We start from the raw sequence: 120,472 nt of genomic DNA, 5'->3' as shown, positions 1-120,472 counted from the left end.
AGATTAAGCAAAGCAGTGTCAAAAACAACAACACAGAGTTACACATGGGATAAACAAACGTACAGTCAATAACACAATGGAAAATCTGTATACAGTGCGTGCAAAGGAAGTAAGGAGGTAAGGCAGTAAATAGGCCAAAAGTGGCGAAATAACTACAATTTAGCAGTTTACACTGGAGAGATATATGTGCAGATGAGGATGTGCAAGTAGAAATACTGGTGTGCAAAAGAGCAGAAAAACTAAAACAAATATGGGGACGAGGTTGGTAGTTGGTTGGATGGGCTGTGTACAGCTGCAGCGATCGGTAAGCTGCTCTGACAGCTGACGCTTAAAGTTAGTGAGGGAGATATAAGTCTCCAACTAAAGTTATTTTTGCAATTCGTTCCAGTCAATGGCAGCAGAGAACTGGAAGGAAAGGAGGTGTTGGCTTTGGGGATGACCAGTGAAATATACAGTGCCTTGCGAAAGTATTCGGCCCCCTTGAACCTTTCGACCTTTTGCCACATTTCAGGCTTCAAACATAAAGATATAAAACTGTAATTTTTTGTGAAGAATCAACAACAAGTGGGACACAATCATGAAGTGGAATGAAATTTATTGGATATTTCAAACTTTTTTAACAAATACAAAACTGAAAAATTGGGGGTGCAAAATTACAGTTTTATATCTTTATGTTTGAAGCCTGAAATGTGGCAAAAGGTCGAAAAGTTCAAGGGGGCCGAATACTTTCGCAAGGCACTGTACCTGCTGGAGCGCGTGCTATGGGTGGGTGCTGCTATGATGACCAGTGAGCTGAGATAAGGCGGAGCTATACCTAGCAAAGACTTATAAATGACCTGGAGCCAGTGGGTTTGGCAATGAATATGTAGCGAGGACCAGCCAACGAGAGCATACAGGTCGCAGTGGTGGGTAGTATATGGGGCTTTGGTGACAAAACGGATGGCACTGTGATAGACTGCATCCAATTTGCTGAGTAGAGTGTTGGAGGCTAATTTGTAAATGACATTGCTGAAGTCAAGGATCGGTAGAATAGTCAGCTTTGCGAGGGTAAGTTTGGCAGCATGAGTGAAGGAGGCTTTGTTTTGAAATAGGAAGCCAATTCTAGATTTAACTTTGGATTGGAGATGCTTAATGTGAGTCTGGAAGGAGAGTTTACAGTCTAGCCAGACACCTAGGTATTAATAGTTCTCCACATATTCTAAGTCAGAACTGTCCAGAGTAGTGATGCTAGTCGGGCAGGCGGGTGCGGGCAGCGATCGGTTGAAGAGCATGCATTTTGTTTTACGTGCATTTAAGAGCAGTTGGAGGCCACGGAAGGAGTGTTGTATGGCGTTGAAGCTCGTTTGGAGGTTTGTTAACACAGTGTCCAAAGAAGGGCCGGATGTATATAGAATGGTGTCGTCTGCGTAGAGGTGTATCAAAAAAATCACCCGCAGCAAGAGTGACATCATTGATGTATACAGAGAAAAGGGTCGGCCCGAGAATTGAACCCAGTGGCACTCCCATAGAGACTGCCAGAGGTCTGGACAACAGGCCCTCCGATTTGACACACTGAACTCCATCTGAGAAGTAGTTAGTGAACCAGGCGAGGCAGTCATTAGTGAAACCAAGGCTGTTGAGTCTGCCGATAAGAATACAGTGATTGACAGAGTCGAAAGCCTTGGCCAGGTCGATGAAGACAGCTGCACAGTACTGTCTTTTATCGATGCCGGTTATGATATCATTTAGGACCTTGAGAGTGGGTGAGGTGCACCCGTGACCAGCTCGGAAACCAGATTGCATTGCGGAGAAGGTACGGTGGGATTCGAAATGGTCGGTGATCTGTTTGTTCACTTGACTTTCGAAGACTTTAGAAAGGCAGGTCAAGAATCAAATCAAATCATCAAATTAAATTTATTTATATAGCCCTTCATACATCAGCTGATATCTCAAAGTGCTGTACAGAAACCCAGCCTAAAACCCCAAACAGCAAGCAATGCATGTGAAAGAAGCACGGTGGCTAGGAAAAACTCCCTAGGAAAAACTCCCTAGAAAGGCCAAAAACCTAGGAAGAAACCTAGAGAGGAACCAGGCTATGAGGGGTGGCCAGTCCTCTTCTGGCTGTGCAGGGTGGATATTATAACAGAACATGGTCAAGATGTTAAAATGTTCATAAATGACCAGCATGGTCAAATAATAATAATCATAGTAGTTGTCGAGGGTGCAACAAGCACGTCCGGTGAACAGGTCAGGGTTCCATAGCCGCAGGCAGAACAGTTGAAACAGCCGGGGTTGGGGTAGCCAGGTGGAAAGCATGGAAGAAGTATATATGTCTGTAACAGTTTGGGTCTAAAGTGTCTCCCCCTTTGAAGAGGGGAATGACCACGGCCACTTTCAAATCTTTAGGACTCTCAGACGATACGGAAGAGAGGTTGAACAGACTAGTAATAGGGGTTGCAACAATGACGGTGGATAGTTTTTAGAAGAGAGGGTCCAGATTGTCTAGCCCAGCTGATTTGTAGGGATCCAGATTTTGCAACTCTTTTTGAACATCAGCTGTCTGGATTTGGGTGAAGGAGAAGCGGGGGGGGGGGGGGGGGGGGCCTTGGGCCAGTTGCTGGGGGGTGCAGAGCTGTTAGCCGGGGTTGGGGTAGCCAGGTGGAAAGCATGGCCAGCCGTAGAGAAATGCTTATTGAAATTCTCGATTATCGTGGATTTATCAGTGATGACAGTGTTTCCTAGTCTCAGTGCAGTAGGCAGCTGGGAGGAGGTACTCTTATTCTCCACGGAATTTATAGTGTCCCAAAACTTTTGGGAATTAGTGCTGCAGGATGCACATTTCTATTTGAAAAAGCTAGCCTTTGCTTTCCTAACTGACTGTGTGTATTGGTTCCTGACTTCCCTGAAAAGTTGCATATCGCGGGGACTATTCGATGCTAGTGCAGTACGTCACAGGGTGTTTTTGTGCTGGTCAAGGGCAGTCAAGTCTGGAGTGAACCAAGGGCTATATCTGTTCTTAGTTCATAATTTCTTTAAAGGGGCATGCTTATTTAAGATGGTGAGGAAAACACTTTTAAAGAACAACCAGGCATCCTCTACTGACAGGATGAGGTCAATCTCCTTCCAAGATACCTGGGCCAGGTCGATTATGAAGGCCTGTTCGCAGTGTTTTAGGGAGCGTTTGACTGTGATGAGAGGTGGTCGTTTGACCGCGGACCCATTCCGGACGCAGGCAATGAGGCAGTGATTGCTGAGATCCTGGTTGAAGACAGCAGAGGTGTATTTAGAGGGCAAGTTGGTCAGGATGATATCTATGAGGGTGCCCATGTTTACGGATTTGGGGTTGTACCTGGTAGGTTCTTTGATAATTTGTGTGAGATTGAGGGCATCTAGTTTAGATTATAGGACGGCCGGGGTGTTAAGCATATCCCAATTTAGGTCACCTATCAGTACGAACTCTGACGATAGATGGGGGGCAATCAATTCACATATGGTGTCCAGGGCACAGCTGGGAGCTGGGGGGGTCTATAACAAGCGGCAACAGTGAGGGATTTATTTCTGGAGAGATGGATCTTTAAAAGTAGAAGCTCGAACTGTTTGGGCATAGACCTGGATAGTATGACAGAACTTTGCAGGCTCTCTCTCCAGTAGATTGCAATTCCGCCCCCTTTAGCAGTTCCTTCTTGACGGAAAACGTTGTAATTGGGCTTGGAAATTTCCTAATTTTTGGTGGCCTTCCTAAGCCAGGATTCAGACACGGCTAGGACATCAGGGTTGGCGGAGTGTGCTAAAGCAGTGAATAAAGCAAACTTAGGGAAGAGGCTCTGATGTTAACATGCATGAACCCAAAGCTTTTACGGTTGCAGAAGTCAGCAAATGAGAGCACCTGGGGACACACAGGGAGGAACAGAGGAGGAGTAGGATGAGGGTACAGCTAAAGGCTATAAGAACTGGTCGTCTAGTGCTTTGGGAACAGAGAATAAAAGAAGCAGATTTCTGGGCGTGGTAGGATAGATTCAGGGCATAGTGTACAGTCAAGGGTATGGTAGGCTGCGAGTACAGTGGGGGTAAACCCAGGCTTTGAGTGACGATGAGAGAGGTTGCATCTCTGGAGGCACAAGTGAAGCTAGATGCGGTCTCTGCATGTGTGGGGGGTGAGACATGGGGGCTATCTGAGGTATGTTGAGCAGGACTAGAGGCTCCGCAGTAAAATAAAACAACGAGAGCTGCCCTAAACAACAGTATACAAGGCATATTGACATTAGAGAGAGGCATAAAGCAATCACAGGTGTTGCTTGGGAGAGCTAAGACAACAACGGGTAAACAGCTAAGACAAAATCAACGGGTAAATGGCAATAAATGGGCAGAGAGGGTCAGTTAGCTACACACAGAGCCTGAGTTTGAGACTGGGCCCAACAGATAAACAAAATGAAGTACCGTGTTAATGAACAGTCCAGCAGGCATCAGCTGTGTAGCCGAGTGATCATAGGGTCCAATGAGCAGCAATAGATTCCCCTGTGTATCAAGAATGATCCACCACCCAAAGGACATCCAGAGAACTTGACACAACTGTGGGAAGCATTGGAGTCAACATGGGCCAGCATCCCTGTGGAATGCTTTCGACACCTTGTAGAGTCCATGCCTCAATGAATTGAGGCTGTTCTAAGGGCAAAAGGGGGATGCAACTCAATATTAGGAAGGTGTTCCTAATGTTTTGTACACTCCCGTATATATATAAATATATACACTGCTCAAAAAAAAAAAGGGAACACTTAAACAACACAATGTAACTCCAAGTCAATCACACTTCTGTAAAATCAAACTGTCCACTTAGGAAGCAACACTGATTGACAATAAATGTCACATGCTGTTGTGCAAATGGAATAGACAACAGGTGGAAATTATAGGCAATTAGCAAGACACCCCCAATAAAGGAGTGGTTCTGCAGGTGGGGACCACAGACCACTTCTCAGTTCCTATCCTTCCTGGCTGATGTTTTGGTCACTTTTGAATGCTGGCGGTGCTTTCACTCTAGTGGTAGCATGAGACGGAGTCTACAACCCATACAAGTGGCTCAGGTAGTGCAGCTTATCCAGGATGGCACATCAATGCGAGTTGTGGCAAGATGGTTTGCTGTGTCTGTCAGTGTAGTGTCCAGAGCATGGAGGCGCTACCAGGAGACAGGCCAGTACATCAGGAGACGTGGAGGAGGCCGTAGGAGGGCAACAACCCAGCAGCAGGACCGCTACCTCTGCCTTTGTGCAAGGAGGAGCAGGAGGAGCACTGCCAGAGCCCTGCAAAATGGCCTCCAGCAGGCCACAAATGTGCATGTGTCTGCTCAAACGGTCAGAAACAGACTCCATGAGGGTGGTATGAGGGCCCGACGTCCACCGGTGGGGGTTGTGCTTACAGCTCAACACCGTGCAGGACGTTTGGCATTTGCCAGAGAACACCAAGATTGGCAAATTTGCCACTGGCGCCCTGTGCTCTTCACAGATGAAAGCAGGTTCACACTGAGCACGTGACAGAGTCTGGAGACGCCGTGGAGAACGTACTGCTGCCTGCAACATCCTCCAGCATGACCGGTTTGGCGGTGGGTCAGTCTTGGTGTGGGGTGGCATTTCTTTGGGGGGCCGCACAGCCCTCCATGTGCTCGCCAGAGTTAGCCTGACTGACATTAGGTACCGAGATGAGCTCCTCAGACCCCTTGTGAGACCATATGCTGGTGCGGTTGGCCCTGGGTTCCTCCTAATGCAAGACAATGCTAGACCTCATGTGGCTGGAGTGTGTCAGCAGTTCCTGCAAGAGGAAGGCATTGATGCTATGGACTGGCCCGCCCGTTCCCCAGACCTGAATCCAATTGAGCACATCTGGGACATCATGTCTCGCTCCATCCACCAACGCCACGTTGCACCACAGACTGTCCAGGAGTTGGCGGATGCTTTAGTCCAGGTCTGGGAGGAGATCCCTCAGGAGACCAGGACATTACATCAAAGTTGGATCAGCCTGTAGTGTGGTTTTCCACTTTAATTTTGAGTGTGACTCCAAATCCAGACCTCCATGGGTTGATAAATTGGATTTCCATTGATTATTTTTGTGTGAATTTGTTGTCAGCACATTCACCTATGTAAAGGAAAAAGTATTTAATAAGATTATTTCTTTCATTCAGATCTAGGGTGTGTTGTTTAAGTGTTCCCTTTATTTTTTTGAGCAGTATATATATATATATATATATATATATATATATATATATATATATATATATAGACATTTTAATAACAGCACCTGAATTAATGGTCACATTAATCATATTTTACTGTGATTGTCAGAGGAAATTACAACATTTGAAGCAGTTTTGCCCACTGAGAAGTACTGTTTGTGAGAATAAATGTGTGTTCCTTAATGGATAAATCAGTTCATATGCATTACCTTACAATGCTCTCCTCTTTTAGGGGGCTCCTCTTTTTTTCTTAGAATGACATTGGGGACGATATTATAACATTTAATTGATATTCTGTGGCACCTCACCTCTTTATTTACTCTTTACCCAAACAAACCCCTCAGCCTACTCAGTTTTAACGGCAGACTTTATATTCTGCATTGCAGAGCAGGTGTGAGCAGCTCCTTAATCTGCTTTGTGATCGCAGCGGGGAGGTAAGCAAACTATTGAGATTATTCGTTTGGAAATGAAATGCAGAGGTGGAACAGATACAATTGTGACTTAAGCACACCTCTCTAGTAAGTTGGGAAGCATGAATATGAAAATGTTTCTGCAGTTGTTTGATGGGTTTTGAAAAGCAACGAGGGTCCAATAAAATAATGTGTGGCCTGTGGGAAGATGACCTATATCAACAATCTTCCAAATCAGACTGGGTAGCCTAGCAAACCCCAAACTGAAAAAAAACCATTCTAGGTCGGTGATGTTTTGCTTTAATTTGTAGAATTCTCAAACCCCACGTCAAAAAAAAGATAGGCTATTGCTGTGTGTCTTAGGGTATGAGACATTTACATTTACGTAATTTAGCAGACGCTATTGTCCATAGGGTTCATTAGTGGCCTATAGCGGGACACAGCACGGGAATGTTTCATTGAGGCATATTGGGCCATAGAGATTTCGATTATGGATGCTTTGTGGTACCTCGCAACTGTTTACTTTGATTGCGTGACGCACTACACGCCATGATTGAGTCATAATAGCGTGTCGCACACATGCAGCTTATATGGTCCACAACAACCTGTAACGGTCAGATACACTTTATCAATCAGGCAGAGCAGTAACATTGTAATGTGGCTTCAACCCCACGTTTGCTCATGGTAAAGAGCGCGCAACCACCAGAACAGAAAGCATTAAATAACGTTAGGGAGGTCGTCATGGCGAAGTGTGACTGAAGAAGGAAGATGTTAACATGTTTGCCACTGCAGTAAATTACATGGGCCTCTGTGTGCCCAGGCTCCTACAAGCATCCAAGGAGGAGTTCAGTTCAGACGGGGTCATTGGGCCCCACCTTTTCCTGATTCTCCTCTCCATTCTCCTGCTCCTGTTCTGGGCCATCCATTTGTGTAAGGACGATGTAAGTGCGCGCCACCAGTAGGGAGACGTTACTTCTTTATATAGTCTAATTGTGTTTGACGCGTGTGGGACAAACTGTCAGGGTGTGACAAACTGCCCACAAACCAGGGCTATATATTTAGAGAATTTTGAATATTCTAGACATTCAGTTACACAGGTTTTTTTTAAAATATCCCCCATATAATTTTAATGGGGAGCTAACATTGCTGCCATAGAATGTTGAAGTGTTATGTAAATGACCATAATGCAGAAACCGCATTGGCCCAACTCTCTAAATACATGACCCTGCCACAAACTGACCCACTTCCCACAAACATGAAACTCTATAGCTGGCTCGACAGTGGCGCTGTCCATTCAGCACTGCAGAGTGACTACCACAATTCATAAAGCGGGTTTATAAAGCGGGGGTTGGAGCCCTGAATGCTGATTGGCTGAAAGCCGGGGTAGGTATATCAGACCATATATCACAGGTATGACAAAACATTTATTTTTACTGCTCTAATTATGTTGGTGACCAGTTTATAATAGTGATGGCACCTCGGGGTGTGGCGTCATGCCTAAGAGCAGCCCTTAGTCATTGATATATTGGCCATATACCACACTCCCTCGGGCCTTATTGCTTAAATACACAGTACCAGTCAATAGTTTTGACACACCTACTCATTCAGGGGTTTTTCTTTATTTTTACTATTTTTTAGATTGTAGAATAATAGTGAAGACATCAAAACGATGAAATAACACATATGGAATCATGTAGTAACCAAAAACATGTTAAACAAATCAAAATATGTTTTATATATTTGAGATTCTTCAAAGTAGGCTGCTTTTTTGGTTACTACATGATTCCAAATGTGTTATTTCATCGTTTTGATGTCTTCACTATTATTCTACAATGTAGACTTTAGTATAAATAAAGGTTAGGTGTGTCCAAACATTTGCCTGGTACTGTATATACACTATATACGAGTGCTCTCCATTCAGTGGTGCTGAAGGTCGGACATCTTAACTTCCTAATTTTGCTATTGTTTACCATGTGTCATTGTACAGAATTTACAATTTATATATATTTCAAAATATATACACATTTTTTATTTTTTTAAACAGGATGATGTCTTCGGCGACATTGACCAGTAAGTTTCATCCTTCATAATTCATTGTGATTTCAAAGAGATCTTTCATGTGGTTAAAACATTTGTAAAAATCTTGAAAGTGAATGGCTCTGAACTTAATTTAAACCCAGTCTTAAATGTTCTCTTGCAGAGCGCTGGTCAATAACTTCACAGAGGGAGTTCATCTCTACTACAGCTACCTCCAACGACTGGAGGAACTAACGTTACATATGGAGGACCTCACCTCTGAGGTGGACCTGGAATCCTGCGCTGACCCCCAATCGTGCTTTGACTCATGCTCATCCAGATCATCTTCTAGATCACATTCTAGACCACATTCTAGATCCTCCAGATTTAGTGACTGCAGCACATGCCGAACCTGCAATAAACGGCGGAAACGGCATCCACCTGACAGGTTTAAATTCCTGAAAGGCGGTGGTCCAGATAGTCACTGTTCTTCAGGTAGTTCTATCCCACTGGCTAAGCCCTGCCTCAAGCTACCAGGAGGTGGTGATGTTAAGGACAGTCACCATGGCTCCACACACACCTCCTGTAGCTCCTCCTGCAACTCCTCTAGGTACGTGACTCCTTCTGACTCCCCTCAACCTCTGGAATACCAGCCCTGCCCTCGTCAGCTTACTGCTATTGGTTGGAGGCTAAACTGGACTCTGATGGAGGCCAAACTGGACTCTCCTGTCGCTGTGCCTGTTGCTGCTGCTTCTACTGTCACTGGCTGTAAAGACAGAGCTGCCAGCCGCACAGACCGCTCCAGGACTCCGACTGCGAGACATATTCCAATGGTAAGACAGCTGTTTGAGGTCGTGCCGAGGAAAGGAGACCCAGCCGTCCTGTGCCGCTGGTACCGCAGACACTTGGAACTCAACGTGACACAGAAGGTCTGTAAAAAAAAAATCATTTTTACTGACCCTTTCCTACATAGTGCACTATATAAGATATAGAGTGCCATTTGAGACACCCACTTCTGTTAAACGTCTAGTTGATGAGTTGCTGGTTAGGTGTTTGTCTAACTGTCTAATTTCCTCCTTGGAGGTGAATTAATCTAATTTAATCTATAATCTAAGGTGGCCCGTAAGCGCTGGAGGATTGCCGTGCTGATGATCTCCATCATTAGGTGGCTGCTCCCCGAGAGACTGAAGGGAGGAGGCACCACCAGCTCAACCTCCACCTCTGCATCCACCACCACTACCACCACCACCACTACCACCCAGTTCAACACCTCAACCACCTCTCAGGCTAAGAAAGGATCAAAGATCACCAGGAAAACTGCCAGTGTTCCAGCTTTCTGCCCTCAGGGTGCCAAACCTCCATCTCCCTCCAGGGCTCCATGCCAGTCTCCAGGGTTAGAGGGTAAACCCAAGTCCATCATGATGTACACTCAGGGCGCCAGGATCCCCTTCATTTGCCAGGAGGTCCGAGAGAAGCTTGAGTCTCATGTTTGCCGCAAGCAGAGCCAGCGCCTCTGGGGCTTCCCCAAGCTGGTCACCAGGTACGTGGGCGACCTTGCGCTCCAGCAGCTCCCTACCTCCGGCAGCGCAGGCGACGGGAAGGTCATGGGCAATGTGACCGACCGTCAGGCGGTGTTCTCTGGACGAGCGCACCGCAACACAGAGTTCAGGTTGAAGAACAAGACTACAAGGCCAGCAGAGGAGCCGCAGGCTACTGCAGCCGTAGCGAAGGACAGCTCACCAGCCACCAGACCTGTAGAGAAGACTACCACCAGCACTGTGCTCCAGCCAGCCGAGAGCCACGCTACCAAACCTTCCCAGACCGGACACTCTCTGAACCAGACATCCCCTGTGAGGAGCTTGACCCCGGAGAGATGCTGGCTGGAGGAGAAGGTGAGGAGTAAGTATATGGAGGTGAAGCTCAAACACTTTCCCGGCATGGTGGCCCAGTCATACCACTCCGCCCTTGCTTCGGCAACCAGCCATCCAACTAGGAAACCCACCCAGGTGGCAGAAGCCCCTGCTGTTGTTCTGAAACGCCCCGCCCCACTCAGACAGCGGGATAAGGTGTTGTTCATGGACCAGGAGGAGCTCAGGCACCTGGAGGACAACCTGATCATGAAACATATGGAGCACCTTCAGAGGCAGGGAGTGACCACCGACTCGGCCCCCTCGGCCCACACCCAGGGAGTGACCACCGCCTCGGCCCACACCCAGGGAGTGACGACCGCCTCGGCCCCCTCGGCCCACACCCAGCGAGTGACGACCGCCTCGGCCCCCTCGGCCCACACCCAGCGAGTGACGACCGCCTCGGTCCCCTCGGCCCACACCCAGGGAGTGACCACCGCCTCGGCCCACACCCAGCGAGTGACGACCGCCTCGGTCCCCTCGGCCCACACCCAGGGAGTGACCACCGCCTCGGCCCCCTCGGCCCACACCCAGGGAGTGACCACCGCCTCGGCCCACACCCAGCGAGTGACGACTGCTTCGGCCCCCTCTGCCCACACCCAGCGAGTGACGACTGCCTCGGCCCACGCGCAAATCTCACACAGCCTGGCTCTAGAGACCTCGACTCACACAGCCACTGTCTCACATCCCCATCCTGCCCTCATTAAACAGCTGGTTCTGATGAATGGTTTGGAAGGAGGCTTCGGGGAGCTCAAGACCCTACTGGCCCCACAGCAGCACGAGGTGAAACCTAGCTCAGCCACAGCCAAGGTGGTATCCGGACCAGCTGATTCTGCAGTATCATCCAACACTGAGACCCAAAGGTCCAGCGGGCTCCCTCTGCCTCCTTTGATTAGGCCTCCCTCTCGTTTTAATTCTGCACATTCTACCTAAAGATGTATTCAGAAGTGAATAGTATGTATTCTTTCTACCAAATACATTGTTTTGCATTTCACATGATTTGACTCTGTTTGTTCTATGAGTACAGTATGTGTCTGTTCCTAATGAAAACATTTGGTATGCCTATTGGTTTTGGCTTATTAATTTTGGTTTGTTTTAAATACAACATGCATAGTTTAGGCTACAGAAAAAAGTAAATATCATGGTGCACTGTTTAAAATACACAATGTCAAAACGTGTCTTAGAACAGACACAAGCGAAACACAGCTGAATGGAGGTGAAATGGCAGGGATGTTGATACTATAATACACTTTACAGTAACAAACTGACATGTTGAGCTATTTTGGTCTGAGGTGGTGCCTCTTGAAGTATTACTGCTGCTTACATTTCCATCGCAGAGCCCTTTTCCCAGTTAGCCTATGGGAATGACACTTGTAGGTTCATTCCCGTGTTATTTTTTAGTCTATCTATGCTTGCGGATTCCTCTAGATGTCAGAAGAAAGCGAGACTACCTTGGAGACGGTGAGAACAGAGATACAGAGCTATACTCCCACGCACTGACGCATAGCCCTACATTATACTACATGTCAGGCACATGGAGCAATACAGGAATGAAGAGAGGAGCACGTGCTAAATTATACCTGAACACTATAATTGGGGTGTTACTATAAATAGTCAGGATGCATCCCAAAATTGCACCCTATTCGTTTTATAGTGCGCTACTTTTTAACCAGGGTCCCTGGCGGCATCACCGCTTTTTATGGCAACTGCTTTGCCTCCGACCGCAAGGCGCTACAGGGGGTAGTGCGGATGGCCCAGTACATCACTGGGGTGGAACACCCTGCCATCCAGGACCTCTATACCAGGCGGTGTCAGAGGAAGACCATAAAAATGGTGAAAGACTCCAGCCACCCAAGTCATAGACTGTTCTCTGCTACCACACGGCAAGCGGTACCGAAGTCTGAAGCCAAACAGGACCCTGAACATCTTTTACCACCAAGCCATAAGACAGCTAAATAGCTAGTTAAATAGTTAACCAAAAAGCAACCCGGGCTGTATGTATTGACCCTTTTTTGCACTAACTTTGACACATTGCATATGCTGCTACTGTTAACCATCTCGTACCCCGTGTATATAGCCAAGTTATTGTTACTCAATGTGTACCTGTCATGTTTTTTACTTTTTTGTATTATTTCTCTATTTTATTGCTCTCCATTGTTGGGGAGGGTCTATATGTAAGCATTTTACTGTTAGTCCACACCTGTTGTTTACAAAGCAGGTGACAAAAACATTTTTATTTGACCTCCCCAGCCGTGTCTGTGTCCATTAGTTACAGCTTCCTCTCTGGCAGACAACGAGGCTGACACTGTCAGACAGGATGATGCCTGCTGCACTCCACAAGGTGGAGCTCTGTAGGGTTAAATGGGTGTTTAGATGGCTGCTGAGAGCCCAACTGGGACTGCTGAAGACCAGTGGTTTCTCTCACCACTGTGCATGGCACCCTATGGATGGTCTGTCACTGCTGCAGTCACAGCAATGGACGTTCAACTAAACTGAATATAAGGGGATAACGGGCTCTAGTCAAAAAGACAGACGACTGACATTGACGCTTGTAGTATGAACAGGTTTGCTGGCTGTTCTCCTCATGGAAGCTTCTTATGGCAAATAATAATCACCTGCAAGCATCAGATTGTATTTGTGAAATAATCAAACTGTTCAGTCTGAATCAGTCACCTCAGAGTTTTTCTTTTTTTTTAAATGTATGTAGGAAAGTAATGAAGCGTCCTTAATGTGATGATATACCCCATGGATATCTCACTCAATATAAAAATAAATAAAAAAGCAGCTAGCAGATAGCCAGAAAGTTGTGTTATTGTAAACAGTGCATGTTAAGGCCACCACACAACTACAAACTCAATTTTCAGTTTGTGACATTTAATATCTCACACACTGGAATACACCAAATAAAAAAAGTAATTGCCTTGATTCATATTCAATGTTATGAGGTTTGTTCTATGTGTAAATCCTCCCTAATCGTTAGGGTGTCTAGGTTCTCATTACAAGGTGTCAGATCAGTGGGCTGAATATAGTGATACATTTTCCTCTCAGAAGCTTTTGGTGGATTTTTAAATGATCAGTCACACCCAACCCTTTTCCTTGTCCTAGCCTATATCTATTCAACAAATATATTTTGCCTTGATTACTATGAAAAACACCCCACTGTGACCCACAGCATAAAAGCCAGATATTTATATTGAGGATTACTTTCAAAGTGCAGTTACTCAGGGGTTGATTGAGGACCACCTGTTTTGTTGTAGTCTGGCTGACACCAGCTCTCGATGTCCTACAGTAGTCACATGGGTCGCGTCAGCCAGGCTAGTATTGGTCTCTGATATCACTCTCGCCTGAGGGGATGGTAAAGGAAAAACAGATTGAGGCACGCTTCTATTGTTAACACCCTTTGAGAGGTTTACTCTAGCGTCCACCCTAAAAGTCTGGTCTGTTTCAGCATCACCGTTCCAGGTGCGGGGAAATCTCAAATCGCTGCTGCGCCATGCTCCCTTTTCATATCACAGGCTTCTGATTGTCAATGCTAGTATCCCAAATGGCACCCCATTCCCTCTCCCGTGCACTACTTTTGACCAGGGCTCACAGGGGAATAGGTTGCCATAGAGGGAATAGGGTATCATTGGGGACAGAAAAACTGTGACCAAACAAAGCTCATTAATAATGCTGAGGACATCAGAGGGCAGGGCTGTTAAAGTGGGAGTCAAACAGGGTGCCTAGCAATGGAATAGAGTGGCAAAACTCGAGGCACCTCTGAGGGAACTGTACTGTAGAGGCACAGATTGTGGTAATTACATATGTAGCCTGGATCCAAACTGAATTGTAAGAAAGCCTTGTCCAAACCAGAACAGATCATAGGACACCTCCTGGGCAGGACACTGGGGTTCATCACCCAATCCATGTTCTTATGCCAATGGCCAAGCAGAGGCATCGGGTTCCATTTTAAGTCTTTGGTATGACTCCAAACTGAATTGCTCCAACGGGAAAAGAATTTCGTTTGGATCCAGTCAAGTATTTTGTGCTCATTTCGTACATCACTTCCTTAATTTGGTTTGATCCGTTGTTCTGGATGAAAAGCAGTTTGATTGCTGTATTCTGCTGGTGTATTAAGCTAGCTTCTATCATCAAACATCTGGCAATAGGTACTGAAACATAAATAATTGCCTTGCCTTCATTTATCTTGCATTGTAGTATCAAGGGAATACACAATTATATACCCTGTTAATATCAAATACTGTCCTTAAAATTACACACCAAATTCACAAACTAGAGCATGTTGCTCAACTTCTTGAACAAGGGTGACACCTAGTGACATATTTCTGCATGAAGTTGGAGCCAAAAAGAAATTCAAATGCCATGATAAACTACACTTGCAAGACAGGATTTAAAAATATATATATATTCTTTACAAATGAAAATACACCATAACATCTCCAACCTCACAATTTCTGTTATTTAAATGGACAAAAGGTTATCACTAAAAAACATTAAAATGCATAAAAGGTTATCACAGTGACCGGAACCGATTTAAGGTCAATCTTTTGTATTTACAAATGGACTAGAAATTCGACATCACAGTAGTATCCAGGGTCGTGTTCATTAGGGTTGTTCATAAAGTCCAGATAGTATCTCCCAAGTTCCACTCAGTTTCAGACCGCTTTCTTTAATTGTATACCTACTGAACAGGACCCAAGAGTAGAAAGGTTCTCAGGGAGTTCTATCTCCTTGCCGTCCTGCTCTCTAACACCTGGATAACCAGGCGCGTCTTCAGCGATGGCAGCTTGTTGCTGTAGTTCTGTTGGAGCACAGTGCTCAGTCTACTGCGCAGGCTCCGCAGGCAGGGCAGGGAGCTACAGTCAGGTACATTCAGCAGAGTGTGGAAGAACTCTGTCCACAGATCACTGTGGGGATTTCTGGAGGAGAGACAGACAAGGGGAAAGGTAATGTAGTGTGAATTGTAACTATTTACGGTGGAGTGGAGAGATGTTTTCAAAATCAAAAATATATTCAACGAGTTTGAGAGCAAAAAATAAGTTGTGGGTTGTGTAAAAAAACAACAACCACTCCTAGTAAAAGGGTTACCTTCTAAATACTGCATTTGTCTTCCACACGCACCCTCCTGTGTCACTTGCATGTATGTTCCAAAAATCATGCAGTACACCGTTCCAGCTATCCCAAAGTAGTCCGTCTAAAACACAAAGAAACTTAATATCCTCAACAGGTATTATCAGACATCCACCATCATTACAGGAGCATGCACACAAACACACAATCTTTACCTGGTAGTTCCATGGTCTCCCACTCTGCATCTCTGTACACTGGAAGCCCGAGGTCATACACTTGGCAGTGAAAGCCGTGCCCTCTGGGAACAGAGTCATGTCAATGCTCTGACCCAGGTCAATTAGGGAGAGGCCATGATCCAGATTATCTTGGTCAAAAGACTTGTTCTCCAGGAACCTAAAGAACAACAGGCAAACAATTAAAACAGTTAAGAGGAGACATTGGAAATCCCTGGTAGAGTACTGCATCCACCCACTACTAAATGACTGGAAGGAAAATACTCAAAAATAAAAAAAGATGTTCCTCACTGAAATGACAGTTGAACATTTTAAGTTTAGCATTTGATACAGGATTCCTATCGGTCTGCTTTACACACACACTCAGGGACGTCACTACCTCTCTCCAGCAGGAAGTTGTCTGGTTTGATGTCAGCGTGAACGATGTGGATATTGTGCAGCTGTTCCACCATGTGCAGGATGCAGACAGTGAAGTAGATCACCAGAGGCTGGGGAATCACCTTGTCGCTAAGGTTCTTGTACAGGTTTACAGCATTCTAGAGGGGAATAATAAAACATGTTTAACTCCTTTCAGTGCTCTGCTGTGGACTCTCCTTGGGTGCATCCCAATAAGATCTCCTTTCTCCTATAGTGTAAACTTGTTCACTACTTCCCACAAATCTAAAAGCATTGGATTGGTACAGGCATGGCCTAGAGGGAATTTCCACTATATTTTTTATACCAGTCCTTTCAAATCAGTGAATGGAAGTGAAACATTACACACTTTGGGAAGAAAGGGATATAATTGGGACGTATCCTTGATCTTTAATTGATTGATAAAGTTTGGTGGGTGATGAAGAGGGGTTACTACCCACCAATAGGGTGCCACAGTTGTAGAGCTCGCCCAATAGCACGCTACCGTTCTGGAAGAGGTGGGCAGAGTGGATGTTATTAAAGAGGTGGCGCACGCTGGGCTGCAGCCGGGCATTCAGCTGAGAGTTGATGTAAAACTCCCACGGATTGGCTGGTTTCTGCACCTATAGATCAAGAAAGACACATTCAAGCATTGAGAATCAATCATCCAATAGGAGCGCATTAATTGTGAGGGCCAGCTCCATATAAACTTGCCATGTTCTCTGGCCTTAGTAATGACAGTGGCAAAATAATGACTACTAATTTCATTGAAGGGTCAGGGGAGTCAACCGTTTTAAATTAATATAAAGTCAAGATCCATCTTACCTTTAAAATCATCTTCTCTGAGGTGTTGAGGTCAGTTGCCTGGTAGACTGTGGCAAAGGCACCCTGTCCGAGTACACAGTCAACCCGTAAGGAGCCTTTACCTGTGTGACGACCATCAAAGCCATATTCAGATGTCCTTTTGGGGGGGGTGATTTTTTATTTATTTTTTATGTCACTGCTTGTAAACACACAAAGATAGACTTTCTTACCCATCTTGATGGTCATCTTGGGTGCGATGCTGGGGGCTTTGCACTGCCAGGTGATGAAGTTAGGCTGTGAGGTGAGTGGCGTGGACAGCTTGGAGAGCAGGGAGGAAATCAGCTCCTCATCCCAGGGGTCGGAGACCAGCTCTACAGCCGCTGCCCCTTGACCTGCTGGACTCATGGGCACATCATGTTCACCTTTGAACCTCGGTCTGGGCTCATAAGAATATCCATGCCATTCCTCACCTCTGGAGCTGGGCTCATAGGAATATCCATTCTGAACTTTGATGACGACTGGAATGGACTCATGGTCACATCCGAGCCAAATTTAGGTGGTTCTGGACTTACGGGGATGTCCATGGTCTCCAGAGGGATGCCGACTGTTCTCTGACCCTGACGGGCACTCATGAAGGCATCCAAGTCATGTTCAACCACAACCTCTGGGCTTTTGACCACTAACCAGTCTGACTTGGGTGCACACTTGGAGGCAGGCGTTGGAGCTTTCTCTGGACAAGTTGGAACATCAAAGTTGGATTTGGGGGCATATATCTGGCTCTTTGAAAGGAATGCTTCTGCCACAGGTGCATGCTGTGGGAGAGGAAAAGCTGGCTTTGAGGACTGCTCTGGGCTCACATAGACATCCCAGTCTGGCTTTGAGGCCTTGGAAGGAGGGCTTTTGGCCACTGCCACCTCAGCATGGGTCAGGGGGGCAGTCTGGTCTCTGAAGGACAGTGCGGCCGGGGCATGATGCTGCACTTCAGTCATGGAGCAGTAGCCAGGCTTCGCTGGGCCAGGGCTAGCCCTTCTCCCACGATGGTGCCCTGCTCAGCAAAGCCCTGAGCTCTCATAGAGCACTCCGTGCCAGTCTCAGGTAACCCATCAGGTGGGCTCTGCTCTATGATAGGGCTGAGGAAGGAGGTCATTATCACCGCCATGGAGGCAACTACATTGGTTTGACCCACACACTCTTGACTACACATCAAAAACGTGGACCAACAAACATTCAACATGAACACATACAGTACACTGCAGTTACCGGTAGTCTACAATAGGGGGTTACTGGTAAGTACCTGAGTTTTGTGGGCTGTCGTAGGAAAGGGCCTTCTTCCGGACCCCCAAAGCCACTGGGTTGATCATTTTCTAGAGGGAGGAGAAAGAAACAAAAAAAAGGTAAAGTACTTGCTATAGACAGCATTGTTGTTCTGAACTACAGACACGTTTTGCCAGGTGAGGGCATTTGATTTCTGAACAGCCAAATGGCACCCTATTCCCTATATAGTGCACTACTTTTGACCAGAGCCCTATGGTATTAGTTGGGATGCATCCTGTATAAGCTCAGACAGAGGGCTACCTTGATCCTGCTCAAAGTCCCAGGAGTAAGGAACTTTGTTTTGGAAGGGCGTGGAGGCCAGGTGAGCCGACAGTGAAAAGTCTCTGGTGCTGTTGGGGCAGGCGGCCAGGGAGTTGTAGCATGCTTCCCACATAGTGCTCTCATCTGGTATCAATTCCGATGGACGTTCCTGATTAAAAACAATTTAAACCAGCACACACGAAACGATAAAGGTTTGCATTGTGTACTCAACTTAAAATAACCCAACCATCAACAACATTGAGTCCTTGTTGAATCAACATGGGTATGTCACCATGTAATTATGCACTTACATTTTGTTTCTCTGGTTTAGACAGAGGGATTTCTGCTAGGGCCCTTGGTGGCTTTGCATTGTCCACCATAGCAGCACTAAATGGAGCAGGAGAAGCACAATAATGCATTGTTAATAAATGTCCTTTGAGAATTAAAGAGACGGCAAAGAGAAAGGGATGCAGGGGAATAAATGCAATGCTTCACCTGCATTTCTCCTTTATGTCATTCTCATCCTGAAAGATAGCGAAAGGGACTGCACTGGGGGGCTTGCTGAATGAAGCTGCGCCTCCATTACATAATACAACAAAAACATTTATAGAAAGACCATTTAATCACTGTATGTAAAATCAAAAAGGGTGACCCGCCATTATGTGTCGCTTTTATTGTCTGTTGGCTTTTACCTCTTATTTATTTAATTAATTGTTTTACTGTAAAATGTGATATGATTTTTGCTTACAGTCTGAAACAAAGTTTTTGAGAAGTTGTAATCAGATGGGAATTGAATTACCCGTTCTCTGGTAGCCAGCATCAAAGCTCTTCTCCGCCTGATGTGGATGCATTGGCATGCTGCGGAACTGGTCCTCCTGCAGGAGGGTTGGAACCTGGAACATGTCCATGATAGCATCTGGAGGTGAGGGTAAAGAGGTGAGATACTAAGGACTCCATTGGTTGTACAGTCTTTCCCATACACAGGTATGGTAATACATTAGAATATGTAAACACAACATGGTTTATGACTGGGTCACCAATAAAAGTATGCATTTATCACCAAGTGCCTCCCGTGTGTTGACTGTGGGGGATGGGAGCACCCTGGACGGGGTGACTTGCACCAGTCCCAGAGAAGTGTTAGGAGTGATATGGGACACGTTTCCAGTCCCTCCCTGTGACACTGCCAGAGAGAATAGGAGCGAGTGAGGGACGGTGTGATTAAACAATCTTTTAATTCCCATACGGATTCTAATGAAGGGGATAACGGGCCCAGGTTACGATCCTTTACTCACCATCTAATTTCACCTCTGACTCAGGAGCTTCACTGACAGACACCTCACTGGAAAAAACAAAGAAAAGAGATTAGCTTGAACGGCAAATTAATTAAAAACGAATTAATTAGCTTAATCTCTGAGGCATTTCACTCTGACTAAGCAGAGGCATAAGAGATGTAATTAAGTCTGGTTGGGAACAATTACACATCGGAAAAACCAGAACCAATCTGGAGACATGATGACTCATTATCACCTACTGATGATCGCTGCCGTTGTGCTGCTGGAAAATGCTGCTGAGGTGAGAGTGACCACCCTGATATGGAACTCCACCAAGCTGCACGTCAAATCTGTAGGCTGCTGGCTTCTGTGGGACCGACCCAAATGGCTTAGGGTTTCGTTCTGGTTGGGGCTGAACTAGAGAAGCTTGTAGAGAAGTTGCCTGGGAAGCGACTGCAAATGGTTTTGGAGCTTTTGTATATTCACGCAAGTGACCCATTGCTGCTTCTGGCATGTGGAGGGAGCATCTATGGGAGGAGTTTACCTCCTCCAACTGTCCAGATGGAGAAACGGATCGCTGTGAGCGCAGACTGTCTGTAATGGGAGCCCTGAGATGGTCGCACTGAAGGTGCGTCTCAGATTCCCTAACCATGCCTTGTCTGGGGTCCTGTACACTGTTCAGTCTAAAGCCTGGAGTGAGTTTGATGCCGAGGTTGCTCGAGAGTAGAGGGTGCCTTAAAGAATGTTGGAGGAACTCAGGATTCAGATCTGTTGCAGGTGTGCAGAGTGCCTGAAACAGAAGTGCATACCAATGTAAAAAAATAAAAAAATAAAAAGTGTACTAGGGAAACTATAACAGAAACGACTAAAGATAAAAAGGCAATGTGTTTTCTCTCACCTGCTGCACTGGTAGAGCACTGGCGGAGCTCACACAGAGATTACTCTCCAGCTCCTCCAACAGCTGGTTCATCCTCATTACCTCCTCCTCCTGCTCTCTAACCAACCTCTGACGGTCCTCTGGTTACAGAACACAAAGAAAACGTTGGTCAAAACCCACAATTAGCCCTGTGGTAGTGTGTTATGCAACCAGTTGTTAATGCATTTGATTTAGATGAAGGGTGTCTGTAAAGGATATCATGTGGCCTGTTCATATCGATGTCCTTGACTGCACTAAAATCCAGCCATGCATTTCTTCTCTTTAGATGAGTGTGATGGAACAGCGCTGGGTTAAGAAGTCATATGATCCTACCAAACTCTCTCCGTTTCTTCTCTTGCTCGCGTCTCACAAATAAGGGACAAGAAGAAGTATTGGTATTCTGTCTGAATGACTTACATGCGAACAGTTCTGTCTGTAGGGAGTTGGAACAGACGTTCAGGGTCCTGTGGCAAGAAAAATAAATCATATTGATCACTTTTTAAAAACACCACATGAGAAACGGCCATTAACCAATGTATGCCAAGTTTGAAGCTACAAAAACTGTTAGTAACTCACCTTGCACTGTGGGCTGGGCACTCTGTGGGTTTGCAGCTGATTTACCAAGTTGGACTTCTGAAGAGGATTCCGTACAGCTTCTGTTTTCATAAACACAGATTAGATAGTGCATTAGTTTCCTTTGATCATTTCCATAGCCAAAGAGCCAGTCCAGAAGGAAGAAATGCACACAAAACAGTCTCACCTGAAGCCCCTGCCCCACTTCCAGAAGTCCTGGTTTGGAACATTCTGTGAATAGATTAAAATGTATCAACAATAGAAACATCAACATGGAAAGGTAAACAATACTACAAGTTACCTGTATTGCTGAAGGACAGTGTCAGTTGGCTTAGCTTGGTTTTCCATGGCTCTCTGGTACACGGTGTCAGCCTGTTGAAGCAGGCCCTGCTGCTCAAACTGTTGAGCCCACGCCACATAGATGAGCCCACGCCACATAGAGGACTGCATCTCTGGTGCCAATGCCCTTACTGTATATGTGGCTGTATAGTTTGATGGGCTCATTGTAATAACTTGCACATTTAATGTAGTAGTTTACGTATCAGATGTCATTGGTATAACGCTCTTCTTGGAGAAATCTTTGTACTAGACGATCTAGCACAAGAGACATCGCTTTGGAGTCTTCAGCAGGTAATCTCTTCTCTAGATATTTTATAAACCTGAAATAATGTAAATGTATGGTAAAGAGTTACACACCAACAAATTCAAGCTGGCCAAAACAAACATTTATGACTAATCACAATCACTTGCTTGCTTCATCAGTACTTCGATTTCGTTTTACAGAGTTATGTTGCTCTCAAACCAAGTGCGATATGCATGTGAAAATGAAAATATCAAATCAATGGCAGATGAATAACCCTTCATTGTCTACTTTTCGTTGGTGGCCCCCAAGGGCGGCAGGTAGCCTAGTGGTTAGAGCGTTGGGCCAGTAACCGAAAGGTTATTGGATCGAATCTCGAGCTGAGAAGTTAAAAACCTATTGTTCTACCTCTGAACTCTGGTCCCCAGCAGTGTTCAGTAAGAAGTTGTTCTTAACTGACCTGTCCCATGGATCGTCTCCAGTATAGTTGTTTAAACTTTGCTCAAAACATTTGTTTAAAACCCTGGTATCAAAGAAACATCTATAACTATCAAATGTAATATTATTCACACATTTTTGGGAGAAATCATTACTTAGTCAGGTAGTTATCTTATTAGTAATCATTAGCGTTAGTTGGTTGGGAAAATCAACAGTTAACGCATAGCTAGCTCACTAACTAAATACGGAACTTACTGTAAATGTGAACCAACATCCATGGTGTACTAAACAACCAGTTTTATAACAATACAAATACGAGAAATTTACAAGCAAGTTAAATTAATTAATTGACAAAATTAACAAAAATTCGCTTAGCTGGTACATTCCAAATTGCGCGCTTAGCTGATACGTCATCAGTAAGCACGGCGACAAATCCGAATGGAGCCAATCAGCGCCTTTGGAGCGAGAAAAACGCGATTTCAATGGCACTTTCGCCAATGCTTGAATCGGCTGTTTTAAATCGTGTGATAATTTGAGTATAAGTACTTCACGAAACGCTTACAGGGTCTCTTTTATCTCTGCAAAGTCCAACTTGTTAACTCAGTTAGCTTGCTGGCGAAGTTCACTGGAAGTAAGACTATTAGCAATACATCTGCAGTTATAACCTAGCTAGCACGACAGATAGCTATTGACATTAGTTGTCCAATCGTCACTTTTAAAAATGATATGTGAAATAATATTAAGCCAAAGTAGAGCACCACGTGTTAGCGAAGTTTGCTTGCGCTCCAATCACCTTTTGCAACCCAGAAACATTAGCTAGAAGGAAAAACTAACGGCTGTATGAATTAACTGCTGCTAGGTTTGTGCAAAATTGTAGATACCGACGAATCTGACTTCTGAAATTCAATTTACATTACATTAGCTAGCTATGCTATATTTGAACATGCACAATAAATGTACATGTTAACAGGCTATTGTCTTAATGTCTTTCAGGGGACTGCAGACATGAAAAAAAATGCAACTCCTGTAAGTCAATTTAACTGCTGCTAGTTTTGTGAAATAGTGTGGCATAACATTAAAGTCTGTATGCAAAAACAATACAAACCTGTAAGAATATACTGTATTTTAACAGCTGCTAGTTTTGTTAAAGATTGTATTAAAAAAGAGCGACTGCTCCTAAAAGCAAAACGGCCTGTGTGTGGCATCGATATGAGTCAAACACTTATTCTAGTGCCAAAATGGACTACAAGTGTAAATATAATCATTTGTGGTCAATGGGCATTCCTACTACCCAGTGTCTTTTGGTCCTCATAACTTTTGGGGTAAAAGTTCATATTTGTTTTATTCTCTTAGTAGTCTATCACAAAAAGGACACGTTTGACTTTAAGAAAACATTGGTCAAGCACATGAATCCTAAAATTTATAGGCGGATTGTTCACACATGGACCTTGAGGTATTTCCACCCAGTTAGAGAAACAACTATCTGAAAATGTCTAAGACCTCAAATTTAGCATACTCTTATCATATTCATTGTTTTATTTAAGTCAATATAAAACAATGATTATTGAGTGAAACCTGTTATTTTCCGAACCAGTGCTTTATTTGCACCCTATTTTTCCAAACAAGAATAACAATAGAATTTTGTCAACATTATTTTTAGTCGACCCCTTCTATCTCTACACGTTAGCACAAAAATATGCATGACATTTGATGGTGTTAAATTATGATTTTAAAATACTGACCTAACTGCGTTGAATGAAGCATAAGAGGGTGGAAAGCAATACTAGTGTGGAAATAACACCACTAACGAATACAAGATTTAAACAATTAAAGGTATTCTAACTTTGGCATAATTTTTAAATGGTTGAAAAATACTTGTAATAAGAATGAATATTGTACATCAGTTTACATAACTTTCCATTTATTTCATTTTTTATATTTTTTACCTGACTTTTTAAAAACATTGTCAACCTTCAGTTTGTAAAATATGAAAATCGAGTATTTATATATTGTTGCTAGCTAATTACTACTAATTATTACTAATTGCAATTATATATGCATTACAATTACGTACAGTGCATTCCCGGAAAGTGTTCAGACCCCTTCCTTTTCCCCCCATTTTGTTACGTTACAATCTTATTCTAAAATGGATTAAAAAAATGAATAAAACTCAACAATCTACACACAATACCCCATAATGACAAAGCAAAAACTGTTTTTTTGACATTTTTTCAAATGTATTAATCATTTTAAAAATTAACTTGTTTACATAAGTATTCAGACCCTTTGCTATGAGACTCGAAATTGAGCTCAGGTGCGTCCTGTTTCCATTGATCAACCTTGATGTTTCTACATGATCTGGAAAGGCACACACCTGTCTATATAATGTCTCACAGTTGACAGTGCATGTCAGAGTAAAAACAAGCCATGAGGTCGGAAGAGCTCGAAGACAGGATTGTGTCGAGGCACAGATCTGGGGAAGGGTACCAAAACATTTCTGCAGCGTTGAAGGTCCCCAAGAACACAGTGGCCTCCATCAATCTTAAATGGAAGAAGTTTGAAACCGCCGAGACTCTTCCTCGAGCTGGCTGCCCGGCCAAACTGAGTAATCGGGGGAGAATAGCCTTGGTCACGGAGGTGAGCAAGAACCTTATGGTCACTCTGACAGAGCTCCAGAGTTCCTCTGGAGATATGGGAGAACCTTCCAGAAGGACAACTGTCTCTGCAGCACTCCACCAATCAGGCCTTTATGGTAGAGTGGCCAGGCGGAAGCCACTCGTCAGTAAAAGGCAAATGACAGCCCGCTTGGAGTTTGCCAAATGGCACCTAAAGGACTATCAGACCATAAGAAACAAGATTCTTTGGTCTGATGAAACCAAGATTGAACTCTTTGGAGTGAATGCTAAGCGTCATGTCTGGAGGAAACCTGGCATCATCCCTACGGTGAAGCATGGTGGTGGCGACATCATGCTGTGGGGAGGTTTTTCAGCGGCAGGGACTGGGAGACTAGTCAGGATCAAGGGAAAGATAAACGGAACAAAGTACAGAGATACTTGATGACAACCTGCTTCAGAGCGCTCAGGAGCTCAGACTGAGGCAAAGGTTCACCTTCCAACAGGAAAACGACCATAAGCACACAGCCAAGACAACGCGGGAGTGGCTTCAGGAGAAGTTTCTGAATGTCCTTGATGGCCCAGCCAGAGCCCGGACTTGAACCCGATCGAACATCTCTGGAAAGACCCGAAAATAGCTGTGCAGCGACGCTCCCCATCCAACCTGACAGAGCTTGAGATGATCTTCAGAGAAGAATGGGAAAACTCCAAATACAGGTGCCAAGCTTGTAGCGTCATACCCAAGAAGACTCAAGGCTGTAATTGCTGCCAAAGGTACTTCAACAAAGTACAATACTGTTCAGCTGTATTAATCGACCTGGCCAAGGCTCTGTCAATCACCACATCCTTATTGGAAGACTCAACAGCCTTGGTTTCTCAAATGACTGCCTCGCCTGTTTCACCAACTACTTCTCAGACAGAGTTCAGTGTGTCAAATCGGAGGGCCTGTTGTCCGGACCTCTGGCAGTCTCTCTATGGGGGTGCCACAGGGTTCGATTCTCGGGCCGACTCTCTTCTCTGTATACATCAATGATGTCGCTCTTGCCGCTGGTGATACTCTGATCCACCTCTACGCAAACGACACCATTCTGTATACTTCTGGCCCTTCGTTGGACACTGTGTTAACTAACCTCCAGACGAACTTCAATGCCATACAACTCTCCTTCCGTGGCCTCCAACTGCTCTTAAATGCAAGTAAAACTAAATGCATGCTCTTCAACCGATTGCTACCAGCATCTGCCCGCCCGTCCAGCATCACTACTCTGGACGGTTCTGACTTAGAATATGTGGACATCTACAAATGCCTAGGTATCTGGTTAGACTGTAAACTCTCCTTCCAGACTCACATTAAGCATCTCCAATCCAAAATTAAATCTAGAATCGGCTTCCTATTTCGCAACAAAGCATCCTTCACTCATGCTGCCAAACATACCCTCGTAAAACTGATTACCCTACCGATCCTTGAATTTGGCGATGTCATTTACAAAATAGCCTCCAGCACTCTACTCAGCAAATTGGATGCAGTCTATTACAGTGCCGTCCGTTTTGTCACCAAAGCCCCATATACTAACCACCACTGCGACCTGTATGCTCTCGCTGGCTGGCCCTCGCTTCATATTCGTCGCCAAACCCACTGGCTCCAGGTCATCTATAAGTCTTTGCTAGGTAAAGCCCCACCTTACCTCAGCTCACTGGTCACCATAGCAGCACAGACCCGTAGCAGCTCACAGATCACTGCACCTGTACATAGCCCATCTGTAAATAGCCCATCCAAGCTACCTCACCCCCATAATGTTATTTATTTATTTATTTTGCTTCTTTGCACCCCAGTATCTCTACTTGCACATTCATCTTCTGCACAACTATCACTCCAGTGTTTAATTGCTATATTGTAATTTTTTCGGCACTACGGCCAATTTATTGCCTACCTCCCTTTTCCTACCTCATTTGCACACACTATCTATAGACTTTCTATTATATTATTGACTGTATGTTTGTTTATTCCATGTGTACAGTGGGGGAAAAAAGTATTTGATCCCCTGCTGATTTTGTACGTTTGCCCAATGACAAAGAAAGGATCAGTCTATAATTTTAATGGTAGGTTTATTTGAACAGTGAGAGACAGAATAACAACAAAAACATCCAGAAAAACGCATGTCAGAAATGTTATAAATTGATTTGCATTTTAATGAGGGAAATAAGTATTTGACCCCCTCTCAATCAGAAAGATTTCTGGCTCCCAGGTGTCTTTTATACAGGTAACGAGCTGAGATTAGGAGCACACTCTTAAAGGGAGTGCTCCCAACCGCAGCTTGTTACCTGTAAAAAAGACACCTGTCCACAGAAGCAATCAATCAATCAGATTCCAAACTCTCCACCATGGCCAAGACCAAGAGCTCTCCAAGGATGTCAGGGACAAGTTGTAGACCTACACAAGGCTGGAATGGGCTACAAGACCATCGCCAAGCAGCTTGGTGAGAAGGTGACAACATTTGGTGCGATTATTCACAAATGGAAGAAACGCAAAAGAACTGTCAATATCCCTCGGCCTGGGGCTCCATGCAAGATCTCACCTCGTGGAGTTGCAATGATCATGAGAACGGTGAGGAATCAGCCCAGAACTACACGGGAGGATCTTGTCAATGATCTCAAGGCAGCTGGGACCATAGTCACCAAGAAAACAATTGGTAACACACTACGCCGTGAAGGACTGAAATCCTGCAGTGCCCGCAAGGTCCCCCTGCTCAAGAATACATATACATGCCCGTCTGAAGTTTGCCAATGAACATCTGAATGACTCAGAGGACAACTGGTGAAAGTGTTGTGGTCAGATGAGACCAAAATGGAGCTCTTTGACATCAACTCAACTCGCTGTGTTTGGAGGAGGAGGAATGCTGCCTATGACCCCAAGAACACCATCTCCACCGTCAAACATGGAGGTGGAAACATTATGCTTTGGGGGTGTTTTTCTGCTAATGGGACAGGAAAACTTCACCGCATCAAAGGGACGATGGACGGGGCCATGTACTGTCAAATCTTGGGTGAGAACCTCCTTCCCTCAGCCAGGGCATTGAAAATGGGTCGTGGATGGGTATTCCAGCATGACAATGACCCAAAACACACGGCCAAGGCAACAAAGGAGTGGCTCAAGAAGAAGCACATTAAGGTCCTGGAGTGGCCTAGCTAGTCTCCAGATCTTAATCCCATAGAAAATCTGTGGAGGGAGCTGAAGGTTCGAGTTGCCAAACATCAGCCTCGAAACCTTAATGACTTGGAGAAGATCTGCAAAGAAGAGTGGGACAAAATCCCTCCTGAGATGTGTGCAAACCTGGTGGCCAACTACAAGAAACGTCTGACCTCTGTGATTGCCAACAAGGGTTTTGCCACCAAGTACTAAGTCATGTTTTGCAGAGGGGTCAAATACTTATTTCCCTCATTAAAATGCAAATCAATTTATAACATTTTTGACATGTGTTTTTCTGGATTCTTTTGTTGTTATTCTGTCTCTCACTGTTCAAATAAACCTACTATTAAAACTATAGACTGATCCTTTCTTTGTAAGTGGGCAAACGTACAAAATCAGCAGGGGATCAAATACTTTTTTCCCCCACTGTAACTCTGTTGTTTGTGTAGCACTGCTTTGCTTTATCTTGGCCAGGTCGCAGTTGTAAATGAGAACTTGTTCTCAACTAGCTTACCTGGTTAAATAAAGGTTAAATAAAATTAAAATAAAAAAATGAGTAAGGGTTGGATTACTTATTTAAATGTGATATTTCAGGGTGTTTTAATGAAAATAAAAAATAAAAAGTTTTTGCTTTGTCATTATGGTAGAATAAAGCTGGAACGTAACCAAATGTAGAAAAAGTCACTTGGTCTGAATACTTAACAATTGCACTATACATTTGAACATGCACGCACAATAAAGTTAATGTTAATATTTTGACTGTACTGTCTTTCAGGGAACTGCAGACCAGAATGGATGGGAAAATACAGACTGTAGCTAACAACTGTAAGTATCTGCTAGTTTTGTGCAAACTCGTTGCAAGATTGTATTAAGCATGAACCTATCCCGAACCTGATTCCTGTAAGATTGACAACCCTGTCGGATCTGACTTCTGAAATACAATTAGCATAATTGATCATGATACATTTGAACATGCATGCACAAACTTCATGTTAATATTTTGACTGTACTGTCTTTCAGGCAACTGCAGACCAGAATGGATGGGAAAAGTACATCTTGTTGCTAACTGTAAGTATCTGCTAGTTTTATGCAAACTCGTTGCAAGATTGTATTAAGGATGACATTATTCCGAACCTGATTCCTGTAAGTTTGACAACCCTATCGGATCTGACTTCTGAAATACAATTAGCATAATTGATCATGATACATTTGAACATCCATGCAAAATAAAGTTAATGGTAATATTTTTTTTACCATACTGTCTTTCAGGTAACTTCAGACAAGACATGGATGGGAAAAATACAGACTGTAGCTAACAACTGTAAGTATCTGCTAGTTTTGTGCAAACTCGTTGCAAGATTGTATTAAGGATGACATTATTCCGAACCTGATTCCTGTAAGATTGACAACCCTATCGGATCTGACTTCTGAAATACAATTAGCATAATTGATCATGATACATTTGAACATGCATGCACAAACTTCATGTTAATATTTTGACTGTACTGTCTTTCAGGGAACTGCAGACCAGAATGGATGGGAAAAGTACATTTTGTTACTAACTGTAAGTATCTGCTAGTTTTATGCAAACTCGTTGCAAGATTGTATTAAGGATGACATTATTCCGAACCTGATTCCTGTAAGATTGACAACCCTATCGGATCTGACTTCTGAAATACAATTAGCATAATTGATCATGATACATTTGAACATCCATGCAAAATAAAGTTAATGGTAATATTTTTTTTACCATACTGTCTTTCAGGTAACTTCAGACATGGATGGGAAAAATACAGACTGTAGCTAACAACTGTAAGTATCTGCTAGTTTTGTGCAAACTCGTTGCAAGATTGTATTAAGCATGAACCTATCCCGAACCTGATTCCTGTAAGATTGACAACCCTGTCGGATCTGACTTCTGAAATACAATTTGCATGATTTCTGATGCCACAGTTGAACATGCACCAGGGTTTAATGTGAAACTGTTCATCTTACCGTTTTTCAGATATGCAGACCAGAAATGGAATCCTCTACACCAGAACATGGCTTCCTGTAAGAATCTGTTGTCTACTCCTAGTTTTTTGCAAATATTGTATTAAGGATGAACCTATCCCGAACCTGATTCCTGTAAGATTGACAACCCTGTCGGATCTGACTTCTGAAATACAATTAGCATAATTTCTGATGCCACAGTTGAACATGCACTAGGGTAATGTGAAACTGTTCACCTTACCGTTTTTCAGATATGCAGACCAGAAATGGAATCCTCTACACCAGAACATGGCTTCCTGTAAGAATCTGTTGTCTACTCCTAGTTTTTTGCAAAGATTGTATTAAGAATGAACCTATCCCGAACCTGATTCCTGTAAGATTGACAACCCTGTCGGATCTGACTTCTGAAATACAATTAGCATAATTGATCATGATACATTTGAACATCCATGCAAAATAAAGTTAATGGTAATATTTTTTTTACCATACTGTCTTTCAGGTAACTAAAGACCAGACATGGATGGGAAAAGTACATCTTGTTGCTAACTGTAAGTATCTGCTAGTTTTGTGCAAACTCGTTGCAAGATTGTATTAAGGATGACATTATTCCGAACCTGATTCCTGTAAGATTGACAACCCTGTCGGATCTGACTTCTGAAATACAATTAGCATAATTGATCATGATACATTTGAACATGCATGCACAAACTTCATGTTAATATTTTGACTGTACTGTCTTTCAGGGAACTGCAGACCAGAATGGATGGGAAAAGTACATCTTGTTACTAACTGTAAGTATCTGCTAGTTTTATGCAAACTCGTTGCAAGATTGTATTAAGGATGACATTATTCCGAACCTGATTCCTGTAAGATTGACAACCCTATCGGATCTGACTTCTGAAATACAATTAGCATAATTGATCATGATACATTTGAACATCCATGCAAAATAAAGTTAATGGTCATATTTTTTTTACCATACTGTCTTTCAGGTAACTTCAGACCAGACATGGATGGGAAAAATACAGACTGTAGCTAACAACTGTAAGTATCTGCTAGTTTTGTGCAAACTCGTTGCAAGATTGTATTAAGCATGAACCTATCCCGAACCTGATTCCTGTAAGATTGACAACCCTGTCGGATCTGACTTCTGAAATACAATTAGCATAATTGATCATGATACATTTGAACATCCATGCAAAATAAAGTTAATGGTAATATTTTTTTTACCATACTGTCTTTCAGGTAACTTCAGACCAGACATGGATCTGAAAAATACAGACTGTAGCTAACAACTGTAAGTATCTGCTAGTTTTGTGCAAACTCGTTGCAAGATTGTATTAAGCATGAACCTATCCCGAACCTGATTCCTGTAAGATTGACAACCCTGTCGGATCTGACTTCTGAAATACAATTAGCATAATTGATCATGATACATTTGAACATCCATGCAAAATAAAGTTAATGGTAATATTTTTTTTACCATACTGTCTTTCAGGTAACTAAAGACCAGACATGGATGGGAAAAGTACATCTTGTTGCTAACTGTAAGTATCTGCTAGTTTTGTGCAAACTCGTTGCAAGATTGTATTAAGGATGACATTATTCCGAACCTGATTCCTGTAAGATTGACAACCCTATCGGATCTGACTTCTGAAATACAATTAGCATAATTGATCATGATACATTTGAACATCCATGCAAAATAAAGTTAATGGTAATATTTTTTTTACCATACTGTCTTTCAGGTAACTTCAGACCAGACATGGATCTGAAAAATACAGACTGTAGCTAACAACTGTAAGTATCTGCTAGTTTTGTGCAAACTCGTTGCAAGATTGTATTAAGCATGAACCTATCCCGAACCTGATTCCTGTAAGATTGACAACCCTATCGGATCTGACTTCTGAAATACAATTAGCATAATTATCATGATACATTTGAACATCCATGCAAAATAAAGTTAATGGTAATATTTTTTTTACCATACTGTCTTTCAGGTAACTTCAGACATGGATGGGAAAAATACAGACTGTAGGTAACAACTGTAAGTATCTGCTAGTTTTGTGCAAACTCGTTGCAAGATTGTATTAAGCATGAACCTATCCCGAACCTGATTCCTGTAAGATTGACAACCCTGTCGGATCTGACTTCTGAAATACAATTTGCATGATTTCTGATGCCACAGTTGAACATGCACCAGGGTTTAATGTGAAACTGTTCATCTTACCGTTTTTCAGATATGCAGACCAGAAATGGAATCCTCTACACCAGAACATGGCTTCCTGTAAGAATCTGTTGTCTACTCCTAGTTTTTTGCAAAGATTGTATTAAGGATGAACCTATCCCGAACCTGATTCCTGTAAGATTGACAATCCTGTCGGATCTGACTTCTGAAATACAATTAGAATAATTGATCATGATACATTTGAACATCCATGCAAAATAAAGTTAATGGTAATATTTTTTTACCATACTGTCTTTCAGGTAACTGCAGACCAGAATGGATGGGAAAAGTACATCTTGTTGCTAACTGTAAGTATCTGCTAGTTTTGTGCAAACTCGTTGCAAGATTGTATTAAGGATGACATTATTCCGAACCTGATTCCTGTAAGATTGACAACCCTATCGGATCTGACTTCTGAAATACAATTAGAATAATTTCTGATGCCACAGTTGAACATGCCCTAGGGTAATGTGAAACTGTTCATCTTACCGTTTTTCAGATATGCAGACCAGAAATGGAATCCTCTACACCAGAACATGGCTTCCTGTAAGAATCTGTTGTCTACTCCTAGTTTTTTGCAAAGATTGTATTAAGGATGAACCTATCCGAACCTGATTCCTGTAAGATTGACAACCCTGTCGGATCTGACTTCTGAAATACAATTAGCATAATTGATCATGATACATTTGAACATCCATGCAAAATAAAGTTAATGGTAATATTTTTTTACCATACTGTCTTTCAGGTAACTTCAGACCAGACATGGATGGGAAAAATACAGACTGTAGCTAACAACTGTAAGTATCTGCTAGTTTTGTGCAAACTCGTTGCAAGATTGTATTAAGGATGACATTATTCCGAACCTGATTCCTTTTAAGATTGACAACCCTATCGGATCTGACTTCTGAAATACAATTAGCATAATTGATCATGATACATTTGAACATCCATGCAAAATAAAGTTAATGGTAATATTTTTTTTACCATACTGTCTTTCAGGTAACTAAAGACCAGACATGTATGGGAAAAGTACATCTTGTTGCTAACTGTAAGTATCTGCTAGTTTTATGCAAACTCGTTGCAAGATTGTATTAAGGATGACATTATTCCGAACCTGATTCCTGTAAGATTGACAACCCTATCGGATCTGACTTCTGAAATACAATTAGCATAATTGATCATGATACATTTGAACATGCATGCACAAACTTCATGTTAATATTTTGACTGTACTGTCTTTCAGGGAACTGCAGACCAGAATGGATGGGAAAAGTACATCTTGTTACTAACTGTAAGTATCTGCTAGTTTTATGCAAACTCGTTGCAAGATTGTATTAAGGATGACATTATTCCGAACCTGATTCCTGTAAGATTGACAACCCTATCGGATCTGACTTCTGAAATACAATTAGCATAATTGATCATGATACATTTGAACATCCATGCAAAATAAAGTTAATGGTAATATTTTTTTTACCATACTGTCTTTCAGGTAACTTCAGACCAGACATGGATCTGAAAAATACAGACTGTAGCTAACAACTGTAAGTATCTGCTAGTTTTGTGCAAACTCGTTGCAAGATTGTATTAAGCATGAACCTATCCCGAACCTGATTCCTGTAAGATTGACAACCCTGTCGGATCTGACTTCTGAAATACAATTAGCATAATTGATCATGATACATTTGAACATCCATGCAAAATAAAGTTAATGGTAATATTTTTTTTACCATACTGTCTTTCAGGTAACTAAAGACCAGACATGGATGGGAAAAGTACATCTTGTTGCTAACTGTAAGTATCTGCTAGTTTTGTGCAAACTCGTTGCAAGATTGTATTAAGGATGACATTATTCCGAACCTGATTCCTGTAAGATTGACAACCCTATCGGATCTGACTTCTGAAATACAATTAGCATAATTGATCATGATACATTTGAACATCCATGCAAAATAAAGTTAATGGTAATATTTTTTTTACCATACTGTCTTTCAGGTAACTTCAGACCAGACATGGATGGGAAAAATACAGACTGTAGCTAACAACTGTAAGTATCTGCTAGTTTTATGCAAACTCGTTGCAAGATTGTATTAAGGATGACATTATTCCGAACCTGATTCCTGTAAGATTGACAACCCTATCGGATCTGACTTCTGAAATACAATTAGCATAATTGATCATGATACATTTGAACATCCATGCAAAATAAAGTTAATGGTAATATTTTTTTTACCATACTGTCTTTCAGGTAACTTCAGACATGGATGGGAAAAATACAGACTGTAGCTAACAACTGTAAGTATCTGCTAGTTTTGTGCAAACTCGTTGCAAGATTGTATTAAGCATGAACCTATCCCGAACCTGATTCCTGTAAGATTGACAACCCTGTCGGATCTGACTTCTGAAATACAATTTGCATGATTTCTGATGCCACAGTTGAACATGCACTAGGGTTTAATGTGAAACTGTTCATCTTACCGTTTTTCAGATATGCAGACCAGAAATGGAATCCTCTACACCAGAACATGGCTTCCTGTAAGAATCTGTTGTCTACTCCTAGTTTTTTGCAAAGATTGTATTAAGAATGAACCTATCCCGAACCTGATTCCTGTAAGATTGACAACCCTGTCGGATCTGACTTCTGAAATACAATTAGCATAATTGATCATGATACATTTGAACATCCATGCAAAATAAAGTTAATGGTAATATTTTTTTACCATACTGTCTTTCAGGTAACTGCAGACCAGAATGGATGGGAAAAGTACATCTTGTTGCTAACTGTAAGTATCTGCTAGTTTTGTGCAAACTCGTTGCAAGATTGTATTAAGGATGACATTATTCCGAACCTGATTCCTGTAAGATTGACAACCCTATCGGATCTGACTTCTGAAATACAATTAGCATAATTGATCATGATACATTTGAACATCCATGCAAAATAAAGTTAATGGTAATATTTTTTTACCATACTGTCTTTCAGGTAACTGCAGACCAGAATGGATGGGAAAAGTACATCTTGTTGCTAACTGTAAGTATCTGCTAGTTTTGTGCAAACTCGTTGCAAGATTGTATTAAGGATGACATTATTCCGAACCTGATTCCTGTAAGATTGACAACCCTATCGGATCTGACTTCTGAAATACAATTAGAATAATTTCTGATGCCACAGTTGAACATGCCCTAGGGTAATGTGAAACTGTTCATCTTACCGTTTTTCAGATATGCAGACCAGAAATGGAATCCTCTACACCAGAACATGGCTTCCTGTAAGAATCTGTTGTCTACTCCTAGTTTTTTGCAAAGATTGTATTAAGGATGAACCTATCCGAACCTGATTCCTGTAAGATTGACAACCCTGTCGGATCTGACTTCTGAAATACAATTAGCATAATTGATCATGATACATTTGAACATCCATGCAAAATAAAGTTAATGGTAATATTTTTTTTACCATACTGTCTTTCAGGTAACTAAAGACCAGACATGGATGGGAAAAGTACATCTTGTTGCTAACTGTAAGTATCTGCTAGTTTTGTGCAAACTCGTTGCAAGATTGTATTAAGGATGACATTATTCCGAACCTGATTCCTTTTAAGATTGACAACCCTATCGGATCTGACTTCTGAAATACAATTAGCATAATTGATCATGATACATTTGAACATCCATGCAAAATAAAGTTAATGGTAATATTTTTTTACCATACTGTCTTTCAGGTAACTAAAGACCAGACATGGATGGGAAAAGTACATCTTGTTGCTAACTGTAAGTATCTGCTAGTTTTATGCAAACTCGTTGCAAGATTGTATTAAGGATGACATTATTCCGAACCTGATTCCTGTAAGATTGACAACCCTATCGGATCTGACTTCTGAAATACAATTAGCATAATTATCATGATACATTTGAACATCCATGCAAAATAAAGTTAATGGTAATATTTTTTTTACCATACTGTCTTTCAGGTAACTTCAGACAAGACATGGATGGGAAAAATACAGACTGTAGCTAACAACTGTAAGTATCTGCTAGTTTTGTGCAAACTCGTTGCAAGATTGTATTAAGCATGAACCTATCCCGAACCTGATTCCTGTAAGATTGACAACCCTGTCGGATCTGACTTCTGAAATACAATTAGCATAATTGATCATGATACATTTGAACATCCATGCAAAATAAAGTTAATGGTAATATTTTTTTTACCATACTGTCTTTCAGGTAACTAAAGACCAGACATGGATGGGAAAAGTACATCTTGTTGCTAACTGTAAGTATCTGCTAGTTTTATGCAAACTCGTTGCAAGATTGTATTAAGGATGACATTATTCCGAACCTGATTCCTGTAAGATTGACAACCCTATCGGATCTGACTTCTGAAATACAATTAGCATAATTATCATGATACATTTGAACATCCATGCAAAATAAAGTTAATGGTAATATTTTTTTTACCATACTGTCTTTCAGGTAACTTCAGACAAGACATGGATGGGAAAAATACAGACTGTAGCTAACAACTGTAAGTATCTGCTAGTTTTGTGCAAACTCGTTGCAAGATTGTATTAAGCATGAACCTATCCCGAACCTGATTCCTGTAAGATTGACAACCCTATCGGATCTGACTTCTGAAATACAATTAGCATAATTTCTGATGCCACAGTTGAACATGCACCAGGGTTTAATGTGAAACTGTTCATCTTACCGTTTTTCAGATATGCAGACCAGAAATGGAATCCTCTACACCAGAACATGGCTTCCTGTAAGAATCTGTTGTCTACTCCTAGTTTTTTGCGAAGATTGTATTAAGGATGAACCTATCCCGAACCTGATTCCTGTAAGATTGACAATCCTGTCGGATCTGACTTCTGAAATACAATTAGAATAATTGATCATGATACATTTGAACATCCATGCAAAATAAAGTTAATGGTAATATTTTTTTTACCATACTGTCTTTCAGGTAACTTCAGACCAGACATGGATGGGAAAAATACAGACTGTAGCTAACAACTGTAAGTATCTGCTAGTTTTATGCAAACTCGTTGCAAGATTGTATTAAGGATGACATTATTCCGAACCTGATTCCTGTAAGATTGACAACCCTATCGGATCTGACTTCTGAAATACAATTAGCATAATTGATCATGATACATTTGAACATCCATGCAAAATAAAGTTAATGGTAATATTTTTTTACCATACTGTCTTTCAGGTAACTGCAGACCAGAATGGATGGGAAAAGTACATCTTGTTGCTAACTGTAAGTATCTGCTAGTTTTGTGCAAACTCGTTGCAAGATTGTATTAAGGATGACATTATTCCGAACCTGATTCCTGTAAGATTGACAACCCTATCGGATCTGACTTCTGAAATACAATTAGCATAATTGATCATGATACATTTGAACATGCATGCACAAACTTCATGTTAATATTTTGACTGTACTGTCTTTCAGGGAACTGCAGACCAGAATGGATGGGAAAAGTACATCTTGTTACTAACTGTAAGTATCTGCTAGTTTTATGCAAACTCGTTGCAAGATTGTATTAAGGATGACATTATTCCGAACCTGATTCCTGTAAGATTGACAACCCTATCGGATCTGACTTCTGAAATACAATTAGCATAATTGATCATGATACATTTGAACATCCATGCAAAATAAAGTTAATGGTAATATTTTTTTTACCATACTGTCTTTCAGGTAACTTCAGACCAGACATGGATCTGAAAAATACAGACTGTAGCTAACAACTGTAAGTATCTGCTAGTTTTGTGCAAACTCGTTGCAAGATTGTATTAAGGATGACATTATTCCGAACCTGATTCCTGTAAGATTGACAACCCTGTCGGATCTGACTTCTGAAATACAATTTGCATGATTTCTGATGCCACAGTTGAACATGCACCAGGGTTTAATGTGAAACTGTTCATCTTACCGTTTTTCAGATATGCAGACCAGAAATGGAATCCTCTACACCAGAACATGGCTTCCTGTAAGAATCTGTTGTCTACTCCTAGTTTTTTGCAAAGATTGTATTAAGAATGAACCTATCCCGAACCTGATTCCTGTAAGATTGACAACCCTGTCGGATCTGACTTCTGAAATACAATTAGCATAATTGATCATGATACATTTGAACATCCATGCAAAATAAAGTTAATGGTAATATTTTTTTTACCATACTGTCTTTCAGGTAACTAAAGACCAGACATGGATGGGAAAAGTACATCTTGTTGCTAACTGTAAGTATCTGCTAGTTTTGTGCAAACTCGTTGCAAGATTGTATTAAGGATGACATTATTCCGAACCTGATTCCTGTAAGATTGACAACCCTATCGGATCTGACTTCTGAAATACAATTAGCATAATTGATCATGATACATTTGAACATCCATGCAAAATAAAGTTAATGGTAATATTTTTTTTACCATACTGTCTTTCAGGTAACTTCAGACCAGACATGGATGGGAAAAATACAGACTGTAGCTAACAACTGTAAGTATCTGCTAGTTTTATGCAAACTCGTTGCAAGATTGTATTAAGGATGACATTATTCCGAACCTGATTCCTGTAAGATTGACAACCCTATCGGATCTGACTTCTGAAATACAATTAGCATAATTGATCATGATACATTTGAACATCCATGCAAAATAAAGTTAATGGTAATATTTTTTTTACCATACTGTCTTTCAGGTAACGTCATACCAGACATGGATGGGAAAAATACAGACTGTAGCTAACAACTGTAATATCTGCTAGTTTTATGCAAACTCGTTGCAAGATTGTATTAAGGATGACATTATTCCGAACCTGATTCCTGTAAGATTGACAACCCTATCGGATCTGACTTCTGAAATACAATTAGCATAATTGATCATGATACATTTGAACATCCATGCAAAATAAAGTTAATGGTAATATTTTTTTTACCATACTGTCTTTCAGGTAACTTCAGACATGGATGGGAAAAATACAGACTGTAGCTAACAACTGTAAGTATCTGCTAGTTTTGTGCAAACTCGTTGCAAGATTGTATTAAGCATGAACCTATCCCGAACCTGATTCCTGTAAGATTGACAACCCTGTCGGATCTGACTTCTGAAATACAATTTGCATGATTTCTGATGCCACAGTTGAACATGCACTAGGGTTTAATGTGAAACTGTTCATCTTACCGTTTTTCAGATATGCAGACCAGAAATGGAATCCTCTACACCAGAACATGGCTTCCTGTAAGAATCTGTTGTCTACTCCTAGTTTTTTGCAAAGATTGTATTAAGAATGAACCTATCCCGAACCTGATTCCTGTAAGATTGACAACCCTGTCGGATCTGACTTCTGAAATACAATTAGCATAATTGATCATGATACATTTGAACATCCATGCAAAATAAAGTTAATGGTAATATTTTTTTACCATACTGTCTTTCAGGTAACTGCAGACCAGAATGGATGGGAAAAGTACATCTTGTTGCTAACTGTAAGTATCTGCTAGTTTTGTGCAAACTCGTTGCAAGATTGTATTAAGGATGACATTATTCCGAACCTGATTCCTGTAAGATTGACAACCCTATCGGATCTGACTTCTGAAATACAATTAGCATAATTGATCATGATACATTTGAACATCCATGCAAAATAAAGTTAATGGTAATATTTTTTTACCATACTGTCTTTCAGGTAACTGCAGACCAGAATGGATGGGAAAAGTACATCTTGTTGCTAACTGTAAGTATCTGCTAGTTTTGTGCAAACTCGTTGCAAGATTGTATTAAGGATGACATTATTCCGAACCTGATTCCTGTAAGATTGACAACCCTATCGGATCTGACTTCTGAAATACAATTAGAATAATTTCTGATGCCACAGTTGAACATGCCCTAGGGTAATGTGAAACTGTTCATCTTACCGTTTTTCAGATATGCAGACCAGAAATGGAATCCTCTACACCAGAACATGGCTTCCTGTAAGAATCTGTTGTCTACTCCTAGTTTTTTGCAAAGATTGTATTAAGGATGAACCTATCCGAACCTGATTCCTGTAAGATTGACAACCCTGTCGGATCTGACTTCTGAAATACAATTAGCATAATTGATCATGATACATTTGAACATCCATGCAAAATAAAGTTAATGGTAATATTTTTTTTACCATACTGTCTTTCAGGTAACTAAAGACCAGACATGGATGGGAAAAGTACATCTTGTTGCTAACTGTAAGTATCTGCTAGTTTTGTGCAAACTCGTTGCAAGATTGTATTAAGGATGACATTATTCCGAACCTGATTCCTTTTAAGATTGACAACCCTATCGGATCTGACTTCTGAAATACAATTAGCATAATTGATCATGATACATTTGAACATCCATGCAAAATAAAGTTAATGGTAATATTTTTTTACCATACTGTCTTTCAGGTAACTTCAGACCAGACATGGATGGGAAAAGTACATCTTGTTGCTAACTGTAAGTATCTGCTAGTTTTATGCAAACTCGTTGCAAGATTGTATTAAGGATGACATTATTCCGAACCTGATTCCTGTAAGATTGACAACCCTATCGGATCTGACTTCTGAAATACAATTAGCATAATTATCATGATACATTTGAACATCCATGCAAAATAAAGTTAATGGTAATATTTTTTTTACCATACTGTCTTTCAGGTAACTTCAGACAAGACATGGATGGGAAAAATACAGACTGTAGCTAACAACTGTAAGTATCTGCTAGTTTTGTGCAAACTCGTTGCAAGATTGTATTAAGCATGAACCTATCCCGAACCTGATTCCTGTAAGATTGACAACCCTGTCGGATCTGACTTCTGAAATACAATTAGCATAATTTCTGATGCCACAGTTGAACATGCACTAGGGTAATGTGAAACTGTTCACCTTACCGTTTTTCAGATATGCAGACCAGAAATGGAATCCTCTACACCAGAACATGGCTTCCTGTAAGAATCTGTTGTCTACTCCTAGTTTTTTGCAAAGATTGTATTAAGAATGAACCTATCCCGAACCTGATTCCTGTAAGATTGACAACCCTGTCGGATCTGACTTCTGAAATACAATTAGCATAATTGATCATGATACATTTGAACATCCATGCAAAATAAAGTTAATGGTAATATTTTTTTTACCATACTGTCTTTCAGGTAACTAAAGACCAGACATGGATGGGAAAAGTACATCTTGTTGCTAACTGTAAGTATCTGCTAGTTTTATGCAAACTCGTTGCAAGATTGTATTAAGGATGACATTATTCCGAACCTGATTCCTGTAAGATTGACAACCCTATCGGATCTGACTTCTGAAATACAATTAGCATAATTATCATGATACATTTGAACATCCATGCAAAATAAAGTTAATGGTAATATTTTTTTTACCATACTGTCTTTCAGGTAACTTCAGACAAGACATGGATGGGAAAAATACAGACTGTAGCTAACAACTGTAAGTATCTGCTAGTTTTGTGCAAACTCGTTGCAAGATTGTATTAAGCATGAACCTATCCCGAACCTGATTCCTGTAAGATTGACAACCCTATCGGATCTGACTTCTGAAATACAATTAGCATAATTTCTGATGCCACAGTTGAACATGCACCAGGGTTTAATGTGAAACTGTTCATCTTACCGTTTTTCAGATATGCAGACCAGAAATGGAATCCTCTACACCAGAACATGGCTTCCTGTAAGAATCTGTTGTCTACTCCTAGTTTTTTGCAAAGATTGTATTAAGCATGAACCTATCCCGAACCTGATTCCTGTAAGATTGACAACCCTATCGGATCTGACTTCTGAAATACAATTAGCATAATTGATCATGATACATTTGAACATCCATGCAAAATAAAGTTAATGGTAATATTTTTTTTACCATACTGTCTTTCAGGTAACTTCAGACCAGACATGGATCTGAAAAATACAGACTGTAGCTAACAACTGTAAGTATCTGCTAGTTTTGTGCAAACTCGTTGCAAGATTGTATTAAGCATGAACCTATCCCGAACCTGATTCCTGTAAGATTGACAACCCTATCGGATCTGACTTCTGAAATACAATTAGCATAATTGATCATGATACATTTGAACATCCATGCAAAATAAAGTTAATGGTAATATTTTTTTTACCATACTGTCTTTCAGGTAACTAAAGACCAGACATGGATGGGAAAAGTACATCTTGTTGCTAACTGTAAGTATCTGCTAGTTTTGTGCAAACTCGTTGCAAGATTGTATTAAGGATGACATTATTCCGAACCTGATTCCTGTAAGATTGACAACCCTATCGGATCTGACTTCTGAAATACAATTAGCATAATTGATCATGATACATTTGAACATGCATGCACAAACTTCATGTTAATATTTTGACTGTACTGTCTTTCAGGGAACTGCAGACCAGAATGGATGGGAAAAGTACATCTTGTTACTAACTGTAAGTATCTGCTAGTTTTATGCAAACTCGTTGCAAGATTGTATTAAGGATGACATTATTCCGAACCTGATTCCTGTAAGATTGACAACCCTATCGGATCTGACTTCTGAAATACAATTAGCATAATTGATCATGATACATTTGAACATCCATGCAAAATAAAGTTAATGGTAATATTTTTTTTACCATACTGTCTTTCAGGTAACTTCAGACCAGACATGGATGGGAAAAATACAGACTGTAGCTAACAACTGTAAGTATCTGCTAGTTTTATGCAAACTCGTTGCAAGATTGTATTAAGGATGACATTATTCCGAACCTGATTCCTGTAAGATTGACAACCCTATCGGATCTGACTTCTGAAATACAATTAGCATAATTGATCATGATACATTTGAACATCCATGCAAAATAAAGTTAATGGTAATATTTTTTTACCATACTGTCTTTCAGGTAACTGCAGACCAGAATGGATGGGAAAAGTACATCTTGTTGCTAACTGTAAGTATCTGCTAGTTTTGTGCAAACTCGTTGCAAGATTGTATTAAGGATGACATTATTCCGAACCTGATTCCTGTAAGATTGACAACCCTATCGGATCTGACTTCTGAAATACAATTAGAATAATTGATCATGATACATTTGAACATGCATGCACAAACTTCATGTTAATATTTTGACTGTACTGTCTTTCAGGGAACTGCAGACCAGAATGGATGGGAAAAGTACATCTTGTTACTAACTGTAAGTATCTGCTAGTTTTATGCAAACTCGTTGCAAGATTGTATTAAGGATGACATTATTCCGAACCTGATTCCTGTAAGATTGACAACCCTATCGGATCTGACTTCTGAAATACAATTAGCATAATTGATCATGATACATTTGAACATCCATGCAAAATAAAGTTAATGGTAATATTTTTTTTACCATACTGTCTTTCAGGTAACTTCAGACCAGACATGGATCTGAAAAATACAGACTGTAGCTAACAACTGTAAGTATCTGCTAGTTTTGTGCAAACTCGTTGCAAGATTGTATTAAGCATGAACCTATCCCGAACCTGATTCCTGTAAGATTGACAACCCTGTCGGATCTGACTTCTGAAATACAATTAGCATAATTGATCATGATACATTTGAACATCCATGCAAAATAAAGTTAATGGTAATATTTTTTTTACCATACTGTCTTTCAGGTAACTTCAGACATGGATGGGAAAAATACAGACTGTAGGTAACAACTGTAAGTATCTGCTAGTTTTGTGCAAACTCGTTGCAAGATTGTATTAAGCATGAACCTATCCCGAACCTGATTCCTGTAAGATTGACAACCCTGTCGGATCTGACTTCTGAAATACAATTTGCATGATTTCTGATGCCACAGTTGAACATGCACCAGGGTTTAATGTGAAACTGTTCATCTTACCGTTTTTCAGATATGCAGACCAGAAATGGAATCCTCTACACCAGAACATGGCTTCCTGTAAGAATCTGTTGTCTACTCCTAGTTTTTTGCAAAGATTGTATTAAGAATGAACCTATCCCGAACCTGATTCCTGTAAGATTGACAACCCTGTCGGATCTGACTTCTGAAATACAATTAGCATAATTGATCATGATACATTTGAACATCCATGCAAAATAAAGTTAATGGTAATATTTTTTTTACCATACTGTCTTTCAGGTAACTAAAGACCAGACATGGATGGGAAAAGTACATCTTGTTGCTAACTGTAAGTATCTGCTAGTTTTGTGCAAACTCGTTGCAAGATTGTATTAAGGATGACATTATTCCGAACCTGATTCCTGTAAGATTGACAACCCTATCGGATCTGACTTCTGAAATACAATTAGCATAATTGATCATGATACATTTGAACATCCATGCAAAATAAAGTTAATGGTAATATTTTTTTTACCATACTGTCTTTCAGGTAACTTCAGACCAGACATGGATGGGAAAAATACAGACTGTAGCTAACAACTGTAAGTATCTGCTAGTTTTATGCAAACTCGTTGCAAGATTGTATTAAGGATGACATTATTCCGAACCTGATTCCTGTAAGATTGACAACCCTATCGGATCTGACTTCTGAAATACAATTAGCATAATTGATCATGATACATTTGAACATCCATGCAAAATAAAGTTAATGGTAATATTTTTTTTACCATACTGTCTTTCAGGTAACTTCAGACATGGATGGGAAAAATACAGACTGTAGCTAACAACTGTAAGTATCTGCTAGTTTTGTGCAAACTCGTTGCAAGATTGTATTAAGCATGAACCTATCCCGAACCTGATTCCTGTAAGATTGACAACCCTGTCGGATCTGACTTCTGAAATACAATTCGCATGATTTCTGATGCCACAGTTGAACATGCACTAGGGTTTAATGTGAAACTGTTCATCTTACCGTTTTTCAGATATGCAGACCAGAAATGGAATCCTCTACACCAGAACATGGCTTCCTGTAAGAATCTGTTGTCTACTCCTAGTTTTTTGCAAAGATTGTATTAAGAATGAACCTATCCCGAACCTGATTCCTGTAAGATTGACAACCCTGTCGGATCTGACTTCTGAAATACAATTAGCATAATTGATCATGATACATTTGAACATCCATGCAAAATAAAGTTAATGGTAATATTTTTTTACCATACTGTCTTTCAGGTAACTGCAGACCAGAATGGATGGGAAAAGTACATCTTGTTGCTAACTGTAAGTATCTGCTAGTTTTGTGCAAACTCGTTGCAAGATTGTATTAAGGATGACATTATTCCGAACCTGATTCCTGTAAGATTGACAACCCTATCGGATCTGACTTCTGAAATACAATTAGCATAATTGATCATGATACATTTGAACATCCATGCAAAATAAAGTTAATGGTAATATTTTTTTACCATACTGTCTTTCAGGTAACTTCAGACCAGACATGGATGGGAAAAATACAGACTGTAGCTAACAACTGTAAGTATCTGCTAGTTTTGTGCAAACTCGTTGCAAGATTGTATTAAGGATGACATTATTCCGAACCTGATTCCTGTAAGATTGACAACCCTATCGGATCTGACTTCTGAAATACAATTAGCATAATTGATCATGATACATTTGAACATCCATGCAAAATAAAGTTAATGGTAATATTTTTTTTACCATACTGTCTTTCAGGTAACTAAAGACCAGACATGGATGGGAAAAGTACATCTTGTTCCTAACTGTAAGTATCTGCTAGTTTTATGCAAACTCGTTGCAAGATTGTATTAAGGATGACATTATTCCGAACCTGATTCCTGTAAGATTGACAACCCTATCGGATCTGACTTCTGAAATACAATTAGCATAATTGATCATGATACATTTGAACATCCATGCAAAATAAAGTTCATGGTAATATTTTTTTTACCATACTGTCTTTCAGGTAACTTCAGACATGGATGGGAAAAATACAGACTGTAGGTAACAACTGTAAGTATCTGCTAGTTTTGTGCAAACTCGTTGCAAGATTGTATTAAGCATGAACCTATCCCGAACCTGATTCCTGTAAGATTGACAACCCTGTCGGATCTGACTTCTGAAATACAATTTGCATGATTTCTGATGCCACAGTTGAACATGCACCAGGGTTTAATGTGAAACTGTTCATCTTACCGTTTTTCAGATATGCAGACCAGAAATGGAATCCTCTACACCAGAACATGGCTTCCTGTAAGAATCTGTTGTCTACTCCTAGTTTTTTGCAAAGATTGTATTAAGGATGAACCTATCCCGAACCTGATTCCTGTAAGATTGACAATCCTGTCGGATCTGACTTCTGAAATACAATTAGAATAATTGATCATGATACATTTGAACATCCATGCAAAATAAAGTTAATGGTAATATTTTTTTACCATACTGTCTTTCAGGTAACTAAAGACCAGACATGGATGGGAAAAGTACATCTTGTTGCTAACTGTAAGTATCTGCTAGTTTTATGCAAACTCGTTGCAAGATTGTATTAAGGATGACATTATTCCGAACCTGATTCCTGTAAGATTGACAACCCTATCGGATCTGACTTCTGAAATACAATTAGCATAATTGATCATGATACATTTGAACATCCATGCAAAATAAAGTTAATGGTAATATTTTTTTTACCATACTGTCTTTCAGGTAACTTCAGACCAGACATGGATGGGAAAAATACAGACTGTAGCTAACAACTGTAAGTATCTGCTAGTTTTATGCAAACTCGTTGCAAGATTGTATTAAGGATGACATTATTCCGAACCTGATTCCTGTAAGATTGACAACCCTATCGGATCTGACTTCTGAAATACAATTAGCATAATTGATCATGATACATTTGAACATCCATGCAAAATAAAGTTAATGGTAATATTTTTTTACCATACTGTCTTTCAGGTAACTGCAGACCAGAATGGATGGGAAAAGTACATCTTGTTGCTAACTGTAAGTATCTGCTAGTTTTGTGCAAACTCGTTGCAAGATTGTATTAAGGATGACATTATTCCGAACCTGATTCCTGTAAGATTGACAACCCTGTCGGATCTGACTTCTGAAATACAATTAGCATAATTGATCATGATACATTTGAACATACATGCACAAACTTCATGTTAATATTTTGACTGTACTGTCTTTCAGGGAACTGCAGACCAGAATGGATGGGAAAAGTACATCTTGTTACTAACTGTAAGTCTCTGCTAGTTTTATGCAAACTCGTTGCAAGATTGTATTAAGGATGACATTATTCCGAACCTGATTCCTGTAAGATTGACAACCCTATCGGATCTGACTTCTGAAATACAATTAGCATAATTGATCATGATACATTTGAACATCCATGCAAAATAAAGTTAATGGTAATATTTTTTTTACCATACTGTCTTTCAGGTAACTTCAGACATGGATGGGAAAAATACAGACTGTAGCTAACAACTGTAAGTATCTGCTAGTTTTGTGCAAACTCGTTGCAAGATTGTATTAAGCATGAACCTATCCCGAACCTGATTCCTGTAAGATTGACAACCCTGTCGGATCTGACTTCTGAAATACAATTTGCATTATTTCTGATGCCACAGTTGAACATGCACCAGGGTTTAATGTGAAACTGTTCATCTTACCGTTTTTCAGATATGCAGACCAGAAATGGAATCCTCTACACCAGAACATGGCTTCCTGTAAGAATCTGTTGTCTACTCCTAGTTTTTTGCAAAGATTGTATTAAGAATGAACCTATCCCGAACCTGATTCCTGTAAGATTGACAACCCTGTCGGATCTGACTTCTGAAATACAATTAGCATAATTGATCATGATACATTTGAACATCCATGCAAAATAAAGTTAATGGTAATATTTTTTTACCATACTGTCTTTCAGGTAACTGCAGACCAGAATGGATGGGAAAAGTACATCTTGTTGCTAACTGTAAGTATCTGCTAGTTTTGTGCAAACTCGTTGCAAGATTGTATTAAGGATGACATTATTCCGAACCTGATTCCTGTAAGATTGACAACCCTATCGGATCTGACTTCTGAAATACAATTAGCATAATTGATCATGATACATTTGAACATCCATGCAAAATAAAGTTAATGGTAATATTTTTTTTACCATACTGTCTTTCAGGTAACTAAAGACCAGACATGGATGGGAAAAGTACATCTTGTTGCTAACTGTAAGTATCTGCTAGTTTTATGCAAACTCGTTGCAAGATTGTATTAAGGATGACATTATTCCGAACCTGATTCCTGTAAGATTGACAACCCTATCGGATCTGACTTCTGAAATACAATTAGCATAATTGATCATGATACATTTGAACATCCATGCAAAATAAAGTTAATGGTAATATTTTTTTTACCATACTGTCTTTCAGGTAACTTCAGACCAGACATGGATGGGAAAAATACAGACTGTAGCTAACAACTGTAAGTATCTGCTAGTTTTATGCAAACTCGTTGCAAGATTGTATTAAGGATGACATTATTCCGAACCTGATTCCTGTAAGATTGACAACCCTATCGGATCTGACTTCTGAAATACAATTAGCATAATTGATCATGATACATTTGAACATCCATGCAAAATAAAGTTAATGGTAATATTTTTTTTACCATACTGTCTTTCAGGTAACTTCAGACCAGACATGGATGGGAAAAATACAGACTGTAGCTAACAACTGTAAGTATCTGCTAGTTTTGTGCAAACTCGTTGCAAGATTGTATTAAGCATGAACCTATCCCGAACCTGATTCCTGTAAGATTGACAACTCTGTCGGATCTGACTTCTGAAATACAATTTGCATGATTTCTGATGCCACAGTTGAACATGCACTAGGGTTTAATGTGAAACTGTTCATCTTACCGTTTTTCAGATATGCAGACCAGAAATGGAATCCTCTACACCAGAACATGGCTTCCTGTAAGAATCTGTTGTCTACTCCTAGTTTTTTGCAAAGATTGTATTAAGAATGAACCTATCCCGAACCTGATTCCTGTAAGATTGACAACCCTGTCGGATCTGACTTCTGAAATACAATTAGCATAATTGATCATGATACATTTGAACATCCATGCAAAATAAAGTTAATGGTAATATTTTTTTACCATACTGTCTTTCAGGTAACTGCAGACCAGAATGGATGGGAAAAGTACATCTTGTTGCTAACTGTAAGTATCTGCTAGTTTTGTGCAAACTCGTTGCAAGATTGTATTAAGGATGACATTATTCCGAACCTGATTCCTGTAAGATTGACAACCCTATCGGATCTGACTTCTGAAATACAATTAGCATAATTGATCATGATACATTTGAACATCCATGCAAAATAAAGTTAATGGTAATATTTTTTTACCATACTGTCTTTCAGGTAACTGCAGACCAGAATGGATGGGAAAAGTACATCTTGTTGCTAACTGTAAGTATCTGCTAGTTTTGTGCAAACTCGTTGCAAGATTGTATTAAGGATGACATTATTCCGAACCTGATTCCTGTAAGATTGACAACCCTATCGGATCTGACTTCTGAAATACAATTAGAATAATTTCTGATGCCACAGTTGAACATGCCCTAGGGTAATGTGAAACTGTTCATCTTACCGTTTTTCAGATATGCAGACCAGAAATGGAATCCTCTACACCAGAACATGGCTTCCTGTAAGAATCTGTTGTCTACTCCTAGTTTTTTGCAAAGATTGTATTAAGGATGAACCTATCCGAACCTGATTCCTGTAAGATTGACAACCCTGTCGGATCTGACTTCTGAAATACAATTAGCATGATTGATCATGATACATTTGAACATCCATGCAAAATAAAGTTAATGGTAATATTTTTTTACCATACTGTCTTTCAGGTAACTAAAGACCAGACATGGATAGGAAAAGTACATCTTGTTGCTAACTGTAAGTATCTGCTAGTTTTATGCAAACTCGTTGCAAGATTGTATTAAGGATGACATTATTCCGAACCTGATTCCTTTTAAGATTGACAACCCTATCGGATCTGACTTCTGAAATACAATTAGCATAATTGATCATGATACATTTGAACATCCATGCAAAATAAAGTTAATGGTAATATTTTTTTACCATACTGTCTTTCAGGTAACTTCAGACCAGACATGGATGGGAAAAATACAGACTGTAGCTAACAACTGTAAGTATCTGCTAGTTTTGTGCAAACTCGTTGCAAGATTGTATTAAGGATGACATTATTCCGAACCTGATTCCTGTAAGATTGACAACCCTATCGGATCTGACTTCTGAAATACAATTAGCATAATTGATCATGATACATTTGAACATCCATGCAAAATAAAGTTAATGGTAATATTTTTTTACCATACTGTCTTTCAGGTAACTTCAGACCAGACATGGATGGGAAAAATACAGACTGTAGCTAACAACTGTAAGTATCTGCTAGTTTTGTGCAAACTCGTTGCAAGATTGTATTAAGGATGACATTATTCCGAACCTGATTCCTGTAAGATTGACAACCCTATCGGATCTGACTTCTGAAATACAATTAGCATAATTGATCATGATACATTTGAACATCCATGCAAAATAAAGTTAATGGTAATATTTTTTTTACCATACTGTCTTTCAGGTAACTAAAGACCAGACATGGATGGGAAAAGTACATCTTGTTGCTAACTGTAAGTATCTGCTAGTTTTATGCAAACTCGTTGCAAGATTGTATTAAGGATGACATTATTCCGAACCTGATTCCTGTAAGATTGACAACCCTATCGGATCTGACTTCTGAAATACAATTAGCATAATTGATCATGATACATTTGAACATCCATGCAAAATAAAGTTAATGGTAATATTTTTTTTACCATACTGTCTTTCAGGTAACTTCAGACCAGACATGGATGGGAAAAATACAGACTGTAGCTAACAACTGTAAGTATCTGCTAGTTTTATGCAAACTCGTTGCAAGATTGTATTAAGGATGACATTATTCCGAACCTGATTCCTGTAAGATTGACAACCCTATCGGATCTGACTTCTGAAATACAATTAGCATAATTGATCATGATACATTTGAACATCCATGCAAAATAAAGTTAATGGTAATATTTTTTTTACCATACTGTCTTTCAGGTAACTTCAGACCAGACATGGATGGGAAAAATACAGACTGTAGCTAACAACTGTAAGTATCTGCTAGTTTTGTGCAAACTCGTTGCAAGATTGTATTAAGCATGAACCTATCCCGAACCTGATTCCTGTAAGATTGACAACTCTGTCGGATCTGACTTCTGAAATACAATTTGCATGATTTCTGATGCCACAGTTGAACATGCACTAGGGTTTAATGTGAAACTGTTCATCTTACCGTTTTTCAGATATGCAGACCAGAAATGGAATCCTCTACACCAGAACATGGCTTCCTGTAAGAATCTGTTGTCTACTCCTAGTTTTTTGCAAAGATTGTATTAAGAATGAACCTATCCCGAACCTGATTCCTGTAAGATTGACAACCCTGTCGGATCTGACTTCTGAAATACAATTAGCATAATTGATCATGATACATTTGAACATCCATGCAAAATAAAGTTAATGGTAATATTTTTTTACCATACTGTCTTTCAGGTAACTGCAGACCAGAATGGATGGGAAAAGTACATCTTGTTGCTAACTGTAAGTATCTGCTAGTTTTGTGCAAACTCGTTGCAAGATTGTATTAAGGATGACATTATTCCGAACCTGATTCCTGTAAGATTGACAACCCTATCGGATCTGACTTCTGAAATACAATTAGCATAATTGATCATGATACATTTGAACATCCATGCAAAATAAAGTTAATGGTAATATTTTTTTACCATACTGTCTTTCAGGTAACTGCAGACCAGAATGGATGGGAAAAGTACATCTTGTTGCTAACTGTAAGTATCTGCTAGTTTTGTGCAAACTCGTTGCAAGATTGTATTAAGGATGACATTATTCCGAACCTGATTCCTGTAAGATTGACAACCCTATCGGATCTGACTTCTGAAATACAATTAGAATAATTTCTGATGCCACAGTTGAACATGCCCTAGGGTAATGTGAAACTGTTCATCTTACCGTTTTTCAGATATGCAGACCAGAAATGGAATCCTCTACACCAGAACATGGCTTCCTGTAAGAATCTGTTGTCTACTCCTAGTTTTTTGCAAAGATTGTATTAAGGATGAACCTATCCGAACCTGATTCCTGTAAGATTGACAACCCTGTCGGATCTGACTTCTGAAATACAATTAGCATGATTGATCATGATACATTTGAACATCCATGCAAAATAAAGTTAATGGTAATATTTTTTTACCATACTGTCTTTCAGGTAACTAAAGACCAGACATGGATAGGAAAAGTACATCTTGTTGCTAACTGTAAGTATCTGCTAGTTTTATGCAAACTCGTTGCAAGATTGTATTAAGGATGACATTATTCCGAACCTGATTCCTTTTAAGATTGACAACCCTATCGGATCTGACTTCTGAAATACAATTAGCATAATTGATCATGATACATTTGAACATCCATGCAAAATAAAGTTAATGGTAATATTTTTTTACCATACTGTCTTTCAGGTAACTTCAGACCAGACATGGATGGGAAAAATACAGACTGTAGCTAACAACTGTAAGTATCTGCTAGTTTTGTGCAAACTCGTTGCAAGATTGTATTAAGGATGACATTATTCCGAACCTGATTCCTGTAAGATTGACAACCCTATCGGATCTGACTTCTGAAATACAATTAGCATAATTGATCATGATACATTTGAACATCCATGCAAAATAAAGTTAATGGTAATATTTTTTTACCATACTGTCTTTCAGGTAACTTCAGACCAGACATGGATGGGAAAAATACAGACTGTAGCTAACAACTGTAAGTATCTGCTAGTTTTGTGCAAACTCGTTGCAAGATTGTATTAAGGATGACATTATTCCGAACCTGATTCCTGTAAGATTGACAACCCTATCGGATCTGACTTCTGAAATACAATTAGCATAATTGATCATGATACATTTGAACATCCATGCAAAATAAAGTTAATGGTAATATTTTTTTTACCATACTGTCTTTCAGGTAACTAAAGACCAGACATGGATGGGAAAAGTACATCTTGTTGCTAACTGTAAGTATCTGCTAGTTTTATGCAAACTCGTTGCAAGATTGTATTAAGGATGACATTATTCCGAACCTGATTCCTGTAAGATTGACAACCCTATCGGATCTGACTTCTGAAATACAATTAGCATAATTGATCATGATACATTTGAACATCCATGCAAAATAAAGTTCATGGTAATATTTTTTTTACCATACTGTCTTTCAGGTAACTTCAGACATGGATGGGAAAAATACAGACTGTAGGTAACAACTGTAAGTATCTGCTAGTTTTGTGCAAACTCGTTGCAAGATTGTATTAAGCATGAACCTATCCCGAACCTGATTCCTGTAAGATTGACAACCCTGTCGGATCTGACTTCTGAAATACAATTTGCATGATTTCTGATGCCACAGTTGAACATGCACCAGGGTTTAATGTGAAACTGTTCATCTTACCGTTTTTCAGATATGCAGACCAGAAATGGAATCCTCTACACCAGAACATGGCTTCCTGTAAGAATCTGTTGTCTACTCCTAGTTTTTTGCAAAGATTGTATTAAGGATGAACCTATCCCGAACCTGATTCCTGTAAGATTGACAATCCTGTCGGATCTGACTTCTGAAATACAATTAGAATAATTGATCATGATACATTTGAACATCCATGCAAAATAAAGTTAATGGTAATATTTTTTTACCATACTGTCTTTCAGGTAACTAAAGACCAGACATGGATGGGAAAAGTACATCTTGTTGCTAACTGTAAGTATCTGCTAGTTTTATGCAAACTCGTTGCAAGATTGTATTAAGGATGACATTATTCCGAACCTGATTCCTGTAAGATTGACAACCCTATCGGATCTGACTTCTGAAATACAATTAGCATAATTGATCATGATACATTTGAACATCCATGCAAAATAAAGTTAATGGTAATATTTTTTTTACCATACTGTCTTTCAGGTAACTTCAGACCAGACATGGATGGGAAAAATACAGACTGTAGCTAACAACTGTAAGTATCTGCTAGTTTTATGCAAACTCGTTGCAAGATTGTATTAAGGATGACATTATTCCGAACCTGATTCCTGTAAGATTGACAACCCTATCGGATCTGACTTCTGAAATACAATTAGCATAATTGATCATGATACATTTGAACATCCATGCAAAATAAAGTTAATGGTAATATTTTTTTACCATACTGTCTTTCAGGTAACTGCAGACCAGAATGGATGGGAAAAGTACATCTTGTTGCTAACTGTAAGTATCTGCTAGTTTTGTGCAAACTCGTTGCAAGATTGTATTAAGGATGACATTATTCCGAACCTGATTCCTGTAAGATTGACAACCCTGTCGGATCTGACTTCTGAAATACAATTAGCATAATTGATCATGATACATTTGAACATACATGCACAAACTTCATGTTAATATTTTGACTGTACTGTCTTTCAGGGAACTGCAGACCAGAATGGATGGGAAAAGTACATCTTGTTACTAACTGTAAGTATCTGCTAGTTTTATGCAAACTCGTTGCAAGATTGTATTAAGGATGACATTATTCCGAACCTGATTCCTGTAAGATTGACAACCCTATCGGATCTGACTTCTGAAATACAATTAGCATAATTGATCATGATACATTTGAACATCCATGCAAAATAAAGTTAATGGTAATATTTTTTTTACCATACTGTCTTTCAGGTAACTTCAGACATGGATGGGAAAAATACAGACTGTAGCTAACAACTGTAAGTATCTGCTAGTTTTGTGCAAACTCGTTGCAAGATTGTATTAAGCATGAACCTATCCCGAACCTGATTCCTGTAAGATTGACAACCCTGTCGGATCTGACTTCTGAAATACAATTTGCATTATTTCTGATGCCACAGTTGAACATGCACCAGGGTTTAATGTGAAACTGTTCATCTTACCGTTTTTCAGATATGCAGACCAGAAATGGAATCCTCTACACCAGAACATGGCTTCCTGTAAGAATCTGTTGTCTACTCCTAGTTTTTTGCAAAGATTGTATTAAGAATGAACCTATCCCGAACCTGATTCCTGTAAGATTGACAACCCTGTCGGATCTGACTTCTGAAATACAATTAGCATAATTGATCATGATACATTTGAACATCCATGCAAAATAAAGTTAATGGTAATATTTTTTTACCATACTGTCTTTCAGGTAACTGCAGACCAGAATGGATGGGAAAAGTACATCTTGTTGCTAACTGTAAGTATCTGCTAGTTTTGTGCAAACTCGTTGCAAGATTGTATTAAGGATGACATTATTCCGAACCTGATTCCTGTAAGATTGACAACCCTATCGGATCTGACTTCTGAAATACAATTAGCATAATTGATCATGATACATTTGAACATCCATGCAAAATAAAGTTAATGGTAATATTTTTTTTACCATACTGTCTTTCAGGTAACTAAAGACCAGACATGGATGGGAAAAGTACATCTTGTTGCTAACTGTAAGTATCTGCTAGTTTTATGCAAACTCGTTGCAAGATTGTATTAAGGATGACATTATTCCGAACCTGATTCCTGTAAGATTGACAACCCTATCGGATCTGACTTCTGAAATACAATTAGCATAATTGATCATGATACATTTGAACATCCATGCAAAATAAAGTTAATGGTAATATTTTTTTTACCATACTGTCTTTCAGGTAACTTCAGACCAGACATGGATGGGAAAAATACAGACTGTAGCTAACAACTGTAAGTATCTGCTAGTTTTATGCAAACTCGTTGCAAGATTGTATTAAGGATGACATTATTCCGAACCTGATTCCTGTAAGATTGACAACCCTATCGGATCTGACTTCTGAAATACAATTAGCATAATTGATCATGATACATTTGAACATCCATGCAAAATAAAGTTAATGGTAATATTTTTTTTACCATACTGTCTTTCAGGTAACTTCAGACCAGACATGGATGGGAAAAATACAGACTGTAGCTAACAACTGTAAGTATCTGCTAGTTTTGTGCAAACTCGTTGCAAGATTGTATTAAGCATGAACCTATCCCGAACCTGATTCCTGTAAGATTGACAACTCTGTCGGATCTGACTTCTGAAATACAATTTGCATGATTTCTGATGCCACAGTTGAACATGCACTAGGGTTTAATGTGAAACTGTTCATCTTACCGTTTTTCAGATATGCAGACCAGAAATGGAATCCTCTACACCAGAACATGGCTTCCTGTAAGAATCTGTTGTCTACTCCTAGTTTTTTGCAAAGATTGTATTAAGAATGAACCTATCCCGAACCTGATTCCTGTAAGATTGACAACCCTGTCGGATCTGACTTCTGAAATACAATTAGCATAATTGATCATGATACATTTGAACATCCATGCAAAATAAAGTTAATGGTAATATTTTTTTACCATACTGTCTTTCAGGTAACTGCAGACCAGAATGGATGGGAAAAGTACATCTTGTTGCTAACTGTAAGTATCTGCTAGTTTTGTGCAAACTCGTTGCAAGATTGTATTAAGGATGACATTATTCCGAACCTGATTCCTGTAAGATTGACAACCCTATCGGATCTGACTTCTGAAATACAATTAGCATAATTGATCATGATACATTTGAACATCCATGCAAAATAAAGTTAATGGTAATATTTTTTTACCATACTGTCTTTCAGGTAACTGCAGACCAGAATGGATGGGAAAAGTACATCTTGTTGCTAACTGTAAGTATCTGCTAGTTTTGTGCAAACTCGTTGCAAGATTGTATTAAGGATGACATTATTCCGAACCTGATTCCTGTAAGATTGACAACCCTATCGGATCTGACTTCTGAAATACAATTAGAATAATTTCTGATGCCACAGTTGAACATGCCCTAGGGTAATGTGAAACTGTTCATCTTACCGTTTTTCAGATATGCAGACCAGAAATGGAATCCTCTACACCAGAACATGGCTTCCTGTAAGAATCTGTTGTCTACTCCTAGTTTTTTGCAAAGATTGTATTAAGGATGAACCTATCCGAACCTGATTCCTGTAAGATTGACAACCCTGTCGGATCTGACTTCTGAAATACAATTAGCATGATTGATCATGATACATTTGAACATCCATGCAAAATAAAGTTAATGGTAATATTTTTTTACCATACTGTCTTTCAGGTAACTAAAGACCAGACATGGATGGGAAAAGTACATCTTGTTGCTAACTGTAAGTATCTGCTAGTTTTATGCAAACTCGTTGCAAGATTGTATTAAGGATGACATTATTCCGAACCTGATTCCTGTAAGATTGACAACCCTATCGGATCTGACTTCTGAAATACAATTAGCATAATTATCATGATACATTTGAACATCCATGCAAAATAAAGTTAATGGTAATATTTTTTTTACCATACTGTCTTTCAGGTAACTTCAGACCAGACATGGATGGGAAAAATACAGACTGTAGCTAACAACTGTAAGTATCTGCTAGTTTTGTGCAAACTCGTTGCAAGATTGTATTAAGCATGAACCTATCCCGAACCTGATTCCTGTAAGATTGACAACCCTGTCGGATCTGACTTCTGAAATACAATTAGCATAATTTCTGATGCCACAGTTGAACATGCACTAGGGTAATGTGAAACTGTTCACCTTACCGTTTTTCAGATATGCAGACCAGAAATGGAATCCTCTACACCAGAACATGGCTTCCTGTAAGAATCTGTTGTCTACTCCTAGTTTTTTGCAAAGATTGTATTAAGAATGAACCTATCCCGAACCTGATTCCTGTAAGATTGACAACCCTGTCGGATCTGACTTCTGAAATACAATTAGCATAATTGATCATGATACATTTGAACATACATGCACAAACTTCATGTTAATATTTTGACTGTACTGTCTTTCAGGGAACTGCAGACCAGAATGGATGGGAAAAGTACATCTTGTTACTAACTGTAAGTATCTGCTAGTTTTATGCAAACTCGTTGCAAGATTGTATTAAGGATGACATTATTCCGAACCTGATTCCTGTAAGATTGACAACCCTATCGGATCTGACTTCTGAAATACAATTAGCATAATTGATCATGATACATTTGAACATCCATGCAAAATAAAGTTAATGGTAATATTTTTTTTACCATACTGTCTTTCAGGTAACTTCAGACATGGATGGGAAAAATACAGACTGTAGCTAACAACTGTAAGTATCTGCTAGTTTTGTGCAAACTCGTTGCAAGATTGTATTAAGCATGAACCTATCCCGAACCTGATTCCTGTAAGATTGACAACCCTGTCGGATCTGACTTCTGAAATACAATTTGCATTATTTCTGATGCCACAGTTGAACATGCACCAGGGTTTAATGTGAAACTGTTCATCTTACCGTTTTTCAGATATGCAGACCAGAAATGGAATCCTCTACACCAGAACATGGCTTCCTGTAAGAATCTGTTGTCTACTCCTAGTTTTTTGCAAAGATTGTATTAAGAATGAACCTATCCCGAACCTGATTCCTGTAAGATTGACAACCCTGTCGGATCTGACTTCTGAAATACAATTAGCATAATTGATCATGATACATTTGAACATCCATGCAAAATAAAGTTAATGGTAATATTTTTTTACCATACTGTCTTTCAGGTAACTGCAGACCAGAATGGATGGGAAAAGTACATCTTGTTGCTAACTGTAAGTATCTGCTAGTTTTGTGCAAACTCGTTGCAAGATTGTATTAAGGATGACATTATTCCGAACCTGATTCCTGTAAGATTGACAACCCTATCGGATCTGACTTCTGAAATACAATTAGCATAATTGATCATGATACATTTGAACATCCATGCAAAATAAAGTTAATGGTAATATTTTTTTTACCATACTGTCTTTCAGGTAACTAAAGACCAGACATGGATGGGAAAAGTACATCTTGTTGCTAACTGTAAGTATCTGCTAGTTTTATGCAAACTCGTTGCAAGATTGTATTAAGGATGACATTATTCCGAACCTGATTCCTGTAAGATTGACAACCCTATCGGATCTGACTTCTGAAATACAATTAGCATAATTGATCATGATACATTTGAACATCCATGCAAAATAAAGTTAATGGTAATATTTTTTTTACCATACTGTCTTTCAGGTAACTTCAGACCAGACATGGATGGGAAAAATACAGACTGTAGCTAACAACTGTAAGTATCTGCTAGTTTTATGCAAACTCGTTGCAAGATTGTATTAAGGATGACATTATTCAGAACCTGATTCCTGTAAGATTGACAACCCTATCGGATCTGACTTCTGAAATACAATTAGCATAATTGATCATGATACATTTGAACATCCATGCAAAATAAAGTTAATGGTAATATTTTTTTACCATACTGTCTTTCAGGTAACTGCAGACCAGAATGGATGGGAAAAGTACATCTTGTTGCTAACTGTAAGTATCTGCTAGTTTTGTGCAAACTCGTTGCAAGATTGTATTAAGGATGACATTATTCCGAACCTGATTCCTGTAAGATTGACAACCCTATCGGATCTGACTTCTGAAATACAATTAGAATAATTTCTGATGCCACAGTTGAACATGCCCTAGGGTAATGTGAAACTGTTCATCTTACCGTTTTTCAGATATGCAGACCAGAAATGGAATCCTCTACACCAGAACATGGCTTCCTGTAAGAATCTGTTGTCTACTCCTAGTTTTTTGCAAAGATTGTATTAAGGATGAACCTATCCGAACCTGATTCCTGTAAGATTGACAACCCTGTCGGATCTGACTTCTGAAATACAATTAGCATGATTGATCATGATACATTTGAACATCCATGCAAAATAAAGTTAATGGTAATATTTTTTTACCATACTGTCTTTCAGGTAACTAAAGACCAGACATGGATAGGAAAAGTACATCTTGTTGCTAACTGTAAGTATCTGCTAGTTTTATGCAAACTCGTTGCAAGATTGTATTAAGGATGACATTATTCCGAACCTGATTCCTTTTAAGATTGACAACCCTATCGGATCTGACTTCTGAAATACAATTAGCATAATTGATCATGATACATTTGAACATCCATGCAAAATAAAGTTAATGGTAATATTTTTTTACCATACTGTCTTTCAGGTAACTTCAGACCAGACATGGATGGGAAAAATACAGACTGTAGCTAACAACTGTAAGTATCTGCTAGTTTTGTGCAAACTCGTTGCAAGATTGTATTAAGGATGACATTATTCCGAACCTGATTCCTGTAAGATTGACAACCCTATCGGATCTGACTTCTGAAATACAATTAGCATAATTATCATGATACATTTGAACATCCATGCAAAATAAAGTTAATGGTAATATTTTTTTTACCATACTGTCTTTCAGGTAACTTCAGACAAGACATGGATGGGAAAAATACAGACTGTAGCTAACAACTGTAAGTATCTGCTAGTTTTGTGCAAACTCGTTGCAAGATTGTATTAAGCATGAACCTATCCCGAACCTGATTCCTGTAAGATTGACAACCCTGTCGGATCTGACTTCTGAAATACAAATAGCATAATTTCTGATGCCACAGTTGAACATGCACTAGGGTAATGTGAAACTGTTCACCTTACCGTTTTTCAGATATGCAGACCAGAAATGGAATCCTCTACACCAGAACATGGCTTCCTGTAAGAATCTGTTGTCTACTCCTAGTTTTTTGCAAAGATTGTATTAAGAATGAACCTATCCCGAACCTGATTCCTGTAAGATTGACAACCCTGTCGGATCTGACTTCTGAAATACAATTAGCATAATTGATCATGATACATTTGAACATCCATGCAAAATAAAGTTAATGGTAATATTTTTTTTACCATACTGTCTTTCAGGTAACTAAAGACCAGACATGGATGGGAAAAGTACATCTTGTTGCTAACTGTAAGTATCTGCTAGTTTTATGCAAACTCGTTGCAAGATTGTATTAAGGATGACATTATTCCGAACCTGATTCCTGTAAGATTGACAACCCTATCGGATCTGACTTCTGAAATACAATTAGCATAATTATCATGATACATTTGAACATCCATGCAAAATAAAGTTAATGGTAATATTTTTTTTACCATACTGTCTTTCAGGTAACTTCAGACAAGACATGGATGGGAAAAATACAGACTGTAGCTAACAACTGTAAGTATCTGCTAGTTTTGTGCAAACTCGTTGCAAGATTGTATTAAGCATGAACCTATCCCGAACCTGATTCCTGTAAGATTGACAACCCTATCGGATCTGACTTCTGAAATACAATTAGCATAATTTCTGATGCCACAGTTGAACATGCACCAGGGTTTAATGTGAAACTGTTCATCTTACCGTTTTTCAGATATGCAGACCAGAAATGGAATCCTCTACACCAGAACATGGCTTCCTGTAAGAATCTGTTGTCTACTCCTAGTTTTTTTGCAAAGATTGTATTAAGGATGAACCTATCCCGAACCTGATTCCTGTAAGATTGACAACCCTGTCGGATCTGACTTCTGAAATACAATTAGCATAATTGATCATGATACATTTGAACATCCATGCAAAATAAAGTTAATGGTCATATTTTTTTTACCATACTGTCTTTCAGGTAACTTCAGACCAGACATGGATGGGAAAAATACAGACTGTAGCTAACAACTGTAAGTATCTGCTAGTTTTGTGCAAACTCGTTGCAAGATTGTATTAAGCATGAACCTATCCCGAACCTGATTCCTGTAAGATTGACAACCCTGTCGGATCTGACTTCTGAAATACAATTAGCATAATTGATCATGATACATTTGAACATCCATGCAAAATAAAGTTAATGGTAATATTTTTTTACCATACTGTCTTTCAGGTAACTGCAGACCAGAATGGATGGGAAAAGTACATCTTGTTGCTAACTGTAAGTATCTGCTAGTTTTGTGCAAACTCGTTGCAAGATTGTATTAAGGATGACATTATTCCGAACCTGATTCCTGTAAGATTGACAACCCTGTCGGATCTGACTTCTGAAATACAATTAGCATAATTGATCATGATACATTTGAACATGCATGCACAAACTTCATGTTAATATTTTGACTGTACTGTCTTTCAGGGAACTGCAGACCAGAATGGATGGGAAAAGTACATCTTGTTACTAACTGTAAGTATCTGCTAGTTTTATGCAAACTCGTTGCAAGATTGTATTAAGGATGACATTATTCCGAACCTGATTCCTGTAAGATTGACAACCCTATCGGATCTGACTTCTGAAATACAATTAGCATAATTGATCATGATACATTTGAACATCCATGCAAAATAAAGTTAATGGTAATATTTTTTTACCATACTGTCTTTCAGGTAACTTCAGACATGGATGGGAAAAATACAGACTGTAGCTAACAACTGTAAGTATCTGCTAGTTTTGTGCAAACTCGTTGCAAGATTGTATTAAGCATGAACCTATCCCGAACCTGATTCCTGTAAGATTGACAACCCTGTCGGATCTGACTTCTGAAATACAATTTGCATGATTTCTGATGCCACAGTTGAACATGCACCAGGGTTTAATGTGAAACTGTTCATCTTACCGTTTTTCAGATATGCAGACCAGAAATGGAATCCTCTACACCAGAACATGGCTTCCTGTAAGAATCTGTTGTCTACTCCTAGTTTTTTGCAAAGATTGTATTAAGAATGAACCTATCCCTAACCTGATTCCTGTAAGATTGACAACCCTGTCGGATCTGACTTCTGAAATACAATTAGCATAATTGATCATGATACATTTGAACATCCATGCAAAATAAAGTTAATGGTAATATTTTTTTTACCATACTGTCTTTCAGGTAACTTCAGACAAGACATGGATGGGAAAAATACAGACTGTAGCTAACAACTGTAAGTATCTGCTAGTTTTGTCCAAACTCGTTGCAAGATTGTATTAAGCATGAACCTATCCCGAACCTGATTCCTGTAAGATTGACAACCCTGTCGGATCTGACTTTCCTAAATACAATTAGCATAATTTCTGATGCCACAGTTGAACATGCACCAGGGTTTAATTTGAAACTGTTCATCTTACCGTTTTTCAGATATGCAGACCAGAAATGGAATCCTCTACACCAGAACATGGCTTCCTGTAAGAATCTGTTGTCTACTCCTAGTTTTTTGCAAAGATTGTATTAAGGATGAACCTATCCCGAACCTGATTCCTGTAAGATTGACAACCCTGTCGGATCTGACTTCTGAAATACAATTAGCATAATTGATCATGATACATTTGAACATCCATGCAAAATAAAGTTAATGGTAATATTTTTTTTACCATACTGTCTTTCAGGTAACTTCAGACCAGACATGGATGGGAAAAGTACAGACTGTAGCTAAGAACTGTAAGTATCTGCTAGTTTTGTGCAAACTCGTTGCAAGATTTTTTAGGATGACATTATTCCGAACCTGATTCCTGTAAGATTGACAACCCTATCGGATCTGACTTCTGAAATACAATTAGCATAATTGATCATGATACATTTGAACATCCATGCAAAATAAAGTTAATGGTAATATTTTTTTTACCATACTGTCTTTCAGGTAACTTCAGACCAGACATGGATGGGAAAAATACAGACTGTAGCTAACAACTGTAAGTATCTGCTAGTTTTGTGCAAACTCGTTGCAAGATTGTATTAAGCATGAACCTATCCCGAACCTGATTCCTGTAAGATTGACAACCCTGTCGGATCTGACTTCTGAAATACAATTAGAATAATTTCTGATGCCACAGTTGAACATGCACTAGGGTAATGTGAAACTGTTCATCTTACCGTTTTTCAGATATGCAGACCAGAAATGGAATCCTCTACACCAGAACATGGCTTCCTGTAAGAATCTGTTGTCTACTCCTAGTTTTTTGCAAAGATTGTATTAAGGATGAACCTATCCCGAACCTGATTCCTGTAAGATTGACAACCCTGTCGGATCTGACTTCTGAAATACAATTAGCATAATTGATCATGATACATTTGAACATCCATGCAAAATAAAGTTAATGGTAATATTTTTTTACCATACTGTCTTTCAGGTAACTAAAGACCAGACATGGATGGGAAAAGTACATCTTGTTGCTAACTGTAAGTATCTGCTAGTTTTATGCAAACTCGTTGCAAGATTGTATTAAGGATGACATTATTCCGAACCTGATTCCTGTAAGATTGACAACCCTATCGGATCTGACTTCTGAAATACAATTAGCATAATTATCATGATACATTTGAACATCCATGCAAAATAAAGTTAATGGTAATATTTTTTTTACCATACTGTCTTTCAGGTAACTTCAGACCAGACATGGATGGGAAAAATACAGACTGTAGCTAACAACTGTAAGTATCTGCTAGTTTTGTGCAAACTCGTTGCAAGATTGTATTAAGCATGAACCTATCCCGAACCTGATTCCTGTAAGATTGACAACCCTGTCGGATCTGACTTCTGAAATACAATTAGCATAATTTCTGATGCCACAGTTGAACATGCACTAGGGTAATGTGAAACTGTTCACCTTACCGTTTTTCAGATATGCAGACCAGAAATGGAATCCTCTACACCAGAACATGGCTTCCTGTAAGAATCTGTTGTCTACTCCTAGTTTTTTGCAAAGATTGTATTAAGGATGAACCTATCCCGAACCTGATTCCTGTAAGATTGACAACCCTGTCGGATCTGACTTCTGAAATACAATTAGCATAATTGATCATGATACATTTGAACATGCATGCACAAACTTCATGTTAATATTTTGACTGTACTGTCTTTCAGGGAACTGCAGACCAGAATGGATGTGAAAAGTACATCTTGTTACTAACTGTAAGTATCTGCTAGTTTTATGCAAACTCGTTGCAAGATTGTATTAAGGATGACATTATTCCGAACCTGATTCCTGTAAGATTGACAACCCTATCGGATCTGACTTCTGAAATACAATTAGCATAATTGATCATGATACATTTGAACATCCATGCAAAATAAAGTTAATGGTAATATTTTTTTACCATACTGTCTTTCAGGTAACTTCAGACCAGACATGGATCTGAAAAATACAGACTGTAGCTAACAACTGTAAGTATCTGCTAGTTTTGTGCAAACTCGTTGCAAGATTGTATTAAGCATGAACCTATCCCGAACCTGATTCCTGTAAGATTGACAACCCTGTCGGATCTGACTTCTGAAATACAATTAGCATAATTGATCATGATACATTTGAACATGCATGCACAAACTTCATGTTAATATTTTGACTGTACTGTCTTTCAGGCAACTGCAGACCAGAATGGATGGGAAAAGTACACCTTGTTGCTAACTGTAAGTATCTGCTAGTTTTGTGCAAACTCGTTGCAAGATTGTATTAAGGATGACATTATTCCGAACCTGATTCCTGTAAGATTGACAACCCTATCGGATCTGACTTCTGAAATACAATTAGCATAATTGATCATGATACATTTGAACATCCATGCAAAATAAAGTTAATGGTAATATTTTTTTTACCATACTGTCTTTCAGGTAACTAAAGACCAGACATGGATGGGAAAAGTACATCTTGTTGCTAACTGTAAGTATCTGCTAGTTTTATACAAACTCGTTGCAAGATTGAATTAAGGATGACATTATTCCGAACCTGATTCCTGTAAGATTGACAACCCTATCGGATCTGACTTCTGAAATACAATTAGCATAATTGATCATGATACATTTGAACATCCATGCAAAATAAAGTTAATGGTAATATTTTTTTACCATACTGTCTTTCAGGTAACTTCAGACAAGACATGGATGGGAAAAATACAGACTGTAGCTAACAACTGTAAGTATCTGCTAGTTTTGTGCAAACTCGTTGCAAGATTGTATTAAGCATGAACCTATCCCGAACCTGATTCCTGTAAGATTGACAACCCTGTCGGATCTGACTTCTGAAATACAATTAACATAATTGATCATGATACATTTGAACATGCATGCACAAACTTCATGTTAATATTTTGACTGTACTGTCTTTCAGGCAACTGCAGACCAGAATGGATGGGAAAAGTACATCTTGTTGCTAACTGTAAGTATCTGCTAGTTTTGTGCAAACTCGTTGCAAGATTGTATTAAGGATGACATTATTCCGAACCTGATTCCTGTAAGATTGACAACCCTATCGGATCTGACTTCTGAAATACAATTAGCATAATTGATCATGATACATTTGAACATCCATGCAAAATAAAGTTAATGGTAATATTTTTTTACCATACTGTCTTTCAGGTAACTTCAGACCAGACATGGATGGGAAAAGTACAGACTGTAGCTAACAACTGTAAGTATCTGCTAGTTTTGTGCAAACTCGTTGCAAGATTTTATTAAGGATGACATTATTCCGAACCTGATTCCTGTAAGATTGACAACCCTATCGGATCTGACTTCTGAAATACAATTAGCATAATTGATCATGATACATTTGAACATCCATGCAAAATAAAGTTAATGGTAATATTTTTTTTACCATACTGTCTTTCAGGTAACTTCAGACATGGATGGGAAAAATACAGACTGTAGCTAACAACTGTAAGTATCTGCTAGTTTTGTGCAAACTCGTTGCAAGATTGTATTAAGGATGACATTATTCCGAACCTGATTCCTGTAAGATTGACAACCCTATCGGATCTGACTTCTGAAATACAATTAGCATAATTGATCATGATACATTTGAACATCCATGCAAAATAAAGTTAATGGTAATATTTTTTTTACCATACTGTCTTTCAGGTAACTTCAGACCAGACATGGATCTGAAAAATACAGACTGTAGCTAACAACTGTAAGTATCTGCTAGTTTTGTGCAAACTCGTTGCAAGATTTTATTAAGGATGACATTATTCCGAACCTGATTCCTGTAAGATTGACAACCCTATCGGATCTGACTTCTGAAATACAATTAGCATAATTGATCATGATACATTTGAACATCCATGCAAAATAAAGTTAATGGTAATATTTTTTTTACCATACTGTCTTTCAGGTAACTAAAGACCAGACATGGATGGGAAAAGTACATCTTGTTGCTAACTGTAAGTATCTGCTAGTTTTATGCAAACTCGTTGCAAGATTGTATTAAGGATGACATTATTCCGAACCTGATTCCTGTAAGATTGACAACCCTATCGGATCTGACTTCTGAAATACAATTAGCATAATTATCATGATACATTTGAACATCCATGCAAAATAAAGTTAATGGTAATATTTTTTTTACCATACTGTCTTTCAGGTAACTTCAGACAAGACATGGATGGGAAAAGTACAGACTGTAGCTAACAACTGTAAGTATCTGCTAGTTTTGTGCAAACTCGTTGCAAGATTGTATTAAGCATGAACCTATCCCGAACCTGATTCCTGTAAGATTGACAACCCTGTCGGATCTGACTTCTGAAATACAATTAGCATAATTTCTGATGCCACAGTTGAACATGCACTAGGGTAATGTGAAACTGTTCACCTTACCGTTTTTCAGATATGCAGACCAGAAATGGAATCCTCTACACCAGAACATGGCTTCCTGTAAGAATCTGTTGTCTACTCCTAGTTTTTTGCAAAGATTGTATTAAGGATGAACCTATCCCGAACCTGATTCCTGTAAGATTGACAACCCTGTCGGATCTGACTTCTGAAATACAATTAGCATAATTGATCATGATACATTTGAACATCCATGCAAAATAAAGTTAATGGTAATATTTTTTTACCATACTGTCTTTCAGGTAACTTCAGACCAGACATGGATGGGAAAAGTACAGACTGTAGCTAACAACTGTAAGTATCTGCTAGTTTTGTGCAAACTCGTTGCAAGATTTTTTAGGATGACATTATTCCGAACCTGATTCCTGTAAGATTGACAACCCTGTCGGATCTGACTTCTGAAATACAATTAGCATAATTGATCATGATACATTTGAACATCCATGCAAAATAAAGTTAATGGTAATTTTTTTTTACAATACTGTCTTTCAGGTAACTTCAGACCAGACATGGATGGGAAAAATACAGACTGTAGCTAACAACTGTAAGTATCTGCTATTTTTGAGCAAACTCGTTGCAAGATTGTATTAAGCATGAACCTATCCCGAACCTGATTCCTGTAAGATTGACAACCCTGTCGGATCTGACTTCTGAAATACAATTAGCATAATTGATCATGATACATTTGAACATGCATGCACAAACTTCATGTTAATATTTTGACTGTACTGTCTTTCAGGCAACTGCAGACCAGAATGGATGGGAAAAGTACATCTTGTTGCTAACTGTAAGTATCTGCTAGTTTTGTGCAAACTCGTTGCAAGATTGTATTAAGGATGACATTATTCCGAACCTGATTCCTGTAAGATTGACAACCCTATCGGATCTGACTTCTGAAATACAATTAGCATAATTGATCATGATACATTTGAACATCCATGCAAAATAAAGTTAATGGTCATATTTTTTTACCATACTGTCTTTCAGGTAACTTCAGACCAGACATGGATGGGAAAAGTACAGACTGTAGCTAACAACTGTAAGTATCTGCTAGTTTTGTGCAAACTCGTTGCAAGATTGTATTAAGGATGACATTATTCCGAACCTGATTCCTGTAAGATTGACAACCCTATCGGATCTGACTTCTGAAATACAATTAGCATAATTGATCATGATACATTTGAACATCCATGCAAAATAAAGTTAATGGTAATTTTTTTTTACAATACTGTCTTTCAGGTAACTTCAGACCAGACATGGATGGGAAAAGTACAGACTGTAGCTAACAACTGTAAGTATCTGCTAGTTTTGTGCAAACTCGTTGCAAGATTGTATTAAGCATGAACCTATCCCGAACCTGATTCCTGTAAGATTGACAACCCTGTCGGATCTGACTTCTGAAATACAATTAGCATAATTTCTGATGCCACAGTTGAACATGCACTAGGGTAATGTGAAACTGTTCACCTTACCGTTTTTCAGATATGCAGACCAGAAATGGAATCCTCTACACCAGAACATGGCTTCCTGTAAGAATCTGTTGTCTACTCCTAGTTTTTTCAAAGATTGTATTAAGGATGACATTATTCCGAACCTGATTCCTGTAAGATTGACAACCCTGTCGGATCTGACTTCTGAAATACAATTAGCATAATTGATCATGATACATTTGAACATGCATGCACAAACTTCATGTTAATATTTTTTTTACCATACTGTCTTTCAGGTGACTTCAGACAAGACATGGATGGGAAAAGTACATCTTGTTGCTAACTGTAAGTATCTGCTAGTTTTATGCAAACTCGTTGCAAGATTGTATTAAGGATGACATTATTCCGAACCTGATTCCTGTAAGATTGACAACCCTATCGGATCTGACTTCTGAAATACAATTAGCATAATTGATCATGATACATTTGAACATACATGCACAAACTTCATGTTAATATTTTGACTGTACTGTCTTTCAGGCAACTGCAGACCAGAATGGATGGGAAAAGTACATCTTGTTGCTAACTGTAAGTATCTGCTAGTTTTGTGCAAACTCGTTGCAAGATTGTATTAAGGATGACATTATTCCGAACCTGATTCCTGTAAGATTGACAACCCTATCGGATCTGACTTCTGAAATACAATTAGCATAATTGATCATGATACATTTGAACATCCATGCAAAATAAAGTTAATGGTAATATTTTTTTACCATACTGTCTTTCAGGTAACTTCAGACCAGACATGGATGGGAAAAGTACAGACTGTAGCTAACAACTGTAAGTATCTGCTAGTTTTGTGCAAACTCGTTGCAAGATTGTATTAAGCATGAACCTATCCCGAACCTGATTCCTGTAAGATTGACAACCCTATCGGATCTGACTTCTGAAATACAATTAGCATAATTGATCATGATACATTTGAACATCCATGCAAAATAAAGTTAATGGTAATATTTTTTTACCATACTGTCTTTCAGGTAACTTCAGACCAGACATGGATGGGAAAAATACAGACTGTAGCTAACAACTAAGTATCTTCTAGGTTTGTGTAAGCCTGACAACCCCATCGGATCTGACTTATTTTTTTGTCATTATTATTATACATTTTTTACCCCCTTTTCGCCCCAATTTCGTGATATCCAATTACACTGCAATTCCCTCGGGACATGCGAAGGTCGAGTCATGCGTCCTTCCCAAACCGCACTTCTTAACATCCGCCTGCTTAACCCGTATGCTAGCCGCACCAATGTGTCGGAGGAAATACCGTTCAACTGATGACGTAGTCAGCCTGCAGGCACCAGGCCCACCACAAGGAGTTGCTAGAGCACGATGAGCCAAGTAAAGCTCCCCCGGCCAAACCCTCCCCTAACCCGGACGATATTGGGCCCTTTGTGCACAGCCTTTTGGGACTCCCGGTCATGGCCAGTTGTGACACAGTCTGGGATCGAACCCCTGTCTGTAGTGACTCCTTAGGCTGCTGCGCCACTCAGGAGTCCCCAATTTGCAGATTTCTGATGTCACATGTTAACATGCAAAAGGGTTTATTGTTAAATTATTTTCCTGGTTGTCTTTCAGGGCACTGCTAGTCGTGACTATATCCTTCCAAATTGTCTCGTTGACTAGCAACGCCTGAGCTTCAGAGGTTGGGGGACAGCAGACCAGAAAAGGACACAGTGTTACACTTGTAAGAATGCATTTTGTGAAGTTGTTGCAAGATTGTATTTAGGATGACACTATCCCGAACATGATTGACAACACTGTCAGACCTGACTTCTGAAATGCAATTTGCAACCAAATGTGTTAACAGGATTTTGGGGAGAATAGCTTTATAAAGGTTGTAACAAGGTGTTTTCTTTCATTTTTTAAATTCCTAGTGACTGTCTTCGCAAGGGTCATTGTGATCTTTATCATACAATGGAGCTGGCCATCACTAGCAATGTGGAGAACGCATTATTGCCTTTTCATTTACAAAGCTCTAAATTAGAACTGTGCTATCCTAGGACAAAGTTTGTTATATTGACTGTATTGATTTGTGCAGTAACTGGATGTTTGAATTTAATAAAGATCATTTAAATGCATTCGGTCTTTCATTTTTGTTTCACTGCATAGGCTTTTGTCCCAACTCATTTGGGTGTGAATAATGGCATGTGGAATCTAAAGCGTCATAATGTCAGATCTCATAATCACAATATCAGTGTGTCATTGTTAAATATTTATTCTGTAAATATCAATTCTCTAAAGATTAAATATTTTCTAAGAAAAGCTGCATGTTCAATTTCTTAGTTGTATGACAGCAGCTATTTAAAAAAAAAAAGGTCACTTGGCAAGTCAGTTAAGAACAAATTCTTTACAATGACGGCCTACCCCGGCCAAACCCTACACGTACGACGCTGGGCCAATTGTGTGCCGCCCTGTGCTCAAATGAATTTGTCCTAATTTAAGTAATTTTGTCATTTGAGAGAACGGATTACGATCGTTCTGTTGAGGTAAGGTCTGACTCAACTTTATTTGAGTAACGTTAGGTGTAAAATACTTTGCATATGGCTTTCTCAACATGGACCTTATCAATCAAAACATGTTAAACGGGTGAAAGTTTCCCACAGCATGGCTTACTGACCACAACATGGAGATCCACAAGACAGCCTATTATATGTGATGGGTGCATTTGTCCTATCACCTCCACTGAGGACCTTACCATTAGTGACTGGAACGAGCTGCAACAAACACTCAAACTGGACAGTTTTATCTCAATCTCTTCATTCAAAGACTCAATCATGGACACTCTTACTGACAGTTGTGGCTGCTTGGTGTGATGTATATTTGTCTCTACCTTCTTGCCCTTCGTGCTGTTGTCTGTGCCCAATAATGTTTGTACCCTGTTTTGTGCTGCTACCATGTTGTGTTGCTACCATGCTGTGTTGTCATGTGTTGCTGCCATGCTATGTCGTCGTCTTAGGTCTCTCTTTATGTAGTGTTGTGTTGTCTCGTCGTGATGTGTGTTGTCCTATATTTTTATTTAATTTATTTTTATTTTTAATCCCAGCCCCAGTCCCCGCTGGAGGCCTTTTGGTTGGTCGTCATTGTAAATAAGAATCTGTTCTTAACTGACTTGCCTAGTTAAATAATTAACTTTGGAGACGGAGTTGCACTTGGAGCAAGTGGTCATGAAGTGCAGGAACGACGTGATGGTGGGTTCAAAGAGTTGCCCTGGCCCATGGAGCTAGAGGAAAGATGTAACAAAGGTAATACCTTTGTCCCATTCTCAATTAATCTTTACTCAATATGTCCAATCCTCAAAAGCCATAGGAAAAGGTCTGAGTGGAGGGACCGTTGAGATGAGACAAATGGAAATGGAGCCTCTGACTCTTTGCAATGTATTTTTTTCCTTGTACTGTAACACAACTGAAGCAATGCAAATTTTGGGCCCTCCCTCCCAAATTTGTTGTGGTCAGGTCCAATACCTGAGCAGTGGCATGCGGAGGTGTGTGTGACTGAAGTCACACACAAGACCTGCATCAGGAACAACCTGTTGATGTTGGTCTGTTTTTCACCGCAGCTTCCAATTTAAAATAAATCAATCTTCGCTTTATTAGCTTCCAATTTTAAGGACTGGTTTTCTGGACATAGATTAATTCTAATCCCGGACTATAAAACACTTTCAATTAAGATTGTGTTTGGGAAAACACCAACGTGTTTCTCAAATTGTGTACCTTAACTGCTGGTAAAATGGAATTGATGCCCTGAAGGGTTGAAAGTGGCATACTGGTAATTTACTAGGTATTTATCTTGAAAGACTGGTGCAAATTGTAGAGGAGGATGCACCTGAACGTGCTTCTAGAACTGCACTGGCTGTCGGAAGCCTAGAGGACCACAAGCCAACCACCATCGAGCAGAAGACAGTCCCCATCAAGGGCCAGGATCTCTTTATCTGGGACAGAGTCCGAAAGTGTTTCGGGTTCCGAATTGGATACATTGTTGGCTTTGCTGGACTCTTCGCCTTACTCGACTAACATAACCGAATCTCCATCTGATTCATCATCTGATTTATTACATCTGAATCTTATGACTCATCTGAATCCGATTAATCTGAACCACAGCCTGATTCATAAACTTGAAACACATTCATAGAAATGACTGCTAAAGATCAGTCCTAGCGCTGCAAAATGTAATAACTAATTATGGTCGTCATCCAGAATAATATACATTTCTTCATGAAATGATGCATAAAATACTGTGGAAAATATTGCTTTTAAAATGATTATTTGCCTGGCTGTTCTAAAGATTTCATGTCCACCTGCACTTTTATTTGGGTCCATACAAGCATTTCGCTACACCCGCAACAACATCTGCTAAACATATGTATGTGACCGATAAAATTACATTTGATAATGCCCTTATACCTTTTCTTGGGAGAACTAATTTATAGGACATGACAAAGGGATGAAGATGGCATATGATGCCTGAAATATCTAACACCTTTATAAAAATGTCTCCCTGTTTGTTCTGGACAATGTCACAAGGCCACTGCTTCTGTTGTGTATCTAAAGCACTTAGTAGCCCTAGCGCTTGATCAGTTCCATTACATTACACATAAATCATTGGACAAGGCGTCTTCTGTATGGGGAGTTAACCTTAAGAGCCCCAACACTTGGTCAGAACACACATCACTTGCAGTAAGGTTTTGGAAGGACATATCTTTATCAGCGATAAATAATTGTCAAAAAACTATGTTAAATGTATTCACTTTATATAGGGTTAGGGTTCCCACGGTGCTTACGGAAAACGTCTCCGAAAACCTGTGTAAACGGAAGACGTGTTGTCACTGAACAATACTGTTGGCTGCAACTGTTAACTGTGTACAGTACGTATATTTGTCATTTGTGGAATTATTTTCATGTGATATGAAAGTAGAGCGATTTATGGTTCTAGAACCGTACCGCAATTGAGAATCGATTCACGTTTAGGTTGAGTATATGGCTGTTTTTTCATCCAGAGCCAATTCGCCTTCAAACATTCATAACGTGTAAGGTCCTTGGACTATAGGAAGTAACGTCAGCCTCATTTGGTCCATTATTGGGCTACCAGTAGGCTGGTATAAAATATTATGGATATACTGACAAGATGGCTCCCCGTCCTAACAGTATGGGGACGTCCACAAAACAGCACAGCGAGCCATCTAGCTCCCGCCTAACCTTTCTTTGGATTGGTGGATACATCTCATTTAACACCTCGCGACAACTCTGATATAACGTGTTTTTTCTCAAAGTTGCCGGGATGTTACGTATTCTACTTACACTACATGACCAAAAGTATGTGGACACCTGCTCGTCGAACATTTCATTCCAAAATCATGGGCATTAATATGGAGTTGGTACCCCCATTGATGCTATAACAGCATCCACTCTTCTGGGAAGGCTTTCCACTAGATGTTGGAACATTGCTGCGGGGACTTACTTCCATTCAGCCACAAGAGCATTAGTAGGTCGGGCACTGATGTTGGGTAATTAGGCCTGGATCGTAGTCTGTGTTCCAATTCATCCCAAAGGTCTTCGTTGGGGTTGACGTCAGGGCTCTGTGCAGGCCAGTCAAGTTCTTCCACACCGATCTTGACAAACCCTTTCTGTATGGACCTCGCTTTTGTGCACAGGGGCATTGTCATTCTGAAACAGGAAAGGGCCTTCCCCAAACTGTTGCCACCAAGTTGGAAGCACAGAATTGTCTAGAATGTCATTGTATGCTGTAGCGTTAAAATTTTCCATCACTGGAACTAAGGGGCCTAGCCCAAACCATGAAAAACAGCCCCAGACCATTGTTCCTTCTCCAAACTTTACAGTTGGCACTATGTTTGGGGCAGGTAGTGTTCTTCTGGCATCTGCCAAACCCAGGTGGTGAAGCATGATTCATCATTCCAGAGAACATGTTTCCAATGCTCCACAGTACAATGGTGGCGAACTTTACACCTCCCAAGCCTTCGCTTGGCATTGCGCATGGCAATCTTAGGCTTGTGCAGCTGTTCGGCCATGGAAACCCATTTCATGCATTTCCCTACAAACCGTTATTGTGCTGACGTTGCTTCCAGAGGCACTTTGGAACTCTGTAGTGACTGTTGCAACCGAGAACAGACCATTTTTACACGTTCTGTGAGCTTGTGTGGCCTACCACTTCGTGGCTGAGCCGTTGTTGCTCCTAAATGTTTTCACTTAACAATAACAGCACTTACATTTGACAGAGCAGAAATTTGACCAACTGACTTGTTGGAAAGGTGGCATCCTATGACAGTACCACGTTGAAAGTCACTGAGCTCTTCAGTAAGGCCATTCTACTGTCAGTGTTTGTCTATGGAGATTGCATGGCTATGTGCTCGATTTTATATGCCTATCATCAATGGGTATGATTGAAAAAGCAGAATCCACTAATTTGAAGGGGTGTCCACATACTTTTGCATATATAGTGTATATCAGTACACGCGTAAGAACACAGGCATTACAAAACGTATATTCGATCAAATAAGCCATTCATTTGCTTGTTGACCAATTTCGACACCATACAAAAACTCCTCGCTTTGGTTGGCGAAAGAACGACAAATCGCCATCTGCTGGAGGGAGACAGATTTTCTACCGAGTTGGCCCTCTTTCTTCCTTTTCGAGTCTACTCTACATCGTCAAAATGCACCAGCCCGTGGTTTGCAGCTGCAGAAACCCCATAGATGTAGAAGCACTCGCGGCGTCAACTAGCCGCCATTTTACATCATCGGGACAGGAGTGAAAATCCGACCTACGCCGGGAATCGTAGATTTTTTTTTTTCTTTTTTTTTGTAAGACCCTGAAATCAGACAAAATCAGCACGGTGCACCTTAGTGAACTATCAAATGGTAAATATTTGCATGATGTGCCAACTGGTCAAGCTAGGGATAGGTGTAGATGTTTGTTCTTGCAGTGTTTTCAAACAATGTGTAACGTGGTTAACGTTAGCTAACTAGCAAGCTAGCTACTCCTACCCGGCATTTTGAAAATGGATTCCAGAGCAAATGTCGTTAGCTAGACAGCTAAGTTAACTAGCTAGTTATTTGGCGTCTGGACACCAGGCCGGGTCCACGGACTAGCTAACTATGTTAGTTTCACTAATGTTACTAGCGAACCGGTGGCAAATATTTCAGACAAATTCCTGAAGAAGGGATTAACATTAGCTAATGTATTAGCAAATACGTTATTTGTAGAACAATGAGGTTTAGTTATATCTGTGGTATTAGTTTACTAGCTACTTTACAATGCATTGCTAAACAAGCCTACTACAGCAGTGCCGTCAGTGCGCACAAAACACATGTAACGCTAGTTTGCTGGTTTCTAAATGAGTCCAAAAACGCATCGTTAGTTATATTTAACGGTTATATTAATTTCCGAAGTTCAGTATAAAGTCGGGTACCTCTGGACTTAAGGCACTGTTTGCTTGCTAAAACAAGACCATCGTAAAACATTTTTTTCTTCGTTGCAGGAGTTTAATGATTAGCATGATCATAAAAGGCTTGTTGCTATACTACATTTTCCTGTCTAATTTCTTTGACTCATTGCATTACACAGATGTCTGGAGACATGGTGACTGATCAAGTAAATGGAAATGGTACAGAAGAACCAATGGACACAACTACAGTGGACACAACTGCAGCAGAAGTTAAACATTCAGACCATTTCCAGACTTTATTAGACGCTGGTTTACCACAGAAAATTGCTGAAAAATTAGATGACATTTACGTAGCAGGTGAGCGAAACTACCGTAATGGTCTGCCTTTTTAGTTCTATCTGTTAGCCGTTTGTATTTACCACAGCAACTTTGTCTGATTTCTTTACAAAATGGGTACAAACAAAGCTATCCTCACCATACCAAAAAACGGTATTTCTGAGTGGGAATTTTAATGAGTTGTGTCTGGACAGAGTAGAGAAGCTATTGGTTAATATGGATGGAATCCTATTGTAGATTAGTATACATTTTGAAACTGAGAAACTGGAGTGGATGGGGGAGGGTTGTCTTGATATGGTCTCAGGGGGAATCTGAGGCCATGGCATATGCAGGAACAATGGCACCAGCTGCCTGGACTGGGACAAGTGATGTCCCCCAGAAGCACAATGTGGACATGCTAATTATAATATAAAGAAAAGCATAACAGGGCTCTTAAGACATCTGTATTTACTTGTACAAGTACAGCTGACTGACCTGGGTTTAACAGTGTGATAATTGCTTGTGTGTGCAGATAGTGAGATATTCTTCACATCTTTCGATAAGCTGCATGTTTGTTAATTTCCTTATGTTTCTCTTATCCTTGTTCATGTTTTCACAACTAACCCAACTTTTTCTAGCAATATTGACTACTTTATGTGTTGATTGTCCACATGATATCTATTACTCAAATCCTGGAGCAACTCAACATTGCTGTGATGTTTTACCGCTAAGATCTGATTGGACATAATGCCATGTCTTATTGTGATATCATTGGTGAACAAAATGGTTATATTTGGAATGTCTCTCGTCTACAGGACTGGTAGCACACAGTGACCTAGATGAAAGGGCTATTGAAGCGTTGAAAGAATTTAATGAAGAAGGTGCTCTGCAAGTCCTGCTTCAGTTTAAGGAAAGTGATCTGTCACATGTGCAAGTAAGTGGGGCGGTATTACTCTTGGTTGAGGACGATTTTCTGATTTAGTGAAATGCTGGGAGGACCTAAAAGCTCAAATTTTCCCATGCAGAACAAAAGTGCATTTCTCTGTGGAGTAATGAAGACTTACAGACAGAGGGAGAAGCAAGGGACCAAAGTTTCAGATTCCACAAAGGGACCAGATGAGGCAAAAATAAAGGTATGTCAACACCAGGAAGTTTACTGTCCATGTTCTTAGTAGAAATTAAATATATCTGTTCCAATCTCTTCCCACTGCCTTGGCATATTGTAATAGTTGGGCATTTCTTGGCAGACTTGATCTAGACTCCACTTAGATTGTCAGAGTATTATACCAAGGTTCCAAAAGTCTGTCGATTTAGGCTGTGATCATAGATTTCTCTTTGCATAGCTTAATATTTTGGTTATTTGTGACAATCAAGCATTGTTTTTGTGTAGTTGCAACATTTAATCTATTTATTTTGATTATGTTAGGCTCTGCTTGATAGAACCAGCTATACACTTGATGTGACAACGGGTCAGCGCAAGTATGGAGGCCCCCCTCCAGAGTCTGTGTATTCAGGTGCTCAACCCACTATTGGAACAGAGGTAAGGTCTTTACCTTTCAGTGAACAAACGCACATGAATGAGACCATCAAACATCTACAAATCGCTGTTTGTCCTAATGATGACATTTGTAGTTCTGGAGAGACTGAGAGCTTACTGCTAAGATCTGACTGGGCTGAAACTTAAAAGACTAAAGTGTAATAATAAAAAAATAACCTATCTTGTGCCTTTTGAGTTCCATAAATATTTTGTGTATACATTTCCAGAACCGAGCACTTTCGCAGATGTTTCTTCATGTCATGTTCCCTCCCTTTCCAGATATTTGTTGGGAAAATTCCTCGAGACTTGTTTGAGGACGAGCTGGTGCCGCTCTTTGAGAAGGCGGGACCTATCTGGGATCTACGTCTAATGATGGACCCTCTTAGTGGCCTGAACAGGGGGTACGCCTTTGTCACTTTCTGCACTAAAGAGGCTGCCTCAGAGGCAGTAAACCTGGTGAGTGTGTCTTCATGCCTTGACGAGGGTTGCAAAATTCCAGGAACTTTCAATAAATTCCCTGTTTTTCCAGAAATCCTCACTGTAGGATTCCGAATTTCATAATTATTTGCTCCTGATTCCGGGAATCCTGCAACTGGGATTTCAGGAATACCAGGGAATTTTGCAACCCTAACCTTGACACTCCAGTTATTGCATCCTCTACAGCAGGGATCTCCAACAGGTCGATCGCGAGCTACCAGTAACTCGCAGCCCACATATGAGTAGCTCGCCAAACAATTCTGAAAGTACATGCAGTTACCATATGTTCCACTGCAAACTGTGATAAACAAATCTCACCAGTATCCGCTACCATCTAATCAACCCAACATTGACATTATCTCAACCCCTGGTTAGCCACTATTGGCTTAAAAAGCTAAATCTAACACAATATCTGCCAGTTAATTTGCAGCAATGTTGCCCCTGTCTGTGTGGTGCACGTGTTTCTATCGCTCTGTGTGTAGCTAGTTGACGTGATAAGTCTTGTGGGTTGACAGAAATGCTTTCCCCAAAGCCGACTCAATTAAATGTTAACTGCAAAGTAGGCTAACCTGGCAGAAGTATATTATTTGTATCTATTATTTGTTACCTGCAAACATTGCCATGAAATTTGAGCAGCAGCAGTACAGAACCATCGCCAGACCAGCACATCAGATGGCACATTCCTCACCTGCCAGATGCACAATTATGTCTTCATTTTCTTCCAAACTTATAAAAAATGGTCTTCAGGTGGGATTTAAGCATTGTCATGGACTCAGAACATCCAATTTCGTTGTTTTTCTTTGAACAATTGTATTTTTGATTTCAAAACAAATCTAAAACCAGGAAAAATAAAATTGAGAAGATAGTTTTGGGAAATATACAACATAATTTGGAGAGAGAAATCCTTTCATTATTTTACCTGGTATATTTACCAAAAACACAGTGCACTACTTTCTCTTGTACAGTAAGGACCTGGGGAAGAGTTGCAGGGGAGGGAGGAAAATGTGCCTTTTTTTTTTTTTTAAGTAGCTCATGCTAGAAAAGGTTGGAGAACCCTGCTCTATGGTATTCCTCATTTTGTTTTCAGGCTTCATCGGTTTAATCAATTTGAAAATATGAACTTTCTGTGCCATGGTGGTTTCATATTTATGCTTGTCACCCTGGTTGACGAGTTCCTCTCTTTCCGTAGTGTAATAATCATGAAATACGCCCTGGCAAGCACATTGGAGTGTGTATATCTGTTGCCAATAACAGGCTGTTCGTCGGCTCCATCCCCAAGAGTAAAACGAAAGAGCAGATGGTGGAGGAGTTTGCTAAAGTCACAGGTAAGAAACATCTTTGCTGATGGGTGAGATTAGGGCTCTTCATTTTATTACGTTAAGGACATGTCTTCTGGTTGTAGCTAACTACATCAAGAGCAGATTTGCTTTAGCTATGAGAATGTGATCTTTAATGCATTTCAAACCTGAACTGACTCTTTCTTTTACCAACAGAGGGTCTTAATGATGTCATACTGTACCATCAGCCGGATGACAAAAAGAAGAACAGAGGTTTTTGCTTTTTGGAATACGAGGACCACAAAACTGCTGCTCAGGCCAGACGCAGGCTGATGAGTGGCAAGGTGAAAGTCTGGGGAAACGCGGTTACTGTGGAGTGGGCAGACCCCATAGAGGAACCTGATTCAGAGGTCATGGCCAAGGTAGGTGATCTGATTATTACAAAGTGATGAAACACTGGATAAATGAGTGTGTATCCCTAATGATACCCTATTCCCTATATAGTGCACTACTTTTGACTAGGGGCCATTGGGTGTCATTTGGGACGACGCCGGGGTTTCTGAATGTTGCCAATTTAACTTTATCTCGGGTATAAAAATCCCTCTGTTGAAGGTCAGGGGATGTACATTGATTGGTTTCCTACCTGACGTCTTGCTTCATAGGCTTGCAGTTGAAAATTGATCAACCTCAAGTCTTGCATTTAACAAAATGCAACAGCTAGTCTTTAACTGGGTGATCACACTGATGTCTTTGTGGAAACCATGTACTTGAAATTCATAACACGTTTCCTTTCATGCATTTCAATCCACAGGTCAAAGTTTTGTTTGTCCGAAACCTTGCGAACAGTGTTACGGAAGAAATACTGGAAAAATCCTTCGGCCAGTTTGGTAGACTGGAACGAGTGAAAAAGCTGAAAGATTACGCGTTCATTCACTTTGATGAGAGGGACAGTGCAGTCAAGGTACTGCCGTTAAGCGACGATATAATGAGAATACACTGCTGTAAGTACATGACGGTGCATAGGTGTGTAATTGTATGATGACTGTAGTTTGCCACCATCTCCACAGGCATTGGCTGAAATGAATGGCAAAGATCTAGAGGGAGAGCACATTGACATAGTCTTTGCAAAGCCCCCTGATCAGAAGAGGAAAGAACGCAAAGCTCAGAGACAAGCAGCCAAAACAAACATGTAAGAAGTCTTCCCAAATGTTACACCTCTTTACAAAAAACTCCACTTTTCAAAGGCCAAATTGAAATGGTTGCATGACCAATTCTAAGTTCTAATCCCGTAAGAACAGTAATCAGTCCATATGTGTATAGTGCCTTGAACATTTTTGCATGGTTGTGCTTGTTTTTCCCACATAGGTATGATGATTATTATTACAACTACGGCCCCCCTCAGTTGCCCCCTCCCACAAGAGGCGGTAGGGGTAGAGGTGGTGCTAGGGGAGGGTATGCTTACCCCCCTGACTATTATGGCTACGAGGATTACTACGATTATTATGGTTATGACTACCACAATTACCGTGACGGATACGAGGACCCCTACTACGGCTATGATGACTATCAGGCTCCCGCTAGAGGAAGAGGGGGCAGAAGTGCCTGGGGGCCATCTCCAGCCAGAGGCCGAGGCGGTGCAGGCACTTTCAGGGGCAGAGGTGGCTTCTCACCGCGTGGCGGTCCAGGATCAAGCAGAGGAGGTGTACGAGGTGCCAGAGGAGGTGTGCAGCAGAGAGGCCGCGGCGGGGTACGTGGTGCAAGGGGTGGCCGCGGTGGAAATGTAGGAGGAAAGCGCAAAGCTGATGGGTACAACCAGCCAGATTCCAAGCGGCGCCAGACCAATAATCAGAACTGGGGCTCTCAACCCATTGCTCAGCAACCGCTCCAAGGTGGTGATCGTTCTGGTAACTATGGTTACAAATCTGACAACCAGGAGTTTTATCAGGATTCTTTTGGGCAACAGTGGAAGTAGAATTTTAGGGCTATGATTTCAAATCCTTTTTTTTAGAGGCTTGATCTGAATAGTCGTAAATCCATACGGTCGCCTCCATTTTTTTCCAATTTGGTAACATCTGGCAAGTTTTGTCTTGTATATATTTTAATAATCCGCTTGGATTTTAACCGTAGATACAATCCCACCTGCTTCTGGCGAACTGGTACATTTAAAAAAAAATATTGATTGTGATTTCCATAATGTTTTGACATTTTAAATTTGCAATCATGTGCTCCAGCTCTCTATTTGGCTATAGTAGTATTATGTATGTTTTTAGCAATTCTGATCTCCATGTCTTAAGTAGCTAACAGCAACAACGCTTATGTCTCTTAAATATGTAGCCTCGCTTTTTAAAACAAATGAAATTACAATTTGTATGTTACACAAGGTAATTCTAGGAAATAGCTTGTCTTGTAAAAAAAAAAAAAAGGGGGGGGGGGGACTAGTCCAATTTTTTTTTGCCTTTACATTTTGGCTTGTATTCTTTGCTGTTTGTCTGCTTTAATAAACATACACACACAAGTGTACAAAACTTCAAATTGTGTTGCAAATTCATGTTTCGGCAAATTCTCTCTTTAAATTGCCTTCAAATTTAAGGCTCCTTGTGGAAGAGAAGGACTAAAGGTTTGCCTATGTTAGCCACATGCTGCAACGTCACTTTTGCATGCCATCAAATTTATCACCTAGTTCAGCAGTCGGCATCTTTCCACAATTCAAGTGTTACGTATGTGTAGAGACATACCCCATCAGAGCATAAAAAAATAAATAAATGAAACGCCATATCTCAAACATTGAATTTGATTTCACTTTTTTTTTGTAGCCCAAATTTAAATGGATTTTCATTAAAGACATGCACTGAAAACAAGTGTGAAATCTTTCTCTGGTGGCCACTTCAAATCTGTCCCTTCAGCTATTAAGAAAGCACAATTTGTGAAGCTTTTTGTGTCTCAGAAAGATCTATATAGTCATTGGTAGCCTTAACACTGATCTTGCATGTTTCTCAAATTCCTAATTGAGTAATGGTGGGAAATAATTGTCATGCATGGACTGTCTGTAGAGCTTGTAGTTTGGCCATAACCCCTAATCTTTCCACATCCCAACTACTTAACTTGTCTCCTTTTAAAGAACACAGCAAAGCCACTGTTCTGCTTGACCTTTTCCTAAAGGCATAGACTTGTTGCATGTGACGTTGAAAGGTGTGGAAGTCGATGAATGCTTACAAGAGTTTGTCTTTAATGTGCAGTAGCCCATTTTCTGTAGTTACATGTGTGTAGATGTTATGTGGTGTAGATGTTATGTGGTCTTCTGTTGTGGTCTATCTTCTAATTGCATCCTTTTGTTACCTGACTAGCAGGGAAAAGAGGTCGAGGCCGGTCCTGACCTGTCACTATGAAGACTGACCTGCTACTTACTGTATGTGGGGTTACACCAGGAAGCTGCCAATGGAAGTGATGGTAAGGTCAACTCAATGGTCCAATGATATTCCAGCCTTAAAGCAGCATATCTCCCAGAACTGCTACAGGAGAAGATGATCAAAAGAGAACTCAAATCACTTGCTTGGACTTTTTTATTTTAACTTGTCACCATCCCCCATATCCCCAAAGAATATGCCATTTTAAATGACTGAAGATGTTGAGATTTCCCAGGGGACTCTTCATCCTGAAATGAAATGTAATTATGTCTTTTGCACTTTGTCTAAGTTTGAAGTGGCTCAGAGGAGCTTGATGCTAATGTACATTTGTGTGGTTAATGCAGCTTTATGCTGGGATAGACATGTTTTAATCCTGTTTTTGATTTGGATTGGTTTTAAGAATGTTTTCAGGCGTAACCCCCTGGCATAAAGTCAGGCATTCCAGGAAGGTGGTTATTTTCAGAACTTATTTTAAAGGGTTGGTTAACTACAGTGGTGAAAAAAAGTACTGAATTGTCATACTTGAGTAAAAGTAAAGATATGTTAATTAGAAAATGACTCAAATAAAAGTGTCACCCAGTAAAATACTACTTGAGTAAAAGTAAGTATTTGGTTTTAAATATGCTTATTTATCAAAAGTAAATGTAATTGATAACATGTAATTAAGTATCAAAAGTATACATTTCAAATTCCAAGCCATACGGCACCATATTCTTGTATTTTTATTTATTTACGGATAGCCAGGGGCACACTCCAACACTCAAGACATAATTTACAAATGAATCATTTGTGTTTAGTGATTCCGCCAGATCGGCGGCAGTAGGGATGACCAGGAATGTTCTCTTGATAAGTGTGTGAATTGGACCATTTTCCTGTCCTGCAAAGCATTCAAAATGTAAGAAGTAGTTTTGGGTGTAAGGGAAAATGTGTGGAGTAAAAAAAGTACATTATTTTATTTAGGAATGTAGTGAAGGAAAAGTTGTCAAGTACAGATAAGCAAAAAATCTACTTAAGTAGTACTTTAAAGTATTCTTACTCAAGTACTTTACACCACTGGTTAACTACCTCTGTACAGAGGATTCAACTGCCCTGTTTGTACTGTAAATAGGAAAACTTAATTGATGAAAGAAGGGCTTGTTCACCCACTAAATATTAGGACTGTGAAGGTATCAGTATCGCACTATTTTTTTTCTTTTTTTCCCATGGCAAAAATGACAACATGAAGCAGACAACTCTTTGTTACTTAAAACATCTACTGTATGTAAAATATTGTGTCCTATAGCTTGGAAAGTAAATACATGTGACTCTGGATGACACCATAATGTTTGTTTCCAACATTAGGGTTTTGTTTCCTTGCCACAATACGAGTATCGCGATACTGGTATGGTCCCGGCCCTACTAAATATGCACAAGGGCAACAGCAGAGCACATGTAGTTTTATTATAGGTGCTGCGTGCTATTTGTCTGACACTGCGAACAGTCAAACTCTGCATGTTAAATAATCTCATGTAATGAGTCTGAATGAACAAGCCATGCTTTCATCTAGGCTGAACTGAATTTGCAGTGTGCTTCTTCAGATAATGTAGTTACTGGTTGTATTATAGTTTAGGAAAATGTTACTTTTGTAAAAGCTTGAACACCAGAAAAACATCAACTTTTTTCAAGCTTTAAAGTGTCCCCTTCTTTGCTCGATGGGATAGGAAGTTTAACTTTTGTGTATATAATCGCATCCCTTTTGTAAGGTTGCATACACTAATGTTTGAAAGCCATCCACCTACTTTGTGTAAAGATATTTGCCTAATCATGTTGTACAACGTGAGCATTGATCAGACATCCAACCAGCTGCCTTTTTGTCACATTTGACAAGTGTCTTCAATCTGCATCATGTTGAACATATGATTAGTAGCGGAGTTAGCTGGATATGACTGGTTTTATCCAGTTCAAAAGGGATGCGGCAGCTTTTTTAAATTGCATAAAGGATACTGAACAACTTGATCAGGTTTTTTACACAGTTGACTCCCTCAGTAAGTCTCATTAGACAACCTTTGAAAATACCAGTGTTAAAATATTGTTGGCTGGCTAACAAGTTTCTTTTTTTTTTTGCAGTCTTGCAAATAAATTGTTTTATACTGTAAATTGAGGCGAGTAGCTTTATTTTTCAAAATAAAGGTCTTGATTTTATTGTAGTGCTCTTGCTACTGTATCCATGTGTATGACTATATCCATCTAACAAGTGTGTAGATGTAATGGAAATTGGTGAAAAGACTGATAATCAGCATGTTTGAGTTGTGAATTATTACACTACATTCACTGCCCTTTTTCTGGAATTTACAGCAATAGTCATACAGATTTTATTTTGTTTACTGATGTTAATGTCACTATCAAAACTACGCGTTTAATTGGAAATGCCAGAATTTTCACTATCAATAATAAGGGGATTATTAACGAACGTTACAGAAAATATCTACGATAATACAACTCAAGACTACTAGTACTAAAGATTTCCCAGTCGCATCTCCTATCCCTCGATGTACTAGTGGCGAGGATTAGAGCCGGAAGTGACGACTGTAGGATTAAGGAAACAGTCGATCTGTCAAGGAAATAAACAACACTTTCGGGCATAGGAAAGAACAGAACGCTAGCTAGCTACAATTAAAATGAAGACATAGAAGTATAGCTATCTGAAACTGACACAAAAGTATAACATGGTTCGCTGTCTGAAGTAGAACTAGCTGCCTGGATTACTCATTTGTAAGTAGCCAGCTAGTTAATGTCGCGTGCCCCTTGATAATTTAAGTACATTGTAGCTGGTGTGCTGTTACTTTTTGCTGGTATTACTTAAAATAGTAGGCTATCCATGTAACTAACTTGCTAGCTACACCTTTCAAGCTAGCGGGAGTAAATAAAATGTTCACTTCTTCAACAGACCCCATTTGTAAAATGGAATGTATTCGAGTTTATCTGGAGAGCCTGAAGCAAGGACTGCAAATTGATGTCTTGAGGGAAGTTGGACGTCAATATCCTGTCTTTTGCATTCTTCTGGTTTTTATGCTGTCATTAACTATACTTCTTAATAGGTAGGTTTTGTGGACAAACAAGGTGGATGTCTATTTTGGAATAAATTACAAATGTTATACCTTATCCTCATGTAATCTGAAGTAGTTAAACGGTTATTTTGCTCAATTCAGAACTGTCGGGGGAAAAGTCAGTATAGCATCCTGTCTATACTCATTCTTTCAGAATATTTCATTTTTTTCAGTTGAGGTATTAGACATCTAGCTATGTGTCTGACCTGGTTATTCTAGGTATCTTCACATTCTGATGGTGTTTTGGTCCTTCCTGGCTGGAGTGATTACATTCTATTGCTCCCTCGGTCCAGAATCACTCCTGCCCAACATCCTGTACACCATAAAGCCCAAGAACAAAGTAAGCACATTCCAAAAACCTGAAGTACAACGGTCATGTTCACTAGGCACCAAATTGAAGAATACGGATGATTCAGGGAGGGACAACCTCCTGAACTAAACAGTCGTTTTAGTTTTCTGTTGCAAACGTTTTCCTTCAGTGTGCCCTAATTAATATGACCCAATAGTCAGAGGGGAATGCAGTGTTTTGTAATTGAGTTGCTTATTACGTTTCTGTAAACAGTTGGTAATTTCTCATTAGTCAGTGGGATATCCAAAAGTAAGTGACAAGTGTTGTAGCTACAGGGTCTCCCTATCTATTCTTCCACCAGCAAGAGCAACAGGAGCTGTTTCCATTGGGACACAGCTGTGCAGTGTGTGGGAAAGTAAAGTGCAAACGTCACAGGTATGTCAGACCACTCAATATAAGCCTAGCACAAATGGAGAACAGACCAAATGTCACGTTTACATGTATGGCGAATGAATGGAAGCTTGTGTTGAGCAGCAATGAACAGCAGTGACATTGATTGATTAATAAAAGTCGAAGAAGGATTTGGCGGAGTTAATTTGCCACCTAGTGGACACTATGAGTCGGTGCTTCTCATTCACATCACTATTGAAATATGTTGTCCTTCACAGACCAACATTACTCCTAGAAAACTATCAGCCATGGTTGGACTTGAAAGTCTACTCCAAAGTGGATGCTTCCATGTCTGAGGTATTGCAATTGGTCATTTTAAATAGGATTTTGATTAGAAATCACAATTATAACAGATTGTCAATCAGTCACAATTATAACAGATTGTCAATCAGTCAATGTCTTTATTGTCCAAATCAGGAAATCCATTTTGTATTATCGTTTGGCCCTTAGGTGCTCGAGTTGGTTCTGGAGAATTTTGTATATCCCTGGTACCGGTGAGTAGATTCTACCACAGTTTTTAACATTTGACTTCTCTGTTCTGTGGAGAGGAGAGGGAAGTGTGAATGCATATTTCATTATGCTTTTCTTTATATGACAGGAACATCACAGATGATGAGGCATGTGTAGATGAACTGAGAATGACCTTTCGGTTCTTTGCATCTGTGTTAGTTCGGCGAGCTCAGAAGGTGATGCATAGTTCTCAGTCGATTCAAGTTATGTATGCCTTTTTTAAAACCAGGATAAGACCATTGAGACCCAGAGTCTCTTTTTCAAGGGAGACCTTGGGTCCACATATTGCTGATTATGGTTAATACATTGTTAATGTACTCAGGCTTTACATTAACTGTGAAAATGTTTCATACAGGTTGATGTCCCCTCAGTTATTTCTGGCAAAATGATGAAAGCAGCCATGAAGCACGTTGAAATAATTGCAAAGGCCAAGCAAAAAGGTTTATATTCTGTAGATTGGTAACACAAATTGCAGTAAGTTTCTGCACTGCAAGATGTTGGTCAGTAGAGAACTAAATGTGCACTGACTGTGCAAGGCTTAATACTGTGTGTGTATGTGTGTGTTTCAGTGAAGAACACTGAGGGTTTGCAGCAGGCTGCTCTGGATGAGTATGGGCCTGGCTTACATTTTGCCCTGCATAGTCGCAAAGATGAGCTCCGTTATCTCAGGAAGGTGACAAAGATGCTATTTGCCTATCTCATGCCTCCCAAAGCCACTGACTGCAGGTAGGCCAAACCAACCAGACAGTTGCCTCCCAAATGGCACCCTACACCCTGTATTGTGCACTACTTTTGACCAGGGCCCATAGGGCAATAGTCAAAAGTAGTGTTGTATAAAGGGAAAAGGGTGCCATTTGGGACAGAGTCCGTGGACCTGTTGAAGGGAAAGGAAAACATTTATTTTTGAAACAAGGCAATTGGAATCCTGTCTTACTCTGAATCCTGTGTCTTACTCTTTGTCAGATCTCTAGCTGTGCTGATGCAAGAGATCCTGGTAGGCTCTGTGTTCCTCCCCATCATGGACTTCATGGCTGATCCTGTAAGTATGATGATGTATGTGTGCTTAGTGATCGAGGGTGTAGAAGCTAAAGGCCATTCACATGACTCGTGCAAGAACTGCTTTGTGCTGAGCAAGCCATTGTTTTTCAAAGGAGCAGAATCAAGTGAATGGGCCAATTATATAAACTCAAAACTCTCTGCATTAAGATTGTATCAATGAAATGCATGAACGAGCAGAACATTTTAGACCTGGAATTTTAGCAACGTAACTGAGTGGTGGTTGACACGTTCCATCTTACTGATGCATTCCTCCTGTTGCTTTTCAGGATACTGTGAACCACATGGTGCTAATATTCGTTGATGACACTCCAGTAAGTAAATTGCACATTTTACCAATCTTCTAGTGGAAGCATCATGCAGTCGTGCATTTGTGGTTCATTCCTCATTGTTTTCCAAGTCTGAGCCGGCCATGGAGCCACCATCTACCCTGGTTCCATTCCTGCAGAAATACGCTGACCCTCGTACCAAGAAGACATCTGTAAGTACTTAGTCCTATGGGCACAGAAAGCCCTTGTTACCGACATATCCAGTCCACTGACCAATTCATTGGCTGTACAGTACTCTATCAGCCATTACAAGCACAGTGAGAAAGGTAGTTAATGAACTTAAACAGAATACAAAAAAAAAAAGAGAAGAGATTGATAAATGAAATATTGGTAGAGAGTTTTGCATGGACAAACACAGAATGTGTTCCAAATGGCCTCCTATTCCCTATATAGTGCATTTCTATGGGCCCTGTTCAAAAGTAGTTGACTATAAAGGGAACAGGGTGCCATTTAGGGAGCACACACAGCTGCTGAACTCTGTCTTTCCTCCTGCCATCTGGTTTCCCAGGTGCTGAAGCTGGAGCTGAAGGAGATCCGGGAGCAGCAGGACCTTCTGTTCCGCTTCATGAACTTCCTAAAGCAGGAGGGAGCCGTGCACGTGCTCCAGTTCTTACTCACCGTGGGTAAGGACAAATCTCATAGAACCTCATACGAGGCTGTAAGGTCTTTCCTGCATACTGCTCTATTGAGAGGCATTTATATCATTTCATCAAAGATCCATTTAATGTAAGTCCAGGAGGACATGTAAAATAACCATAGTCAAGCCAGTGATATTTAGAGAGGTACTACACAACCCCACTTATTTTCAGTTAAGTTTGAAGAGTTTTATAAAGCATAGATCAATCTGGTAACACTAACAGCATTCATCCACTTCTCCTTCATGGCATTACAGAGGAGTTCAATGATAAGATCCTGTGTCCAGAGCTGAGTGAAGCTGAGCTGCATCGTCTGCATGGTGAGGTGCAGCACGTCTACAAGACCTACTGCTTGGAGGAGAGTATCGACAAGATCAGTTTTGACCGCTTCATCGTTGAGGAAATACGAAACAGTAAGCTGTGGTAGTCACTTGGTGCTCACAATTTTACCACAATCATTTAACACAGTGTGATGTGAGATGTGCTCTTTTCTGGAAGTCCTTAAACCTTTAAAAACATATATGTCTCTTGTTTTAGTTGCCGAGGGGCCGTACGAGGGAGTGGTGAAGCTGCAGACTATGCGCTGCCTGTTTGAGGCCTACGAGCATGTCCTGTCCCTGCTGGAGAGCGTCTTCACCCCCATGTTCTGCCACAGCGATGGGGTGAGCCCCAGCCATGCACTGACACTACTCTCTGGTTGCATCCCAATATTCTGTCCTACTGCCCACACATTTTAAAACATTGTAATGGTCAAGTAGGCTTGGGCTAGATGGAGTTTCCATCTCGGAAGTTTACATACACTTAGGTTGGAGTCATTAAAACTCCTTTTTCAAACACTCCACAAATGTATTGTTAACAAACTATAGTTTTGGCAAGTCGGTTAGGACTAATTTGTGCATGTCACAAGTCATTTTCCCAACAATTGTTTAAAAACAGATTATTTCACTTATAATTCACTGTATCACAATTCCAGTGGGTCAGAAGTTTACATACATTAAGTTGACTGTGCCTTTAAACAGCTTGGAAAATTCCATAAAATGATCTCATGGCTTTAGCTTCTGATAGGCTAATTGACATCATTTGAGTCAATAGGAGGATGTATTTCAAGTACCTGTGGATGTATATCAAGGCCTACCTTCAAACTCAGTGCCTCTTTGCTTGACATCATGGGGAAAATCAAAAGAAATCAGCCAGACCTCAGAAAAAGAATTGTAGACCTCCACAAGTCTGGTTCATCCTTGGGAGCAATTTCCAAACGCCTGAAGGTGCCACGTTCATCTGTACAAACAATAGTACGCAAGTAATAACACCATGGGACCACACAACCTTCATACCGCTCAGGAAGGAGACGCGTTCTGTCTCCTAGAGATGAACGTACTTTGATGCGAAAATTGCAAATCAATCCCAGAACAACAGCAAAGGACCTTGTGAAGATGCTGGAGGAAACGGGTACAAAAGTATCTATATCCACAAGTAAAACGAGTCCTATATTGACATAACCTAAAAGGCTGCTCAGCAAGGAAGAAGCCACTGCTCCAAAACCTCCATAAAAAAGGCAGACTACGGTTTGCAACTATATATGGGGACAAAGATTGTATTTTTTGTAGAAATGTCCTCTGGTCTGATGAAACAAAAATAGAACTGTTTGGCCCTAATGACCATCGTTATGTTTGGAGGAAAAAGGTGGAGGCTTGCAAGCCGAAGAACACCATCCCAAACTTGAAGCACGGGGGTGGCAGCATCGTGTTGTGGGGGTGCTTTGCTGCAGGAGGGACTGGTTTACTTCACAAAATAGATGCCATTATGTTGATATATTGAAGCAACATCTCAAGACATCAGTCAGGAAGTTAAAACTTGGTCGCAAATGGGTCTTCCAAATGGACAATGACCCCAAGCATACTTCCAAAGTTGTGGCAAAATGGCTTAAGGACAACACAGTCAAGGTATTAGAGTGGCCATCACAAAGCCCTGACCTCAATCCTATAGAAAATTTGTGGGCAGAACTGAAAAGGCGTGTGTGAGCAAGGAGGCCTACAAACCTGACTCAGTTACACCAGCTCTGTCAGGAGGAATGAGCCAAAATTCACCCAACTTATTGTGGGAAGCTTCTGGAAGGCTACCCAAAACATTTGACCCAAGTTAAACAATTTAAAGACAATGCTACCAAATACTAATTGAGTGTATGTAAACTTCTGACCCACTGGGAATGTGATGAAAGAAATAAAAGCTGAAATAAATCATTCTTTCTACTATTATTCTGACATTTCACATTCTTAAAATAAAGTGGTGATCCTATCTGACCTAAAACAGGGAATTTTTACTGGGATTAAATGTCAGGAATTGTGAAAAACTGAGTTTAAATGTATTTGGCTAAGGTGTACGTAAACTTCCGACTTTAACTGTACCTGTCATTTTCCTTTCTAAACCATGAAGGGAAGTGAACAAGTGCACATTTCTGGAGAAAAGAGAGATTATTGGGATGCAACCTGTACTTTCTATGTGGACATAAACCATACACCCTAATCTAATCGCCTTCAATGGAATTGTCCTACAACGAGCCAGAACATGATACAATGACAACGTGAACGTTTCAATATACAAAAGCAAGTTGACTAACTGATAACATTTTTCCCATTCATAACTCTGTCTCTGCAGTATTTCACACACCTGCTGATGGGGGCAGAGTCTCCAAAAAGGGACTCCAGAATTAACAGGTTTGTGCTCCTGATGGCAATGACTGTAACATTAGAAAGAGGTGTAATATTCTTCTAAGCTGAAGTGTTTAGTGTTGTTTATTTTCACTCACTCATATTATATACACACACATTGTCTCTTTGCATCTAAATAGAGACTTGATTGGTGAGATTTCATCTTCTTCTAAACAGAAGTGTTAAGTGTAGTTTCAATGGCTATTTCTACACATCGTGCATCTTTACTTCTCAGCCAAGACTCCACATTAGGGTGGTGTCTTGTTATTTTTGGACCCTGTAACATAGGCCTGTTTATGCCCAACACAATCGACGGCACTGAAGCTATTTTGTATTATTTGAAGCCTGTAGCTGTGGGCTTATGCTGTTTATCTTGCTGTTATTCCAGGAATAGTCTGTGTGTGGATGATATGAGGTGAGTATGTGTTTGGGAATGATGCAGACCAGGTTAATGTCCTGCTGCCGACTGCCGTTGAGTTTGCTGCATGCCAGATATAATTAGCCCAGACTGCAGTGAATGGAACCAAAATGTGCCTTAGAAAAAGCATTGTGGGGCAATAAGCACTTTTCTTCAGTAGGCTTTTGCAAGCTAGCGTTTGTGTTGTTTTTGTTAAGACTTGCTCTTTACCTTGTACTGCTGTAACTGAACAAGAGTTGGGGTTATATGCAATTGTTTTTATTCAGTTGAAGAATTGTTGAACATTCAAGGTAGCAGGTGCTTTGAATAGTATTTTAATTTCTAGTTTTGGCGTTGAACTCGAGCCACAGAATGGAGGAAGGAGAAATATGGTGTTTCCCATGGCCCCATAACTAATCTCCTCTCATACTGTTTCTCTAATGGTCTATCCACGTCTTGTGTGAGCGCCCATAGTTCTCTTGTGTATAATGGACGCCAGATCTCCTTGTCGGGACAGAGTTGGAGGGCCTCAATTTCACCCCATCCCTCTTCAACCTTCCCTTCTTGTCCCTAATTTTTGGTCTGCACTAAGTTGCCCATCCAACATTCAAACCTCCACCTTTACTGACATATGGCTAGATGTGAGCCTCAGTCTGTAAGCATGGACTCCTGTACACAACTACAAACTACCTCTCATTGCTTGAGTGCATCTGTTCTCATCTGTCTGCTTGGCATTAGTAGAATGTGCAACGTTTCATGATGTGTGCTCTCTTTGTGTGTTCATGTTTGGATTTGGACCTCAGCATGGCACTTTGACTTTGGACTTATAATTTCAACATCTTTGCAGCATTTTGAATTATTTTGATCTGCATATCACCATTTGAGGCATCGCTGCATTAACAGCAGATGTTTGGATAAGTGGCATCAACTGTTGACAGCAACAACACATGCAGTTTCACACAGCTGCCTGTCTGGCATTCCATTTTCTTGTGTGTTCAGTTCTGTGTTCATGTGTGTGCTTGTGAAGGAACGTCTCAAAACGAGGGGAGACGTTCGGGATCAGCCGGATCGGCAGCAAAATCAAAGGCGTCTTCAAGAGCACCACCATGGAGGGGGCGATGCTGCCGTACACCATGGTCGACGCTGAAGATGAAGCGGTGAGAACTCCCCCCCCCAAAACGAACACTGACACCGAAACCATGATCACATCCCCATCCTCCACCGTGCATATGAATGGGGGATTTCTATTCCTGCATATTGTAACCACAGGCTGGGTTTCCATAGTGATTTTGATTGAATTGTCAGTTACTTTAGTAGTAAGTACAGTTTAAAAAAAATACACTCCGAGGATAACACTAAAGTATCACACAACAATTATTTCCAATTCCAATATTGTTCTTGAATTTTCACACACTAACACATCATTGAACATGCCATACAAATAAAGGAATTTTAATTAATTATATGAAGAGTGCCTTTTTGACATCCCATGTTGGGTTGCAGGTTGAGGAAGCGACTATGGTGATGGAGGATGACTCCTCTGTGGAGACAGCTAGTACTCCAGGAGTCCTGAGGAACCTGTCAGCCTGGAGCATCACCATCCCCTACATTGACTTCTACGATGACGAGGTGAAGAAGGAGAGGGTCCCCGTGTTCTGCATCGACGTGGAACGCAATGACATGAAGGAAGGTGAGGGCACGGCCAGAGCTGTTTATGTTAAAGTCCTAAATGCCACCCTATTCCCTACACAGTGCACTACTTTTGATCAGAGGGCCTTGGTCTAAAGTAGTGTACTTTGTACGGAATAGGATGCCATTTAGGATGCACTATATATGTTGGTTTTCAATTGTGTTGATTCTTGAGTGATTTTCAGTGGGACATGAAACAGAGGACTGGTCCATCTTCAGAAGATACATGGAATTCTACGTTCTAGAAAATAAACTCACAGAGTTCCATGGTAAGATGACATTGTGTACTTTCTCACACATTTCTTCACAGGAAGTATACCTGTTTAGCTTTGTTATCTCTGAAGTCCTGTGGTTAGTAGATGTGAGCTTCCGTTAACTTTTTTCACATTTGTTATGTCACTGGTAGTTTTTATCTTGTTTTTTGTTGCACAGGCTCATTTGCAGATGCACAGCTCCCTTCGAAAAGAATTATAGGACCAAAGAACTATGAGTTCCTATCATCAAAGAGGGAAGAATTTGAGGAGTATTTGCAGGTATTCCTACAAAACATTATGAACAGCTCTTTCCATGATATAGACTGACCAGGTAAAAGCTATGATCCCTTATTGATGTCACCTGTTAAATCTACTTCAATCAGGGTAGATGAAGGGGAGGAGACTGGTTAAAGAAGGTTATGGTAGTAGGTGCCAGGTGTACCTGTTTGTGCCAAGACCTGCAACGCTGCTAGGTTTTTCAGGCGCAACAGTTTCCTGTGTGTATCAAGAATGGTCCACCACCCAAAGGACATCCAGCCAACCTGACCCAACTGTGGGAAGCATTAGGGTCAACATGGGCCAGCAACCCTGTGGAATGCTTTCGACACCTTATCGAGTCCATGCCCTGACGAATTGAGGCTGTTCTGAGCGTAAAAGGGGGTGGAGGTTCAACTCAATATTAGGAAGGTGTTCTTAATGTTATGTACACTGTGTACGTAGGCCTGTTGCTCTGTAGTATACAGTAACTGTAGTGCCTATACAGTTCTATGAAATTGAAACTACTATAATACTTGTCTTTGTTGTAAACAGAGACTGCTGCAGCACCCAGAGCTGAGTAACAGTCAGCTGTTGGCAGACTTCCTGTCACCTCACAGCATGGAGACTCAGTTTATGGACAAGATGATGCCTGATGTAAACCTGGGTATGGAGCATCAAATAACACTTATGTATAACACAAGGAGCACTAAAAATGCATGGGTTGTATCCCGAATGGCACCCTATTTCCCATATAGTGCACTACTTTTGACCAGAGCCTAATAGGTATGCAATGTGTAGGGAATAGGGTGCCAATTGGGATGCATCCTTAATAACCCACACATTCATACAAGGAGGCCTAAACATACCATAGAGAAATATAGGAGAAATTCATTGTTGATTAGCTATGTAGCACCATGTGTAGCCGTGTTGACAAATTGATTTTATTCCTTCTCAGGTAAAATATTCAGGTCTGTCCCTGGAAAAATTATTAAAGAGGTAAGAGGCATTTATCCAATGGGATTTTAATAGTAGAATATCTCTTGGGATATACTGTAGTTAGTCGCTGAAATTATTTCACTCAGTGGTCTGATATTAATCATGATGTTCTGTCTGTTTCCTCTACCTGCCAGAAAGGACAGAACCTAGAGCCTTTCATCCAGTCCTTCTTCAACTCTTGTGAATCTCCCAAAGTCAAACCCAGCAGGCCTGAGCTGACCATCCTCAGCTCTACTGCTGAGTACAACAAGGTCAGCTACGGTTGCAAAATTCCCAAAACATTCCCCAAATTCCCTGATTTTTACCTAAGTTACAATCACTGTGCAAAACTCCCCATCTGTCCTGAGTCCACTTGGCCTATACATACTTCACAGTGGAAACACTATGTACACCCTTCCCATCCAGCTCAGCTATATGTAGGGATATATCCTGCCTCATTGGACAGCCTTAATCATTGATTATCTCCTTACCCCTGCTCTCTGTCAGGATGTTCTCACTTACAGGTGAAGTCATAAGTTTACATCCACCTTAGCCAAATATATTTAAACTCAGTTTTTCACAATTCCTGACATTTAATCCTTGTAAGAATTCCTGTCTTAGGTCAGTTAGGATCACCACTTTATTTTAAGAATGTGAAATGTCAGAATAATTGTAGAGTGATTTATTTCAGCTTTTATTTCTTTCATCACATTCCCAGTGGGTCAGAAGTTTACATACACTCAATTAGTATTCGGTAGCATTGCCTTTAAATTGTTTAACTTGGGTCAAACGTTTTGGGTAGTCTTCCACAAGTTTCCTACAATAAGTTGGGTGAATTTTGGCCCATTCCTCCTGACAGAGCTGGTGTAACTGAGTCAGGTTTGTAGGCCTCCTTGCTCGCACACGTTTTTTCAGTTCTGCCCACAAATTTTGTATAGGATTGAGGTCAGGGCTTTGTGATGGCCACTCCAATACCTTGACTTTGTTGTCCTTAAGCCATTTTTCCACAACTTTGGAAGTATGCTTGGGGTCATTGTCCATTTGGAAGACCCATTTGCGACCAAGCTTTAACTTCCTGAATGATGTCTTGAGATGTTGCTTCAATATATCCACATAATTTTCCTCCCTCATGATGCCATCTATTTTGTGAAGTGCACCAGTCCCTCCTGTAGCACAGCACCCCCACAACATGATGCTGCCACCCTCGTGCTTCACGGTTGAGATGGTGTTCTTCAGCTCGCAAGCCTTTTTCCTCCAAACCTAACGATGGTCATTATGGCCAAACAGTTCTATTTTTGTTTCATCAGATCAGAGGATATTTCTCCAAAAAGTACGATCTTTGTCCCCATGTGCAGTTGCAAACCGTAGTCTGGCTTTTTTATGGTGGTTTTGGGGCAGTGGCTTCTTCCTTGCTGAGCGGCCTTTCAGGTTATGTCGATATAGGACTCGTTTTAATGTGGATATAGATACCTTTGTACCTGTTTCCTCGAGCATCTTCAAGGTCCTTCGCTGTTGTTCTGGGATTGATTTGCACTTTTCACACCAAAGTACGTTCATCTCTAGGAGACAAAACACGTCTCCTTCCTGAGCGGTATGACGGCTGCGTGGTCCCATGGTGTTCATACTTGCGTACTATTGTTTGTACAGATGAACGTTGTACCTTCAGGTGTTTGAAAATTGCTCCCAAGGATGAACCAGACTTGTGGAGGTCTACAATTTATTTTCTAAGGTCTTGGCTGATTTCTTTTTGATTTTCCCCATGATGTCAAGCAAAGTTCGAAGGTAGGTCTTGAAATACATCCACAGGTACACCTCCAATTGACTCAAATGATGTCAATTAGCCTATCAGAAACTGCTAAAGCCATGCCATCATTTTCTGGAATTTTCCAAGCTGTTTAAAGGCACAGTCAACTTAGTGTATGTAAACTTCTGGCCCACTGGAATTGTGATACAGTGCATTATACGTGAAATAATCTGTCAAACAATTGTTGTAAAAATGATTTGTGTCATGCACAAAGTAGATGTCCTAACCGACTTGCCAAAACTATAGTTTGTTAACAAGAAATTTGTGGAGTGGTTGAAAAACAAGTTTTAATGACTCCAACCTAAGTGTATGTAAACCTCCGACTTCAACTGTATGTTAGAATGATAAATCTTTACACACTCCTTCCCAGAAACATAAACCAAGACTGTTCCGGTCATTCCAGGGTTTATCACTTTTGGAAGAAGAACATTTTCCACTGAAACTATGCATATAAAAAACAGACTTTTGATATGTACAGTCGTGGCCAAAAGTTTTGAGAATGACACATATTAATTTTCAGTCAGTCTGCTGCCTCAGTTTGTATGATGGCAAATTGCGTATACTCCAGAATGTTATGAAGAGTGATCAGATGAATTGCAATTAATTGCAAAGTCCCTCTTTGCCATTCAAATGAACTGAATCCCCAAAAAACATTTCCACTGCATTTCAGCCCTGCCACAAATGGACCAGCTGACATCATGTCAGTGATTCTCTCGTTAACACAGGTGTGAGTGTTGACGAGGACAAGGCTGGAGATCACTCTGTCATGCAGATTGAGTTCGAATAACAGACTGGAAGCTTCAAAAGGAGGGTGGTGCTTAGAATCCCGTGTGGCTCAGTTGGTAGAGCATGGTGTTTGCAACGCCAGGGTTGTGGGTTCGATGCCCACGGGGGACCAGTACGAAAACATTTTTTTTAATGAAATGTATGCATTCACTACTGTAAGTCGCTCTGGATAAGACCGTCTGCTAAATTACTAAAATGTAAATGTAAAATGAATCATTGTTCTTCCTCTGTCAACCATGGTTACCTGCAAGTAAACATGTGCCGTCATCATTTCTTTGCACAAAAAGGGCTTCACAGGCAAGGATATTGCTGCCAGTAAGATTGCACCTAAATCAACCATTTATCGGATCATCAAGAACTTCAAGGAGAGCGGCTCAATTGTTGTGAAGAAGGCTTCAAGGCGCCCAAGAAAGTCCAGCAAGCTCCAAGACCGTCTCCTAAAGTTGATTCAGCTGCGGGATCGGGGCACCACCAGTACAGAGCTTGCTCAGGAATTGCAGCAGGCAGGTGTGAGTGCATCTTCATGCACAGTGAGGCAAAGACTTTTGGAGGATGGCCTGGTGTCAAGAAGGGCAGCAAAGAAGCCACTTCTCTCCAGGAAAAACATCAGGGACAGACTGATATTCTGCAAAAGGTACAGGGATTGGACTGCTGAAGACTGTGGTAAAGTCATTTTCTCTGATAAATTCCCTTTCCGATTGTTTGGGGCATCCGGAAAAAAAGCTTGTCCGGAGAAGACAAGGTGAGCGCTACCATCAGTCCTGTGTCATGCCAACAGTAAAGCATCCTGAGACCATCCATGTGTGGGGTTGCTTCTCAACCAAGGGAGTGGGCTCACTCACAATTTTGCCTAAGAACACAGCCATGAATAAAGAGTGGTACCAACACATCCTCCGAGAGCAACTTCTCCCAAACATCCATGAACAGTTTGGTGATGAACAATACCTTTTCCAGCATGATGGAGCACCTTGCCATAAGGTAAAAGTGATAACTAAGTGGCTCGGGGAACAAAACATCGATATTTTGGGTCCATGGCCAGGAAACTCCCCAGAACTTATCCCATTGAGAACTTGTGGTCAATCCTCAAGAGGCCTGTGGACAAACAAAAACCCACAAATTCTGACAAACTCCAAGCATTGATTATACAAGAATGGGCTGCTATCAGTCAGGATGTGGCCCAGAAGTTAATTGACAGCATGCCATGGCAGATTGCAGAGGTCTTGGAAAAAAAAGGGTCAACACTGCAAATATTGACTCTTTGCATCAACTTCATGTAATTGTCAATAAAAGCCTTTGACACTTATGAAATGCTTGTAATTATACTTCAGTATTCCATAGTAACATCTGACAAAAATATCTAAAGATACTGAAGCAGCAAACTTTGTGGAAATTAATATTTGTATCATTCTCAAAACTTTTGGCCACGACTGTACAGTGCCTTGCAAAAGTATTCATCCCCCTTGGCGTTTTTCCTATTTTGTTGCATTACAACCTGTAATTTATATAGATTTTTATTTGGATTTCATGTAATGGACATACACAAAATAGTCCAAATTGGTGAAGTGAAATGACAAAAAGTACTTATTTAAAAAAAAAAAAATGTAAAAGTGGTACGTGCATATGTATTCACCCCCTTTGCTATGAAGCCCCTAAATAAGATCTGGTGCAAGCAATTACCTTCAGAAGTCACATGATTAGTTAAAGTCCACCTGTGTGCAATCTAAGTTTCACATGATCTCAGTATACATACACCTGTTCTGAAAGGCCCCAGAGTCTGCAACACCACTAAGCAAGAGGCACCACCAAGCAAGCAGCACTATGACGACCAAGGAGCTCTCCAAACAGGTCAGGGACAAAGTTGTGGAGAAGTACAGATCAGGGTTGGGTTATAAAAAAATATCAGAAACTTTGAACATCCCACGGAGCACAATTAAATCCATTATAAAAAAATGGAAAGAATATGGCACCACAACAAACCTGCCAAGAGAGGGCCGCCCACCAAAACTCATGGACCAGGCAAGGAGGGCATCAGAGAGTCAACAAAGAGAGCAAAGATAACCCTGAAGGAGCTGCAAAGCTCCACAGCGGAGATTGGAGTATCTGTCCATAGGACCACTTTAAGCCGTACACTCCACAGAGCTGGGCTTTACGGAAGAGTGGCCAGAAAAAAATCCATTGCTTTTTTTTTTTCTTTAGGCAAACACGTTTGGTTTTTGCCAGAAGGCATGTGGGAGACTCCCCAAACATATGGAAGAAGGTACTCTGGTCAGATGAGACTAAAATGTAGATTTTTGGCCATCAAGGAAAACGCTATGTCTGGTGCAAACCCAACACCTTATCACACCGAGAACATCATCCCCACAGTAAAGCATGGTGGTGGCAGCGTCATGCTACAGGACTGTTTTTCATCAGCAGGGGCTGGGAAACTGGTCAGAATTGAAGGAATGATGGATGGCGCTAAATACAGGGGAATTCTTGAGGGAAACTTGTTTCGGTCTTCCAGAGATTTGAGACTGTGACGGAGGTTCGCCTTCCAGCAGGACAATGACCCAACACTTGAGTGGCTTAAGGGTAAACATTTAAATGTCTTGTAATGGCCTAGTCAAAGGCCAAACCGCAATCCAATTGAGGATCTGTGGTATGACTTAAAGATTGCTGTATACCAGCGGAACCATCCAACTTGAAGGAGTTGGAGCAGTTTTGCCTTGAAGAATGGGCAAAAATCCCAGTGGCTACATGTGCCAAGCTTATAGACATACCCCAAGAAACTTGCAGCAGTAATTGCTGCAAAAGGTGGCTCTACAAAGTATTGATTTTGGGGGGGGGGGGGGTGAATAGTTATGCACGCTCAAGTAGTTTTTTTGTCTTGTTTGTTTCACAATAAAATATATTTTGTTTCAAAGTGGTATGCATGTTGTGTAAATCAAATGATACAAACCCCCAACAAATCAATTTTAATACCAGGTTGTAAGGCTACAAAATAGGAAAAATGCTTAGGGGGATGAATACTTTCGCCGGCCACTGTTAGGAAGATGGCTAGACTGACTGCCCTGTAGCTCTGAACTGCCTTGACAGTTGTATATTTCATTCTGTCAATATAATAATTGTGTCCCTTCCGATCTCCCTAGCACTCCAATGACCTCTACAAAAACAATGCTAATCTGTCTGAGACCCTGGAGACACATAACCGGAACTACTTTATGGAGATGATCTCAGTAGAAGGGATGTATGACTACATGATGTTTATGGGTAAGTGACCAGGCACAAGTAGTAGTTCCCCATCACAGAGAACTGAACTATGTGGTACGTTCCCCAGCACTCAAACAGAAGGGAGAACTAACAAGAGTCACTGACAACAACCAAAACAAGTGGGGTTTTAGGAGGGGTTCTGAAAGACACTCATGGGGGTGTCCATATAAAGTTGACTAGCAACAACAACTGGAACCTAAGACACCCACCATGAGTGCCCACTAAATTTGCCTAAGAAGAAGCAAACAAAATAAAAACCCACACCAAACTAAAGAGGTGGAGTGAAACAAAATCAGATAAAGGATTGTTTGTCTAAAAATCAAAATAGAGAGCGCCAACTAAAGGTGTTAACCCTCCACATCTATCAAGACAACTGGAGCACTGGGCCAGCCACTCTTAAATAGCACTTGGGCCAGCACAGGTGAAACACCTTCCCACTAACAAGACGGAAACCAGCACAGGTGTAACACATACTGACTAACGAGGTGACACCAATTGGTGCGCCCTACGTGGTAACGAGCTAAAGACCAACCTCAAAACATAAATGGAAAAACCAAAGCTTGTAACATATGACAAACTGTTATAGGATTCAGCCAATATAAAAATCATTTTTTTTACATTTTAGTCATTTAGCACAGTGTTTCCCAACTCCAGTCCTCCAGTACCCCAAACAGCACACATTTTTGTTGTAGCCTCAGACAAACTCACCTGATTCAACTTGTCAACTAATCCTCAAGCCCTCAATGAGCTGAATCAGGTGTTTGTCCAGGGCTACAACAAAAATGTTTTCTGTTGGGGGTACTGGAGTTGGGAAACACTGATTTAGCAGACTTTCTTATCCAGAGTGACTTGCTCAAGGGCACATTGACATATTTGTCAACTAGTCGGCTCGGGGATTCGAACCAGTGACCTTTCGGTGACTGGTCCAACGCTCACCTTGTGCAAGTGAATCCAGAGTTTTAGCACTACCAGTGATGGCCACCACAGTGTTTGTCATGATAGAAAGTTTTTAGGATGGTTTGCGTATCCTGACTGTCAGACGCACACCTGTTGCCCAGTCATGATTATTTTCATTGTGTTTGGTGTTGTGTTTGATGGACAGGTCGAGTCGTGTTCCACATGCCAGACTGGTTGCATCACATCCTGTCAGGGGGGCGGATCTTGCTCAAGAACACATTGGAGGCCTACATGGATAACTACATTCAACACAAGCTGGAGATGATCTTGCAGGAGCACCGTGTGGTGTCTCTCGTCACCATGCTCAGAGGTACTGTGTGTGTGTGTTGGTCTCTCTCTGTGTGTGTTTGTGCGTGCAGTCGCTTGTGTATGTTCCTTCAGTAACGCATCCTGTTTTGTTGACATTCTCCCCCAACCCCTCCTATTTCCTTCCTAAGGCTCCACCAAAGGTTTTGAGGGCAGCATACAATCACTGTAGATGTGTTGTTTCACTTCAGTGCTCATCCAAATCCAATCACCATGATATTGTTTGTTATCCCATGTCCATTGAGGTCTGGGATTGCCCTGCCTTACTTAATCCAGCTCTCCTAAATTCATAATTACATTTTCTGCCCAATTTCAGATGCTGTGTTCTGCGAGAACAGTGAGGAACGCACCACAGGAGACAAGCAGAGAAGAGCCAAGAAGGCATTCGAAGAGATGATGAATTATCTGCCAGGTTAGACCCAGGCTTTGGCTGACTATTAATATTTTCTCTACTCAGTAGTTTTCTTTTGCCATATTCACCTGCTCTGAGTGGGAAAAATTGTTTTGAGCGGTCATCCAACTTGGAATTGTAAGTCGGAAACTCTGGGATCATCCTAGACAGTTTCCTCCAATCCCAGATATTTTCCATTGTAGAAACATTCCAGTTTCACCAATCAGTCCCATTAATGGCAAAGGCAAATAACATTGGCCTCAGTTAAGCTGTACAGTATTGCTGTGTCTTTCTGTCTTTTCACCTTGTAGACTTTATGGAAAAGTGCATTGGACAGGAGGCCAAGTACGAGGGCATCAGACTTCTCTTTGACGGCTTCCAGCAGCCACTTCTCAACAAGCAGGTAAAGCTGAAAGGCAAACATGAAGACGAGTAACAGCTTCTCTGCAGCCAAGGTCTCATGGTGATATTAACTGTTTTCTCTCCTCTTGTTTCTGTCTTTTGGCTCCCCTAAGATGACTTACGTTCTGATGGATATTGCTGTCGAAGAACTGTTTCCAGAACTCGGCAAGGTAAACTTCTGAGAATCAGCTATACAGTGCCTTGCAAAAGTATTCATCCCCCTTGGCGTTTTTTCCTGTTTTGTTGCATTACAACCTGTAATTTATATATATTTTTATTTGGATCTCATGTAATGGACATACACAAAATAGTCCAAATTGGTGAAGTGAAATGATAAAAATGACTTATTTAAAAAAATTCAAAAAAATGTAAAAGTTGTGCGTGCATATGTATTCACCCCTTTGCTATGAAGCCCCTAAATAAGATCTGGTGCAAGCAATTACCACCAAAACTCACAGACCAGGCAAGGAGGGCATCAATCAGAGAGGCAACAAAGAGACCAAAGATAACCCTGAAGGAGCTGCAAAGCTCCACAGCGGAGATTGGAGTATCTGTCCATAGGACCACCTTAAGCCGTACACTCCACAGAGCTGGGCTTTATGGAAGAGTGGCCAGAAAAAGCCATTGCTTAAAGAAATAAATTGGTGTTCGCCAAAAGGCATGTGGGAGACTCCCCAAACATTGATGAAGGTACTCTGGTCTGATGAGACTAAAATATAGCTTTTTGGCCAACAAGGAAAACGCTATGTCTGGCGCAAACCCAACACATCTCATCACCCGAGAACACCATCCCTACAGTGACGTATGGTGGTGGCAACATCATGCTGTGGGGATGTTTTTCATCGGCAGGAACTGGGAAACTGGTCAGAATTGAAGGAATGATGGATGGCGCTAAATACAGGGGAATTCTTGAGGGAAACCTGTTTCAGTCTTCCAGAGATTTGAGACAGGGACGGAGGTTCACCTGGGACGGAGGACAATGACCCTTAGCATACTGCTAAAGTAACACTTGAGTGGTTTAAGGGGAAACATTTAAATGTCTTGGAATGGCCTAGTCAAAGCCCAGACCTCAATCCAATTGAGAATCTGTAGTATGACCTAGAGATTGCTGTACACCAGCAGAACCCATCCAACTTGAAGGAGCTGGAGCTTGAAGAATGGGCAAAAATCCCAGTGGCTTGATGTTCCAAGCTTATAGAGACATACCCCAAGAGACTTGCAGCTGTAATTGCTGCATAAGGTGGCTCTACAAAGTATTGACTTTGGGGGGGGGGGGGGGGTGAAAAGTTATGCATGCTCAAGTTTTCCGTTTTTTGTCTTATTTCTTGTTTGTATCACAATAAAAAATATTTTGCATCTTCAAAGTGGTAGGCATGTTGTGTAAATCAAATGATACAACCCCCTCCCCAAAATCAATTTTAATTCCAGGTTGTAAGGCAACAAAATATGAAAAATGCCAGGGGGTTGAATACTTTTGCAAGGCACTGTATGCAGGGCAACCATTCGTAATACATTTGTCATAATATGTATGCCTACTTGTTAGTACAATGCAATTACTGTGCTGTATAGGGTAACCTTAGCTGTGTTCTTAAAAGGAAATTGGCCAGATTCTGTTTCTTATTCTGTTAGCTAATTAAGTTACTGTGTATTTGCTTGTATTACACCAATAAATGTAAAGTTACCAAACACAGCTTTAGCTATAGTGTCTTGCAAAAGTATTCAGACCCCTTGGATTTCTTCACATTTTATTGCGTTACAAAGTGTGATTTAAAACGGATTTCATTCTTTTTTTTCAACAATATACACACTACTCTGTCAGTGTCTGAAAAATGCTAACTTTTTTTGATTAATAAATAAAATATAGTAATTGCATAAGTATTCAGCTCCCTGAGTCCATACATGTTAGAAACTCTTAAGGAGCGATAACAGCTGTGAGTCTTCTTGGGTAAGTGTCTAAGAGCTTTGCACACCACGATTGTGCAATATTTGCCAATTTTTTTTTTTTCCTTGTAAGTATTCTTCATACTCTGTCAAGATGTTGGGGATCATGGCTAGACACCAATTCAAGTCTTGCCATAGTATTTCAAGGAGATTGAAGTCATTTACATTTACGTCATTTAGCAGACGCTCTTATCCAGAGCGACTTACAAACTGGTGCATTCACCATATGATATCCAGTGGAACAACCACTTTACAATAGTACATCTATATCTTTTTTGTGGGGGAGGGTAGGGGTGAGGGTTAGAAGGATTACTTAATCCTACCCCAGGTATTCCTTAAAGAGGTGGGGTTTCAGGTGTCTCCGGAAGGTGGTGATTGACTCCGCTGTCCTGGCGTCGTGAGGGAGCTTGTTCCACCATTGGGGTACCAGAGCAGCGAACAGTTTTGACTGGGCTGAGTGGGAACTGTGCTTCCGCAGAGGTAGGGAGGCGAGCAGGCCAGAGGTGGATGAACGCAGTGCCCTTCTTTGGGTGTAGGGACTGATCAGAGCCTGAAGGTACGGAGGTGCCGTTCCCCTCACAGCTCCGTAGGCAAGCACCATGGTCTTGTAGCAGATGCGAGCTTCAACTGGAAGCCAGTGGAGGAGCGGTGTGACGTGAGAGAACTTGGGAAGGTTGAACACCAGACGGGCTGCGGCGTTCTGGGTGAGTTGTAGGGGTTTAATGGCACAGGCAGGGAGCCCCGCCAACAGCGAGTTGCAGTAATCCAGACGGGAGATGACAAGTGCCTGGATTAGGACCTGCGCTGCTTCCTGTGTGAGGCAGGGTCGTACTCTGCGAATGTTGTGGAGCATGAACCTACAGGATCGGGTCACTGCCTTGATGTTAGCGGAGAACGACAGGGTGTTGTCCAGGGTCACGCCAAGGCTCTTAGCACTCTGGGAGGAGGACACAATGGAGTTGTCAACCGTGATGGCGAGATCATGGAACGGGCAGTCCTTCCCCGGGAGGAAGAGCAGCTCCGTCTTGCCAAGGTTCAGCTTGAGGTGGTGATCAGTCATCCACACTGATATGTCTGCCAGACATGCAGAGATGCGATTCGCCACCTGGTTATCAGAAGGGGGAAAGGAGAAGATGAATTGTGTGTCGTCTGCGTAGCAATGATAGGAGAGACCATGTGAGGATATGACAGAGCCAAGTGACTTGGTGTATAGCGAGAATAGGAGAGGGCCTAGAACTGAGCCCTGGGGGACACCAGTGGTGAGAGCACGTGGTGCGGAGACGGATTCTCGCCACGCCACCTGGTAGGAGTGACCTGTCAGGTAGGACGCAATCCAAGTGTGAGCCGCGCCGGAGATGCCCAACTCGGAGAGGGTGGAGAGGAGGAGCTGATGGTTCACAGTATCAAAGGCAGCAGATAGGTCTAGAAGGATGAGAGCAGAGGAGAGAGAGTTAGCTTTAGCAGTTCGGAGAGCCTCCGTGACACAGAGAAGAGCAGTCTCAGTTGAATGACCAGTCTTGAAACCTGACTGATTTGGATCAAGAAGGTCATTCTGAGAGAAATAGCAAGAGAGCTGGCCAAGGACGGCACGCTCAAGAGTTTTGGAGAGAAAAGAAAGAAGGGATACTGGTCTGTAGTTGTTGACATCGGAGGGATCGAGTGTAGGTTTTTTGAGAAGGGGTGCAACTCTCGCTCTCTTGAAGAGCGAGAGTAAAACCGTAACTTGGCCACTCAGGAACATTCACTGTCTTCTTGGTAATCAACTCCAGTGTAGATTTGGCTTTGTATTGTATGTTATTGTCCTGCTGAAAGGTGAATTCATCTCCCAGTGTCTGGTGTAAAGCAGACTGAAACAGGTTTTCCTTTAGGATTTTGCCTGTGCTTCTTTTTATCCTGATACCCATGACGCAGCCACCGCCATGCTGGACAATAAGAAGGCAATTACTCGGTGATGTGTTGTGTAGGGTTTTGCATTTATGCTAAAAAGTGTATTCTTTGCCATGTATTTTTATTTTTTTTCCCAGTATTACTGTAGTGCCTTGTTGCATACAAGATGCATGGTTTTTGTATATTTGTGTTCTTTTCACTCTGTCATTTAGGTCATTATTGTGAAGTCACTGCAATGATCCATCCTCAGTTTTCTCCCATCACAGCCATTGAACTCCATTTCTGTTTTAAAATCACTAATGGTAACATCCCTGAGCAGTTTCCTTCCTATCCAGCAGCTCAGTTCAGAAGGACGACTGCATCTTTGATGTGTCTTGCTGGTTTAATACAGCATAACTAGAGCAGGGACGGGCAACCCTGGTCCTGGAGGGCCACAGGCACTTTATGCGTTTGATTTAACCAACCTGGAAGACCAGGTGTTTTGAATTTAGGTAATCACTGAACTGATCAATTAGCTCAGTTGGTCAAGTGTGGTGCCTAGTTGGAACAAAATGTTGCAGTACGTGCGGCACTCCAGGAACAGGGTTTCCGACCCCTGAACTAGACCATGCTGTGTCTGGGTGGTTTATTAATATACTGTATAATTCACAGCATAATTATTAACTACTAGACCATGCTTAAAGAGATATTCAATGTCAGATGTTTTATTGTCATCTACCAATCACTGCTCTTTTTATGAGTCTTTCAAAAAAGCTTCCTGGTCTTTGTAGTTGAATCTGTGCTTGAAATTCAATACTTGACTGAGGGCCCTTACAGATGTATGTATGTGGGACAAAGGAAGGGTTAGTCATTTAAAAATCATGTCAACCCCTATAATTTCACAGTGAGTCCATGTAACTTTTTATTTGATTTGTTAAGCCACATTTTACTCTTGAACTAATTTAGGCTTGCCTTAACAAAGGGTCTGAATACTTATCCAACAACTGTTAGTTATATATATTTTTTTATTTTATTAATAAAAAAAAAACATTCGGTAGTATTTTGTCTTGTTGACAAAAATAATTAAATCTGTTTTAATCGCACTTTGTAACACAATACAATGTGAAGGAAATCCAAGGGGTCTGAATACTTTAGCAAGGCACTGTATATCGTATTTAACTTAAGCATCTCTCTGCCATAGGCCCCCTGAAAGTAAACACTCACTTTGTGTTTCAACTAGGGGGTAATCAACCAGTTGTCTTTTCCAAACTATTTACACATTTATAAATGAAGTGAAAGTAGAACGGTAACAGGATGTAGGTTGTGTACCTCCCTGCTGATACTGTATGTTGTCTCTTCAGCAGGGACAAAGGGAGCCATCGGTAGACAGTAACCAGTGAATTTAGCTTGCTTCCCTTTCCTGGAGCCAAAGTGCAATACAACAAATTCCAACAAATATCAACATTCCAATGTATAATAATGCATTAAAAATATATTTATAGATTTTACTGGGTGGTCAAATATTTTGTATTTTACTTATTGGATATAATAATGCCTTGCTGCTTTGCACACTGGTCCATCTTTTAGTTAGATGTGTCAATTTTAGATGTCTTCCCTTCTCCAAGTGAGATGACTGTTTAAAGACCAATTGACTCTGTCTCTGTATTTTGTATGGTAACTGTAGGTTCATGTGTCGTTTTACAGCTGAGAAGCAGGTTGGAGCAATAAGCTGAGCACTAAGAGCTGTTTTGTTTGTCAGCTTCTGTTTTCTAAAATGAGGTTGTGTCCTGCATATGACCTAATGTGATTTCCATCTCCCTTCCCTCCTTGGAGTTTCATTTCTGCTCTGATAATGTTTTAGTCCACTGTGAAAAATAGATACTTTCCATGCAGTGTTCCATGGATGTGGTAATTGGCAACACCATGTACATTCCCACTGGTCAGAGCCAGCTGGGTCGGAGCCATCAGTGGAGACTAATAGCTGGCCCCTGTGAATAATAAAGCTTGTGTTTCTGTGGGCAATCCAGAGACAGAATGGTCCTTGTCCTCAGAATACTACTCTACCCCGTGGCCCTGACACAGTTCTGATGAATAGTGAGAGCAGCAAAGCTCAAGGTTACACCACTCACAAGTTAAAGAGTAACTGTGAGGGATGTTATGTAATTCTTTCCTTTGAGAAATACTACATTCGATGGAAATACGCCTGGGAGGCGTTTCAGAATTCATGTGTTTTTCTTTGTTTTTAATAAGTTTAAGATGAGCTCTTTTTTTGTTGTTGTCATGACAATTTATTGGTATTTTTCAACAGTAACAGCATTGCTACTGTTGAATTGTTACAGTTGGTGACCAGTTTTTATATGCAGAAATAGCTGCTAGACATAAAAAAAAAACAGTAAGGAGGACAATTTGTTCATTTACCTGTATAACCTTCAGGCTTTAGGTACACATCAGTATATTGTACTATTACCAACCTTGTTGCAATATCACACCAAATATAAAATGTTAAGAGGTCACAATTTATCCAGGGCTATTTAGAAATTACAACCCAGAGAAAAACATTCCCTCTCTGGTCCCTCTTTGGTGTACAAAACATTAAGGACACCTGTTATTTCCATGACCAGGTGAAAGCTAGGATCCCTTATTGATGTCACTTGTTAAATCCACTTCAATCAGTGAATAATCAAGACAAAATATTTCAGTGCCTTTGAACGGGGTATGGTAGTAGGGTGCTGGGCGCAACGGTTTGTCAAGAACTGCAACGCTGCTGGGTTTTTCACGCTCAACAGTTTCCTGTGTGAATCAAGAATACCAAGTGTATCAGTTTCCTGCTACCTCATTACTTTGAGTGGGTATGTCCTGTAAATAGAGTTTCCTCTAAATGTTTACAAAAGGTTGATCGCCAACTTGTTTATCCCACCTTCAGAGATTATATTTCATGTCTAAAAGAGCTTCAAAATATTGACAAAACTATTCTGGAGCTCTGTGTTTGGACACCCTATCCCATAAACAAAGTCTATTCTATCCGTATCATGGACATTCGGTGTTACAGCGTGATTGACATTTAAAGGCAATGTCCCCCGTTAGTGGAGACTGTATATGTCGGCTCAATCGGAAATTACCTTTACATTTCTATCCCAAAATCTGTAACGCTTCAGTCCTAATGCTGGTTAAGCAGGCTCTGCCAAGGGTACACACTTAAACAAGCACTGGTCATCTGTTTCCATATATATTTGCTTATGCACTCTAACTGGATCGCAGAGCAAGAGCTTGACAGCATCTACTGTACACGAGACTTACCAGTGCATCATTTCTAATTTTAGCCATAGGATAATATATTTATAGTATTTTCCCTGAAGTTTCAATAACGAATTTCATATCAAACTGCAGTATTTATGAAGACAAATCTGAGAGCATTGGTGAAATATCCATTCACAATATCCCTGTTCAATTTGTACTCAATAGACTAGAGTTGAGCTCTTCCCTTAAATGCTGTTGCTGAGAAAAACATATCCAATGGTTAGCTTTACATCATGATTGCAGCCAGGGATCTCTCATAGTCTCCAAAACAGCCATCACTAGCCCCAGCATGATTAACAGAGCCATGTGACCAGGCCCTCCTGAAGCTGAGTTGGAAATCTTGATACGTCCCTCTATAGCCGGGTGCACCTTCTTCCTCTCAGCAATGTAGCTGGCCACCACCGATATGTCCATGTCACCTGAAAGAGAAACAGACACAGATAGTTTGCGACGTCAAGAACATTTTTTATTTTTTTAATGGAGCAGTTCACCAACATTGCTTGGTCTGATAAGGAGTGGTTGTACAACAGAAAATGACCAAAGGGTTCCTGTTCATAAGGAAGTTGTGAGTCTGCAGAGAGGAGCTCACCCATAAATATAGATTGTCTACGTCGCAAATAGCGCTCTTTCCTTCCTGTGCCCTATGTAGTGCACTACCTTTGACCGGGACCCTGGTCAAAAGTAGTGCACTATACAGGGAATAGGGTACAATTTAGGACAGAACCATAGTGTTTTAATATGTTCAGATCTGTGAGCTCACCGCTGTCATGTTTCAGGTTCTCCTCTTTAATCATGGAGAATCCGTCTCCTCCTTCCACCATGTATGAGGGCAGGACCACCTTGTATAGCCTTCTGTCGTCCAGAGGCTCATAGACAGGCACTCGGCAGTCCGTACAGAGCACACTAATACTCCTAGCGCGGTCCCCAGGGGGCCTCGACATATCATACTCTACATGAAATCCTATTGAGATTGTACAAGAGGGAAATAAAATCAGTCCAAAACACAGCGGGAGACCAAACACCTGTCCTCATTCCTCTCCCTCACGTAGTTTCCTCAATCTGTTGCTGGACCTAACTTATATGTAACCAATATGTAACAAAAACTAAATTCAATAAAGGTGCACAGGCTCTTGGGGATAGACAGCTACTAGAGACACACTGAGTGTTCTACTTCAATCAGTGTAGATGAAGGGGAGGAGACAAGTTAAAGAAGGATTTTTAGGCCTTGCGACATGGATTGTGTATGTGTGCCATTCAGAGGGTGAATGATCAAGACAGACTTAAGTGCCTTTGAATGGGGTATGTAAGTAAGTGCCAGGCGCACCGGTTTGTCAAGAACTGCAACGCTGCTGGGTTTTTCATGCTCAACAGTTTCCTGTGTGTATCAATAATGATTTGTGGGGGAGTCTTTGATGGTTGAGGGGTAGCTCTCACAGGGAACTGTGGGCGGATCTTGGATGGTTCAGGTCTCTGATTCGACTAAGTGGGGGAACTGTCGATGTGACCCTGGTTGCTCCTGTGGATTGCTCTGGATGGGAGCGTCTGCTAGATGACTGAATGTAATGTAAATGTTGAGCGGCTTCACTGCATGCATGTAGATTGTATGTTTTTTTTTTTTTTTAATCATTAAGATTAAGAAGATTGGTCCACCACCCAAAGGACATCCAGCCAACTTAACACAACTGTGGGAAGCGTTGAGTTTATTTTTTATTTTTACAGGGACAGTGCACATTAATCAACGTTTCAGTAAAAGTGCCGGTTTTAGCCAGCCGGCTAATTTTCAACCGCAGTCCATGGGCAGGTTATTAAAAACAATTACAATAACAATACAGACAATCATTGAGCACACGCAGAGCAACATAGGACAAGCAAGATGTAGCATGCAGACAAAGCAAAATAGCACAAAAAGCAACAAGACAAAATCCATAAAAGCAACAAAGTGTTTCCACACCTCACAAGCTACAGACAACATGGGAAGCGGCAATACACAACTAGGGATTATGTTCACAAATCTGATTGGCCTTTAGCCATGTCTTCATGTTTTTTGTGAAAGTGTGATAGGTGGTGCAGTTATGTGTGTCTGATGGCAGTGTATTCCAGACATGGGAAGCTCTCACAGAGAAAGCAGATTGACTAAAGGTGCTTTTCCTTAAGGGAACTATACAGTCACCTCTCATGGCAGACCTTGTGGATCTGCTGCCATATGTTTGGGTTTTCTGTTTAACAAAAGTACTGAGTGGAGGGGGAGCCAAGCTATTTACGATCTTGAATACAAGACATGCATCGGTGTATTGCACAAGATTTTCCCAACTCAGGAGCTCATGCTTTCTGAGTATGTAACAGTGATGATGGCTATTGGGCTTCCTATCAAGCACTTTGAGAGCCTGTTTGTAGACCGACTGAATGGGTTTTAATGTTTGGGCCCAACTAGTCAAGCGGTATGTTAAGTGGGGAAGTATCATAGATTTGATGTACAGTTTTGCTACCTCTATAGTAAAAAAAATCGTATAAATCATAAATTAGCTAGGTTGAGTTTGGTTATTTGAATTACCTTTTTCACCTGCTTTTTAAAAGAGAGGTTGGAATCAAGTATGATGCCAAGGTACTTAAAGTCAGATACCACCTGGACCTTCTCCCCTGACACATAGACATCTGGCTCAGTAGCATCAGTTGTTGGAGTCAACATTGGCCAGCATCCCTGTGGAATGCTTTCGACCCTTTGTAGTCTATTCCCAGATGAATGAGGCTGTTCTGAGGGCAAAGGGGGTGCAATTCAATATTAGGAAGGTGTTCCTAATGTTTTGTACACTCAGCGTAACTGCCCCTGCATGAAGTCATATTGTGACCCTCTGTACCAATTAAAATAAAACAGTGTCTGATACCTGATACTTGAAGGAATTCCCCTGTGTTCCCTCCATATCTCCTGACGGAGTGCTCAAAAGCCTTCCTCAGAGTAGATCCCTTCAGCTGAACCAGATCATAAGTGCCTCCAAACGGCAACACAGCAATGAGGTCCTCCATCGTGATGGAACCTAACAAAAGACATTTCACTCAGTTTCCTCAGCCATTGCTGGAGTTTATTCTCTCTCTTAAACACACAGGGACGGTTTCCTGGACACAGATTAAGACCAGTCCTGGAGAAATGGGAAAAAAAAAAAAAAAGGTGTCCAAGATTATGCTTAATCTGTATCCAGGAAACGGACCCATAAAGGCACACACACCGTTTCGACTCTGCTCATCTATGGATGACCGTATCGATCCCCCTTGGAGGATGCAGGAGCTAACATGGTTCCACTGAAGCTCATCTGCATATTTGATGTTGTGGTGTACCTACAGCGAAAAAACAGAGAGGATTTCAGCAGGTTACATCATCAGTAGGTTACAGACTGGCCCAAAGGTACCTGCTTTGGTTAGCTTGTCTGAGTACTACTAACTCACCATAGCGTCACAGATTAGGTTTCCCAGGTTGCACTCTCGGAACCTGCACTCTTCAAACGTTCCATTGAGATACACCAGGGTTTCCCCCACATACTGGGAGGAGTAATTTGCCAGGGCCTTTTTCCACTCGTTGACTTCAGCCAGAATACTGGGGTCTGACAAGACGGAATCATATACACTTACTATATACTCCATACAATATATGAATTCTAATGCGTGTATACATTATAATGATCCTGATAGTGATAATAACAGTGTTGACGTTTTCAATGAAAAAAACTAGCAGATCGGTAACATTGGTGAACTCATGCTTATCATTGTATTAAGATATAGTGACAGTGGACAGAGAGACATACTACTGATATACTACAGTATAAATAAAATATCACCATGCTCTACAAGTATACAACTACTGTATAACACCATGCACTACATGTATACAACTACTGTATAACACCATCCACTACAAGTATACAACTACTGTATATCACCATGCACTACAAGTATACAACTACTGTATATCACCATGCACTACAAGTATACAACTACTGTATATCACCATGCACTACAAGTATACAACTACTGTATATCACCATGCACTACAAGTATACAACTACTGTATATCACCATGCACTCACTGCTGATGCAATCGGAAGTCCATTTCACTGTGTACGTCCCAAATGGCATCCTATTCCCTATATAGTGCACTACTTTTGACCAGACCCCTATGGGCCCTAGAAGTAGAACTACTTCCTTGACAGGACTAGAGGTAGAATGTATGTGCTTTGATTGGACATGAAACAGGCTACGTTGTTTTGGAGTTTCTATGGTGCTGAGGTTAGAAGGAAACCTCTGGCGCGTTCATTTACATTTCCAGTCTGTTGTTGTTACTTTCATGTTCAGTTCTGGAATAAATTCACTCTAGGCCCCATAATTCCTTACAAAAACATATGACAGTTTTACCAGATGCAGGTGTTCTGAAGAAAGGGTGCCTATGGGTCCTGGTCAAAAGTAGTGCACTATATAGGGAATAGGGTGGCATTTGGGATGCACTTACTATCAACTTCCCCTCGTTTTACTCAGCAGTACTGTACTCACCCTCTGGTACAGAGCTGTCCAGAAGGATGGGGTTGCCTGTGGACTGGAGAACGTTGCCAGCTTCGTCAAACGTCACCTTGAGGTAACCCAGATATTTCCCAAAGGCAAAGGCCTGCACCACAGGGACGTCACGCCCACCCTCTGACCTTACTATGACCGGGTAGGGACCTGCCGGGACCTCAGAGGAAGGTTGTTTTCCTAGAAACGGTGAATGTAAACCATGGAATTGATTAACATTGTTAATATCAGTCATCGGTTGCATTGTAATCATGCGTAAGAAAACAGCGTTGCAATTTATACAACGCCTAAATGACTGTGGGATGAATAAAGATTCAATGCAGTCTTCTTGCATTGCTATTTTCTGTGCTTTCCCACCACATAAGTGAACTGTATAGGCCTCCATTCAAAGGGAAACCTTATAGGAATCACGTAATCACTCTCTTAATCCCTCCCTTAGTCACTTATTCCTCTCTGGCTCAACTTAACCCACTCTCCCCTACAGTTTATTGAACGTGCAGGTGTGGGAAGCAGACAGTTTAATGGCCCTAACAAAACATTCCAACGTTAATCATGGCTGCTGCTGTGGAAAAAGCGGTTAGCAGCACAGCTCAAGTTAACAAAGAGTAAGGCTATGATTGGCATCACCGGAGAGGCCGGTGGCAGGTACTCATCGTTTCAGCTTTTTGCACAAAGGATGAGATGGTCACAGTCATTGGCCAAGAGCTGCTGAGGCATAAAGTATATACATCTACTGCATGTGTAGCAGAAACAGCATGCTTAGTGTGTTGGCTGAGCTATTAGTAGACCTACTTCCTTGACAGGACTGGAAGCAGAATTTATGTCCTTTTGATTGGACATGAAACAGGCTACGTTGTTATGGAGTTTCTATGGTGCTGAGGTTAGAAGGTAACCTCTGGCGCGTTCATTTACATTTTCAGTCTGTTGTTGTTACTTGATTTCACTGTTGGATCACTTCTCTTCTTGAACTGCACTCTTGGTTAAGGGCTTGTAAGTAAGCATTTCACGTTAAAGTCTACACTTGTTGTATTCGGCGCATGTGACAAGTAAAGTTTGATTTGATTTGAAAACTGTGAAGACAGCCAGGGACACATGTTCAGTTCTGGAATAAATCAACTGTAGGCTCCTTACAAAAACGATGACAGTTTACCAGATGGTGTTCTGAAGAATTACAGCGGCTAGCTACTATGATTGTAAATAAGAAAAGGAGCCTATAGCAAACATTATGCCTACCTGTGTACAAAAAGGTGTTACTATGTCCTCCGATGACCACATCCACACCCTTTACCCTTCTGGCTATTTCTTTGTCTGTAACGAAGCCAGAGTGACCAAGGGCGATAATCTTGTTGACCCCCAAAGTGATTAGTTTGTCAACCTGGAGCTGGAGTGCATCAATCTCATCCTCAAACACTAAGTTAGGTCCTGCAACAGAATGGGGAACAAAAAATGGTTTTACACCAGGGTCATCCTCAAATGTAGCTACGTATGGAAAGGCATCTCAAAATCATATTTGCTCCAAGACAAAAATAGGAATCAAATATGAAGCAACCTGGACAAAGTGATCAATATGGATTATTGTGAGGACAGAATGAGGGATATGAATAACAATGTACGAAATGAAGCAAAATAGAGGAGGGATTGAGGAAAAGAGGAAGAGACTTTAAGAGAGGAAGACGGATGAAGAGGAGCTAGAACTTCAATCAATTGTACCTGTTTGTGACAGAGCGGGCGTCTCCTTTGATGTGTATCCCACCACGCCCACTTTCTTAGAGTCCACATCAAATACCTTATAAGGGAAATAAAGGCCACTGATGCGTGGGGCTAGTGTGTCGTCTGCTTTGATGTTAGCACTGAGGACTGTGCACTTTACCTCCTGGAGAAACGGCTTGATAAGTCCCTCCACTTTATTGTCAAACTCATGATTGCCCAGAGCCTATAAAGATAGTTCAAAACCACAGGAGACTGCTTAGGGGAGGAAGGCTCATAATATTGTCTGAAACGGAGTAAATGGAATGGCATCAAACACATGAAAACCATGTGTTTGATACCATTCCATCCATTCCGCTCCAGTCATTACCACAAGCTCATCCACCCCAATTAAGGTGCCACCAACCTCCTGTGTAATCAAAACAAAGGTAAAAGTCATCCCCAATATTTCACCTGTTAACAAAGTGTGCAACAAATCAGCCATAATGTTCAGTAGTTATTGTGCTGCCAAGTTCATCTTAGAAAACAAACAAATATATTTTTAGATTAGTATATCTAACCTAATCGAATCAAAAGTAATATTTGTCTTCATCTAATGTCTACTAGCCTCTGCCACAGGCTTTCACCTAGCCTGGTTAGCGGAGCATAAGAGTAGAGGCTACATGTCTACTAACAACTGATGGAATTAAAAACATCTCTGTGATTGGACATATCCTGGGGTTGGCTTCCCAACCATAATATAAAGATGCCTGGAATTATTCCCGGGCCAGTGTCACTCTGGGAATTGTAGTCCTTTGTCAGGTCTAGTTTTACCCATTACCTCATTGACACGTTACTCCAGGTTACCTGTCCCTTGTACATCACAGATGTCCCCGTTGTACCTGTATCTTTTTGTTGTTGTTGGGGGGGCTTTCAATTTAGGCTACTGCTGTTGAGAGTTGTATCGTAGAATGCACAAGTTAAAATGACGAAATGTGGCAGTACATGGGCAGTTTTGCTATCTCATTCACTGACAGACCTTAGAGAGATTTTTATAAACTGTCAGAAATGTCCAGTGGATCAACTACCAGCCCATGTTAGCTAGTTAGGCTAACCAGCTATCTAAATCTTGTAGTTATAATTGCCAGATTATGTGCCCAGAGGCCTCGACTGCCAGGGGGCCCCCATTGATTCTGTCACTCAGGTATCATATGTTACTACACCGATAAATTACAATATATATCAGGACCTTTGCCACCTAGGAAATGTGTGTGACCGAACTTTCTCAAATAGTAGTTGAGTACCCCAACACTAGCCCATATTTATATTCATTCTTACCCAACTAGGACTAAACGGCTTACCATTGCATCGTAGCCAAGTTTGTTCATAAAATGTGCAGCCTCAGCTCCCTTATAGACATTAAACCAAACGGTTCCTTGAAATTGATCGCCTGCGTCCAGCAGCATCACATTTTTCTCTCGGTTCCGGATCTCCTTTATTTTCGTAAATCTCCGTGCCACCCCGGCAAAACACGGAGGCTTGGTGCATTTGCCGGAGTCCTTGCTTGTCTCCTCAACCCGTGCGTGGACATCGTTGGTATGAAGCAGCGTGAGTTCCCACTCTTCAGTACAAACATGACTACAGATGCAGAGGTAGAATAAAATGCTCTTCACCGGCTCACGCACTCCCATTTTATCTGCTCGTTGGCAGCGCAATGTATTAGAACACTGAAGTTATCCCCACTACTTTCAGTGACTGCACCAGAAGGCGTGGACACTGTTCTTCTCAAATCGTAGCATTTAAGAGAGAGGAAGAGAGAGAGAGAGAGTAATCTGGGCAAAAGATTGTGCCTTCCCACGTACACATTCTATAGTTATAATATTGTAGTGTCTTCTTAGCTTTTACCACAGAGGTGTATACAGCATATGAAGAACATTTCTGCTATCTGAATTGTTCAATTCAATCACCACCCACACACTGAATTATGGTATAGCCGTGGGATGTAGGGGTGCTGAAGCACCCCCTGATAAATCACAATTTAAAATTAAAAAATGTTCTCACCAAATTACTGCACTAGGCATTTATTACACCTGTATGAGCAGAGAAAAATATGAATTGACAAAATTCCCCCCACCCCAACCAATCAACAGCACCCCCACCCCAAAACATCTTCCCGCTGCCATGCATTACATCATAAAGATTAAGCACACTAAGCAGACATTTAGACATGCACCACTCCTCTTTGCAGTCACTCCACTCTCTCCCTCCCCGAACCAGTATCTGTTTACATACACTTGAAGTCAGAAGTTCACATACACTTAGGTTGGAGTCATTGAAACTCGTTTTTCAACCCCTCCACAAATTTCTTGTTAATAACAAACTATAATTTTGGCAAGTCAGTTAGGACATCTACTTTGTGCATGACACAAGTAATTTTTCCAACAATTGTTTACAGACAGATTATTTCACTTATGATTCACTGTATCACAATTCCAGTGGGTCAGAAGTTTAGATACACTAAGTTGACCGTGCCTTTAAACAGCTTGGAAAATTCCATAAAATAATGTCATGGCTTTAGAAGCTTCTGATAGGCTAAGTGACATCATTTGAGTCAATTTGAGGTGTACCTGTGGATGTATTTCAAGCCCTACCTTCAA

The 120,472-nt window shown here is 40.3% G+C and overlaps 5 protein-coding genes, 10 long non-coding RNA genes and 167 other non-coding genes across 193 annotated transcripts; 180 read left to right on the top strand and 2 right to left on the bottom strand.

Moving 5' to 3' along the window:
• The first annotated feature begins 7,064 nt into the window (after positions 1-7,064).
• LOC106571297 (uncharacterized) lies at positions 7,065-11,465 on the top strand. The gene is made up of 4 exons (XM_045696070.2): positions 7,065-7,550; positions 8,654-8,679; positions 8,810-9,554; positions 9,741-11,465. The coding sequence occupies exons 1-4, from the start codon at positions 7,386-7,388 to the stop codon at positions 11,463-11,465; spliced, it is 2,661 nt and encodes an 886-aa protein (XP_045552026.1). The 5' UTR covers positions 7,065-7,385.
• Positions 11,466-13,385: 1,920 nt separating this feature from the next.
• LOC100306849 (mitotic checkpoint serine/threonine-protein kinase BUB1) lies at positions 13,386-21,905 on the bottom strand (the record flags this gene model as incomplete). The annotated part of the gene is given in 24 exon segments (XM_045696069.1): positions 13,386-15,451; positions 15,621-15,651; positions 15,654-15,726; positions 15,818-15,995; positions 16,199-16,371; positions 16,690-16,851; positions 17,054-17,154; positions 17,263-17,586; positions 17,649-17,844; positions 18,021-18,162; positions 18,327-18,396; positions 18,608-18,776; positions 18,919-18,994; positions 19,103-19,184; positions 19,407-19,523; positions 19,668-19,787; positions 19,900-19,946; positions 20,139-20,668; positions 20,883-20,895; positions 21,212-21,258; positions 21,371-21,450; positions 21,555-21,598; positions 21,669-21,784; positions 21,786-21,905. Coding segments are annotated over 24 exon segments (3,207 nt in total), but the record flags the coding sequence as incomplete, so codon positions are not given.
• A 7,142-nt stretch (positions 21,906-29,047) lies between these two features.
• Positions 29,048-29,119, top strand: LOC123727452 (small nucleolar RNA SNORD50). The gene has a single exon (XR_006759448.1). It is a non-coding gene; the product is annotated as a small nucleolar RNA SNORD50 (small nucleolar RNA).
• A 171-nt stretch (positions 29,120-29,290) lies between these two features.
• Positions 29,291-29,362, top strand: LOC123727531 (small nucleolar RNA SNORD50). The gene has a single exon (XR_006759525.2). It is a non-coding gene; the product is annotated as a small nucleolar RNA SNORD50 (small nucleolar RNA).
• A 181-nt stretch (positions 29,363-29,543) lies between these two features.
• On the top strand, positions 29,544-29,615 carry LOC123727530 (small nucleolar RNA SNORD50). The gene has a single exon (XR_006759524.1). It is a non-coding gene; the product is annotated as a small nucleolar RNA SNORD50 (small nucleolar RNA).
• Positions 29,616-29,786: 171 nt separating this feature from the next.
• LOC123727550 (small nucleolar RNA SNORD50) lies at positions 29,787-29,858 on the top strand. The gene has a single exon (XR_006759544.2). It is a non-coding gene; the product is annotated as a small nucleolar RNA SNORD50 (small nucleolar RNA).
• Positions 29,859-30,034: 176 nt separating this feature from the next.
• On the top strand, positions 30,035-30,106 carry LOC145860943 (small nucleolar RNA SNORD50). Its single transcript, XR_014380748.1, has one exon. It is a non-coding gene; the product is annotated as a small nucleolar RNA SNORD50 (small nucleolar RNA).
• A 168-nt stretch (positions 30,107-30,274) lies between these two features.
• On the top strand, positions 30,275-30,346 carry LOC145860974 (small nucleolar RNA SNORD50). The gene has a single exon (XR_014380778.1). It is a non-coding gene; the product is annotated as a small nucleolar RNA SNORD50 (small nucleolar RNA).
• Positions 30,347-30,512: 166 nt separating this feature from the next.
• Positions 30,513-30,584, top strand: LOC123727399 (small nucleolar RNA SNORD50). The gene has a single exon (XR_006759395.1). It is a non-coding gene; the product is annotated as a small nucleolar RNA SNORD50 (small nucleolar RNA).
• A 178-nt stretch (positions 30,585-30,762) lies between these two features.
• Positions 30,763-30,834, top strand: LOC123727548 (small nucleolar RNA SNORD50). Its single transcript, XR_006759542.1, has one exon. It is a non-coding gene; the product is annotated as a small nucleolar RNA SNORD50 (small nucleolar RNA).
• Positions 30,835-31,005: 171 nt separating this feature from the next.
• On the top strand, positions 31,006-31,077 carry LOC123727409 (small nucleolar RNA SNORD50). The gene has a single exon (XR_006759405.2). It is a non-coding gene; the product is annotated as a small nucleolar RNA SNORD50 (small nucleolar RNA).
• A 181-nt stretch (positions 31,078-31,258) lies between these two features.
• Positions 31,259-31,330, top strand: LOC145860942 (small nucleolar RNA SNORD50). The gene has a single exon (XR_014380747.1). It is a non-coding gene; the product is annotated as a small nucleolar RNA SNORD50 (small nucleolar RNA).
• A 181-nt stretch (positions 31,331-31,511) lies between these two features.
• Positions 31,512-31,583, top strand: LOC123727520 (small nucleolar RNA SNORD50). Its single transcript, XR_006759515.2, has one exon. It is a non-coding gene; the product is annotated as a small nucleolar RNA SNORD50 (small nucleolar RNA).
• A 178-nt stretch (positions 31,584-31,761) lies between these two features.
• On the top strand, positions 31,762-31,833 carry LOC123727565 (small nucleolar RNA SNORD50). The gene has a single exon (XR_006759559.2). It is a non-coding gene; the product is annotated as a small nucleolar RNA SNORD50 (small nucleolar RNA).
• A 181-nt stretch (positions 31,834-32,014) lies between these two features.
• On the top strand, positions 32,015-32,086 carry LOC123727526 (small nucleolar RNA SNORD50). The gene has a single exon (XR_006759521.2). It is a non-coding gene; the product is annotated as a small nucleolar RNA SNORD50 (small nucleolar RNA).
• Positions 32,087-32,261: 175 nt separating this feature from the next.
• On the top strand, positions 32,262-32,333 carry LOC123727448 (small nucleolar RNA SNORD50). The gene has a single exon (XR_006759444.1). It is a non-coding gene; the product is annotated as a small nucleolar RNA SNORD50 (small nucleolar RNA).
• A 168-nt stretch (positions 32,334-32,501) lies between these two features.
• Positions 32,502-32,573, top strand: LOC123727591 (small nucleolar RNA SNORD50). Its single transcript, XR_006759585.1, has one exon. It is a non-coding gene; the product is annotated as a small nucleolar RNA SNORD50 (small nucleolar RNA).
• A 176-nt stretch (positions 32,574-32,749) lies between these two features.
• Positions 32,750-32,821, top strand: LOC123727525 (small nucleolar RNA SNORD50). Its single transcript, XR_006759520.1, has one exon. It is a non-coding gene; the product is annotated as a small nucleolar RNA SNORD50 (small nucleolar RNA).
• Positions 32,822-32,987: 166 nt separating this feature from the next.
• Positions 32,988-33,058, top strand: LOC123727563 (small nucleolar RNA SNORD50). Its single transcript, XR_006759557.1, has one exon. It is a non-coding gene; the product is annotated as a small nucleolar RNA SNORD50 (small nucleolar RNA).
• Positions 33,059-33,238: 180 nt separating this feature from the next.
• Positions 33,239-33,311, top strand: LOC145860945 (small nucleolar RNA SNORD50). The gene has a single exon (XR_014380750.1). It is a non-coding gene; the product is annotated as a small nucleolar RNA SNORD50 (small nucleolar RNA).
• Positions 33,312-33,489: 178 nt separating this feature from the next.
• LOC145860964 (small nucleolar RNA SNORD50) lies at positions 33,490-33,561 on the top strand. Its single transcript, XR_014380769.1, has one exon. It is a non-coding gene; the product is annotated as a small nucleolar RNA SNORD50 (small nucleolar RNA).
• A 171-nt stretch (positions 33,562-33,732) lies between these two features.
• Positions 33,733-33,804, top strand: LOC123727518 (small nucleolar RNA SNORD50). Its single transcript, XR_006759513.1, has one exon. It is a non-coding gene; the product is annotated as a small nucleolar RNA SNORD50 (small nucleolar RNA).
• Positions 33,805-33,985: 181 nt separating this feature from the next.
• On the top strand, positions 33,986-34,057 carry LOC145860941 (small nucleolar RNA SNORD50). The gene has a single exon (XR_014380746.1). It is a non-coding gene; the product is annotated as a small nucleolar RNA SNORD50 (small nucleolar RNA).
• A 178-nt stretch (positions 34,058-34,235) lies between these two features.
• On the top strand, positions 34,236-34,307 carry LOC145860963 (small nucleolar RNA SNORD50). The gene has a single exon (XR_014380768.1). It is a non-coding gene; the product is annotated as a small nucleolar RNA SNORD50 (small nucleolar RNA).
• Positions 34,308-34,488: 181 nt separating this feature from the next.
• LOC145860962 (small nucleolar RNA SNORD50) lies at positions 34,489-34,560 on the top strand. The gene has a single exon (XR_014380767.1). It is a non-coding gene; the product is annotated as a small nucleolar RNA SNORD50 (small nucleolar RNA).
• A 176-nt stretch (positions 34,561-34,736) lies between these two features.
• LOC123727444 (small nucleolar RNA SNORD50) lies at positions 34,737-34,808 on the top strand. Its single transcript, XR_006759440.1, has one exon. It is a non-coding gene; the product is annotated as a small nucleolar RNA SNORD50 (small nucleolar RNA).
• A 168-nt stretch (positions 34,809-34,976) lies between these two features.
• Positions 34,977-35,048, top strand: LOC123727398 (small nucleolar RNA SNORD50). Its single transcript, XR_006759394.1, has one exon. It is a non-coding gene; the product is annotated as a small nucleolar RNA SNORD50 (small nucleolar RNA).
• Positions 35,049-35,224: 176 nt separating this feature from the next.
• On the top strand, positions 35,225-35,296 carry LOC123727513 (small nucleolar RNA SNORD50). Its single transcript, XR_006759508.1, has one exon. It is a non-coding gene; the product is annotated as a small nucleolar RNA SNORD50 (small nucleolar RNA).
• A 176-nt stretch (positions 35,297-35,472) lies between these two features.
• On the top strand, positions 35,473-35,544 carry LOC123727512 (small nucleolar RNA SNORD50). The gene has a single exon (XR_006759507.1). It is a non-coding gene; the product is annotated as a small nucleolar RNA SNORD50 (small nucleolar RNA).
• Positions 35,545-35,710: 166 nt separating this feature from the next.
• LOC145860970 (small nucleolar RNA SNORD50) lies at positions 35,711-35,781 on the top strand. Its single transcript, XR_014380775.1, has one exon. It is a non-coding gene; the product is annotated as a small nucleolar RNA SNORD50 (small nucleolar RNA).
• Positions 35,782-35,959: 178 nt separating this feature from the next.
• Positions 35,960-36,032, top strand: LOC123727415 (small nucleolar RNA SNORD50). The gene has a single exon (XR_006759411.2). It is a non-coding gene; the product is annotated as a small nucleolar RNA SNORD50 (small nucleolar RNA).
• Positions 36,033-36,109: 77 nt separating this feature from the next.
• LOC145850389 (uncharacterized) lies at positions 36,110-37,182 on the top strand. The gene is made up of 4 exons (XR_014380558.1): positions 36,110-36,168; positions 36,369-36,670; positions 36,871-36,922; positions 37,116-37,182. It is a non-coding gene; the product is annotated as an uncharacterized LOC145850389 (long non-coding RNA).
• Positions 36,210-36,281, top strand: LOC123727592 (small nucleolar RNA SNORD50). The gene has a single exon (XR_006759586.2). It is a non-coding gene; the product is annotated as a small nucleolar RNA SNORD50 (small nucleolar RNA).
• LOC123727407 (small nucleolar RNA SNORD50) lies at positions 36,462-36,533 on the top strand. The gene has a single exon (XR_006759403.2). It is a non-coding gene; the product is annotated as a small nucleolar RNA SNORD50 (small nucleolar RNA).
• On the top strand, positions 36,712-36,783 carry LOC123727414 (small nucleolar RNA SNORD50). The gene has a single exon (XR_006759410.2). It is a non-coding gene; the product is annotated as a small nucleolar RNA SNORD50 (small nucleolar RNA).
• LOC123727539 (small nucleolar RNA SNORD50) lies at positions 36,964-37,035 on the top strand. The gene has a single exon (XR_006759533.2). It is a non-coding gene; the product is annotated as a small nucleolar RNA SNORD50 (small nucleolar RNA).
• Positions 37,183-37,203: 21 nt separating the features above from the next.
• On the top strand, positions 37,204-37,275 carry LOC145860972 (small nucleolar RNA SNORD50). Its single transcript, XR_014380776.1, has one exon. It is a non-coding gene; the product is annotated as a small nucleolar RNA SNORD50 (small nucleolar RNA).
• Positions 37,276-37,456: 181 nt separating this feature from the next.
• Positions 37,457-37,528, top strand: LOC123727519 (small nucleolar RNA SNORD50). The gene has a single exon (XR_006759514.1). It is a non-coding gene; the product is annotated as a small nucleolar RNA SNORD50 (small nucleolar RNA).
• Positions 37,529-37,704: 176 nt separating this feature from the next.
• LOC123727559 (small nucleolar RNA SNORD50) lies at positions 37,705-37,776 on the top strand. The gene has a single exon (XR_006759553.2). It is a non-coding gene; the product is annotated as a small nucleolar RNA SNORD50 (small nucleolar RNA).
• Positions 37,777-37,947: 171 nt separating this feature from the next.
• Positions 37,948-38,019, top strand: LOC145860961 (small nucleolar RNA SNORD50). Its single transcript, XR_014380766.1, has one exon. It is a non-coding gene; the product is annotated as a small nucleolar RNA SNORD50 (small nucleolar RNA).
• Positions 38,020-38,200: 181 nt separating this feature from the next.
• On the top strand, positions 38,201-38,272 carry LOC123727557 (small nucleolar RNA SNORD50). The gene has a single exon (XR_006759551.2). It is a non-coding gene; the product is annotated as a small nucleolar RNA SNORD50 (small nucleolar RNA).
• A 168-nt stretch (positions 38,273-38,440) lies between these two features.
• LOC145860977 (small nucleolar RNA SNORD50) lies at positions 38,441-38,512 on the top strand. The gene has a single exon (XR_014380781.1). It is a non-coding gene; the product is annotated as a small nucleolar RNA SNORD50 (small nucleolar RNA).
• Positions 38,513-38,690: 178 nt separating this feature from the next.
• Positions 38,691-38,762, top strand: LOC123727515 (small nucleolar RNA SNORD50). The gene has a single exon (XR_006759510.1). It is a non-coding gene; the product is annotated as a small nucleolar RNA SNORD50 (small nucleolar RNA).
• Positions 38,763-38,943: 181 nt separating this feature from the next.
• Positions 38,944-39,015, top strand: LOC123727546 (small nucleolar RNA SNORD50). Its single transcript, XR_006759540.2, has one exon. It is a non-coding gene; the product is annotated as a small nucleolar RNA SNORD50 (small nucleolar RNA).
• Positions 39,016-39,195: 180 nt separating this feature from the next.
• On the top strand, positions 39,196-39,267 carry LOC123727510 (small nucleolar RNA SNORD50). The gene has a single exon (XR_006759505.1). It is a non-coding gene; the product is annotated as a small nucleolar RNA SNORD50 (small nucleolar RNA).
• A 176-nt stretch (positions 39,268-39,443) lies between these two features.
• LOC123727443 (small nucleolar RNA SNORD50) lies at positions 39,444-39,515 on the top strand. Its single transcript, XR_006759439.1, has one exon. It is a non-coding gene; the product is annotated as a small nucleolar RNA SNORD50 (small nucleolar RNA).
• Positions 39,516-39,683: 168 nt separating this feature from the next.
• On the top strand, positions 39,684-39,755 carry LOC145860976 (small nucleolar RNA SNORD50). The gene has a single exon (XR_014380780.1). It is a non-coding gene; the product is annotated as a small nucleolar RNA SNORD50 (small nucleolar RNA).
• Positions 39,756-39,931: 176 nt separating this feature from the next.
• LOC123727547 (small nucleolar RNA SNORD50) lies at positions 39,932-40,003 on the top strand. Its single transcript, XR_006759541.2, has one exon. It is a non-coding gene; the product is annotated as a small nucleolar RNA SNORD50 (small nucleolar RNA).
• Positions 40,004-40,179: 176 nt separating this feature from the next.
• On the top strand, positions 40,180-40,251 carry LOC145860960 (small nucleolar RNA SNORD50). Its single transcript, XR_014380765.1, has one exon. It is a non-coding gene; the product is annotated as a small nucleolar RNA SNORD50 (small nucleolar RNA).
• Positions 40,252-40,417: 166 nt separating this feature from the next.
• On the top strand, positions 40,418-40,488 carry LOC145860969 (small nucleolar RNA SNORD50). The gene has a single exon (XR_014380774.1). It is a non-coding gene; the product is annotated as a small nucleolar RNA SNORD50 (small nucleolar RNA).
• Positions 40,489-40,548: 60 nt separating this feature from the next.
• On the top strand, positions 40,549-42,237 carry LOC145860840 (uncharacterized). 2 transcript variants are annotated; one of them, XR_014380556.1, is made up of 5 exons: positions 40,549-40,625; positions 41,076-41,127; positions 41,319-41,615; positions 41,816-41,867; positions 42,061-42,237. It is a non-coding gene; the product is annotated as an uncharacterized LOC145860840 (long non-coding RNA). The 2 variants fall into 2 exon arrangements; XR_014380557.1 differs by lacking the exon at positions 40,549-40,625 and adding an exon at positions 40,683-40,875.
• LOC145860944 (small nucleolar RNA SNORD50) lies at positions 40,667-40,739 on the top strand. Its single transcript, XR_014380749.1, has one exon. It is a non-coding gene; the product is annotated as a small nucleolar RNA SNORD50 (small nucleolar RNA).
• LOC145860959 (small nucleolar RNA SNORD50) lies at positions 40,917-40,988 on the top strand. The gene has a single exon (XR_014380764.1). It is a non-coding gene; the product is annotated as a small nucleolar RNA SNORD50 (small nucleolar RNA).
• On the top strand, positions 41,169-41,240 carry LOC145860940 (small nucleolar RNA SNORD50). The gene has a single exon (XR_014380745.1). It is a non-coding gene; the product is annotated as a small nucleolar RNA SNORD50 (small nucleolar RNA).
• LOC123727615 (small nucleolar RNA SNORD50) lies at positions 41,407-41,478 on the top strand. The gene has a single exon (XR_006759609.2). It is a non-coding gene; the product is annotated as a small nucleolar RNA SNORD50 (small nucleolar RNA).
• On the top strand, positions 41,657-41,728 carry LOC145860958 (small nucleolar RNA SNORD50). Its single transcript, XR_014380763.1, has one exon. It is a non-coding gene; the product is annotated as a small nucleolar RNA SNORD50 (small nucleolar RNA).
• On the top strand, positions 41,909-41,980 carry LOC123727605 (small nucleolar RNA SNORD50). The gene has a single exon (XR_006759599.2). It is a non-coding gene; the product is annotated as a small nucleolar RNA SNORD50 (small nucleolar RNA).
• LOC123727614 (small nucleolar RNA SNORD50) lies at positions 42,149-42,220 on the top strand. The gene has a single exon (XR_006759608.2). It is a non-coding gene; the product is annotated as a small nucleolar RNA SNORD50 (small nucleolar RNA).
• A 164-nt stretch (positions 42,238-42,401) lies between the features above and the next one.
• On the top strand, positions 42,402-42,473 carry LOC123727553 (small nucleolar RNA SNORD50). The gene has a single exon (XR_006759547.2). It is a non-coding gene; the product is annotated as a small nucleolar RNA SNORD50 (small nucleolar RNA).
• Positions 42,474-42,651: 178 nt separating this feature from the next.
• On the top strand, positions 42,652-42,723 carry LOC123727556 (small nucleolar RNA SNORD50). The gene has a single exon (XR_006759550.2). It is a non-coding gene; the product is annotated as a small nucleolar RNA SNORD50 (small nucleolar RNA).
• A 171-nt stretch (positions 42,724-42,894) lies between these two features.
• On the top strand, positions 42,895-42,966 carry LOC123727567 (small nucleolar RNA SNORD50). Its single transcript, XR_006759561.2, has one exon. It is a non-coding gene; the product is annotated as a small nucleolar RNA SNORD50 (small nucleolar RNA).
• A 181-nt stretch (positions 42,967-43,147) lies between these two features.
• On the top strand, positions 43,148-43,219 carry LOC123727441 (small nucleolar RNA SNORD50). The gene has a single exon (XR_006759437.2). It is a non-coding gene; the product is annotated as a small nucleolar RNA SNORD50 (small nucleolar RNA).
• A 93-nt stretch (positions 43,220-43,312) lies between these two features.
• Positions 43,313-44,586, top strand: LOC145860839 (uncharacterized). Its single transcript, XR_014380555.1, has 3 exons — positions 43,313-43,597; positions 44,052-44,098; positions 44,292-44,586. It is a non-coding gene; the product is annotated as an uncharacterized LOC145860839 (long non-coding RNA).
• On the top strand, positions 43,396-43,467 carry LOC123727604 (small nucleolar RNA SNORD50). The gene has a single exon (XR_006759598.2). It is a non-coding gene; the product is annotated as a small nucleolar RNA SNORD50 (small nucleolar RNA).
• On the top strand, positions 43,639-43,710 carry LOC123727507 (small nucleolar RNA SNORD50). Its single transcript, XR_006759502.1, has one exon. It is a non-coding gene; the product is annotated as a small nucleolar RNA SNORD50 (small nucleolar RNA).
• LOC123727506 (small nucleolar RNA SNORD50) lies at positions 43,892-43,963 on the top strand. The gene has a single exon (XR_006759501.2). It is a non-coding gene; the product is annotated as a small nucleolar RNA SNORD50 (small nucleolar RNA).
• On the top strand, positions 44,140-44,211 carry LOC123727552 (small nucleolar RNA SNORD50). Its single transcript, XR_006759546.2, has one exon. It is a non-coding gene; the product is annotated as a small nucleolar RNA SNORD50 (small nucleolar RNA).
• LOC123727612 (small nucleolar RNA SNORD50) lies at positions 44,380-44,451 on the top strand. Its single transcript, XR_006759606.2, has one exon. It is a non-coding gene; the product is annotated as a small nucleolar RNA SNORD50 (small nucleolar RNA).
• Positions 44,587-44,629: 43 nt separating the features above from the next.
• LOC123727611 (small nucleolar RNA SNORD50) lies at positions 44,630-44,701 on the top strand. Its single transcript, XR_006759605.2, has one exon. It is a non-coding gene; the product is annotated as a small nucleolar RNA SNORD50 (small nucleolar RNA).
• Positions 44,702-44,882: 181 nt separating this feature from the next.
• Positions 44,883-44,954, top strand: LOC123727579 (small nucleolar RNA SNORD50). Its single transcript, XR_006759573.2, has one exon. It is a non-coding gene; the product is annotated as a small nucleolar RNA SNORD50 (small nucleolar RNA).
• A 176-nt stretch (positions 44,955-45,130) lies between these two features.
• On the top strand, positions 45,131-45,202 carry LOC145860939 (small nucleolar RNA SNORD50). Its single transcript, XR_014380744.1, has one exon. It is a non-coding gene; the product is annotated as a small nucleolar RNA SNORD50 (small nucleolar RNA).
• A 168-nt stretch (positions 45,203-45,370) lies between these two features.
• On the top strand, positions 45,371-45,442 carry LOC123727603 (small nucleolar RNA SNORD50). The gene has a single exon (XR_006759597.2). It is a non-coding gene; the product is annotated as a small nucleolar RNA SNORD50 (small nucleolar RNA).
• A 176-nt stretch (positions 45,443-45,618) lies between these two features.
• Positions 45,619-45,690, top strand: LOC123727454 (small nucleolar RNA SNORD50). Its single transcript, XR_006759450.2, has one exon. It is a non-coding gene; the product is annotated as a small nucleolar RNA SNORD50 (small nucleolar RNA).
• Positions 45,691-45,870: 180 nt separating this feature from the next.
• Positions 45,871-45,942, top strand: LOC123727503 (small nucleolar RNA SNORD50). The gene has a single exon (XR_006759498.1). It is a non-coding gene; the product is annotated as a small nucleolar RNA SNORD50 (small nucleolar RNA).
• A 178-nt stretch (positions 45,943-46,120) lies between these two features.
• LOC123727389 (small nucleolar RNA SNORD50) lies at positions 46,121-46,192 on the top strand. Its single transcript, XR_006759385.2, has one exon. It is a non-coding gene; the product is annotated as a small nucleolar RNA SNORD50 (small nucleolar RNA).
• A 176-nt stretch (positions 46,193-46,368) lies between these two features.
• Positions 46,369-46,440, top strand: LOC123727406 (small nucleolar RNA SNORD50). Its single transcript, XR_006759402.2, has one exon. It is a non-coding gene; the product is annotated as a small nucleolar RNA SNORD50 (small nucleolar RNA).
• A 168-nt stretch (positions 46,441-46,608) lies between these two features.
• Positions 46,609-46,680, top strand: LOC123727544 (small nucleolar RNA SNORD50). The gene has a single exon (XR_006759538.2). It is a non-coding gene; the product is annotated as a small nucleolar RNA SNORD50 (small nucleolar RNA).
• A 177-nt stretch (positions 46,681-46,857) lies between these two features.
• LOC145860957 (small nucleolar RNA SNORD50) lies at positions 46,858-46,929 on the top strand. Its single transcript, XR_014380762.1, has one exon. It is a non-coding gene; the product is annotated as a small nucleolar RNA SNORD50 (small nucleolar RNA).
• A 181-nt stretch (positions 46,930-47,110) lies between these two features.
• On the top strand, positions 47,111-47,182 carry LOC145860956 (small nucleolar RNA SNORD50). Its single transcript, XR_014380761.1, has one exon. It is a non-coding gene; the product is annotated as a small nucleolar RNA SNORD50 (small nucleolar RNA).
• A 176-nt stretch (positions 47,183-47,358) lies between these two features.
• LOC145860968 (small nucleolar RNA SNORD50) lies at positions 47,359-47,430 on the top strand. The gene has a single exon (XR_014380773.1). It is a non-coding gene; the product is annotated as a small nucleolar RNA SNORD50 (small nucleolar RNA).
• Positions 47,431-47,507: 77 nt separating this feature from the next.
• LOC145860838 (uncharacterized) lies at positions 47,508-48,230 on the top strand. The gene is made up of 3 exons (XR_014380554.1): positions 47,508-47,560; positions 47,762-47,808; positions 48,002-48,230. It is a non-coding gene; the product is annotated as an uncharacterized LOC145860838 (long non-coding RNA).
• On the top strand, positions 47,602-47,673 carry LOC123727502 (small nucleolar RNA SNORD50). Its single transcript, XR_006759497.1, has one exon. It is a non-coding gene; the product is annotated as a small nucleolar RNA SNORD50 (small nucleolar RNA).
• On the top strand, positions 47,850-47,921 carry LOC123727440 (small nucleolar RNA SNORD50). Its single transcript, XR_006759436.1, has one exon. It is a non-coding gene; the product is annotated as a small nucleolar RNA SNORD50 (small nucleolar RNA).
• Positions 48,090-48,161, top strand: LOC123727393 (small nucleolar RNA SNORD50). The gene has a single exon (XR_006759389.1). It is a non-coding gene; the product is annotated as a small nucleolar RNA SNORD50 (small nucleolar RNA).
• A 107-nt stretch (positions 48,231-48,337) lies between the features above and the next one.
• On the top strand, positions 48,338-48,409 carry LOC123727501 (small nucleolar RNA SNORD50). The gene has a single exon (XR_006759496.1). It is a non-coding gene; the product is annotated as a small nucleolar RNA SNORD50 (small nucleolar RNA).
• A 178-nt stretch (positions 48,410-48,587) lies between these two features.
• Positions 48,588-48,659, top strand: LOC123727500 (small nucleolar RNA SNORD50). The gene has a single exon (XR_006759495.1). It is a non-coding gene; the product is annotated as a small nucleolar RNA SNORD50 (small nucleolar RNA).
• A 181-nt stretch (positions 48,660-48,840) lies between these two features.
• Positions 48,841-48,912, top strand: LOC123727499 (small nucleolar RNA SNORD50). The gene has a single exon (XR_006759494.1). It is a non-coding gene; the product is annotated as a small nucleolar RNA SNORD50 (small nucleolar RNA).
• Positions 48,913-49,093: 181 nt separating this feature from the next.
• On the top strand, positions 49,094-49,165 carry LOC123727439 (small nucleolar RNA SNORD50). The gene has a single exon (XR_006759435.2). It is a non-coding gene; the product is annotated as a small nucleolar RNA SNORD50 (small nucleolar RNA).
• A 168-nt stretch (positions 49,166-49,333) lies between these two features.
• Positions 49,334-49,405, top strand: LOC123727392 (small nucleolar RNA SNORD50). The gene has a single exon (XR_006759388.1). It is a non-coding gene; the product is annotated as a small nucleolar RNA SNORD50 (small nucleolar RNA).
• Positions 49,406-49,581: 176 nt separating this feature from the next.
• LOC123727498 (small nucleolar RNA SNORD50) lies at positions 49,582-49,653 on the top strand. Its single transcript, XR_006759493.1, has one exon. It is a non-coding gene; the product is annotated as a small nucleolar RNA SNORD50 (small nucleolar RNA).
• A 176-nt stretch (positions 49,654-49,829) lies between these two features.
• Positions 49,830-49,901, top strand: LOC145860955 (small nucleolar RNA SNORD50). Its single transcript, XR_014380760.1, has one exon. It is a non-coding gene; the product is annotated as a small nucleolar RNA SNORD50 (small nucleolar RNA).
• A 166-nt stretch (positions 49,902-50,067) lies between these two features.
• Positions 50,068-50,138, top strand: LOC123727562 (small nucleolar RNA SNORD50). Its single transcript, XR_006759556.1, has one exon. It is a non-coding gene; the product is annotated as a small nucleolar RNA SNORD50 (small nucleolar RNA).
• Positions 50,139-50,315: 177 nt separating this feature from the next.
• On the top strand, positions 50,316-50,388 carry LOC123727453 (small nucleolar RNA SNORD50). Its single transcript, XR_006759449.1, has one exon. It is a non-coding gene; the product is annotated as a small nucleolar RNA SNORD50 (small nucleolar RNA).
• A 180-nt stretch (positions 50,389-50,568) lies between these two features.
• Positions 50,569-50,640, top strand: LOC123727437 (small nucleolar RNA SNORD50). The gene has a single exon (XR_006759433.2). It is a non-coding gene; the product is annotated as a small nucleolar RNA SNORD50 (small nucleolar RNA).
• A 180-nt stretch (positions 50,641-50,820) lies between these two features.
• Positions 50,821-50,892, top strand: LOC145860954 (small nucleolar RNA SNORD50). The gene has a single exon (XR_014380759.1). It is a non-coding gene; the product is annotated as a small nucleolar RNA SNORD50 (small nucleolar RNA).
• Positions 50,893-51,070: 178 nt separating this feature from the next.
• LOC123727496 (small nucleolar RNA SNORD50) lies at positions 51,071-51,142 on the top strand. The gene has a single exon (XR_006759491.1). It is a non-coding gene; the product is annotated as a small nucleolar RNA SNORD50 (small nucleolar RNA).
• Positions 51,143-51,323: 181 nt separating this feature from the next.
• On the top strand, positions 51,324-51,395 carry LOC145860953 (small nucleolar RNA SNORD50). The gene has a single exon (XR_014380758.1). It is a non-coding gene; the product is annotated as a small nucleolar RNA SNORD50 (small nucleolar RNA).
• Positions 51,396-51,576: 181 nt separating this feature from the next.
• LOC145860935 (small nucleolar RNA SNORD50) lies at positions 51,577-51,648 on the top strand. Its single transcript, XR_014380739.1, has one exon. It is a non-coding gene; the product is annotated as a small nucleolar RNA SNORD50 (small nucleolar RNA).
• A 168-nt stretch (positions 51,649-51,816) lies between these two features.
• Positions 51,817-51,888, top strand: LOC123727609 (small nucleolar RNA SNORD50). The gene has a single exon (XR_006759603.2). It is a non-coding gene; the product is annotated as a small nucleolar RNA SNORD50 (small nucleolar RNA).
• Positions 51,889-52,064: 176 nt separating this feature from the next.
• Positions 52,065-52,136, top strand: LOC145860952 (small nucleolar RNA SNORD50). The gene has a single exon (XR_014380757.1). It is a non-coding gene; the product is annotated as a small nucleolar RNA SNORD50 (small nucleolar RNA).
• A 176-nt stretch (positions 52,137-52,312) lies between these two features.
• LOC145860951 (small nucleolar RNA SNORD50) lies at positions 52,313-52,384 on the top strand. The gene has a single exon (XR_014380756.1). It is a non-coding gene; the product is annotated as a small nucleolar RNA SNORD50 (small nucleolar RNA).
• A 166-nt stretch (positions 52,385-52,550) lies between these two features.
• Positions 52,551-52,621, top strand: LOC123727601 (small nucleolar RNA SNORD50). The gene has a single exon (XR_006759595.2). It is a non-coding gene; the product is annotated as a small nucleolar RNA SNORD50 (small nucleolar RNA).
• Positions 52,622-52,798: 177 nt separating this feature from the next.
• On the top strand, positions 52,799-52,871 carry LOC123727491 (small nucleolar RNA SNORD50). The gene has a single exon (XR_006759486.2). It is a non-coding gene; the product is annotated as a small nucleolar RNA SNORD50 (small nucleolar RNA).
• Positions 52,872-53,051: 180 nt separating this feature from the next.
• LOC123727490 (small nucleolar RNA SNORD50) lies at positions 53,052-53,123 on the top strand. The gene has a single exon (XR_006759485.1). It is a non-coding gene; the product is annotated as a small nucleolar RNA SNORD50 (small nucleolar RNA).
• A 180-nt stretch (positions 53,124-53,303) lies between these two features.
• Positions 53,304-53,375, top strand: LOC145860950 (small nucleolar RNA SNORD50). The gene has a single exon (XR_014380755.1). It is a non-coding gene; the product is annotated as a small nucleolar RNA SNORD50 (small nucleolar RNA).
• Positions 53,376-53,553: 178 nt separating this feature from the next.
• Positions 53,554-53,625, top strand: LOC123727489 (small nucleolar RNA SNORD50). The gene has a single exon (XR_006759484.1). It is a non-coding gene; the product is annotated as a small nucleolar RNA SNORD50 (small nucleolar RNA).
• Positions 53,626-53,801: 176 nt separating this feature from the next.
• Positions 53,802-53,873, top strand: LOC123727435 (small nucleolar RNA SNORD50). The gene has a single exon (XR_006759431.1). It is a non-coding gene; the product is annotated as a small nucleolar RNA SNORD50 (small nucleolar RNA).
• A 168-nt stretch (positions 53,874-54,041) lies between these two features.
• Positions 54,042-54,113, top strand: LOC123727391 (small nucleolar RNA SNORD50). The gene has a single exon (XR_006759387.2). It is a non-coding gene; the product is annotated as a small nucleolar RNA SNORD50 (small nucleolar RNA).
• Positions 54,114-54,290: 177 nt separating this feature from the next.
• Positions 54,291-54,362, top strand: LOC123727488 (small nucleolar RNA SNORD50). The gene has a single exon (XR_006759483.1). It is a non-coding gene; the product is annotated as a small nucleolar RNA SNORD50 (small nucleolar RNA).
• Positions 54,363-54,543: 181 nt separating this feature from the next.
• On the top strand, positions 54,544-54,615 carry LOC145860949 (small nucleolar RNA SNORD50). Its single transcript, XR_014380754.1, has one exon. It is a non-coding gene; the product is annotated as a small nucleolar RNA SNORD50 (small nucleolar RNA).
• Positions 54,616-54,791: 176 nt separating this feature from the next.
• LOC123727602 (small nucleolar RNA SNORD50) lies at positions 54,792-54,863 on the top strand. The gene has a single exon (XR_006759596.2). It is a non-coding gene; the product is annotated as a small nucleolar RNA SNORD50 (small nucleolar RNA).
• A 77-nt stretch (positions 54,864-54,940) lies between these two features.
• LOC145860837 (uncharacterized) lies at positions 54,941-55,663 on the top strand. Its single transcript, XR_014380553.1, has 3 exons — positions 54,941-54,993; positions 55,195-55,241; positions 55,435-55,663. It is a non-coding gene; the product is annotated as an uncharacterized LOC145860837 (long non-coding RNA).
• LOC145860948 (small nucleolar RNA SNORD50) lies at positions 55,035-55,106 on the top strand. The gene has a single exon (XR_014380753.1). It is a non-coding gene; the product is annotated as a small nucleolar RNA SNORD50 (small nucleolar RNA).
• Positions 55,283-55,354, top strand: LOC123727436 (small nucleolar RNA SNORD50). Its single transcript, XR_006759432.1, has one exon. It is a non-coding gene; the product is annotated as a small nucleolar RNA SNORD50 (small nucleolar RNA).
• On the top strand, positions 55,523-55,594 carry LOC123727495 (small nucleolar RNA SNORD50). The gene has a single exon (XR_006759490.2). It is a non-coding gene; the product is annotated as a small nucleolar RNA SNORD50 (small nucleolar RNA).
• A 107-nt stretch (positions 55,664-55,770) lies between the features above and the next one.
• On the top strand, positions 55,771-55,842 carry LOC123727493 (small nucleolar RNA SNORD50). Its single transcript, XR_006759488.1, has one exon. It is a non-coding gene; the product is annotated as a small nucleolar RNA SNORD50 (small nucleolar RNA).
• Positions 55,843-56,020: 178 nt separating this feature from the next.
• Positions 56,021-56,092, top strand: LOC123727492 (small nucleolar RNA SNORD50). Its single transcript, XR_006759487.1, has one exon. It is a non-coding gene; the product is annotated as a small nucleolar RNA SNORD50 (small nucleolar RNA).
• Positions 56,093-56,273: 181 nt separating this feature from the next.
• On the top strand, positions 56,274-56,345 carry LOC123727403 (small nucleolar RNA SNORD50). Its single transcript, XR_006759399.2, has one exon. It is a non-coding gene; the product is annotated as a small nucleolar RNA SNORD50 (small nucleolar RNA).
• A 181-nt stretch (positions 56,346-56,526) lies between these two features.
• Positions 56,527-56,598, top strand: LOC145860934 (small nucleolar RNA SNORD50). Its single transcript, XR_014380738.1, has one exon. It is a non-coding gene; the product is annotated as a small nucleolar RNA SNORD50 (small nucleolar RNA).
• Positions 56,599-56,766: 168 nt separating this feature from the next.
• Positions 56,767-56,838, top strand: LOC145860975 (small nucleolar RNA SNORD50). Its single transcript, XR_014380779.1, has one exon. It is a non-coding gene; the product is annotated as a small nucleolar RNA SNORD50 (small nucleolar RNA).
• Positions 56,839-57,014: 176 nt separating this feature from the next.
• Positions 57,015-57,086, top strand: LOC123727577 (small nucleolar RNA SNORD50). Its single transcript, XR_006759571.2, has one exon. It is a non-coding gene; the product is annotated as a small nucleolar RNA SNORD50 (small nucleolar RNA).
• Positions 57,087-57,262: 176 nt separating this feature from the next.
• On the top strand, positions 57,263-57,334 carry LOC123727434 (small nucleolar RNA SNORD50). Its single transcript, XR_006759430.2, has one exon. It is a non-coding gene; the product is annotated as a small nucleolar RNA SNORD50 (small nucleolar RNA).
• A 166-nt stretch (positions 57,335-57,500) lies between these two features.
• LOC123727600 (small nucleolar RNA SNORD50) lies at positions 57,501-57,571 on the top strand. The gene has a single exon (XR_006759594.2). It is a non-coding gene; the product is annotated as a small nucleolar RNA SNORD50 (small nucleolar RNA).
• Positions 57,572-57,748: 177 nt separating this feature from the next.
• Positions 57,749-57,820, top strand: LOC123727596 (small nucleolar RNA SNORD50). Its single transcript, XR_006759590.2, has one exon. It is a non-coding gene; the product is annotated as a small nucleolar RNA SNORD50 (small nucleolar RNA).
• Positions 57,821-58,000: 180 nt separating this feature from the next.
• Positions 58,001-58,072, top strand: LOC123727433 (small nucleolar RNA SNORD50). Its single transcript, XR_006759429.1, has one exon. It is a non-coding gene; the product is annotated as a small nucleolar RNA SNORD50 (small nucleolar RNA).
• A 166-nt stretch (positions 58,073-58,238) lies between these two features.
• Positions 58,239-58,310, top strand: LOC123727598 (small nucleolar RNA SNORD50). The gene has a single exon (XR_006759592.2). It is a non-coding gene; the product is annotated as a small nucleolar RNA SNORD50 (small nucleolar RNA).
• A 77-nt stretch (positions 58,311-58,387) lies between these two features.
• On the top strand, positions 58,388-59,109 carry LOC145860836 (uncharacterized). Its single transcript, XR_014380552.1, has 3 exons — positions 58,388-58,440; positions 58,642-58,688; positions 58,882-59,109. It is a non-coding gene; the product is annotated as an uncharacterized LOC145860836 (long non-coding RNA).
• LOC123727486 (small nucleolar RNA SNORD50) lies at positions 58,482-58,553 on the top strand. Its single transcript, XR_006759481.1, has one exon. It is a non-coding gene; the product is annotated as a small nucleolar RNA SNORD50 (small nucleolar RNA).
• Positions 58,730-58,801, top strand: LOC123727576 (small nucleolar RNA SNORD50). Its single transcript, XR_006759570.2, has one exon. It is a non-coding gene; the product is annotated as a small nucleolar RNA SNORD50 (small nucleolar RNA).
• On the top strand, positions 58,970-59,041 carry LOC123727429 (small nucleolar RNA SNORD50). Its single transcript, XR_006759425.2, has one exon. It is a non-coding gene; the product is annotated as a small nucleolar RNA SNORD50 (small nucleolar RNA).
• A 108-nt stretch (positions 59,110-59,217) lies between the features above and the next one.
• LOC145860947 (small nucleolar RNA SNORD50) lies at positions 59,218-59,289 on the top strand. The gene has a single exon (XR_014380752.1). It is a non-coding gene; the product is annotated as a small nucleolar RNA SNORD50 (small nucleolar RNA).
• Positions 59,290-59,467: 178 nt separating this feature from the next.
• On the top strand, positions 59,468-59,539 carry LOC123727569 (small nucleolar RNA SNORD50). The gene has a single exon (XR_006759563.2). It is a non-coding gene; the product is annotated as a small nucleolar RNA SNORD50 (small nucleolar RNA).
• A 181-nt stretch (positions 59,540-59,720) lies between these two features.
• Positions 59,721-59,792, top strand: LOC123727558 (small nucleolar RNA SNORD50). Its single transcript, XR_006759552.2, has one exon. It is a non-coding gene; the product is annotated as a small nucleolar RNA SNORD50 (small nucleolar RNA).
• A 176-nt stretch (positions 59,793-59,968) lies between these two features.
• On the top strand, positions 59,969-60,040 carry LOC123727485 (small nucleolar RNA SNORD50). Its single transcript, XR_006759480.1, has one exon. It is a non-coding gene; the product is annotated as a small nucleolar RNA SNORD50 (small nucleolar RNA).
• Positions 60,041-60,206: 166 nt separating this feature from the next.
• Positions 60,207-60,277, top strand: LOC123727432 (small nucleolar RNA SNORD50). The gene has a single exon (XR_006759428.2). It is a non-coding gene; the product is annotated as a small nucleolar RNA SNORD50 (small nucleolar RNA).
• Positions 60,278-60,454: 177 nt separating this feature from the next.
• Positions 60,455-60,527, top strand: LOC123727390 (small nucleolar RNA SNORD50). The gene has a single exon (XR_006759386.2). It is a non-coding gene; the product is annotated as a small nucleolar RNA SNORD50 (small nucleolar RNA).
• Positions 60,528-60,677: 150 nt separating this feature from the next.
• LOC145860835 (uncharacterized) lies at positions 60,678-61,902 on the top strand. The gene is made up of 4 exons (XR_014380551.1): positions 60,678-60,918; positions 61,110-61,406; positions 61,607-61,658; positions 61,852-61,902. It is a non-coding gene; the product is annotated as an uncharacterized LOC145860835 (long non-coding RNA).
• LOC123727479 (small nucleolar RNA SNORD50) lies at positions 60,708-60,779 on the top strand. The gene has a single exon (XR_006759474.1). It is a non-coding gene; the product is annotated as a small nucleolar RNA SNORD50 (small nucleolar RNA).
• On the top strand, positions 60,960-61,031 carry LOC123727431 (small nucleolar RNA SNORD50). The gene has a single exon (XR_006759427.1). It is a non-coding gene; the product is annotated as a small nucleolar RNA SNORD50 (small nucleolar RNA).
• LOC123727613 (small nucleolar RNA SNORD50) lies at positions 61,198-61,269 on the top strand. Its single transcript, XR_006759607.2, has one exon. It is a non-coding gene; the product is annotated as a small nucleolar RNA SNORD50 (small nucleolar RNA).
• LOC123727535 (small nucleolar RNA SNORD50) lies at positions 61,448-61,519 on the top strand. The gene has a single exon (XR_006759529.2). It is a non-coding gene; the product is annotated as a small nucleolar RNA SNORD50 (small nucleolar RNA).
• LOC123727430 (small nucleolar RNA SNORD50) lies at positions 61,700-61,771 on the top strand. Its single transcript, XR_006759426.2, has one exon. It is a non-coding gene; the product is annotated as a small nucleolar RNA SNORD50 (small nucleolar RNA).
• A 38-nt stretch (positions 61,903-61,940) lies between the features above and the next one.
• Positions 61,941-62,012, top strand: LOC123727423 (small nucleolar RNA SNORD50). The gene has a single exon (XR_006759419.2). It is a non-coding gene; the product is annotated as a small nucleolar RNA SNORD50 (small nucleolar RNA).
• Positions 62,013-62,193: 181 nt separating this feature from the next.
• On the top strand, positions 62,194-62,265 carry LOC123727534 (small nucleolar RNA SNORD50). Its single transcript, XR_006759528.2, has one exon. It is a non-coding gene; the product is annotated as a small nucleolar RNA SNORD50 (small nucleolar RNA).
• A 124-nt stretch (positions 62,266-62,389) lies between these two features.
• On the top strand, positions 62,390-63,134 carry LOC145860834 (uncharacterized). The gene is made up of 3 exons (XR_014380550.1): positions 62,390-62,643; positions 62,844-62,890; positions 63,084-63,134. It is a non-coding gene; the product is annotated as an uncharacterized LOC145860834 (long non-coding RNA).
• On the top strand, positions 62,442-62,513 carry LOC145860967 (small nucleolar RNA SNORD50). The gene has a single exon (XR_014380772.1). It is a non-coding gene; the product is annotated as a small nucleolar RNA SNORD50 (small nucleolar RNA).
• Positions 62,685-62,756, top strand: LOC123727533 (small nucleolar RNA SNORD50). Its single transcript, XR_006759527.2, has one exon. It is a non-coding gene; the product is annotated as a small nucleolar RNA SNORD50 (small nucleolar RNA).
• On the top strand, positions 62,932-63,003 carry LOC145860938 (small nucleolar RNA SNORD50). Its single transcript, XR_014380743.1, has one exon. It is a non-coding gene; the product is annotated as a small nucleolar RNA SNORD50 (small nucleolar RNA).
• A 37-nt stretch (positions 63,135-63,171) lies between the features above and the next one.
• On the top strand, positions 63,172-63,243 carry LOC123727595 (small nucleolar RNA SNORD50). The gene has a single exon (XR_006759589.2). It is a non-coding gene; the product is annotated as a small nucleolar RNA SNORD50 (small nucleolar RNA).
• Positions 63,244-63,665: 422 nt separating this feature from the next.
• LOC145860973 (small nucleolar RNA SNORD50) lies at positions 63,666-63,737 on the top strand. The gene has a single exon (XR_014380777.1). It is a non-coding gene; the product is annotated as a small nucleolar RNA SNORD50 (small nucleolar RNA).
• A 179-nt stretch (positions 63,738-63,916) lies between these two features.
• LOC123727476 (small nucleolar RNA SNORD50) lies at positions 63,917-63,988 on the top strand. Its single transcript, XR_006759471.2, has one exon. It is a non-coding gene; the product is annotated as a small nucleolar RNA SNORD50 (small nucleolar RNA).
• Positions 63,989-64,169: 181 nt separating this feature from the next.
• On the top strand, positions 64,170-64,241 carry LOC123727424 (small nucleolar RNA SNORD50). Its single transcript, XR_006759420.1, has one exon. It is a non-coding gene; the product is annotated as a small nucleolar RNA SNORD50 (small nucleolar RNA).
• A 166-nt stretch (positions 64,242-64,407) lies between these two features.
• Positions 64,408-64,479, top strand: LOC123727421 (small nucleolar RNA SNORD50). Its single transcript, XR_006759417.2, has one exon. It is a non-coding gene; the product is annotated as a small nucleolar RNA SNORD50 (small nucleolar RNA).
• A 177-nt stretch (positions 64,480-64,656) lies between these two features.
• On the top strand, positions 64,657-64,728 carry LOC123727541 (small nucleolar RNA SNORD50). The gene has a single exon (XR_006759535.2). It is a non-coding gene; the product is annotated as a small nucleolar RNA SNORD50 (small nucleolar RNA).
• Positions 64,729-64,908: 180 nt separating this feature from the next.
• LOC145860937 (small nucleolar RNA SNORD50) lies at positions 64,909-64,980 on the top strand. Its single transcript, XR_014380742.1, has one exon. It is a non-coding gene; the product is annotated as a small nucleolar RNA SNORD50 (small nucleolar RNA).
• A 166-nt stretch (positions 64,981-65,146) lies between these two features.
• Positions 65,147-65,218, top strand: LOC123727594 (small nucleolar RNA SNORD50). The gene has a single exon (XR_006759588.1). It is a non-coding gene; the product is annotated as a small nucleolar RNA SNORD50 (small nucleolar RNA).
• A 171-nt stretch (positions 65,219-65,389) lies between these two features.
• On the top strand, positions 65,390-65,461 carry LOC123727532 (small nucleolar RNA SNORD50). Its single transcript, XR_006759526.2, has one exon. It is a non-coding gene; the product is annotated as a small nucleolar RNA SNORD50 (small nucleolar RNA).
• Positions 65,462-65,548: 87 nt separating this feature from the next.
• LOC145860833 (uncharacterized) lies at positions 65,549-66,352 on the top strand. Its single transcript, XR_014380549.1, has 4 exons — positions 65,549-65,600; positions 65,796-65,843; positions 66,045-66,093; positions 66,294-66,352. It is a non-coding gene; the product is annotated as an uncharacterized LOC145860833 (long non-coding RNA).
• On the top strand, positions 65,642-65,713 carry LOC145860936 (small nucleolar RNA SNORD50). Its single transcript, XR_014380741.1, has one exon. It is a non-coding gene; the product is annotated as a small nucleolar RNA SNORD50 (small nucleolar RNA).
• On the top strand, positions 65,885-65,956 carry LOC123727475 (small nucleolar RNA SNORD50). The gene has a single exon (XR_006759470.1). It is a non-coding gene; the product is annotated as a small nucleolar RNA SNORD50 (small nucleolar RNA).
• LOC145860966 (small nucleolar RNA SNORD50) lies at positions 66,135-66,206 on the top strand. The gene has a single exon (XR_014380771.1). It is a non-coding gene; the product is annotated as a small nucleolar RNA SNORD50 (small nucleolar RNA).
• A 34-nt stretch (positions 66,353-66,386) lies between the features above and the next one.
• On the top strand, positions 66,387-66,458 carry LOC123727419 (small nucleolar RNA SNORD50). Its single transcript, XR_006759415.1, has one exon. It is a non-coding gene; the product is annotated as a small nucleolar RNA SNORD50 (small nucleolar RNA).
• A 171-nt stretch (positions 66,459-66,629) lies between these two features.
• Positions 66,630-66,701, top strand: LOC123727474 (small nucleolar RNA SNORD50). Its single transcript, XR_006759469.1, has one exon. It is a non-coding gene; the product is annotated as a small nucleolar RNA SNORD50 (small nucleolar RNA).
• Positions 66,702-66,881: 180 nt separating this feature from the next.
• Positions 66,882-66,953, top strand: LOC145860946 (small nucleolar RNA SNORD50). The gene has a single exon (XR_014380751.1). It is a non-coding gene; the product is annotated as a small nucleolar RNA SNORD50 (small nucleolar RNA).
• A 176-nt stretch (positions 66,954-67,129) lies between these two features.
• Positions 67,130-67,201, top strand: LOC123727478 (small nucleolar RNA SNORD50). Its single transcript, XR_006759473.1, has one exon. It is a non-coding gene; the product is annotated as a small nucleolar RNA SNORD50 (small nucleolar RNA).
• A 181-nt stretch (positions 67,202-67,382) lies between these two features.
• LOC123727469 (small nucleolar RNA SNORD50) lies at positions 67,383-67,454 on the top strand. Its single transcript, XR_006759465.1, has one exon. It is a non-coding gene; the product is annotated as a small nucleolar RNA SNORD50 (small nucleolar RNA).
• A 59-nt stretch (positions 67,455-67,513) lies between these two features.
• On the top strand, positions 67,514-71,610 carry LOC106571278 (uncharacterized). Of its 2 annotated transcripts, none has more exons than XR_014380610.1 (3): positions 67,514-67,591; positions 67,792-67,843; positions 70,510-71,610. It is a non-coding gene; the product is annotated as an uncharacterized LOC106571278 (long non-coding RNA). The 2 variants fall into 2 exon arrangements; XR_014380611.1 differs by lacking the exons at positions 67,514-67,591; positions 67,792-67,843 and adding exons at positions 69,285-69,568; positions 69,766-70,309.
• On the top strand, positions 67,633-67,704 carry LOC123727468 (small nucleolar RNA SNORD50). The gene has a single exon (XR_006759464.1). It is a non-coding gene; the product is annotated as a small nucleolar RNA SNORD50 (small nucleolar RNA).
• On the top strand, positions 67,885-67,956 carry LOC123727467 (small nucleolar RNA SNORD50). The gene has a single exon (XR_006759463.2). It is a non-coding gene; the product is annotated as a small nucleolar RNA SNORD50 (small nucleolar RNA).
• On the top strand, positions 68,123-68,194 carry LOC123727540 (small nucleolar RNA SNORD50). Its single transcript, XR_006759534.2, has one exon. It is a non-coding gene; the product is annotated as a small nucleolar RNA SNORD50 (small nucleolar RNA).
• LOC123727537 (small nucleolar RNA SNORD50) lies at positions 68,373-68,444 on the top strand. The gene has a single exon (XR_006759531.2). It is a non-coding gene; the product is annotated as a small nucleolar RNA SNORD50 (small nucleolar RNA).
• LOC123727462 (small nucleolar RNA SNORD50) lies at positions 68,625-68,696 on the top strand. Its single transcript, XR_006759458.2, has one exon. It is a non-coding gene; the product is annotated as a small nucleolar RNA SNORD50 (small nucleolar RNA).
• On the top strand, positions 68,868-68,939 carry LOC123727573 (small nucleolar RNA SNORD50). The gene has a single exon (XR_006759567.2). It is a non-coding gene; the product is annotated as a small nucleolar RNA SNORD50 (small nucleolar RNA).
• Positions 69,120-69,191, top strand: LOC123727413 (small nucleolar RNA SNORD50). The gene has a single exon (XR_006759409.2). It is a non-coding gene; the product is annotated as a small nucleolar RNA SNORD50 (small nucleolar RNA).
• On the top strand, positions 69,372-69,443 carry LOC123727536 (small nucleolar RNA SNORD50). The gene has a single exon (XR_006759530.2). It is a non-coding gene; the product is annotated as a small nucleolar RNA SNORD50 (small nucleolar RNA).
• Positions 69,609-69,680, top strand: LOC123727461 (small nucleolar RNA SNORD50). Its single transcript, XR_006759457.2, has one exon. It is a non-coding gene; the product is annotated as a small nucleolar RNA SNORD50 (small nucleolar RNA).
• Positions 69,856-69,927, top strand: LOC123727459 (small nucleolar RNA SNORD50). The gene has a single exon (XR_006759455.1). It is a non-coding gene; the product is annotated as a small nucleolar RNA SNORD50 (small nucleolar RNA).
• Positions 70,099-70,170, top strand: LOC123727458 (small nucleolar RNA SNORD50). The gene has a single exon (XR_006759454.1). It is a non-coding gene; the product is annotated as a small nucleolar RNA SNORD50 (small nucleolar RNA).
• On the top strand, positions 70,351-70,422 carry LOC123727401 (small nucleolar RNA SNORD50). Its single transcript, XR_006759397.1, has one exon. It is a non-coding gene; the product is annotated as a small nucleolar RNA SNORD50 (small nucleolar RNA).
• A 4,554-nt stretch (positions 71,611-76,164) lies between the features above and the next one.
• On the top strand, positions 76,165-86,126 carry LOC106571276 (heterogeneous nuclear ribonucleoprotein Q). Of its 8 annotated transcripts, none has more exons than XM_014144144.3 (12): positions 76,165-76,403; positions 77,110-77,287; positions 78,061-78,179; positions 78,271-78,378; positions 78,672-78,785; positions 79,062-79,238; positions 80,449-80,584; positions 80,753-80,958; positions 81,348-81,497; positions 81,604-81,725; positions 81,902-82,283; positions 83,884-86,126. In XM_014144144.3, exons 1-12 carry the CDS (start codon positions 76,401-76,403, stop codon positions 83,920-83,922), a joined length of 1,734 nt encoding a protein of 577 aa, XP_013999619.1. In that variant the 5' UTR covers positions 76,165-76,400; the 3' UTR covers positions 83,923-86,126. The 8 variants fall into 8 exon arrangements, with proteins under 8 accessions (XP_013999619.1, XP_013999618.1, XP_013999617.1 ...); XM_014144143.3 differs by having other exon boundaries at positions 83,881-86,126; XM_014144142.3 differs by having other exon boundaries at positions 81,902-82,425.
• Positions 86,127-86,474: 348 nt separating this feature from the next.
• Positions 86,475-109,786, top strand: LOC100195427 (sorting nexin 14). Of its 3 annotated transcripts, none has more exons than XM_014144084.3 (30): positions 86,475-86,691; positions 86,867-87,017; positions 87,246-87,366; positions 87,677-87,750; positions 87,984-88,062; positions 88,216-88,259; positions 88,364-88,451; positions 88,631-88,715; positions 88,845-89,001; positions 89,239-89,314; positions 89,601-89,645; positions 89,732-89,812; positions 90,169-90,283; positions 90,553-90,708; positions 90,833-90,957; positions 92,951-93,009; positions 93,392-93,418; positions 94,428-94,557; positions 94,904-95,090; positions 95,275-95,358; positions 95,522-95,622; positions 96,154-96,265; positions 96,557-96,597; positions 96,732-96,848; positions 102,295-102,415; positions 103,518-103,682; positions 103,995-104,090; positions 104,381-104,472; positions 104,585-104,641; positions 109,643-109,786. In XM_014144084.3, exons 2-30 carry the CDS (start codon positions 86,881-86,883, stop codon positions 109,676-109,678), a joined length of 2,808 nt encoding a protein of 935 aa, XP_013999559.3. In that variant the 5' UTR covers positions 86,475-86,691; positions 86,867-86,880; the 3' UTR covers positions 109,679-109,786.
• Positions 109,787-110,542: 756 nt separating this feature from the next.
• LOC106571277 (snake venom 5'-nucleotidase) lies at positions 110,543-119,621 on the bottom strand. Its single transcript, XM_014144145.3, has 9 exons — positions 119,177-119,621; positions 117,840-118,062; positions 117,363-117,551; positions 116,112-116,309; positions 115,014-115,168; positions 114,797-114,905; positions 114,458-114,607; positions 112,336-112,536; positions 110,543-111,994 (listed from the first exon to the last, which is right to left on the bottom strand). Exons 1-9 carry the CDS (start codon positions 119,504-119,506, stop codon positions 111,807-111,809), a joined length of 1,743 nt encoding a protein of 580 aa, XP_013999620.1. The 5' UTR covers positions 119,507-119,621; the 3' UTR covers positions 110,543-111,806.
• Positions 119,622-120,472: the final 851 nt, after the last annotated feature.

Source organism: Salmo salar, chromosome 15 (genome assembly GCF_965601325.2).
Source record: "Salmo salar chromosome 15, fSalSal1, whole genome shotgun sequence".
Lineage (NCBI taxonomy): Eukaryota > Metazoa > Chordata > Actinopteri > Salmoniformes > Salmonidae > Salmo > Salmo salar.
This window is presented reverse-complemented; position numbering and strand designations above follow the sequence as displayed.

Excerpts from the sequence above, each read along its gene's own strand:
- LOC106571297 (XM_045696070.2), top strand. The coding sequence starts at position 7,386 with ATGTTTGCCACTGCAGTAAATTACATGGGCCTCTGTGTGCCCAGGCTC. Across the intron at positions 7,551-8,653 it reads TCCATTTGTGTAAGGACGAT|GATGATGTCTTCGGCGACAT; the intron begins GTAAGTGCGCGC and ends TTTTTTAAACAG. Across the intron at positions 8,680-8,809 it reads GTCTTCGGCGACATTGACCA|AGCGCTGGTCAATAACTTCA; the intron begins GTAAGTTTCATC and ends GTTCTCTTGCAG.
- LOC106571276 (XM_014144136.3), top strand. Across the intron at positions 78,379-78,671 it reads CAGATGAGGCAAAAATAAAG|GCTCTGCTTGATAGAACCAG; the intron begins GTATGTCAACAC and ends TGATTATGTTAG. Across the intron at positions 78,786-79,061 it reads AACCCACTATTGGAACAGAG|ATATTTGTTGGGAAAATTCC; the intron begins GTAAGGTCTTTA and ends CTCCCTTTCCAG.
- LOC100195427 (XM_014144083.3), top strand. The coding sequence starts at position 86,881 with ATGGAATGTATTCGAGTTTATCTGGAGAGCCTGAAGCAAGGACTGCAA. Across the intron at positions 88,063-88,215 it reads TGGATGCTTCCATGTCTGAG|GTGCTCGAGTTGGTTCTGGA; the intron begins GTATTGCAATTG and ends TTTGGCCCTTAG. Across the intron at positions 89,315-89,600 it reads TGGACTTCATGGCTGATCCT|GATACTGTGAACCACATGGT; the intron begins GTAAGTATGATG and ends GTTGCTTTTCAG.
- LOC106571277 (XM_014144145.3), bottom strand. The coding sequence starts at position 119,506 with ATGGGAGTGCGTGAGCCGGTGAAGAGCATTTTATTCTACCTCTGCATC. Across the intron at positions 114,906-115,013 it reads ACCTAATCTGTGACGCTATG|GTACACCACAACATCAAATA; the intron begins GTGAGTTAGTAG and ends TTTTCGCTGTAG. Across the intron at positions 114,608-114,796 it reads AGATGAGCAGAGTCGAAACG|GTTCCATCACGATGGAGGAC; the intron begins GTGTGTGTGCCT and ends GTCTTTTGTTAG.